Source organism: Chrysoperla carnea, chromosome 2 (genome assembly GCF_905475395.1).
Source record: "Chrysoperla carnea chromosome 2, inChrCarn1.1, whole genome shotgun sequence".
NCBI classification, from domain to species: Eukaryota; Metazoa; Arthropoda; class Insecta; order Neuroptera; family Chrysopidae; genus Chrysoperla; species Chrysoperla carnea.
This window is the reverse complement of record NC_058338.1, coordinates 29248226-29349633: the sequence shown is the minus strand read 5'-3', so window position 1 is coordinate 29349633 and position 101408 is coordinate 29248226. Positions and strand designations below refer to the sequence as shown.

Genomic DNA, 101408 nt, shown 5'->3' with positions numbered 1-101408 from the left:
GTATACAGTGTAAATTGAGCTAGAGCTTTGAAAATTGGTATGTATGTTCCCTTTTTTATATCAAAATATATGAATTTTTGCACTTTTTAAGGCTTTACGCAGCATCTTCTTGAAATGTTACCTGAGAATTGTGTTAATATTAAGGAAGTGTTTGTTGGTATAGTGACAGTCATTTAAGTGGTCACACCCATTTGGATATAAGGGCCTCCATTTACGTGATAACATCTTAAAATCCTGTATAATGCTTGGATGTTAGGTTTTTGGTTTCTGGACCTTTTTTCTTTCTCGAGGTACAAGAATTCTCAACTAGGATTTATCAAATTTCTCGAGTATTTCGAGTAATTTTGAAATTTATAATAAATCACGATGTTATTGTCAATTTTTGTATTATTCCAAATTAGACTTATATTTACCATAAATTCCCCTTATTAATTACCAAATCAAAAATAAATTAAAAATACTGTATTCGGCTTGTCTATATAAAAAGTAAAGAGTAGAGTACTCAAATGTACAACCGCCTTTAATTTTTTTTTTTTTAATTTGTCAAATTAAATCAACAAAATTACTAGTGCATATTTAGAACTATAAAAAATTGGTTAACAAAACAAACACTTTGCAACTTAAAATAAAAATGCCTTTTGTTTTATATTTATAAACTATTATGTAAAAGAAATCAAATTTTAATTCATAATTCATTTCCTTTTAAATAAGGCTATCAGAAATACAAGAGCATTAACAGCATCATCTTATAAACTCAAATAACTAAAATTCTTAATATTTTATTAAATTTTTAAATTTCTAGTTATATGAAAATGTGACTGGTTTTGTCTCTAGTTTTAGCTGTCTGAATAGCTTTTAAGTTGAATGTTCAAATAATTCATTGCCGAATTTGAGATTCTCTTCATTATCTTGGTTTGCGATGTCGAAAACTTCGATTAAACTAGAATTTGAGTTTGGATATAATATTTTATCTACGTGTCATAAGCGTGCTTTTTTAGTTTCCTAGCGCACGGAATTGATTTTTCGAGCTCTCAAGGCGTTGAGTTTTTTTCTCGTATCGACTAAACATAAATGTCTTGGGAATTCTCGAAGTAAGTTTCTACTTGGATGCTTAAAACCTTTACCAGAAGAACAAAAAATGTTTTAGTCGTTGTAAGACTTTATTGTTCAATATTTCAATATACTAAGTATGAAGGTATTTTATATCATTGAATTGTAATAAGTCAATTGATATGAAAGTATAAACCATACCTACTTACAATTTTTAATTTTTCAAGGATTTTTTTATTTAATTTTTACCATGTGAATATGAAAGGATATTTCAATTACTAATTGAACAGTTTATTAAATTTAATATTACAGATTGTATCCAAATAAACCATATCGAAACTGTAAGAAGATACATGCATTTTATATGAGAAATATTTCATCAAAATTTGAAAAGCTCAAATGTTAGGTACTATGCTTTTATTACAGAAAATAAAAGCAGTGATTCAAAAGCATTTATTGCTCTTAAAAGCTCCGGGCTTTATTTTCTGAAAGAGAGCCATAGTTCTGAGAAAATGATCTCTTACCGTGAAAATGTATATCTATGTAATATCATTGAAAATTTGTTAATGTTTTGTTAAAGATCACGTTTTTCATTTAAAACTTCCCTCTATCTCTTACCATTCATCAGAAATTGGGCTACAATTGAATTAGTTCATTTAAAGTGAAATTTGCTTATAATGACATTAATTGTACTAAATACACTAAACTTATTTATCTAAACTTCGGACTAGTATAAACAGCCTTCTTTGAACTTCTCACATTGTTGCGGCTAACAACTAACATTTCAATGTTACAAAAGGCCTTCCATCCTTTTGAAATAAAACCGTTCAAAATTGGTGAAATACAGAAATGCTGGTAGTAAGAATACATGTGATAGCTCGTTATATTCGAAATAATGCCTAGAAAATAGTTCTAGAAGCTTTTTGCAGGACAACAAAAATTGCAAAAGTTTTAAACAATTAAAGATGAAAAAAAGGTACCAATATTTTTTATTTTTACCAATATTTCATCAATTTAAACTTGTCGACTAGATTAAATAGGTATTTGGCATAAAGAGACCATATTAAATTGGACATTATATTTTTACAGACAAGATTCTAGGGGACCACTTTGGTAAAAAAAATATTTCATACTCTATCCGTCTTTATATATTTTACTAGCAGGATACCCGCCCGCTTCCAACCAAACGGAAAAAAATGGAAATTAATTTCTATTTTAAAAAACCACCATACAAAACCATCCACGTTTTTCTTATTTTGGCTTTTTTACTTATACAATGTAAGTATTTATTTAATAACAATCTATATTAAACATAAAATATTTCAAACATTTAATGATGAATTTTTATGTTTGTTTTTAAAATTGGTAACCTTGAAATGTTTTAAAAGCCGTAAATTATTATAGAAAATATGGCTTATGAATGCAGAAAATTTTAAAATATTTTACAAGTTGTATTATCGATAATCGTTTTTAGTTAAATGTACTAGATAAAATTTCTAGTGACTAAGCAACCGGGTGTTTATTAACAGCAAAAGCATTAATTTTTCCATTTAAATTCTAAACATCTTACTTTTTAAGCTCTTTCCGCTTTCTCTAAATAGAGATAGATACCTAGTTCTTAATTACTAACCAAAAACAAAATATCAATTGATGTGATGGATCCATATTACACCCTTATTCAAAATTTGATTGATTTTTCAGAAACGGTACTACTTCCTTTTCAATTTTCAAGCAAATGACTAAATACCTAAAACTAAATTGAAAAAAACTCACGTCCAAAATTATACGAAAGAAGAATTATACGAAAATTCCCTGAAGATCAAATAAAAGTTGTGTCCTTGATTTTTCTATCGTTCGATTTTTGCGGAATCTATTTGGCATCTATACATGCTTTATCGATTATGAAAAAACATTTGGCAGTTTAAAGCATGATTTGTTGATTAAGGATCTGTATAATGCGGGAATTGATAGAAAATTAATAATAAATTTGTTCTATCGCCTTTGTTATATAATCTCTACAGTGAACGAGTAATGAACGAAGCATTAGTAGATCTAAATATGGGAGTTTCAGTGAATGGACAAATCATAAACAACATCCGATACGCAGATCATACAGTACTTTTAGCTTATTCTGAAGAAAGTTAGCAAGATACGGAACTCTTGATTGATTGGGTTGGCATCGGAAAAAGTGTATCCAATAAAAATTAGAATCTAAAAAAGGAAAATAGCTTTAGAAAAATTATTAAATGTAAATTAACACCCAAGGTACAATAGTCTCCACTGCCATAAAAATTAAATATTACGTATATCTTCTTTATATCGCCAGTATAATAAATACAATGTCTTCATTATATTATCAGTAATTTTCCGTAAATTTTGTACATTACTTAAATATTTTGGAACATATTTGAAATTAGTACCAAATGATAGCTGCGTGTAATAATAAAATTATCATACATTTGCATGTGTAATATATTTATGTTAGTTAATTATATTGAGTTTTCATCAATTAATTAATGTTAATCTAAACGTAAATAAAATTATCTTCTAAAACAAATAAATATAATATTTTTTATTTTTTTATCTATTTCATATTTAATTATTAATCCTTAAACAATTAAATGATTAAATAACTTAAAAAGTTAACTCAATGTGCTAAATTTTTTCTGTATTAATTAGAGAGTAGTTTTCGTAAATAGGGGAAAGTTGTATAGGTAGGTCTTTTGTTCAGGTCAACCCACTGCATTTGTTAATTTTCGATTAGCTAAAGGTCTGTTATAAAAGTTGATAAGTGGTGGGAATGTATAATGGGGTTCATGTTTTGTAAACATCCCATGAGTAATTCTTAATTTTTTTATAAAATAGTTCGTCGTCATATTCTTCTCAACTCGGTGGATGGGATATCGCAATATTTGGATCGTTTTTAGTCCGTATCTCAAAAACTATTCGACCAGTCATCAAATTCACACGATTTTTGTACTTTTTGGGTCAAGATTACCTTATATACTGAGTTTTATCAAAATTGGAGACACAAAAAATTTCTCGATTTTTGCAATTTTTTTAAGGGGTACACCCCTTTGATAAAATCGAGAAAATCTCAAAAAAAATTTTTATTTAGGAATTTAATGAAACTCGGTGGATGGGGTAATTTTGATCCAAAAAGTATAAAAATCAGGTTAATTTAATGGTTGGATGCAGAGTTTCTGAAATATAGCAATATTTGGATCGAATTGAGTTAGTATCTCAAAAACTATTCGACCAGTCATCAAATGCACCCGATTTTTGTACTTGTTGGGTCAAAATTACCTTATATACTGAGTTTTATCAAAATTGGAAATATAAAAAAGTTCTCGATTTTTCGCAATTTTGTTAAGAGATCCCTTTGAAAAAATCGAGAAAAACGAAAGAAAAAATTGTGTTTTGGAATTTAATGAAACTCGGTGGATGGGGGAATTTATATGCAAAAAGTATAAAAATCAGGTTAATTTAATGATTGGACCTATAGAAAGTTACAATGTCAGCGAGTACCATGGCGTCAGCGAGTATCAAAAAATTAAAATCCATAAAATTGTGAACAAAAGAGTGGATAAGTGAGGTCTATAACGTGACAGTCTAAAGGAGAAATAGCCCAGCAAAGCGAGCGGGTATTTGCTAGTATTTTAATAAAAAATTACGCATTATGCTATTCAAAGCTCGTGTATCTTAGATACTATAAGAATCCTCGAGATTTACTGTCATTTGAAAAATTGATCGAAAAGTTCCAAACCACTAAATTGATGATAAATTGCTCATCAATAGAAATACCTTGATCACAAAAATGCTTCCAGAAACATAGATATCTTATTGTTTGATATATTAGAGGTTGTCGCATTCTTTTTATAATTTACGATAATAATTAAAATAAAATTTTAGAGGTACTTACACTGTTTTCAATAATTTTTGATTTTTTGTTTTATCACAGAAAAACAAAATAATCAAATGTTCAACATAAATTTTTTATAAATAAGTAATATATTAGTCATTTAATTTTAGTCCAATTGACATAGAAAATAGTATGAGTTGTGGAACAACAGGACTTTGAATGAGCAGTTGAAAGGCCTAAAAGGCCAAGTTTTCTTGAAAATCATCAGCATACTTTTAGTTAAGTGATTTTTGACGCTTTTATCGAATTAACATAAAAATCAAAATAAAGGATTCCTCGGAAACTTTTGCATTCGAAGAGTAGGTATAGTGTTATAGAAGATAAATTTTAGCAAAAAAATTTGTTTGGAACATCAAAAACGAGATAAGACCGTTTATTTATTTTCTACAGAACCTTCTTTGTGTAAAATTAACTCGCAAATAAATTTTGTGATACCTAAAACTGCAATCAACTTAATAATTTACGAGATATTTGAAAAAAATCTTATTTTCGCGACCTTGAATATTTATTTTTGGGTACATGATTTTGCAATGGACTTTTTATAGATCATTTCTTGTATCCGAATAAAGATAATTCCGGTGAAAAAGCTTCACTAGGATTTTTTAAACAGAAAACCTTTATTTTCCTGGGCTACTAGGCCACAAGATATAGGTGTAGGTACTAAGTACTTCACGATATATGCCATCAAGATATAGGTGTAGGTCCTAGGTTCTTAACCGGTTTGAAAAATTATTTCTCGTATAGAAAGCTGTATATCAGCTCGACGAAACTGTCGAAATTGCTCGACGAAAAATCGACGAAATTGTGAACAAAAGGAGTATAAGTGACGATATATGAAGTGAAGGTTATAACACAATAACCTTTGTAATTAAAATTGAATTAAACTATCCGCCCAGCGAAGCGAATAGTTCACAGCTAGTATACTTATATATATATACGTATACTATAAATGTAATTCAATAGTTATAGTGTTCTCAATACTAAGACATTGTATGATACATATCAACACAACAACATAATTTAAAAGTTGGATGTATCTTAATCAGCATTAATTAATGCCAAGTCTGTTAGTTAAAGCGTACCAACTACCGTACTCTAAAAACGTATAAGAGTGGCCCCAATTATCGTGCCCACAAAAAAAATCAAATTAAGTAGCAGTGATGAGCTGGTGTAGTGCATGGTGGTATCACAATAATAAAGTTCCATCCATGATTACGAATATATCTTTTACTAGATGTGCAAACAATTTTTAATTCACAAATTATCAAAGGTGGCGGTTATTCTTCAGATAAATTCTTCGGATAAATCGGTTTATGGAAGGAAGTTCCCTTAAGGAGTAAGTATAGAGGTTTAAGGAGTGATAAGTAGTGATCAAGATGTTTCAAAAGAATTGACCAGCGACGCTGGTGGATAACGGCTAGTATCAAATTATAGATTTTTGGACGCACTTCTAAATCTTTTTAATATACCACGGTATTAGTAATGAATTATTAATTAATAAATTCGTACACACTGAATAAATATTTTGACTTCTATTCCTTTTTCTGTAAAATATATTAAAACCAGAAGTTATTGTAAATCGAGCCAGGGAAAGAAATTGTACTCCTTCCCCTCTCAAATATACTTTGATTTTTACGATTCAGAGCATGTAGATTACGAATCCGTAAAAAAATTATGTTTGTCGTACGTAAAAGAGTTTCCAGAGACTTCCCTAGAAACTATAAGAGATGGAAAATTTCTTTTAGTTGTTGGTCTATAGTGCATAAAATTCTTACCAACCCTATTTGATATTATTCAAGCGGTGAAATTTGATGTCTCAAAAATTATGTCTCTAAAGGCTTTTGAAAATGTAAGAGATAGAAGGTTTTAAATTTGTGGGTAGCTCAAATAGTATGTTTATTGATCTTAATATAATATAAGCCTCATTTAATAGTTTTAAGAGGGTAAAAAGGGAGGGGGTCAAAATTACTTTTGACATGAAAAATTTTATACTTTTTTTTTGTTAAACCAATTTATTATATTGCCTTTTCAACTGCATAGGTTATCTAAGCAATACAATACTAATACTACCACTTCGTTCGTTTTAGAAAGTTGAAAAGTTTTTCTATTATGTAGGGGTTATCGCCTAGAATTTTTTTAATCGAGGGGGGTAGTTTTGATGTCTGTCTTTCGTTTTGGAATCGTCTACAGTTTATTAGAATATGTTCAATTGTTATTGGTATATTGCAGTATTGGCAATTTGGACTCGAAATCTTTTTCATTAAATATGTGTGCGTTAACTTGGTATGGCCATTTTTTAAACGAGCAAGAGCGACTTCATACTTCTGGCACTTTTGATTTTCCTTAGCTTGTTATTGTTTGCATCCATATGTAACCAACTTACATTTCTCCTTTGTTGAAATTTATTTTTAATATGGAGCATGAGGTCTTCAGCGGTTATTATTTCCACATCACGTCCATCCTCGTTGGCTGAAGAGGCTGCCATATCAGCGCTTTCATTGCCCTCGAAAAAGTCTAAATATATATTTAATTTTAAGATGGAATGGATAGTATATTGTATTTGTTGTATGATGGCCATTGGTATTTTAGTATTTAATTTATACTTTAAATTCGTTTAAATCGTTGCAGATTTTAAAAAAATTCCCTCGGAATAAAAATCTATCATGAATAAGTTTATCTAAGGGAAAAAAAATTCATTTCTCGATATATTTTTTGAAATGTACATGATTTGAAACGAACTTTGCCATATACCTACCTATTTTGGTCGATTGGATTTTACAAGCTCGAAATTTTAGTTGACAAAGTTATATGTTTCTGGCTTTAGTCTGAAATTTTAATGCAAAACGGAGGAAAAAAGTTTTTGTGGAATCATTTGCAGTTTTTTTTAATAACAATTGCACATTATTACACTTACGTAAGATTGATAAATGAAGTATTTGTACTTATATACCTATAATATCTATATGTGTATATTAGATACCTTCAAATGAAACGAAATGTTTAAATGTACGATTAAAAAATTACTTTTGTGGGACAGATTACCTCCCACTAAGGTAAAATACATTTTTATATGTTTGTATGTACCTACTGTAGTACATACTTTATAATATATATAATATATAATGTATATACTTTATACATTATTTGTATTATTGTATTTAAACTTACAATTTTCAATCATACACAATATAACTACCTGGTTTGTTGTTGTTTGTTGATAATAAATTACATACAAAAACCTGTAATATCAATTGAGCGCCACCACTTCATCAACAGGTGCTCTATTAATTAATAACAATAACAATCAACAATAATAACATATGCATTTTATTTATAAAAAATGAACAATCAACATGTCAATATAATAATTTAACGACTTTCTTTAAAATGATTTATTAAATTTTTTTTAATAAATTATAGATAATTTAGAATAAATTCAAGTGTGCAAAAATTTTTCTTTTTTTTTTATTCGAGTGAAAATTAATTTTTTTTTTTGAGATTTCGGTAGTGATTGTTCGTGGTGAAGTTTGAATTGGAAAAATTTAATTTTTTTTAAATATGTAAGTACATGTGGTATATTATAATAATTAATTATAAAATTATTTAAATTTTAAATAAATTTAAACAAAAATATCAAATTTAATTTAATAATAATTTAAAAAATTTTATATGAAGTTAATTTTTAATGAAGTAATTTATGAATTTAGATTTTTTAATTAAACTATCAACGAAAATAACGAACAACGATTTTTGCACTTAATTAATTTAGTTTCTTTTGAAAGTTTACATTTGCTTTGATTTAGTAGTGTTTTGTAGTGTTAAAGGCGAAAAAAAATTTTCTAGGAAAAAATTATAAGTCAAAGAAATTAAAACACATTAAATTTGTCTTCAAATGTAGGTCAACTACCTTGGTATTACAAATCGTCGCGCTTTAAAAAACATAAACAAAGAAAACTGCACGTTATGAAATAGTATTATTATTATTAAATTAATTATTAAAAAACGAAAGCACACTTTTATTGAAATATGGACTAAAAGGTATAAAAAAATTTTAAATGAGTAAAAAAGTATTTTTACAATTAAGCTCGAGTATAGAGAGCACCTCAAAATATTTAACTTTATATTAAATTAAAAATTATTTTTTATTTAATTAAATTTTGGATGTATTAAACAGCACTTTTATTGTAATAAAAATGAAATCCAGTACAGAACGCCCTAATTTGAAACACTCATGAACTTTTTCTAATAGTTTTTTTTCCGATATATCTAACCATCTCTGACGATAGGCAAACAATAAAGAATCAGCCCAATTTGCCAATTTATAGTAGGCTGAGTTTAAAATTCGGATTTTGGTTATATATCGTAAAAAATGTGACTCATCACTCTGTATGGCTGTGCAAAATTTCAAATCGATATTCCTGTAATAACCTAAATATGAGGCTGTCTTCATCTTGAATGTGACACACTTTATATACATCATATCATGTTTAGGTATGTTACAAACTTAAGCATAAGATAAAATGGATCAATTTGATATGGATTTTTATTATGATTACAGTTCCATAATTTAAAACCCGATAACTAGAGAACTGTACTGCAACCATCGAAAGATTCGGGTGTTACATTTTTGCATTGTATCATGTATAGGTAACATATCAAGTTTCATTCCATTCCAATGCTTATACTTCTTAGAATTGACGAAATCAGGGTGCAATATGTCGAAAACAGTTCAATTTTGGGAAAAAAATGTTTTAGGATCGTTTGACTTGAATAATAAGAATAATGTAAAATAATTTTAAAATCGATGTTATAACATCCTCCTAAAAAGTGGTGAGGGTAGCTCAACCATTTTCGAATCTGGCAGCATAGGCAAATTTTAGCTAATTTTTCTAAAAATCTGTTGGGGGTAGCCTAATTTTTCTAAACGACTCATAAAACAAATTTTGCTTTGTTTCAAGTTTTTTATAAATATTGATCAAAATTTTGGTACCGGCGTTCATAAAATGATTTAATTTGATTTAGGCCATTTCCACATATACCTATGTGTCTGTTTGTCTGCTCGTGAATACCGAAAATAGACAATGGTGTCGTTAATTCAACAGATAACAATGCGCGAAAGCTATCACTTGCTATACTTGTTATGTCTCCTGATTGTTATATACTTCTACAAAGCTCATATGATTATTGAAAATTGGCTGGGTGTTTGAGTTTGGAAATTTTTCTTTGTTTAAAAAAATTAATCATTTTAGTATTATAAGATTTCTCACTAATCATGAGGAAATTAAATAATTTTTCTGGGTATTAATGTAATAAAATTGCTGATATCTTAGATAGTTCAGAGTGATATCATTGCTATAATTATTCTATAATTATTATTTCTGAAAAAAATTTCGAAATTCGAATTTAACAAATATTTAAATCATAATTTTTCGAATGATCTATAGTAGAGCTCGTTAATCCAGAATTAAAAACTGGTTACTTGCGACGTGAGCTCGCATGGAAATTCGGTGGATGGGGTAATTTTGATCCAAAAAGAATAAAAATCAGGTTAGTTTAATGATTGGATGCAGAGTTCCTGAGATATTGCAATATTTCGATCGATTTTAGTGCATATCTCAAAATCTATTCGACCAGTTAACAAATTCACACGATTTTTGTAATTTTGGGTCAAAATTACCTTATATACTGAGTTTTATCGAAATAGGAGATTAAAAAAATTTTCGTTTTATTGCAATTTTTTTAAGGGGTACCCCTTTGAAAAAATCGAGAAAAACGCAAAAAAAATTTTTGTTTTGGAATTTAATGAAACTCAGTGTATGGTGTAATTTTGATCAAAAAAGTATAAAAATCAGGTTAATTTACTGATTGGACCTATAGAAAGTTACAATGTCAGCGAGTATCATGGGTAAAACTCCATTTTCAAAAAAGTTAGTGTTCTCCACCGAAAAATTAATATCCATAAAATGTGAACAAAAGAAATAAGTGAGGGCTATAACGTGATAGTTTTTGTTTTAAAAAGGAGAAATTGCCCAGCAAAGCGGGCGGGTATCTGCTAGTTTAATTATAAATCCGCAATAACTCTTAGAACTGCACTGTTGAATCAATCGTCCACATCAACTGCTCATGGTAAACTGAATTGTTATTTTTACAGCACCTATAATAGGGGATAATCCTGATGTCCAATTGGCCATATTACCCATAAAAATGTAAAATTAGACTTGATACCATGACAAAATTTGAAAGTGAAATTGCATTCATCTCCTTTGCCCATCTCCTTTTAGCAAAACAAAGTTTTATATGTTATCTCTATGGCGATATCCACGTATGGCGTCACTAGTGGGTATCTTACTCTTTGTTTTATAAGGAATTTTAAACGTTCATATCTTGCATACTAGTAAAGATATTTAAAAACCAACTTCACTTTTCTATTCGTGAAGTGAAAATTCTCCATCTGAAGTGATAAAAATTTAGTCCGATCCCCTATTACACATTTACACAAGGATCTAGTATTTTAAAATATTCCTATATCCATGCATTTACATATATGTCACTTTCATAGAAATCAAGTTCTATTTTTGTTATACGTACAGACACCTTAGATGTCAGACTTATTTTTATTACCTTCTAGAAATTCCCTTCCACAGTAGAACACGATACCACAATCGTTACAATATTCCAAAAATCCCTAAATTTTATAAATTTTATAAAACGGTTTATTATTGTAGTCACGACTGTCTGCCGGTAGATATAAGAGATTTTCACTATATATTGAATTTCATAAAGAAATGTATATATTTTTTCAACGATCACGATTATATAATATAAGAAAGAAACAGATATGTTTTTTTTCCATTCACTGGATTGCGGAACTATAAAAATGCATTAAAAAAAATTATTGTTTGATTTATAGAGAGAAAAATTTAGTTTTGGTAATTTGTAAACATATTAAATTTATCTTAGTGTGAGACGATTATTAACAATATTATGTGTGTAGGTAAAGTGAATTAAGAAAATTTGAACTGAGAGGAAATGAATTCTGTTCACTAATCCAAAATTGTATCTTTATTAAATTTTTTGTTCGTTTTCATTTGTTGAAATTTTTCATTTGTTGCATTAGTATATATTAGGATGCCAGGCGGTATACAAAGTGGATCAATTTAATCTATATTGGGTAATAGCTCGTTTTGTAGTTAACCAATCAAAAAATAACTTGAACAAAAGTTGCAGAGTTTGATGGGGGGACCCATCATTTTCTGACATCAGCTTAGACCTAGTGCTACGGTTTTCTTTAATAGTCACTTTATATTAAGAGATACAATAGACTTTAAATTAGAAAGTTGATCCTCATAAAAAACTAACATTTTCCGTTTTAATTATTTTTGAAAATCGTTAGCCTTCGGAGGAAATGCGTCTTAAAAATACACCATTTTTGTGTTTTGTAATTTGTTGAGGGTAATAGAGGACATTCACCTGTGTCCATGATTTTGACCAATAATTATCGAGAAATATTGAGCGTATTTTCTATCGATTGTATGCAATAATGACATATTTTTTAAGCCGTATGTCCTCCGAAAGCTAACGTTCTTCAAAAATGTTTTAAACAACAATTTTTGGTTTTTTATAATGATCAATTTTCTAATTTACAGTGTCATTCTATCTCTTACGGTTTAGAATGAAAATTGTCCAATAAACCCGAACATCTAGGTCCAATCTGATGTCAGAACATGATGTCTCCTATCAAAATCAACAATTTTTGATTAAGTTATTTTTTGATTGGTTAACTACAAAATGAACTATTAGTCATTATAGATAGACGAGCTATTAGTCATTATAGATTAATGGTCCACTCTGTATATAGATATTTGACTATATACAGAGTGGACCTTGTAAATATTAGTCGAGAAATTTGTAAAATAAAAAAGATAATTAATGAAGCCCTTACTCGCGAACTCGTCAGATCTAAAAACGCCAGAGTTTTCGTCTTAGAATTTCATTCCATATTCACCATCCTTCTACTATCCTCTACTTTTCGAATCTAGCCTGTATAACATGCAAAATTGAAAATATGAGAAGTTATAGAACAAATATTGTAATTTTAATATTATTGTTATTATTAATAATAGTTAATTATGTAGTAGAAACAAATTTCCATACAGATTTTTATGGGTGAGGACTTTAAACTTTTATTAGTCGTGATTTTAACTTGTTTTTTCGCATATGAACAATTTTAAATGATCGGGAGTGTACAAAAAAAGATACATATATGTAGGTTTTTTTTTAAAGAATCGACTTAATACAATAATTGTTGTACCAAAACTTTCACTAGTACCTATATATTTTCATTGACACTCAGTCAAGTAATGCATCTTGTTCATTTAGATGTGATGTATGTAGTGTAAATATATCCACTGTACCCAATATGTACTGCGTACATACATATATATTTGTTTCAATACATGTGTTCGTTCATTCGCTCCGATCAATTAATTAATATGCATTGCAAAGAAGTCAATAGACCCAATGTCTCCTCCATATGTTTTGAAACGAAATTATTAGCCATTACCACAGTGAATTAACAACAAGACAGGCGATTAAAATAATCCGGGGAAAACTGAAAAGAAAATAAATCAACTATCAACTACAAAAATGATAAAATTCAAAAGGGTATTTAGTGCGGCCGAGATCGGGTGCTTTTTGGTACTCCACGTTTGGGTTCTGAAATTTTTTTTAAAATTGTATTGTCGTGATTGAAATATCCGTGTTTCATGTCACCCCCACAGATCTCGGGCTATTTCCAATTTTCTATAAAATCAAAATTTACCAAAAAATGGAATTTTCCAATAAATATCGAGTCATTTTATTAAACTTACTATAATCCAAATATACCCACCTCAGAGACACACTTCATTTTGGTAAATTTTGGTTATTTCATAGAACAAAAATTTGATCACATTGGATGAAATTTCATTTAAAAGTGCCAAAACCATGTGCAAAGTTTCAGAGCTGTCCCAAAAATTAAAGTTTACAGGTAAAAAGCGTTTGAAAAAATTATGTTAATAAAATTTTCGTAACGATAAATAACTTCTACTATGTTAGAACACAAACTTCATCGAATACAAGAATTGATTGTTTCAGATTTCGACATTCACAGAAAAAAGCACTCGAATGTAAAATGAACGTTCGGGGTGATTGCTTCCATTGTATCAGATGCTTTTTTTGCATTGCCTTTACATTTTATCATGTCTTGTAGATAGTTTCAGATTACAGAAAAACTATTAAGTAAAAAGTACCTATGTAAGATTAAACTAGAAAACTATAGGTATTTTGAAGACAGTTATGTCAATGTAAATATTTTTTATAGATAGTTTAGGTATAGTTTAGCTTATTTTTGAGAAATGAAATTAATTAATAACAATAATCGTAAATTGTTCAATTATTTATACAGTAGTAGTTTTTAATTATTTTTATACCTACAGTTTATTTATTTTTTAATTATTTCATAAAATTAAAATGAAACTTTGCAATATTGGTATTTTTCAAGGACGTCTGGAAAATTTCTAATTATTATTTTTTTGGTATTGATAGATGTTTTTTTTTTTATAAAATTAATCGTTGATTCCACCGTCGGGGCAATGTCCACCCTTCAAATTAGAGAAGTGAATATTTGCAAGTTATTAATATAAGTAATCTTAAATTAAAAAAAGATAGCGGTCGTGGAACCCCCTCTAGGAACAAAGTTCCTTGCGAAGCTGTAAAAAACAACTCTCCTAAATAAAAGATATAAACTAATTAGTTATAATAATTTAATATATATATTATTAACGTTTATAAATTGATGTTCGTTTGACAACAGAATAGCAATATATTATTGGTTTAGTGTCAAGTAGGCAGTGTTCCCAGACGCACATAATTATCGTACACAAATTTTGCCATTTTCGTAATATTTACATCCAAAACTTGTTATACATATATACTCATAACTAGTTTTGAATGTAAATAGTGCCAAAATGCAAAATTTGTGTACTAAAATAAATAAAAATGATATAAAGTAGGTGAACATATTGTGGTTGCCATGGGTATGACACACACACACACACAAAATATCTCACATTGTTACGTTACGGTCTCTGCTAGTTGGCTCACCATGGCAACCCGCAAAGGAACTTCGTTCCAAAACTTCGTTTCAATATATAGCAAAAATAGTCGTACCTATACTGAGTTTAAAATCCAGTAATGAGTAAACGTTTGAATTGTATTAGTTTGTAGTCCTTAGATTAGAAAAATAAATGTGCATCCTTTGAATATACGATCATGCATCAAGGGCTGATTGTAATCGAGTTGCGAAGTTGAGTTATATTTTTGTGCAATGACTTTTGTGAGGCTTTTGCAAATTGAATAAAATAAACATCGGGGAAAATAGCTTTCTATTAGATATATGTAGAGAACGAAGCATGATTTTCGTATCTTTTTAAAATGCTAGACATACCTAGGTACTTGAACTATTTGTGTAAATAATAAATATATAATATTTTAAAGATAATTATTATTCTTCTTAGAAACATAATAAGATATAATACCTAAATTATTTGTCTATTATTAAATAGATAATATATGATCTAGAATAATAATCGTCCGACAAATATTAGAATTAAGAAATGACGTTTATTTGGTTGGTGATAAAATAATTAAAAAATTTCTACCAAGCGTTGCCATCCAAATACTATAAAATTATTTAAAAATTCTTAAATTACTTAGTATCTACTAAATTTTTATACCAGCTAATACGAAAATTGACTTATTTAATTAACATTTGTAAAAATAGTTCTCCATAAAAATAATTAATAGAATACGTAGTAATTTCTTATTCGTTTCTGTCGAAAGTGGAATCCAAAACGGATTGAAATATGAAGCTTGAAAGTGTAATCAAAATGTCGTTTTCAATAGAAGAGGAGTAAGAATTATTTGTTTTTGTTTATGAAATAAAAACAATTACTAGATAGAATCCACAAACGAAAATATAGACTAAATAGAGTAAATTGATTCGATTAATTAAGTCATATAATAAAATCGAAAGTAAATTAAGCAAGTGAAAAAGTTATTCTTACATAACTATAAAACAGTGCTAAAATACTATGTGTAGTTTATGCTGTTGTACTAGTGTGAATTGCGGACGATGTCGAAATTTATGGCTATTGCATCAAAAATGTGAATTTATCGACGATGTCAATGACTCTCGTGAATGTAATAAATCTCGATTAAACGGATGTTAAAAATAGTGGTAACGTTGATGAACATTTACCAAAAATTCAAACATCAAAAACAGTATTGCTTTTTCTGGATCACTGAATCGTGAGGCAATATTATCATTGCCAAAATTAGTAAAGGTAAAACCATTTATTTTAAAATTAAAATACAGAATTTGCAACTATCATAGTTGATTCTTTTGGTACTTTTTCTTTCAAATTTCTCAAAAGTTTTAAAATGTATATTTTATTGCGAAAATCCTTAAATATTCTCAGATACGAAGAAATGTCTAATGAACATTTTAAATTAGAAAGTTATTCATTTTAAAATAACAACCATGTTTTTTTGGATATTTTTTTTGTTTTCATAATTTCGGTCGATAATGTGTGAAAAAACTAGTCTGTTCAAACTTCCACATGAACGCACGTTGCACCGAACGCACGTTTGACCTTTATGCGCCTAAACGGATGAACCGATTTTAATTTTTTCGGTTTCATTTGAAAGGTAATTTGAAGGAGAGTGTTCTTAGCTATGTGCGATCATAGGGTTCCGTACCCGAAAAAACTGGCGATTATGACATATAATTTTAACATATAGATAATAATTACTATATAAATGAATGGTCAAATAAAACTGGCTAAATTCATTTCGAAAAGTGAAATGGTAAAACAATTAGATAATTCAAAACAATAATTCAAAAGAACTCAAATATTTCAATTTAAATTTAAATATTTCCAAAAATTTGTCCCAAAAAATGATAGCTCTCTAAGTATCCTTTTCATTTCATCTGATGTCCTTAACCATCACTTTGATATTGACTGAAGAAGGAATGTTATAATTTTAAAGTGTTTATCTGTGCGTCTGTGTGTTTCTCAATAGCATCGTAGGCCCAAAACGGTCGAACCGACTTGATTGAAAATATTTTATAGCCAAGTTTACAAAAATCGGTTTACAAGGAATAAATCGCATTTGTCGGGGGTTTTTTAAATTTTGTAAATTTCACTTGTTTGTATAACAATGGTATCAAAACTTTAAAATCCTTTGACTGGTCACTGGATATTAAAATTTTATCTTTTATTTCATCATAAAAAGATGTTTTTTTCTTATTTTTTTATTTATTTAATAAACTAAATAATGAAATGGTTTGATATTATTTATATAATATGTAATACTCTTTTATTATTGTACTATTGTTATTATAATACTTATTTATATTTATATTTAACTCAATAAATAATACACAAACATTATTAGAACAATGTAACTGCATGAAGTAATTTTAACACCATTTAATGTAACATTCTTTACCACTTTCATCATATTTTACAAATTCAAATTTTTAGTTAATTCTTTTGATTAAAAAACTAATAAATAAATCATAGTTTTAAAAAATTAAAAAACACACTTTTGTAACTAGCTGAACTAGAAGGTAGAAAATAAATTCAAGAAAATCATTTTATCGTAAAAAAGCGTGGAGTGCTAAATTTAAATTATTGTAATTTAAATACCCACGCTTTTTTTACGATAAAATGATTTTTTTGCAGCTAACTACAAAAGCGCGTTTTTTAATTTTTTTAAACTATTATATATCTTATGTTTTTAAGTTTTTGACTATTCTTTATTTATCAAATAAATATGGTGGGATATCAGTATAAATATGGTGGGAGCGCAAATAAATGTATATATTTTTAGATATGGAAATCGTTATTCCAGAAAATCCTGATCAAGATAATCACATAACTTATTAAATTATTTTATTATCATCGGTACTTGATAAGTATGCCAAATTTCGAGTTAATCTGACGTCCGACGAGTTAATCCGGGGTCAAAATCATGTTCAACTGACATACGTGTGAAGCTAATAAAAGCGTGTTAAAAAGGTCAGACCACAGAAAAAAACCACAAAATATGTGCAAAATGGTAGGCAGCTTTTAACAGTCGAAAAAGTTAAATAATTTTGTGTTGTCAATGAGTTTATTTTAACATATCTTTATGTCACAAGTGACGTTCTATATTTAAGTGTAAAGACGATTTATTCTATGAAGAAAGACCACGTTTTTGCATACAATTTATGAGGCTATAATTAATCATAGGATTATTTTCTTCAAAAAATTGATAAATTAAAATATTAACAAAAAATTCGATTTTACTTTTTACATCAACTTAAAAATAAAAGCTCGTGCGTCAAATTAAAGGTACTTCTCAGCGTAGGTTTAATTCTAAATCCTACAATTGAAAAATTTTTTGATAATGAGTTATACTTTATTAGTCTGACTTATATTACTTACTGTCTAAGTACAATCGTAATTAATTATTAATTCATCATTATTAATTTTATAAATAGACATTACTTTAATTTCAATAAACTAATTAATTCTATTATTTACTATTTTCTTAGTAATTACTCAATTGCAGTCATTTTGTTAGGTAATAATTACAATTTTATATTTTTATTAATTATTTTTTTTAAGATTATTTCAATAAATAAATTATATTTGTTAATTTTTTATAAATAAAATTATTTTAAGGTCAACAATTTATGCATTACCGAAGCACTGTTGCCGTATTTCTTTAATCATAGTTATCCACGCTATTTGTCTTTATTAGATGCATTAAATATTAAAATTAAAAATTTTATAAATAACCATCTTATATTTTAAACCGAAAGCCCATAACGAAGCGAAATATATATATTTTTTTCCTGTTAAGTAAACGACTGGACTTGTTTCTTTCTTTTCAGATTGTATTTAACGCGTTCGGGTTTTTGTTCTTTTTTTAATAGTTATTATTTAAGGATTGGCAAATGTAAATGTTTTTCGGTTTACGCCTTTACCAATAAGTTTTTTTTTTTTGCCACATATTTTAACGAAGGACACACTTAGACTATATAGCCCATTGTGATACCATATATGTTTTTTACCACTATTCCGCTGATAATTTCATTTATCAGCTCCTCAATTTCACAGGCTGAATGCACCTCCTTCATGCTTATACCTTGCACTACACCCGCCTATCACAACTATTAATTAAATTAATTTTGTTGCGACGGCGGGAATCGAACCCCCTACCCTAAAAATACCGCGGACGGAATTGGTTGCGCCTTAACCATCAATTCTACAATTTTTCAACTATATTTCGACAGTTTTAAACTTTTAAACTTTCTGCTATTCTTTACACTTATTAATTTGCAGTGGCTTTTTTTAACATAAGGCAGACAAATCATAGGAAAGGACGAAAAATTCATAAATCTATACATAAAAAACAGCCCAGAAGCTCTTGAACCAGAAGAATTTTATGTTTAGAATATAGTGGTTTTACGTTAGTTACATTCTTCTTTCGGCTTACAATAAACACATTGTATCCGTATTTTAAGTACGCAGTTATATTAATATTAAATAGGTAAAAAAAAAATGCTTGCCACCAAAATTAATTAAATTTTTCTACTAATTACTTACTGACAAAAGAACAACAATTAAGAAAACAAGTAGCTCTGTTGGAGTACATTTTAATACCTACGTATTGTTTATGAACACGAGATAAAATCGTGCTTCAGTTAATTTTCTTTGTACTTTATTTGATTGTTCTTCAATTTATTTTTCGCAAGGTTTTTTACTGTATGTAAAAGTAGGTATTTTGTAAACATTAATTATTAACAATTATTAAAAAGGGTGTTACGCAACATTCACCTGAAATTAAAAATTAACATTGAATTTGTGACAGATAACGTCTCGTCGGCTTCAAAAAATAATCAATGCGTACTATAATGGTATAATTCATATCTATTCAGTTTTGAATCAGTCATAATCACACTGTGCCCATTTATTATTTAGGCTACCTAGGCGGCCGCTTAGATACCTCCACCAACAAAAAGTCTCCAATTACGAGACATATTATTACAAATTCAAATTCTCCACACAAATTTTTACGATTGCCACGTTTAAGTCGTAATTTTCGATTTTGGATACGATATTCAGTAGAAGCCACGGTAAAGCTGAAACTGCGATTTCGACTGAATTATTAAAGCAAATCTTCACAGTAAATGATAATATTTAATTTTTTTTTAAATAAAATGAATATAGGTAACACTCATAATAGCCTTACACATTAATTAAGTGTTTTATTAACAATTACAAACTTTTAATTAAATTCTCTTCAAAGTAACATACAGGATGTCTGCCACTGCCTGACAAACTGGAATATTATAGGTGTGTTTTACCTTTTTAAAAACTTTCGATTTTTATTTAAAACAATAATTTTTATAATTTATGCTTATATTACGACGCTCGACGATGAATCGATAGTGGAATTTCTTAAAGTGTACTTGATTAACTAAACGAAATCATTTTGGGCTTCAAAGAAACGATTTTAAGAACTTCTTTTCGTTGCACATTCAATAAGTATATGTCTAGCTGATATACGGCAATAAGTTTACTCATTGGTAGAGAATCTTCGTTAAGTTAACACTTTTGTATAGAACTTAAATTTCCAATTCTCAAACGAAGGAGTTTTTTTCATAAACTTTTTTTTATACATACAAAAATATAGCAAAAAATTCCTTGCACAAAAATAAGAAAATTGAAATAATTTTTTTTATTGACTTAGAGTATTTCGAAAATGAAGAGTCTCAAATGTAATACGAGCTTCTTTTCTCTCTTTTATGGTAAGATTTCCTAATTAAATTACTATAAATTATTTCTTTAGTTATTTTTTACTCCCGAACCAAAAAAGGGGATGTTATAAGTTTGACCGTTATGTGTGTCTGTATGTGTATCTGCCTGTGGCATTGTAGCGTCTAAACGGATTAACCGATTTGGATTTTTTTTGTTTCGTTTGAAAGGTAATTTAATGGAGAGTGTTCTTAGATACGTTTCAAGTACGAGGTTTCGTACCGGAAAAATTTCTCGGGGATTTTTTAAATTTTGTAATGTTTACTTGTATTATTTTTGCCCAAAGAACCTTGATTTTTTTGTAATTTTGTAATGAATATTACTAATATATAAAATATAATGATTGAGAGTATGAAATAATCATTGATGTAAAAGAAAAGAGGGGAGAAAATCACGAAAATATTTAGCATTTGTAAAAATGTGAAAGGGAAAACGATTCTACAAATATTGTGTCATACTGGTAATGAATGCATTGTTTCAGTCATAATATAACATATTAGAAGTGATCTAGTAAATTTTAATTATTGTACCTATTTATCATTGTCTTGAATAGTCGATGTCCGTTATCGTATGCCAAATCAAAAATATTAGTAAAATTACAAAGTTGAGATATTAATACCATTTGTATTTTGTATTTTAAAATATTGAACGTAAAAGTCTCTACAAGTATTAACTCGTCAGCACTCGCGTTATGAGTATTTCGCTCACGCTCGATTTAAAACATAAATAACTTTTATTTTGCAAATGGTATACATATTAGGTATATTGAAACGTTTTTTATTTTCGAACTATGAATTTTTTTGAAGATTTTTTCAACCTATCTGCAGTTTTTAAAAATTTATATTCCTTTAAGTCCTTTAGAAATTGTGAGAATTTCTCTCATCACATCATTTATATGAAATTATGTAGAGGTTATGATTTACAAAGATAAAGAATATTTAACGTGTGAAATATTTGACGCACGTGCAGAACGCGTAAGCAAATCCCTCATCATGCGACTAAAGATAAGATGTTTGTTCCATTCATTTTTCAACGATTTCCACAAGAATTATTATACTTGGTTAAACATGGTGAAAAGTTCATGATATGAAATGTAATACGTTACTCTATAATACATTGGTAACTGGTAAATGAAATATTATTTTTTCCACTGAAATATTATACATGAAATACATTTAAGAAAAATAAACATTCTCAGCCGACTTTTTCACAGAAGACTGTTTTATATTAACCTGTACTTATTTGTTTTTTCTTATTACGTGTTATGTCATATCCCAAAGCTATAAAAAAAAACAATATTTAACAAATTTCAGTTCTCTTTTAAAATTATGCATACTATATCAAAATTTTTACATTCCTATTCTTATTATAGTTTTTTTAATAACCAATAATTTTTCTATTTTGTTTTAGATCGATTCTAAACCGGCATAATGTCAAGTTACCGGCCCGAAGCGCCGCCGAACACTACCAAAACACGTACAGTATTTACAATTGACAATTTCAGTTCAACGTAAGTAATTTTCCATAAATCTTTATTATTCTTTAAAAATCGTTAAGAATCTATTAAACATAAGAAAATAATAGTAGGTATAAAGTAGGTAATTTCCTCCACTGGAAGTCAAGATGGCGGACATTTTCCAAAATAGTGGCTGCATTTTAAAAAAAATTTATAGACTCAAAACTGCTGCACCGATTAAATTGATTGGGGTGTCAATCAATTTTTATTTACACCTCTAATCAAAAGAAAAACATACCAAAAATTAAAGATGGCGGCAGAATATTAAGAAAAGATTGCTTGACAATCCGTCGAGTAGTTTTTGAATAATACGAATTACAAAAAAGCGCGTGGTTTTGAAAGCCTTCATTGTACATGATGCATCATCGTACATACTCCAGTAGATATGTACTTTTTACCTGGAAAGTACTCCGAAGTTAATGAAATATTTTTACAGGCTATTTGGGGTTACTCTAGTATGTCTATCCTAAGTTTGTAACCCCGAGAAACTAACTTAGGGGGAAGGCAAAACCCCAAAATTGAATTCCAATTGATCCCTAGTATCACTGAGTAAAGTGGCTTGCTTTTTTTATAAAATGCAGCTTCCGATGAAAATATCGCCGTAAGCCCTAAGACTAATCCACTATAATAGATAATTATGTTTCCTTTCTTATTAAGAAAACTTTTCCTTCATTATATAATAATATTATACTTAATAGATTTATCTTACTTAAAAATTAATTAATTCCGCATTAGATTTTGGTTAACCACAAATTACAATTTTCAATTATATAATACCCACTTTATAAATAGCATTTATTCCCATTTATTTGAAGTGAACAGTTTTTTACAACTTTCTATTTTTTACAATTTTGTTTTTTGTGTCTTGTATTGAAATCAGATTATATTTTTAAAGAGGATTAAAATTTAAAAACATTAACTGCAAAGGTATTCATTATTTTTTATACACCAGGTTATTTACAAACTATTCGATTAAAGGGGTTGCATGAACGGTGTGTCGTAAATGCGATCCCGATTATAGTCCTCTTGAACTCTTAAAAATTTCAGCCCATTATTCTACACCGTTTGAACCCCTGTATATCACTTCATTAATACGAACTATCAAAAATATTCTTTTTTTAAATACGATCTTAAATTTTTGGAATATTATAGAAGATTATCTATAATATTTAATCGATTTCCTGTGTTACATCATATGAATTGTATTTATAATGTACTATGTAATTTTATTTGCATAATATTGTAAATTGGTGAGATTTTATCTTAAAATCAATGCATTGATCGATTATTCACTATACAGCGTGTTCCATTTTACTCTATCATCTCCAATGTTTCATCTAGTGATAAGCAAGATTTTCTCCGACGATAGCAAAACCAAAACCCTGGCATGAAAATCTTGTAAAATTTTTAATAATATTTTCCAAGAATAACCATTGCATCTTCCTGAGATAAAAATTTTAAGACATGCTTGCAGTACCACTAGGAAAAGACTAGATGATCACGCTCTTGTTGACGCTCTTATCGGACTCCCGCTGTGAACCTATATAATATGATTGTATCATCGCACCTTGAAATTATAAGCCAGTCATTGTAAGATTAAGCAGTTCCTCCCATTCTGTTCCTGAATTACCATCGATAATTCGTCGTCCATAATATTCTACTCATATTTGCATTGGAATCTAATTATTGTGCCCATTAAGACTTTCAATCGGGATTGTAAGATCTACAAAATCTCGCAATATGAGCAAATTTGACCAAGATTCAACTCCCCTAAGGTTAGTGCGGGATTCTTTCACCTCATTTTCAAGCTTTACGTCTTATGGATCATCAGAATCCCAAATTTTGAAGCAAGGTTTAAGAGCTCTTAATAATTAGAGAGGTGTCTGTAAGTAAGTCATATAATAATTTAAATAGCAAGCTCCGTGCAAAATTATTTCATTTAAATTACGAGGATTATGAATAAGAATGCAACATCAAGCTCAAAACTAGATGTATAAGAGCAAGACCAAGAACAAGACTAAATATGCAAAACCAAAACCTAGCCATTATTATTTGTTTAATCGGAATTAATAAGTAACTAGTGTCACTAGAGAGTTGCACAATAAAAAACTGACCACTTTGCAAGTTATAAGGGTCATTTAAATAAGGATCCCCACTTCGCAGGGTCATTTAAAAATCACGTACCTAGCTGATAAGAGACAGACAAAGAAGCTCTTATAATTGAAAAGTTGTTTAAAACGATTTTTTGAAAAACGAAATTCAATCAAAATTACAATGAAAATTCTATAAGCACATATCAAATTTTTTGTATAAACAACACTAATCGAACAATTTGTATTTATAATATGGATGGATATTTGTAGGAACTGAGTTGGTATCCTACACTCAATCATTGAAATGTTTTTCAATAAAGTATTCAACCTTGCATTGTTATAAATGTTTTAATGTTCTTAATACTCTCTATTTAAAATACCATATGTAAATATGATGAAATTTGCTTTGACAATAATTGGCAAGAATAATAATTATTTTATCGGTATCCGCAATAACTATTCTAATTTTGAAATATTAAAATATTTGTGTTTAATGATGAACATTTTTTAACTTCCCACTAGAAATGTTTACCATATCTTTACATTTCATGGTTAGGGCAAGGCATTAACACTAATTTGGAGAAGAAGAATGTGTGTGGTCAATATGATCAAAAAAATAATTTCATAACATTCGGTCAAGTATTTTCGAACCGGGCGATCTATTTCTTAAATTTTATCCTGACCGGTATCGTGCAAACAAAAAATGATATCGACTTCGTTGAGATGCCGATCGAAGCATATTAACGGCAATTTAATCCGAAAAGAATTTCATAACATTCGACCGAGTCGTTTCGAGCCGTGCGATATTTTTCTTAAATTTTTTCCTGGCCGATATCGTGCGAAAAAAAACCATATCGACTTCGTTAAGATGCCGATTGAAGCATATTAAGGGCAATATGATCCGAAAAGAATTTCATAATAATCGGCCAAGTCGTTTCGAGTCGGTCGGATTTTAATTTTTTTAAATATTTTTATAACTTTTTATTATGCTGGGAAGTTATTCGTGTGGATCTCAAGGGTCGCACCAGACTCTACCCGCGGCTTAATGGTTCCTCATTTCGTCTCGTAATTTATATTTAAATAGACGAATGGAAAAGAAGTGAAATTGATTACAAAATATATGTACACAAAACCGAAGACAGCACTTCTGTGTTTGCAGAGATTCTCCAATTACTCCCAAGTACAGAGAAAAGCTAGGATATTATTTTCTGTAAATCCTAATTAATATTCCGAGGCCATATCCTATGGGTATAACGGTTCAAGAATTATTTTTGTTGTGGTTTTGAAGTCGCTTCTACTTTTTAATTAAGCTTTTTATGTTTGTGATGTCATGCTTACCTAACTGATAGGTAATTATAAAAATTCAAGAACAATAATCAATTATTAAGTATACTATAAATTATAATTACGTATTTTATTGATTTAATCGATTTTATTCATAATTATATATCCTTTAAAATATTGATAAACAAAAGCACTTGTTCTTTGAATTCTAAAAATTTAAATATCAAGGTAGCAGTTATTACCATGTTGTATTTAATCATAATACTTAGAATTGCTAAACTATTATTACTCATGAAAAAAAGGATATTAGAAATATAATTTACTGTAGGTACTAGTAATAAATTTTATGGTCAAATTACGTAAATAAGGTCAAGGAAACCCAAAGTTATGAATGGGGTTAAGAATCCTGACGAAAAATTATTAAAAAATGCTTTTCAAGATAAATTCCAAATCTGTACTTTTTTTTAAATTCAAATTTTTTATATTTTTTGCTTTATATTAATCGAAAAATTCTTAAAATTAAAACGATAGTTGCCCTATATCGTATAGGATGCTTTAGATCAAAAAATTGATTTATCGTTCAAGAAATTTTTCCCCTATCCGCCATTTTTTGCTGTCCAAGTGATATCTGTATCATTAACAAATAGAAAAGGAACATCCTCATATGAAAATTTGTATAAAAGCCGAATTTGAATTATTAATATTGGGCTTTCCAGTTATTTCGTAGGAAGTAAAACTGAGATGAGTATAGACGCGGCATTTTTTGAAGGTTTTTAGGTCGCTGAGTGTGAATTTGTGCGTCGATTTATTTGTCTTTTCACTGGGAATCCTTTTTGTGAATTATTAAAAGAAATATTTTGATACAAAAAAATTTTTAAATTCTTGTTATTTAGATGTTACAAAAGTTTTGTCAACAACTTTTGTCGCTACAATCGAGCTAATGAATTACGGCGATTTAAACAGTTAAATTGTTAATAACTTTTGTTTGCATCACTATACATAAATTCGAAAGCTTTAGATGACACTTCAACTTTCCACGCGCGCTTCTCAGAAGCTCAAATATGGCCTTGCGCTAATTAATTACCGGTATATAACAACATAATTATCAGAAATAGAGTACATTTTTCATGAGACATTTTTTAAGTAAATTTTGTTTCTCCGTCAGTTTTGTTTACAACTTTTATCGCTTAAATTGATAGTTTCCGAGTTACATCGATTTAAATAATTAAATTGTTAATAACTTTTGCTTGCACCACCGTAAAATCGACGCATATATTTGTTATCATCGACCTAAAATCCTTCAGAAAACACTGCGTCTACTCATTCCGGTTTTACTTCCTACGAAACCCTCACGTAAGGACTAATTACCAGTGTTTTATTGCGATAATATAATTTGACAACTTAACTCAATATAAATAACATTGAGTTTTCAATTATCACACTCTTAAACTGATATAATCTGATAATGGCGATATAAAATGATATAATTTGATAGGGAACTAATTTGCGCAGTATCAAAAGGCGAAACGCAATGAAATAACATTAAATATGTAAACAATTCATTGTTAAAATAAGTAAAAATATTTACTTTACAGTAATGTAAATAAATACATTAAAATGGTATCCACACAAATATCCACTTTCACTTTTTATACAAAAATTCATGATCCTAAAAATGTTAAGGCCACAACGCAAAAATATTCATTTTTCATTTGAGATAAATATCAATAGTAGGTATACATTATTTGGGACATTTGATGAGTAAACTTTTAATTAATAAATTACGACATATTAAACTATTTGCATTCAATTATCTACAGAGTGGTGTAAAAGGTATTGGCAAACAATACGGTACGAGATATCTTTTTTAAGTGGACATATGTTTAAAATAGAACTTTTATCGATAAAAATGCTTCAAGCGAAAAATGTTGGGTGTATGTGCACATTTTACGCAGACATTTAACTTGACCTAGGTTTTCAAGCTCGATGAAAAGCTCTCTCTACTCCATGACTGAAAATCATATACAAAAAAATGTTTCAAACAAATATGTTTGCGTACTTATAAAGAACAGCTTTCTAATTTAAAACGATTATCTAATGTTTGTCAAACCTAAAAACTTTGATCGAATTCGATGCCGGTATAAGATGTGTACCTTTGAAACTAATTTTCCTCGATTAATTTTTATTTATCGAGTTTAAAGAATATGTCAACTTAAAAAAGCATCCTGTATATGGTATGAGTATATAGGGCGGCAAATATTATTTTTGTCCAGAACGGGCCAGGAGTGGAAAACTGACCCAAAAAACATATAGATACTCATTTTGTGCTCGCTTTATACGAGTTGACGCGACTTAAAATATACTTATAATAATGTATCTTAACTCGGAGAAAACGCTACATGTATACGTTGGTTTTTTCGATGAGAAAAATGTAGATTTTCTTTTTTTAAATAGCCAGTTAAAGCCTAAGATCTGAGGAGTATTTTGCCATAGGATTTTTTTGAATTAGATCAAAACTCAAATTTTTGAATTTGGCCATTTTTAGCCATTTTTGTACTTTAAAAGGGTTGTAACTTTTTTTAAACGAATTTTTTTTATCAATTAACTCCTTTTGGTTCAAGGTTTACAAAAAGTACACACATGTTTAGTCGCATTCAATTTTCAGTGATTGCGGTCAGTCATTTTACCTATTATAGTGATATGCTAGTTTGTTCTGTTTATTTTGCCATACAATTTTTAGTACATTCAGTAATATTTATTTTCATGATCATTAAATTTACATTAGTAAAATATTTGATGTGATTTTAAATGCAGATTGCGTATTTGATTATTTAAGTATTCAAGTACATGTCATTTATACTAGTACGAATATAAAACCCCCCAGTGAGATACCGTTTAGAGATAGCCGTATATAATATTCGCACTTCGTTTTAAAATCAAATTTTAGAAATGATTCTGTGGACCTAGACCTAGGTGTAAAAATATGCATAGGGTAAAAGGCAAAAATTTCCCCAACGCAAAAATCCTTACAAACACTGTGGTTGTAGTACCTATGTAAGTTATAGGTATAACCCCACCGAAACTTTTATCTCAATGTTAAGACTTTTTATAGTAAAATTTTGTATTGCTTTTTGTAATAGAAATAAATATACAGAAGAAAGGCAGATCGGGTACTATTTTAATTTCCCCAACTGAGTATTTTTTCAATGAACCAGACATGACCCAGGCTTTGAATTTGACCTATTTGTTAAATTGGTCGAAAAATCAACTAATTTTTCTAACTAATAGGAGATATAACACAACTTTTGTAAACGCCAATAAATTCGATTCAAATCTAATGGTAAAATCTATCAAATTTTATTATGGCATTTAATTTTTACGGGTTGTAGGTATGGCTTTCGAAAAACTGTTTTGTGTAAAAGTTCTTTTTGGTAGTTAGTTGTTCATAAGGGAGAACTAGAGAATTTAAAATTTGTTTTAATTCTTAGTTTTCTTTTATTTTCCTTCCGGATTAATTACTTTTACACAAAAATGATTCGAACAAAAGTTGTTTTTTATTATGTGATAATTGGCCTTTTTATTTAAACTTTTCCTTTATCTCTTATTATGACGACTTACGTTTTCTAATGCACGATATTTGTAATGGAATTATGATGCAATATTAAAAAATGTATTATTTAATATAAAATAAATGTTTGAATCAATTAATAAATACCTAATATTTATTTAAAATTTCAGAAAATAAAATTTTTTATTATTAATGTTATTTTACAACAAATATAATTTGCTGAGTTTCACCAATATATTTTTATTGTACCCTGTATATGTAATTATAAGTACAGTAGAATCTCGATAAGTTAAAGTCCAAGGGAAACACAAAATATTTTAAGTTATAGAGGTTTTAAGTTATCAAGTGTCTATGTTAGGTAAAGGTTAATATAGAGGTATGTACATGTTTCTATGTACCCTAGTTAATATAGAGGTATGTAAATGTTTCTATGTAGTTACTGAGGGCCTATACAGAGATTATTTATTTAAGTTATAGAGGTTGCGTATTTTAAGTTATAGAGGTTTTGGGCTCTGATGGAAAGGGAACATAGTATTTTTTGAAGTAACAGAGGTTTTTATGTTACCGAGGTTTAAGTTATCGAGATTCTACTGATTTCATATAGAAATCATTTAACTCTACAATAAGTTCATCCTGTATATAAAATTAAAAGTATTTCATATAGAAGTCATTTAACTCGACAATAATATTATGTTTATGATATTTAGATGAAGGTCATATTTTTTTCATTAAATACCTACAACTCTTTCTTTTATAGGTACTATTTATTGAACAACTACCATTATGATTGTAATAAAATGAAAATTTTTACATAAATTAATAAATTTATAAATAAACATTTTAATTATATAATATAAAAGTATATTTTTACATGTATACATAATAAATGTGTTCAAATTTAATTTGTTCTCCGCATATAAAATGCATTTAAATCGAATTTTTATATAAATATTTGAAAAAAGCTACAGATTATGATCCCATTATCATTCTGAAAACACATAGCTACGCAGAACCATACGAGATGAGAAATAGAAACATAAATTGAAACAAAGTAAAAATGACACGGTATCCTCTAGGCTGAAGAGTAAAATTACTCAGCTGGAGACTATTATGAAACTCGGGTATCCTGGAATCAGCATTTATCACAAACTTAGTAAAAATTTGCCAAATAAAACTCAAATGTTTCGTAAAAGCGGCTGTGTTTTCTTTTGTCTGGCAGCAAGTTAATGACAATTTGACCACACAAAAAACACTACTATGGTTTAAATCCAAATTAAATCTAAATACTGTTATTATTATTGACTACAATTTGCTTTTTTTTTTTATTTCAGATCCAAATTAGCAGAAAATATTGGTAGTACAAACACAATAAATGAAAAAGATGAACTATACAATCCATTTGACGAAAGAAATGTCGAGCATCCTAACAGGTATTATTTTTAAAAGCTTTTATTGAACTTGCAATGTGTGTATATTACGGTGGATTCTTTGAACTCAATTTTGAAGTAGATATCTTCATTCGATTGAACCGATTTTGCATGCACATTAAGTTTGGATGGCAATGCATGGTAAGGTTGCGCCGTCCTGATTTTCCCATCGCTTCCACCATATTTTATATGTATAAATACATTTTTTTAGTCATAAATTAAAAATTTTAATAAAAAATGCTTTTTAAGGGGCAAGCTTTAATTGTACTAAAAAGTAGAAAATCGTTTTATCTATAAGTCACTCATATCCGACTATTTGTAAAAGCTTGAAGCTTGAGGCTTGTCCCTTAAAAAGTATTTTTTATTAAAATTTTGTTTATTTCATTATCATTTTTATACAATCCCAATTTTAAAATAATAAAGAATCTAATTTTAATAGATTTTAAAATTTAATTTTCCAATGTTGCATTACAAGAAAAAGTGCATTATACTGGAGAAGTATGTTTACTAAGCGTTGAATGGAAAAGTTTTATTTCAAATCTTCCTCTTTCGCACGTATTCAAAAAAAAATCTAATTATATATTGTGATGATATTAAATTACATCATTTTCCAAATAATACTGCAATAATTTAATATTCTTAAAACATTATTTCCTATATACTCCAGGAACTAGCTTTGGGAACATGAAAGGGTTTTTGTTTTTCATGAAAGCAAGAAACTTAGATGTTTGACTGTGTTTCTTGGGATCAAGTTATCGGTTTTTAAAAGTTTAAGTATTTGCAAAAACACCCTTCCCATGATCGACCCAAAAATTCGAATACTATGCAATACCTGTTTCCCCGAAGGATTTCTTCTTAAATTAAATCTTATTCGATATATCGCGCACCAAAATTTAGAAACAAAATTTTTGCTTGTTATTCTTTAAGCATTTTAAACTTTCGATTCAGATGACACTGCCTAAGCAGCATTAACTAAACGTACTGAAATATTCACAAAAGGAAATATGAGAGATTTTCATACTTTTCCTCCCATCAAAAATCGTATTTACTGACCAAAAAACAAAGGAATGATTTATATGTCCATTGAACCTCTTAAAATTTTCGTAGAATCTCTGTTTCGAGAAATGCATAAGTCGAAAGCTCGGTAAATTTGAAAAGTATAACAATCTTACAAAAAACTAGTTTTTCAATATCCATTGCACTATCAGATTTAAGACAGTATATTAAGCTGAAATTATAACTATGTTTTACTTGTGTAAAATGAAGATAAGCGAAAGGATAAGCGATTTTCGAGTTACATAACTTCATTGTGTTTCCGAACTCTTTATCTGTTATTAAAATATATCATTGAAAATTGCAAGATAAATAATCTATTATCCTAAGATCTTATCCTAATTGCCTAACTTTGTTTTTATATGTTTTACAATTATTCCATATTAAATTGTTGTTAATGATGATGCATTACGATTATCCTAACTACCTGTTTACAGTTTTACACACACAAAAATAGACATCATGTCGTCATTAGCCTTCATTTTGACCTCAAAATTATTAATATTTTTTTGTTTTTTATGATCATCTTTATTGTTATCGATTTAATGTGTGTAATTCCTACTTATTATTTTTCAAAGACTAAACAAAACATGATAATTATTCAAGTCAAAATCAATGTCATTTACGAATTACAATGTCATTTACGAATTATTATTACATTTTTAGAAAAATGTTAACACATCAGTAAACGTTTATCAAGGTATTCATATACCAACACCTTTATTGTTTAACAAAACAATTATTAATATTCTTAACATTGCAGTAGAGGGTATAAAATCGCACGTGGTGAACTATATACTAGACTTAATTTTTCTTTTTTTTTTCTAAGCCATTAAATTCTATAGAAGCATATTCTTAAAAAACGAAAAGACCCCGCAATATTAGATAGGAAAATGGCTTTCTGTGAAACCCATCCTAAAATGTTCTTTGGATCATTCTGATCAAAAGCTATCACGGCCACAAAAATTTTTTACGAGTAGTTTTCGAGTTCCGGGCTATCAATATTACCTATATATGACTAGGATAGTGGCTTTCTGTGAAACTTTTTCCAATTGCCCCCAAAATGTTTTTCTTATCGTTCTGATCAAAAGCTCTCATGGTCACAAAAAAAATATGCAATAACAATTTTAACCATATCTCCGGTTCTATTGGTCGTATCAAGACGAATAAAAAAAGAAATATGTATAATTGTTTTTTTTTTTATGTAGAATAAAATGGTATGCAATTATTTATTAAAATTTTCAATAGTTTACAAGCTATGACCGTATAAACAATTAATTTGTTTATAACAAATTTGATCCCACTCTGAGCGATTAACAAGCTGAAAATTCAGTGGGTCAAAATACGTCGAAATACACTCCTTGTTCGGTGGGACCTATAAATGCATACGAAACCCACTCAGTGCCTATACTATAGGGAGTCAGAGAAACATTTTTTATTTAACCTCTACCACCAGCCCAAAACGGAATTTTCTCGAAAGAGCCAGACTTTCCAGTCAAGTGTAGAGGAAACAAAAATATATAATAAGCAATACACAGACGAACATAACGTTTTATATATAGAGAAGATAAAATATAAATTATGCCCATGCAAAAACTATAAATTTTTTAATATTTCGTTCAAATTTATAAAAACGAGGAAGTTTTTCATTGTAAATTTTACTTTTGATATTTTCAGTGATGCAGGTGCGCTTTTACATTTATTGAAATCATCACTGGGAACAGGTATTTTGGCAATGCCTATGGCCTTCACGTATGGTGGCTTTACGTTTAGTATCATTGGAACATTAATAACTGGATTAATTTGTACGCATTGTGTACATATTTTGGTAAGTTAGGCTACAATTCAACTATCTTTTTAATATTTTAACTCTGCCCTGCTCTGCGGAGCCGATTACAAGTCAGCTCTGTGGGACCGATAAAAACGTGTGTTTATTTTCTATAACTCAATTTTTTTTGGAAGTGCTTATTTTTAGCAAATTCAACATCGAAAAATGTAATTGTTCGTAGTTCATGAATTAATTACTAATAACAATTGTTATTAACAAGCAATGCTCCCCAACTTGACCAAAAAATATTTGTATAGAAATGCCCAGGAAATATTTCAGTCGATTTCGGTATCTGAGAAAATTACATTTTCTAAGCGTGAAATATCAACAACATCACAGTTGTAATAGCTGAATTGATAGCAAAAATTCATTGATTAATATAAAATTCGCTAAAAAAGTGAAAGGACAATCATCACTTCATAAATATTGACAAATTCAATTTAAATTTGTTTTGCATTTAAATCAAATGATAAATAAATAATTCTACGGAGTAATGATGTTAATGAAAAATAATATAATTAACTTTAATTATCACTATAATTCAATTAACGTAAAAATGATGTGCTTATAATGAAATATAAACATAAGTGACAGGCAGATTTTTTTTTAAGTTTCCACCATTAAATTTTGGAATAGAAAATTAAAAAACACGAAATTACTGTTCAACTTTTTTCATAGGAAATGAAAAACCAGTTTTTTTTATACAATGTGCGTTTTGATAGTCCTTCACATAAAATTTGTTTAAACTAATTTCCGATATTTTCTGGTTAAAAATTTCCACTAAGAAAATTTGTTGCGCAAACAAAATTCAATAGAAGCTTGGGTGAAATTAGTATCGTGGGACCTACTATTACACACAAATACAATACGTATACATACTATATGTTAATAACGCGCCTTCACAGGTAAACAGTCCTGATTACGAAAAAATATTTCAAACAAAAGTTGTTTATTTTTTTATAAGAAACATTTTTTACGTTTAAAGTTTTGTTTTATCTCTAACGGTTTACAAGATGGGTTCTACGGACCCAAAACCTAATTAACGTATGTTGCTCTTTTTCGCACTCGACCTCACTTTTTACGTATTTTCAGCTCGATATCTCATTTCGTTTTTGAGTTATCGTGATGACAGACGGACAGACGACAGACGACAGACAGTCAGGCGGACAACCGGAAATGAACTAATGAAGTGATTTTATAAACACCCATAGCAAAATTTTGTTCGTAGCATCAATATTTTTAAGCATTACAAACTTGGGACTAAACTTAGTATATCTTGATGGTATAAAAATTAAATTAGCAGTTAGAATCACATTTACAGAATCAAAATTGATGTTAGAGTTAGAAAGAGTGAAAATAAAGGAAAACTAACTGTATAATACTATCTACTTAAAGTATTAAACACTATTTTCACTTATCGATTTTTTTCTGTATTATATGTAATTAAAATTAATTAATTAAATTTAAATTAAACTACAGCACTAATGTTTGTTTCGTATTGATTTTTTGAGTATAAATTATGAGAATTGACGGATTTAATCCTCCTTGAAAATTTACAATATTTATTGTAGTCATATATATTTAACATCTCTATATTTTTTATAAACGGAATATTCACAGACACTCAATGAAAGGCTAATTTGCCGATAATATTTTTTATGTGTTTCAAAGTGTTATTGAAGGTCAATTTTCAATAACACTTTCATAATTTAATATTCACATAATTTATAATAATAGGTAATAATAATAATAACAATCGCACTTATATTTTAAAGATAACTTAAGATTGTTATAATTTTTTTATAAATTTTAAACTGATGCTTTTGCTTTTGCTGAATATGCCTTGTTATGATAAAACGTTACTTATATCTCTAAAAAATTTTTAGTTATATCTCTCAACTACCCGTGTTCGCTGTGTTTCATGAAACACGGGCCTCGCGGCTTTTCCCACGTGGAACTGTACAAAATTTTGTAAACATCTCCTTTGTAGGAATGCACTCACCTTATTTGACTGATTTTCGGGTAGCTGCGCCGTGCTCATTACTCTTTTTGGGAGCTGTATCCGCGCCTATAAAATTTGTATCGAAAAACTAGCTGTTCTGTAAATGAATGACTTTTGTGATGCAAAGAGGTTAATTGATATTGAAGAAATGAATATTGAAGAAATTTGATTTTAAATTATTTTGACCCAGACTACTTGCGGCAAAGAAGGTTCAAGATTAAATGGACTGTATTTTATTATAATTTTTGGTGCATGTAGTATGCAATTGAATTTTTTTTATATGCAAGCAATACAAATCCATTTATAAAAGACCTTCAAGGAGTAATAATTCATTTTAATTGAAACACGGATATTCTGTTTAAAGAAGTTGTTTGACATAAGGTTATTGTCATATCAATGACAAATCAGATCAACTACACTCATTTAAATGTCTACCGATATTTAATTTTTTTTCCTGATGTTAATTCATTTACTCTATAAATATACATTCGCCATAAAGAAGTAGCCTAGATCATATTAAGTGTTCATTAATTTTTTCATCAGTGTCGGCATCAGTTGCCGCCGAACTGCCGAAGTCGTGAAGATATTTATGTATCTTAATGAGACCCAAGGATGAACTAAATGCTCTTTTCAAAATGTGACAAATTGACTGACGATTATTGATTTTATCTCTATATATTATAAATGCAAAAGTAAGCACGTTTCTTTGTTTGTTTGTTACGCTTTCACGCTGAAACTAGCGAATGGTTTTTAATGAAACTGTACAGCAATATAGCTCATACTCCAGAATAACACATGAGATATACTTTATAAACACATTACCATAAATTACAGATTTCTGTAGAAATAGTCAATATAAAATATTTCTTGGCCATCTTTTCTGGTATAGGTACTCAATGAATAATTACGGCAATTATACATTTAAAAAAATAGAAAACCATAGATATATTTTACCTGTGTAAAACAATCCTTGCCATTATTTCGAGTGTTATAGAAAGGGGATAAGCGAGAGCAATCTTTACTTTTAAGCCCAGCGAAGCGGGTGGGAATCACTCTAGTACATTTGTATAACATTAAAAAAGTGTTTTGGGCATTTATGAAGTTATTTTCATTATCTGGGAAATTGAATGTATGCAACTGTGGACCATATGGGTCGCACTTACACGAGAAGCTTGTTGCTATTAATGTTTATATTATTTATGTAATATTTTGTTTACGTAGTTTATCCAAATATTTACTATTCTTATTATAATATAACTGATCTGGTAATAAAACTAATAATTATTATTTATTCAAATCGAAGCTAATAAATTTAGGAAATATATTATAATAATTCTAATTATATACCAAGATCAGATATTCAGATCAATACAATTCAATTTTTGATTAATAATATGATAATAATATTACAAAATTTAATAAATAATCCTATAAAATCCTATATCTTAATCTATTATTAAAAATATTGTAACACAATAAATGTTTAGATATGACTTTGGCCTTAATAATTATTATTATTAGTTATAAACATTTAAGTCTTTGTTAAAATCAATTACCTACCTATAATATTATTATTAAAAGCTTTACATTTTTCAAGTAGGTACTTGCTTTGATTGTTGGGAAATTTCCTTACAAAGATTGTAACCAGCCTAATATTTTTTTTGAGCTTGGGATTATTCATTTTATTTTAAAGTTTTTTACCTTTTTGAAGTTATAAAGTATTGATAGGAGCAGAGATCCAATAATTGTAACACTATATTTCTTAGAAGGTTGCAAAAAATATACCACAGCATGAGGAAAAGAGAGTTAGGGAACTAGAAAGACATAAGTTTGCGAGATGTATTTTATAAAGGGTGGTCTCTTTGACATATAAATATACTAGAAAAAAGTATGATTTATCGCAAAAATCACAATTTTTCGTCCATTCTGAAATTTTTCCATTTTTCGGTGTTGCTCAAAGACAACTACCAAAATTGTATAAGGCACCAATCGGCAAAATAAAAATTCCATATTTCTCACTGCTGTATTAACCAAAAAATTCAGAATTTGGAAATAAAGTTGAAATTCTTCATAATATTTTTTCAGTCACATTTATAAAAACGAAGTTGTTGGCTATAATTTCCCAGCAAGTGCACTTCTCTGTAAAACATAATCCAGCATTTGAAAAGATATTTAAGTTTTATCATCTTATCTCCTTTTATCAATAATTTACAATATTTCAATTATACTCGTAGTAAAAACATGTGATTTGAGCAGATTCAAATTGGATTTCAGAATGCTCAAAATCAATATTTCCGTAAAAAAGTCAACACGAAATTTCGTGATTACGATTAAAGCACATCCTTCACCCTTTTAAATACACAAATTTTAAATGAAATAATATCACAAAATTTAAAATGAAAACAATACTACCTCCGTCTTTTTTAAATATCTTCCAAAAACGTAAATTTGAAAAATAGCAACCAACTTTAAATGAAAATGTTGAAAATAATTTTGTATTTCAGGTGAAATCATCACATGATTTATGTAAACGTGCAAAACGACCAAGTTTAACATTTGCCGAAACAGCAGAAGTAGCTTTTGAATATGGACCACTTGGAGTAAGAAAACTTGCATCATTTGCTAGGTAAGAATACTTTCTACGAGATTACATTTAATTCGAGCAGCGGTAGTGAGCTTCCCGTGGCTGATTTAAATTCGCTTCTTAACCCGATATTTTATGTATTTTGTAATACATGGATGTGATTCCAATCGTGGAAGCTCGAAAACAGTACAATAAAAATGTTCTAAAAATTTTTGGTCTAGTCAATTTTATATCAACAAGCTTCTTTTTATAAACTTTAATAACATGTTATCATAATCAATATATATTTTATTTTTTTAATTTACAATCAATTGTGCTATCATTACAATATCAATTTCGTTAATGACTTTCAGTTTTTAATAGTACTAGATTTAAAAATACCATTTATTATTATATTGTTAGACGAGTTATCCAAGCACACCAGTTTCACACCTCCAATTTTTCAGTTTTCGGCAATCGATTCAATAAAACATTTAGTAATTTTAAACATTTTTGAATTATTTTAAGATAGATGATCGATCTGATCTGGGTTAAATTTTGTTACTTGGACGTTTTCGTGGTTTTTTATCAAGAATATAACGTTGAAAAGCGAATTTGTACCTGGGGATTAGGGAAATGGGGGGTCAGGAGTGACAATGAAGTAATGAAATTCGTATATGGATTTTAAAACAAAAATGTTTCCATAGCACATTGTCACCCCTAACGTCGATGGGTCTGCCTCTGCAGAAGCATTATATAATAACTTTTTAACGATATATTCCTCATTAGCAAACTCAAAGTCCCCCCCCCCGGGTGACGATTTTACATATATATTAAAACAGTAATATTACAATGCCCCATTGTCTCCACTGATCTAGATGTGTTTGCCCTTTCAAAAGTATTAAAATAGTTTTTTAATGATATGTTTGTCATCAGCGACCTTAAAAATCTCCTGGTAGGCAATTTTTCAGACTTTTGAAAAAACAATGGTACAATGTCCACCTTTATGATGTTATAACCATGATTAATGATCCCGAAATCTCCCGAGTAACAAAATCTAACCCATTCCAGCTCACAAATTTCTGTATAGCTTCCTGAATCGAATGCCGAAAACTTCATTAAAATCCATCCTATTAGCGAAAAACTGGAAGTTTTGTGCTTAGGCTTCTGGTCTATGTAGACACAATATATTAGTAATATATATAGTTGCTTGTTTGTTCAGCTGTTGTTGAGTACTCTGGTTTGACGTTTTGAAGTATAAGCTTTTTCCTATTAAAAACTTAATTACAAAAAATTTCATGTGATACTGAGACAATTAAAAATAATAATATAGGTACTTATTATCAGTATTTGAATTTTATTATTATCATTGAGGGCGAACGTTTCATTTTGTTGACGCTTTTTTTCTAAACAAACACAAATCAAATTCTTTAGAAACTTATCTGGAGTCTTATTCATAAACACGAAATAGTCTTACAAACCTTCATAAATGAAGCGGTTATCCGATATACCAATACATTTTTTAACCCAAGAGTCGAGTATTTGAGGCCCTGAGCCTGGAAGCCCTTGGCCATTAAGGCAAAATCAAACATAAAGATGTCACTTTTCTTGTCCGAAAACTGAAGTGTAACTGGGTGAGTTCAGAGTCAAACAATTTTAATTTAATGTATGCCTCTAAGTTCTATCTTTTGTCTGCCATGAATCAGAGAGGCACGAAATTTTTTAACAGGCGCGAAATTTTCTGCAGTATTTTCTAATTAAAACTTATTTTTCGAGTTATTTTCTTCTTCCAATTAAAAAAAATTTATAGATATAGGTAATAGCAACCAAAGAAGTTATACTTCATGTCCTACGACGCCTGTACTAATTATTTAAGTAGTAATATCTGCATAGTAGCTATTGTTTAAATTATTAAAATGTTTTTTTTACAAAAAAAGCAATTAAATTCAAAATATTTCCCAATTATAAGGGGTTTGTTATCTCGTCAATTTCAAGAGGTTCGCTCAAGATCGTTGCTGAATTCTTTAAAAACACATTCGTTCATTCTCACGTGTAGGTAATTGAAGTTTATCAAAGATTACTTTTATATTCGTTTTTAATTCCAGTTAACTCTTCCTACATTGTTTGGGGCATATCTGCATAAAATACACGACAATGACGTGGTTTGGAACAGCGAAATGTATTTCACTCCCAAAGAATACACTACTATCCCTCTCGCGATATTCATTTTACTCTGTTTATATCGAAATGATGGTTGATCAAAAATTTAGAATTTTTTTTAATCTATTTAATTTTAATTATAAATTTCAAAACTACAATTCGATACTTTTTTAATTAGGTATTCCTATGACAGAATTTTCTCAGTTTATGAAGCTTCTGCGTGACGAACTTGAAAGATTACAACAAAAAATTTCAATGGACTAAAAATATAATCATGTGATTTTGTTTCTTTTCAGAATTTTCGTAAATACAGCACTCGTATTAACATACTTCGGTGGAAACAGTGTCTATGTTTATTTCATTTCGAAATCTACTCAAGAAGTAAGTATCAAATAAATGTTACACCCAGTGTTGCCAAATTTTATATAATTTTACTCAATTTAAATAGAATATAATTAAATGTAAAACAATACAAATGATTCAATTTAAAAGATTAGATAAAAATAAATAAGTATAGGGAACATTTCAATCTCTCTATATCATGGCTAAAAAAGAAGCAAACGCGTCTGATCAGTGCCGGATTAAACATGTAGCAAGAGTAGCAAATACTACGGGCCCCACGCTCCAACGCCTATCTGACCGTAATATCTTGCATGCCTTAAACGCGAAGCGCTTAGGTTATGCTTCACTTTCACTCGAAAATCTAAAACTCTCTTATTTAATTATAATCGATATATTTAGACTAGCATCTGTACCACATTTCTACCCTTCAAGCGGCCAGATTTTTGTTTTTTTATCAATTTTATTAAATAATTCTTTAGAATCGTGTTTACCAAATTTAGAAATTGCTTTTTTCAACATTAAAAAGTCTTAAAAATGAATTAAGGAACACGATGGGCACAGAACGTCTTGATCATCTCACTTTGTTGAATATAGAGCATGATTTGCTTAAAGAAGTCGATGTTGATAGTGTTATCTCTAAATTTGCCCATATTAAATCCAGAAAAGTTTATTTGTAACAGTTTTGTTTTATTTAATACCCTAAAATTGAGAACCTAAAGCAAACCAAGGGTCCCTTGCCAGAATTTACTACAGGCCCCGCGCTGACTTAATCCGGTACTGCCTCTGATATACATAAAGACATTTCTTTACTAATCCTTAATCTTGACCATACACAATCAATCAAGATTAAGGATTGAAAATATCAAATATGTATTATTATTCATTCTAGCAACGCCTAGACCCACCCATACGAAAATTTCTTCGAGAAAAAAAGTTTGATATTGGATATTTCATACTCGAATACGCTTGTTATTTCCCTTTATAATAAGGGCATTATCGTGTTTTACTTTTTTCATAAAATTATTTTATTTGCAGGTTGTTCAATATTATAAAGGAGATGAAAAAACATTTGTACTGGAAGTATACATGGTTTTATTATTAATTGTTTTAATACCATTATGTCAAATTCGTGTACTCAAGTGGTTGGTACCATTTTCTGGTGTTGCCAACGTTTTAATGTTCGGTGCAATTACCATTACATTGTACTATTTGTTTAAAGATGGTGTTACTTCACCAAATGAACGACCACAAGTTGGGCCAATTACAGACTGGCCTTTGTTCTTCTGTACGGTTATATTTGCGATGGAAGGTATTGGTGTTATTATGCCGGTTGAGAATAGTATGAGAAATCCACAACGTTTTTTGGGTTGTCCCGGAATATTAAATATTTCAATGAGTATTGTTTTATCATTGTACACATTAATGGGTATATTTGGGTATTTAAAATATGGTACAATTAAGGAACCAATTACTAGTGAAATACCAATTGATGAAGTGTAAGTTATATTTTATTAAATTATATTTAGTTATTCGAAATTTAAAATAAGTTACTATTTAACTTAAGATAAATTTTTCGCCTAGCAACCGCCTAGCAGTCCTCAACCAGACTCTATATTGAAATATAATATTTATATAAACTAGTATACAGTACTAGCTGATGTATTCACCAGAATCCAAAATGGGACATTCTCAAACTAGCTTATGAAGCCGTCCAATTAGTAGCCTAGCATTTCTACTAAACGGCGTCATTCAACTAGGGGTCTGAACGATATTCACCCATTCAATCAAACAACAAGACAAATGACTTGGGTCGATATAGTTTAACTATTTGCCTAGCCTAATTTAAATGTTATTCCACTTTCTGCCAAATAGCAGAAATAGTATTGTTGGTGTTTCTCTTCACAGTTTGATTGCGTTTACGCAAAGGAAAAAACACAATGAAAAAATGTAGTGAAATTGTAGATAAAAAAAATTTCTCGATTTTTTGCAATTTTTTTAAGGGGTAGTACCCCCTTGAAAAAATCGAGAAAAACGAAAAAAAATTTTTGTTTTGGAATTTGATGAAACTCGGTGGATGGGGTGATTTTGATCCAAAAAGTATAAAAATCAGGTTCATTTAATGATTGGATGCAGATTTTCTGAGATATCGCGATATTTGGATCAATTTTAGTCCGTATCTCAAAAACTATTCGACCAGTCGTCAAATACACCCGATTTTTGCACTTTTTGGGTCAAAATTACCTTATTTACTGAGTTTTATCAAAATTGGAGATACAAAAAATTTCTCGATTTTTTGCAATTTTTTTAAGGGGTACCCCTTCGAAAAAATCGAGAAAAACGAAAAAAAATTTTTGTTTTGGAATTTGATGAAACTCGGTGGATGGGTTAATTTTGATCCAAAAAGTATAAAAATCAGGTTCATTTAATGATTGGATGCAGAGTTTCTGAGATATCGCGATATTTGGATCAATTTTAGTCCGTATCTCAAAAACTATTCGACCAGTCGTCAAATACACCCGATTTTTGCACTTTTTGGGTCAAAATTACCTTATTTACTGAGTTTTATCAAAATTGGAGATACAAAAAATTTCTCGATTTTTTGCAAATTTTTTAAGGGGTACCCCTTCGAAAAAATCGAGAAAAACGAAAAAAAATTTTTGTTTTGGAATTTGATGAAACTCGGTGGTTGGGGTAATTTTGATCCAAAAAGTATAAAAATGAGGTTGATTTAATGATTAGGCCTACAGAAAGTTACAATGTCAGCGAGTATCATGGGCAAAAATTCATTTTCAAAAATCTTACTCCTTAAATTCGTGATTTGTTAAAAGTTAAAATATGATAATGTAATTTAATTTTTTAGACCTGGACAAATGGCAAGAATATTTATCGCCGTAGCTATTACATTCACATACGCTTTACAATATTTTGTACCAATGGATATTATATGGTCATCAATGAAACAATCTATACCAAAATCATACAGGAATATTGCACAAATTTCCATGCGAAGTTTAGCGGTAATCGCAACAGTGGTTATAGCCGCTGTTGTTAATAATCTTGAATCACTAATTGGTCTAGTTGGAGCAATATGCTTCTCAATACTTGGTCTAATGGTTCCATGTATTGTGGAAATTGTTACTTGTTGGGATGCAAAAGCTTTTGGAATTGGCTATTGGAAACTTATCAAGGATATAATTATTTTACTGTTTGCTATGATGACATTAGTATCAGGATCATATTCAAGTATAGAAAACTTAATTAATCCAGGAAATCCAGAAACTTTGGCAAATAGATATTTTGTTTGGACATAAATATTAGTCATAAGTTTTGAATAATCTAGTCATTTTGTATTTGCAGTAGAAATAATATTTACACCAATAGTCCATTCGACTAGATATCTTCAATGCAACGTAACGCATGTAGGGCATCCGAAAATCCTCATCCGAAATGGTAGGAGTCGAATTTCTTGCAAAATTATATTTTTACCATTAAACTTTTTTACAAAATAAATTAAAAAAATTATTCAAGGTGGAAGCGAGTCAGTCAGTTATTTTTGGATTTACTCCGGCGTATCTGTTCCTCTTGCCTCTCGCGTCTTCACCGAGATCCTTCTCCACTTCTTATTTTTACGTACTGTGTTTTTAACAACGTACTTTTGGATATTAAAAATAGGCCAAAAGTGCACTCACTTCATTGTAAATAATTTTTCAAAAATTAAGTTTCAAAAAAAAGTCCAAATGAAAAGATATCTAAAAATTTTGCTGAGCATTGATTTGCCTTTTGAGACGATGACTTTAGGATGACCATGTGTACATATAAATATTAACCTAAATTCTGACAGTATTTTAAAATGAATAACGTAATTGTAATTCGATAAGAACACTAAATGAAACATTCCTACTTCGGTCTAGAATAAAACCGAAGTTTAAAATATACAGAGATTATTATTTATGATTACTACAAAAATAATAAAAGTTATAAATTTTCCCAATACCTACATCTAGACCTGAAAATCAGACACAAAAATATGTCAACCAGACTGTGATGCATATATGAAATCAATATAATGATTCCATTTTAATTATGACACGCTCTTGGTGAGATAACTGAATGGCACGGTATATGTAATAATCAACAATTCATCGACAGATATTTCTATCTCTCTAAAAGATTTACCACCACATATTTATCAAATAAATATAGCCCGCTGAAACAACACTTTAAAATTTTCTTTTAATAAATATTCATACTAGCTGATATTTTTCGTGGGCTGTTGATGAAATTTATATCGCCAAAAGTTCCTATGATCCAGAGTAAGATAGCCTACAAGCACATTTTCGTAAAATAAAGGTTTCAGGCTATAATTAAAGTAAGTCTGTGTCGCATAGTGAACATAATATAACCTTCTACGCACGTAATGCGCAGTCCTTTTGAGTTCAATAAAACGTATCGAGCACTAAAATTTGTGATAACATGAATAGAGGTAAGTATAGGCTTTTGTCCTAAATTTGGAAAATTGGTTTATACGTTACATTAGTATCTGATTTACACCAAGAAAGTATTATTTTTAAAAAAAATACACTATTTGCATTATGTATTTTGCATTTTCAAAAACCATTTCAAATTTACTTCGAAAACAATGTCTTGGTGTCTTGAATGACATCACGACTTGGCATACAAGCTTTTTTGTGTATGCAAGTTTAGGCAGTTGTAATCAAATAACTTGCTTTGTTCGATTAAAATATAATATTGTTTACATAGCGTTCGTCATAGCGTGACGTAACACTTTCAATACTTTCTGATTGATGTTTGCTGCCACGTAACTGAATGCCTAATTTTACTAAAATTATTTTGTAAAAATAATAATAATCCTTATTTTTTATAATTTTGTGATTTGTTATCTACATTCCATGATTAATTATTAAAAACTTTTATCCAACCGATTTATTCTTAGTGGACAAAAGCCTATTGTAAATATTTATATTTTTTTAAATTGTATACACTTAGATACAATAAAAGAGTTTTCTCTAAATAGTTTAAGCTTACAATAAATAAATTTGTACATTTTAAGGCTTCTGTAGTTTTTGTATATAAATATTTTTAACCCTATAATCATTAGAAGGCAACATGGCCTATTTTATAATAGATATATTCTTAATGGAATAAAATGTTTAAAATAATTTTATAAATTAGGACTAATTTTTTGTTCAATACACGATTTTAGTTTTATTGACCTTTCAATTTATAATATTAGACGGAAAAGTTTCGATTCAGATTCAATTATAAACACAAACCCTGATAATTAAGAATACAGTTTGTTATTCAAAAGAATAAACGAAATGGTATGTTTTGATTTTGAATTAAATGTAACTGAAAATTTTTTCAAAGTTATTCATTTAAAAAATCGGAAAATTCCTACACAAGCTTTTATTTGGTAATTTTGATTTTTTGGATTAACTTTATAAACATTTAGAATATTCTAAAAATATTTTTAATTCATTTTAGAAGCTGGATTATTAAAATTGGTCCAAATAACGATTTTCATAAAAAAATAAAATCAAAACATTAAATAAATCGGTTAAAAAGTCAGACTTGTAATTTCTCAAACATTAGGTTCCTACAAAACTCAGTATTCCTTTTTATCAACGGCTCTTTTTGAACCACACAAATAAAGCTATTGTACAATTTCAAAAACTGTGTTAAACAAATTAGCAAGTCACTTTAAATTATATTATAAATTTAAAAAACTTAAAATATTTCGTTTACATTACACTTTATAAGTGTAAATATGAATAATAATTTATTTTGATTAAAAATATCTTTTGCTTATTTGTAATTATTATATAAAAAATAATTTTAATTTAGAATTTTGTTGTCTTAGAAACAGGGTAGATAAATTATATTGTTTAATTTTATTATTTCTTTTTAATCATTAATTTCTTGTTTATCAATAAAAAAACGATAACACGTTAGTTGCAAATAAGATAATTTAGGTATTTAAAAGATGAAACATCATTCAATGGGATTAACGTAATCTAAATAAACAATAAAAAACAATTATAGAACATTAGCGTTGTGAAAGAATAAATGAGCCTGTTCAGTTCATCAATTTTTCTTACTCTGTTCTTAAAAAATAGATAGTCAGTAGTCGTCACTCAACTTAATAAAATCATGATTTGAACAGACATCCGCGTTTGAATTGAAAAATATGTACAAAAAAAATAATTACATAACAAATCATATTTTATTAAAATATAAAATAACATTTTTGGGCATGCTCATTTAAACTTTAACTAATTTCCAAATTCTTTACACAAAAGTAGCTTTTTATGCTGACGTTTAATGCTCATTTTGGCAGTAAGGTTTAGCCATATAAATAGATTTTTATACACATACACATCTTTAAAATTAAATGCTATCCAATTTTGTCGACCGCATGAGCAACGTAGAGGCTCATTATTTGCGCAATACAATTCCTTACATTTTACAGTTAAAGTGTTCTTTCTTAATTTTTTTTAAATTAATTTTGAGGAATTCAGAACTGGACAAATCGGAAGTAGAACAGCGCATTTTACGTAGGATAGAACTGCATGGTAAAAAAAGCTTACTTTTTGTACCAAATTATGTACATTTTAATTTATTGTTGGCATTTGTTTTTTAAAATTATGTATTTTATTGTTAATATTTGTTTTGTATAATTAAAGGAATTTGTTTCATTCAATATTAATTGTAAAATTATTTAAGTTAAGAATTAAATGTAAAATTATTTCAATTAAAAATTAAATTATTTTTATTTTATAATTACGCATAATTGAAATTTTAAACTTACTACAATTCATAAAGAAAGTGAGTGAGCGGAAATTGGTGGCTAATTCACAAACTTTCTTTACGAATTTTTTTTATACCAAGCACTCACTGGCGGTGTTTCACTTCGATCCATTTTCTTTAACTTTCTCACAGTTTCTTCAGTACCTACAACACTCACTTTGGAAATAAATTCAAACGTAAAACCAAAAATTTTTTTTTCATGGGAGGTTGCACACTAAACATCGGTAGATCCAGCATTGGATAATGATGTTTTTGTCCCTTAGGTCCCTTATATATTATATATATATATATACGATATCACGATAACTTAAGGATTCTGACGATAACAACCACGTCTCTAGCTTGAAAAGATTTTTTTTTAAATTACCGAATCGTGCTGCCATGATTACCTTCCAAGCATCATAGTTGCCTATGTATTTTACAAATTTTATATACAAGCACATGTCATATTAATTAAAACGTCGATCTTTTCGAAAAGTATATCGAATACCAAGAAATATGGAATATGATCAAAATATTCACCAAGTTTTTCATATCGAAAATAAAACTTGTAATGCATCAGCAAAAGAAGTTTTAGAAAATTTATGTGATTTAATGGCACAAGAAATATCCATTGTTCATGAAAGAAACTTATATCTTTTAGAAAAATACTTATCAATACTTTATGCCACAAACAGAAATAGCCTGGTATGAATAAAATGTTTTTAATAAATTTTGTTCGTATTTTAAAAGAGTGTACGTCATTAATTTTATACAGTTAAAAAGTTTTAGAAAAATACTAATTTGTTTGATTACCAAATTACTAGTAGTTAGAGGTATACAAACCAAAAGTAGATATGTTCAACACAACAACTAGCGGGACACAACTATAACCAGCGGACGATCAAGACGCTTTTAACGATACATCATTTGTCAAATGATGATAAGTAGTTTAGAACAGCCATGGGCAAACGTGGCTTAGAGAAGAAACTCATACTTCTATATCTAAAATACGAGTTAGACAGTGACAACCTAACCAGTGACAACCAAAAATACGAGTAAGAGAGAGAGACAACATTTTTTTTCCTACCTATCTCATTACTATTAGATAAACTGAGATAGGTAGACGAGTCGTATACCCGTCTCGCTTCCTCCTCTATGGGCAATGCGGTTTTGGATAAAGGGACATACAATAAAGTTTATGGCACCCAATAAACTTATAACAATGGTGGCTTTGACTTAAAATAACTCGCCCATGGCTGGTTTAGAAACTAGATGGGAACAGATGAACATACATACATATGTTTCGTCCATTGTGAGTCGTCAACTCAAAGACATAAGCTCACAAAAAACATAATTTAAATGGGCAAATAAATTGAGGTATGTTGGATTGAGTTATATTGTTTAATCTTTTTAAATTTTCGAATATTCGTTAGTTCATTTTACCAACCCAACGTCATACTTGGTCGCACAATACAAAAAACTAATCACTTATACGAATTCGTCGCTTCTCAAAAATTTATTCAACAAATATGAAAAAAAAAATTAAATATTCTTATTGTTGTTGCAGTATATAGATGAAATAAATTGCGTTTGTAAAATACTTACTGTTCTACTGAAATATATTCATGAAATTACGTCATACAAGCCATTATTATTAACAATTATAAAATATATGGCAACACCAATTTCAATACATAAAGCAACTGATGAAACTACATACAAAAATGATTATATTAATTATTTTAATGTCTTTGGTAATTATTTTCCATTTATTATATTAAAATGAAATATTACTTGCAAAAGTATCTGATATAAAAAAATATATAAATCTTAGCGGAAAACGAATCTATGACCTTTGCTATTTCTGGTCAACACTCTTATTTTTAGTGTTTTTTTTCTCGCGAGACTATCTTCGTTATTTAAATGTCCCGTTTAGAGTAGAAATACATAATGTGACATTAGGTAGATACTTATACTTCATAATGGTAGTTTTTATTTGAAAGATACTTTAATACTATTTGTCTTTAAATATAATTTCGGGCTTATGATTGGCGTGGTTAGTTTAAATAAGGCATAGCCTGGAATTTCAAATTTATAAACTATTTAAAAATTTAGTTAAAGAGAATTGAAAAAAATACACTCGAACCAGGACTCGAACCCGGACCTCTTGGATTCATGTCAAGTGCCCTACCAATTAGGCTATTCGAGTTCTAGACACGAATGCAATGCAGTCCGTATATCGGCAATAAGTCAATTACACTACGACATTTTTACTAACATTTCTTTTGCCACACTCTTTTTCAAACTCTCCCCTCATTATAACGATCTTCCAATGTATAGTGACTATTAAGAAAATTAATTTTCCACCGCTGTCTTTAAATAGACTATTAATTACATCTGCGATTACAGGCTTAAACTGCGATAATAACTACGATAACAGGCATTAAACTGGGTTTAACATTTAATAGAAAGATGGATATTAAGAAACCTTAGCAGCTTACAACAATACTGTTTAAATGTATGAATGAACTGTCTAATAAAAAATAGTCCACTCTTTTATGGATCCACATAGACCACTGTTTTTTTTAAATTTAAGCCTGCTTATGACTGCCATATTGAGTGCTTGACGTCATTAATGACTTTCCCAACAGTGCATCAAACAATGGACTTTCGTTTTCTAATCTCATGTAATCTTTAAAAGCTATGTTTCGTTAACTAAACCCGAACCATTATCCTTTTTCATGAATGAACCGCGTTTTAAATGAGCCATGTAATTTATAATTTGATTTTCAGGTTTTTTACTTTCATATAATAGTGATAAAGATGTACAATTTATAAGCTTAACTTCAGCTATTTTATCAATCAGTTTTAATTATACTAACGGGCAAGATTTTTTTGACAGTCATCTTGTAAGTCAGGATTTTACACGTGAAGCAATTGAACAAAGTTATTTGCCAGGAATTCTCGTACATTTAATAGAAATTTCACCCAATACTATATTTCCGTACTATTTGCAACTTGCAATCATCATAATACATAGATCACCAACAATTTGTAAGTATTTTGTCCAAATATTTAAACTTTCTGGAGTTGTTCTATCTCTCGGACACTCCTGGAAATTCTCTAGCTCTCAAAAGTTCTAAGCCACCCAACGGTACAGTTTGCTTCTCAACCAGAGTCAATTCTAAAATATATTGAGTGTACGATTTTCCTTGCAACAACAAATCGCAAATTCTTCATTGAGTATACAAAATTAACTTCTTGATCTCAAATTACAATTTGAATGCGACAGCTAAATTTGGTACACAAGAGAACAAGTTAGTTTAATCCATAACATTACGATTAATAAAATTAGTAAACATATTTGTTTAAATAATTAAGTCAATGTTTTTAAGGTAAAACAATGGCTCAACTTGGAGTTATTAATTTGTGTATACTGAAAATGTACTCAGAGGATGAATTAATTGAGGATATTTCAATTCCACAACAGAAAAAAGAAATAATAAATTTTGATAATTTATATGTGCCATACATGGAACAATTGACAACATTTTTATGGGGAATTTTGATGGGATTACGACAGATTCCAAAAGATGAACTACGTGCAATAAATTCCCCAGGAATATCTCAGATGTGGTATAAGATAGTAATTCAGTTTATTGTTAGATCATAATTCGAGGCTCATGAGAGATTTTTTTCGGACCTTCTTGATTTTTTAAAAATATTTTAGGGAATTACTTAGGGAATCGAGCAACTTTGTCGTTTATTATTTTTACCAGACATTATATTTTTGGAAGGGGGAGAGTTGTGACGCAACCTGACAAAGACAGAATTTTGCTTGACGTATTTTACGAAAGGCTCGAAAATGACTTTTAAGTAACATAATTAAATTTAACTAATAATAAATAGGTAAATAAAAATTTTATTATTCTTAAATGTTTTTTATGTACAAATTTTATCCAAAGGTGCCTTCGATACATTCTTCGCAAAACAGTATTAAAGGGGAATAATCAATCCACTCGAAACGATATAATGGGTTTAATATTACTAATAATATCAATATTTCATTTTACTCCTATAGTTGAAGCCGGATTAGCTGAAGGTAAGCAATACAATATATCTACGTTATTCTCACAAAAATGTTATCCATATATTCAGAGAAATTGCTAAGGGGTAAGGACACCTGTTTAAGATTATACCACGATATTTTTTTTCACGTGTTTTAGATATTGTTTTGTTATCGATGATAACAGAGATGCGAGAAAAAATTACATGGTTGAATGATCTTAAATTTGAAGCGAGTAACGATGATTTAAAATTCAAACAAATGGCTATTTTGATTACATGTTACTGTTTAAAAGATGCTGCTCAAATACAGGTAAAATTATCTACCATAAAAGTAGTTAGCTACACAACTGAATCTAGAGAATCTAGAATTTAGATTAAATCAAGTGAATTTAACGGTTTCTAAGGTAGTAGTGTGGTAGCTTGCATGTTTTATCGGGTATTTTTTCTATGATAAAATTAAATTTAATGGATTTGTTTTTTAGTATGATATTTTAGACAAGAACAAATTTTGTTAAAATCATACATAGGTACATTAATTTCTTTGCAGGCTTCATTCTCAGCAACTTTGTTTTCAACAACAACAAATCAATTTTTCCAACCCAAGTTCCCAGACATACTGCCTTCTCAATCATGATGAACTTATTTTGAACAAAGTAGAAAATGAAAAGTAAATATCTTGTTTGAGCAATCTTTTTATTGTAGGTACTTCAACACTTTCAAGTGTTAACAATGTATTTAAAGATTGTAAATTCAAAATTTGAGCCTATTGGTGTTCCATGGAGTAAATGTCAACAAAAACTATTGTTATTGACAGTGCTGCGTGCATTTACCATACTTGTACCAGTTTGTTTGGATGAATTTATCAAGAATAATGGATTTCATCAGTAAATCATTTATTTGTGAATATAAAATAGCTAACTAACATTAAGTTCCTCCCTAAGTTCGATAGCTATCAGACTTTCTACTTTCTTTAGAATTTAGTGGCACACTTCGGCAGAATAAAATTTCACCATCTATTTTGAAAGGAAAAGTTTCAAATTTTGACTGAAGAAATTTAAATTTTCATGAAAAATTTCAACCAAATTAATAACTTGAAGTAGTGCTTTCACCAATTTGAGTTTCAATTATGAGTTCGGAAGAACGTCAGATAGCCAAGCGTTAGGTTTACTAGCCACAACTGGTTTACATTATACAATTTTTGTGCGAATCAGGAAAACAAATTGTGTTTAAGTGGGTGAGAAGGGGAGATCCAAATTTTTCGACATCAATATGAATAAATATGATTTGAAACAAATTTTAACATATACCTATTTTATTATACCAAAAACACAAAAAGATGAATTTTTCAAAAAATGCAAAACAGGGATAGAAATGTGGAACCATTTACAAAGTTCTGACTCTGCAAATATAATATAAGATGTATTAGCGAGTCAATATAATACGTAAAGAGAGACTTATTAATAAATCCGAAATACGATCATATTCATAATTTAAAATAAAATTGTATTTCTTGATTTTTTTTTATTTCCAGAATTTCATTTTTAGTGGAAGAATTCACATTTTGTCCATACGATATTGACATATTATATTCAGTCTGTAAAACACTAAATGTAATTGTCAAAACAAAAGATAGAAATTTATTAGAACATTTACGAAGTTTACGTTCTAGTAACACTTTTATTTGTAAGTGTTTTAGATTAATATTTTTATAATTGTCCATTTATTATCTTCTTGTTAGTAAAAAGAAAACCAAATATCCATAAATTTGAAGTTTTGGGGCGCAATCAATAATATTTCGAGACCAGTGAAAGAGAACAGTAAGCGAGAATTTTGCCAAAGTCAAATCCAAAATCATAAAGTTATGCTCCGCAATAACTCCGACAATTTTAATACTGGTCATTTTTCGCTTAATAATATTGATACGCAGAATCAAAAAAAAACCATATTACTTAACTTTCCAATTTCTATTTGAAGACTTGTGTAAAAATAGTAAACCTCTATTCTAGCTTTATCCGAATATTTACTGGAACATTACCCACTGAACAGGATAAATCAAAGAATATTATCATTTGTATTTAACATTTTGGAGTCATTATTATCCTACTATCCAGATATTCAATCGTATCCAATAAATAGATCACTTCAATTAACACTAGCTGTTCTTGATCGTTTTCTAACACCGAGTATGCATGATTCACCTATTTCAAATAAATTAATAATGTGCTTGGGTGGCTTCATATGGGAGGCAATTGCATGGACTCCGGCACATTTAAAACAATTCATTAATGCTGGTGGTGTTTTTTACATATTGGACGTTATTGAGGTAAATATAAAATACCTATAAGTGTGATACCTTAAAGATATTCAGAATTCTCCACGCTTTTTAACGTTCAATTTGACTTACAATTAAAAACTTTACTTACAACCTATTTTAAAAAGTTATAATTTTTATACATTGTGTTGAGAATCAATTTTAAATTTATCAAACATCAAAAGTTATTTTTGCTCTAAGTATAACAAAACCGCTTCCCTCCAGACAGTTTGATTTTCAGAAAGGAATATTTCCCGTCAAAATGGTGTACATAGGTATTTTAGTTGACATTTTGGATGAAGGGTCGTGTATAACACAATTAATTACTTGGCGTGGTGGAAATGATAAACGTACACTACTAATACCTATGTTACTATCAACATATCGATATGAAGAGAAACGAATACGTGTACAAAGGCAAAAAGATGGTTGCGTATTTGGTAAATATTGCTGATTAATCTACCAGTATCATTCCAAATTTTGATCTTGACCAATAATATTTAAAAGACGCAAGATCGGCTTGTGATCGAATTTTAGTTATATAATACTATAGATATAACTCTCAAAACCACCATTTGCCAACATTCAAGTATAAAGTGTTTACTGGCTTCTCTATTGGTGTTTTATACACAAATGCAAGAAGCCCTGTTCACGATCAAAATGTGGCAGGCTTGTCTCTTGATGTTTTGGTTAATTTATTAATCTTTAATAATTATTTATCCAAATTGAATAAACAATGCACTAAAGTAATTATTATTAAGTTTTAAAATATTTTTGTATTAATTTATTACATATTCTTTACACGTACAGCCTAAACAAGTGGCATGTAATCCTGAAACTATGAAACGGTAAAATGATATAAGTAATCGATTTTACAAAAGCCTCCTCTACCTCCCACATTCGCACCGCCCTAGTATCTTCCAAAACAAGATTACGTTTGGACAATCTTTTAGAAAGACAGTCCTTAAAATGTCCGTTTTTATTGCTTTTCTAGAACATTTTTTTGCACCCATGTCCAAATACATGCTTACTTTTTTCAAACCAATAATTTGGAATCTTTCATCTTAGGCAAGGTTACTGTTCCAGTACCTCCATTTCTAGAAATCGAGCACTACTTCAATACAATACAATAATTATTAGAAAACATCCCACCACTTCCGGCAAGCACTTCTAGATTAAAACCTATATTAGACCTGAATTTAGAGTTTTAGATTAGCGCGTACCATAAATAAATGACACGTTTTCTGTCATTCAACAGACGGAAGCTTCCCAATAATGGGTGAAGAACAGTGGTTTGAAACATTTTTTATGAAGAATGATACAAAATCTAGTCCAGCAATAATAGACCTATTAATTAGTGCACGACCTAAAATTTATGCAATTATACATATGTTGCGTGAAAGATATGCAGAAATGGTAAAAATTGCGAACGAGCATTATAAAACATTCAAGGAAAATTTGTCATATAGTGATCAGGTACAATTTTTCAGTTAATTTTTTAATTTTTGGCAACCTGATCATAAGTCTCAATGGCCATTTTTTTTAGATAACAATGGTAATTGCTGGAAATTTTTTTGCTTTAAAATTAAGCGAAATATGGGAAGAAGTTCGCCGTGATTTACAAGTGGCTGGCATAAAACCATTGGCAATTGATTTTAATAATTTAACCACATTAATAGTCAGACATCGAAAATGGATGAATCATTTAGTTGAAACTCAAAAATCGATTTTAAATGAGTACAATAAAATCGAGACCAAAGAATTCAACGACTTATGGCAATTACTTAGAGAAAATACATTACAAAATTCATTAGAAGGATTAAAAGAAATGGATTTTCAACTTCGTACAAGTGACATACGATTCCGTAAAAATCGTAAACATGCTCGAATAGAACAAATAAATCAAATTGATCAATCAGTAACTGATAAAGTAAATACAACTTTGCCTAGAAACATAGATGTTCAAGTAAGATTCATATTTCAACTTTTTTTCGAAGATAGGATTCACTCATTGTGTTTGCTTTAATTCTGCTACAACTCATGGAAATAGAAGAAAAAATTTTTAAACTCTTATGTTTTTTATGAGATCATTCTATTAAATATAACCAAAAGCAGGGTTCCTTGCACAAAAGAAACAAAAAAGTTCATTGATTTAAAACTTTTCATTTTCAAGATACAGATGGTATTGTGTTTTAGCGAAACATGCAAAAGCTAAAGTTAAAAAGGCGTAATGCAACAATACCCGATCTTTTGAAATCGAATCACTTTGAGACCTTAGACTCAGAATCTAAAAAGTAAAATAGATATTATTTTCTTGAATATTTCCAAAATACGAACAATTTTAAGTTAAAAATGATTGATTTTAATTTAGAATCTGTCTATTTTTTGTTTATTTTTTAGTCTGTTTACAATTTACGAGTACAATTATGATATGGTGATAAGTAAAACTGGGTCTAGGAAAGTAGCAAAGAAATAAAAATTACAGTAATACAACTAAGCCTTTAAATCTTCACATAAAACAATGAAATAATAATTGGAATCAGAAATAAATTATTGTACATAATTTATAAATTATGCGTTGTTTATAAATTCAAATAAGCTTTTAAAGTTTTAAATAAATTAAGAATATATTTAACATATTGTTCCTATTCAATTTGAGATTAAGATGCAAACTTAGAAAAGTTATTTCGAATAAAATTTATTTCAAATAAACAACATTATAAAATTTTCTTTCATCCTCTTTTCATTTGCAAGGATTTACAAAGTTGTGATAGCTGATATGGCGTTGAATTTGTTCAATTTTATAATTTTATATTCACGATAGTCCAAGTAAGCTCAATCATTTTCAATGAAAACACTTTAAAACAATAAAAAACTTTTCAACAGAAGTAAAAATCATGCAATAATAATCTTTAACTAAATTTTCAAAACTATGACTAAATTTATCATAATTATAGATTTATATTTTATAGTTCCAAGGGTTTATTTAAATAGAATCTTACAACTTTAATAGTTATAAGAAAGAAGGACCTTATAACAGAAATTTGATTATACGTCTGTCTGTGGTTAGAAAATAATAAAATATAGATAATTTAATAATTACTTTCCTACTTATATCGGTTCCGAAAGATTAACCTCTTCCACATATTTTTCTGCGAACTCTTTTTTCTAAAAACGGTTCAAGTAAAAGTACTTTTCACATAACTATTTCATGGAAATTTTTTACACGTCACTGCAACAGTCATGCTTATTTGTGTTTCAAGTCTTTGGTGTTTCACAAGTTCGTAAACAAAATTTTGAAAACTTATCTATTGCTTATACTATGACAGATACAATAGAGAAGATATTATCATAGCCATGATGTAAAAAATAAGATTTTTTACTCCTCATGTTTGTGACTTCACATCTAGGACGAATATCCAAACGGTAATTTCCACAATCCTATTCATACGATGCGATGGTTCCAAAAATATTTTAAATCCGTCAAATGTCATCGATGGCTATATGCAGGGTTATCAAATCAAAATTTCGGAAAAACCGGATATCATTCCAATAAACTCGGAGATTATCTCCGTTTTGTATGTATTTATCCTTTGTAAATCTACCGTAGTCGTTTTGCTAGATTGTGATATATGTACACGATGATATATTGTGTAAAATATTTTTGACGGATATATGATATTTGCACCATCTCTTCAGGGACAGGCGCTCTAATGCTTTAGCGCGTAGCGATCGTTCTCCTTCTCTCTAACCTCTATGTTTATTACTTTATGTCTTCATAAGCACCATAGATGGCACTCCAAAACTTACAAAAAAATCACACGAAGATTTCATTTGAAATGTATATGCTTTCGAAATCTTTGATTTAGATGCGTTCTATAATAAAAATCGGAGCAATTGTAGTTAAAATTCGATTTGTTTTGGATTAGCCATGCCGGAAATAGGTGTTGAAATTTAAGTGTGCTACATTACGATTAACAATATATATCAAGTTATAATTAATGCTAAAAACTATTAAGACTCGGCCCAAAAAGCATATCTGTGAGGCGTACAATTCTTCAAAATTTTGACGATACACGGCAAAAAAATCAATTATTGGTTTCAACTACTAGGTTATTGATAAGATACATAGAATAAGCAAACAGTAATAAAAACAAGACAACCTGATTTATTAATGACAATAATTATACATATAATTCTTTAAAACTATAATTAGCATTGTGTACTTGTTCTAAATTATTATGTACTCAGTCAAATACATATATTATATACATATATTATATAAATACGTTTTTTTTATTACAACAAATTTGTACATTCTTCATTGGAAGAGACAACTGACGAAAGTGCCTTAAATAAAAAAATCTTAAATGAATTTGATTGATCCATTTTGAAGAAAATGGAAATTGTTTTTTTCAGACTTATTTTATGTAACAGTCAATTAAATACTTTATATAATTTGTATGCTTACATTTTAATAATTACAATTACATTTAAAAAAATATAAATCACAAAATTGAGAGTATTACAAAATATAATGTATAAAAAAATACTGGTCCGGAAGATGTACAGAAAAAATTCCGTGTGAGATGGCTGCGTCAGAATTTTAATACCAGTCAAAGACAGTTTTACACTAAGAATTGATCTTGTTTGTATAACCACAATGAAGTAGCAAATATAAATAAATTTTGACTATACCTAAATTCAATCGGAAAGGAAACAAAATTTGTTGAAAAGAGGCATATAGGTAAAACACTACCTAATGTCCAAGTTTCGCGATGCTGACATTTCTCTGATTTGAGTTACGAAATTGAATCTTAGTTCAAAACGAAAAAAATATGACGATGATATATTTGACTTGTATTAAAAACTCGATGCAACCGTCTCACAGGGTTTTATTCCACACATCTCCCGGGCCATAACTAGAAGTTCTTGAAGTTATTCCTGATAAATACCGATACACTACAAAATTAAAAATACAAAATTTAAAATAAAAAAGCTAAAACAAATTAATACAAAAAGGCCATCTGCCATCTTTTTTTTGAGTAATCTTTGCAGAAAATAAAAAAATACTTCAAATGAAATCCTCTTGTATAAGAATTACTTTCGGATAAATTAAAAAGATGTGATCTTCAAACGATAGAGCAAATTTTTTTCAATTCAAACAAAAAAAGATCAAAATTGGTTCATCTGTTTAAGAGCTACGATGGCACAGGCAGGCACATTAAACTTATATGTGTCTGCCCACTTACCGTCGCTTTGATGTGCTGACGTCAAAATAATGAATATAGTTTTGACGTCATACCTTAAAAATAAAAATTTTGGTAATGGATACTGAAAAAAATGCAATTTTTCGCACAGTTAATCGATTCGAATTGTTCCAAATTGTGTATTATACATATCGGTATTTTTAAATGGAATAATTTTTACTTCGTAATATTATAAAAATCATGACTAGAAATAATGACTACATTTATGTTATTATAAAACAAAATTGATTTTCAATTGGGTAGTAAAATAACAAGGCAATTCTAGATATTTCCATTATTATAAAGCTAAATTTTGTAAAGAAAAACGTTCTTCTTTTTTTTATTAAATTTCCAATTCGGAGAAAACGTTGTGGTAATTTTTTTTAGGAAACATTCAACAGAGGTAATTTTGATTTTTTATACCGATTCCATTCAATACGTAATACAATTAAGTTGTTTACTTAAAAGCTGTTTCTCAATATGCGATGATAAACAATAAAACTTAAAACACAAATTCAAAGATCAACTTACTCAATCACCAAAATAAATTGTAGGTACTCCGTTATCGAACAAATTTTGTTCTAGCGTACAGTGGCTGGTTTTCGTTTTTTACTCTGATCGACAATATTTTAGAGGGTATCAGTAGCAGAAAATTTTTACCGCAAGAAATAAGTTTCAACTTATTTTATAGGACAAAAAAATTTTTCTCTAACAAAATGTTTTATTTAAAAAAAGCCAATTTTAAGTGTAGAGTAACAAAATATAAAAATTGGTACTAATAAATGGTCAAACGTTCTGAAACTGTGGTTTACACTAGGCAAAATTCTATAAATTCATATTTCTAGGATATGGGGATTCAAAGTTCAAACATAGGCGATAATACATTCTTTCGGCAACATTTAGGACGACATCAACTTAAAGAATTCAACTTATACAGACTTCAGATCAACTTATAAAACTAATAGTTTCAGAAGTTTGAACGAGAAGTATTTTTTATAAGGATCGTACGGAGTCCTTTATTATAAAATTTAAAAGATTTGAATATTTTGATGTTGAATATATTCTACAGTATTGTCTTAGTGGGCAAATTATCACTGTTGAACAAATGTTGTCTTTTTTTATCGTCATATGAAGTAGCATTTCTTATAGAATTTCAAAAATGATTTGTTAAGTTTTCAAGAAAATATCATCTTAAAAGCGACAAAAATCCGATTCATTGCTGCATTAGAAATTATGTTACATCACGCATTTAAACCGATTTTAACAATTTAAAATACACTTGGTCAGTGTTATTGATGCAGCTATAACTCAAGACACCCAATGAGTAGATTATAAGCAACGCGGCTTCACAATTTTCTATTACTAATATTCAAATTCATTGCTAAATTTTTTAGAAAAATATTGTTATAGAAATTTTAAAAATATCATGAATAGATTGAGTTTAAAATACGTACAAAAACTTTACAACCCAATTATTTACAGAGATGTATGGAAAAAATTGTTTTTTAATGATAATGTTGCTGTTGATACCTATTATTACGTTTTGGGTGATGATGCCTTGTATATTGTTGATATTCATATTGTGGTGGAGAATGCATTTCTCTGGGTGTTGCAGGACAACAACACCATAAAATAAATGCAATGAATGCAACTAATGTTCCCACAAGTAATATAAAATCTTCAATTGTCTATAAATAAATAAACAAATGTTGAAAACAAAAAAATTATAATATATTCAATTGTTTTTTAAATTATTACAAACCGGTTCTTCACCTAACAACACTTGATTTATTAAATAAACAAAATCATCAAGTGGTGTCATCATTTTTTCTGTTTATGTATTTATCAAAATATTGTAATCAAATTTTTTTCTTAAAATGTAATTATTTTTTAATCTAAACATTTATGAAAATTGTATGAAATTATTGTTTATTTTTTTTATATAAGCTGAAATATATTTATGAGTATAAATTCGATAAATAATATTTTATTTGTTGACAATTTTATGCAATGCTACCAACATTAATGTATTTTACTAGCGCGAAATTGAAATATTCAAATTAAACTCTTTAAATAAATATTATAAATAAAATAAAAAACTATTGCATATATCAAAATACGCTTTTTAAATTACTTTTTAATAATTCTTTATTGATCATTTAAAATGCAATTAGTCAGAAAGCGAAGTTGTTCAAGATTAAAAAAATTGGTGTCAATCATTTCGTGATGAGTATAGGCAATGTGTATTTTATTTTTGTAAAGTTTGTAAATGAATATAATCACTTTGTACTACAGAAAGTTTTTTTTTCAACAGGCGAATACAAATTTTCTGATCATCAATAGCTATTCGAGAGACTCAATTAATAACTGAATAAAAAATGAATTTTTTACAAAATAAAATAAAAAGGTTCATAGCATTGTTTGATCTTAGATAAGCCGTTTAAACAGATACTGATGATTTTTTCCCCTTCGCCATGTAATAGCCCAGTAATAAGGCATTTAGATGTTAAGAAATATTTTATCTTTTTTTATTGGTACATTTTTGTAATTATGGTACAAGATTGTATTAAAAAAGATTATTATAATGTTGGGAAGCGGGTAGGGGACAATTCGAAAAAACCAAAAAAGTTAGTGAGAGACACCTCTGGGGCACGAAGAAATAATCAATGATCACTTATAAGATATTCAGATTCTGCATCACCAAGCCTTTATTTCATTTTATAGATATTATTCTTCAAAAATGTTCTAACTTAGGTCTAAAAGCAAAGCACTATGATATTCTGATCATCAGGCCCATAGGTAGTATATGCATCTCTATGATCCCCATTATTGTTGAATGTAATTTTTCTTTGGTTCATTGCGAAGAAAATACGTACCAAATATTCGAGGCACGTAGAAAATATCATAAAACTCAATTAAATTTAGAAAGTTTTAACCTTCGATTTGCAGGCAGAAGTTTAAAAAATAAAATAACAATTCAAACAATTATTTAGTTGAAAATAATCGTCAAATTTTTATTATATCCATTTTATTTGCTTGATCAAACGTCAATATATACCTATTTAACATTGACTTTCACCTGCAAATTGTACTATTGTAGTATTGTATACCAACTATTGTACACTCATAGACGGCATTTTCATTCATTCATCAAAAGTACGCAATGCAATTTTTGGACATATTTTCGCATAAAAAATGATCAACGCGCGTCTAATCAAAAATGTTTAAACATGTGTTTAAAAAACAGCTGTTTTATGTCATGAATCATAATAATGTATTCAAGTGAATTCCACGCAAACGAAGTCACCGATAACAACTTGATACATAAATAAAATACATATTTATGACGTCTGAGACGTCTCTTTAGTATTCACTTGCATTTGAAATACGAAGGTGTGTTTAAGCTACTTTTTTGTAATAAGCCACATTCATTTGTTTTTTTTAAACGTAGGTTGTTGAATATATTATTGGATTTTAAAGTTGGCAATGTATCGACATTATTATTGCAGTGCTATAAACATAAAATAAATACTATAAAGTCTTAGAAACAAAAATGGCGAGAGAATGTGTAGTTGTGATTAAGTGTTGTTTTTTATTTTGTTTATTTATTAATAATATATATGCATCAATTGACAGAGGTAAATAAAAAATAATTAATTTTTATGATATTTCAATAATTTATTAAATTAATTTCTTTTAGTAACTTTCATTTATATTTTTTTAAAGTTTTGTTTTTATTTTAGAAGTATACAATTTTTTTTTTATATAAAAATATTTAGTATTATTAATTTATCCTGTCTAGAATTAAAGTAAATTGACTTTACTTAAGTGTAATTTAAAACGTTCTTATTTAAAAAAAAAAGTGTTATTATTATATTAACTTAAAAATTGCAATAATAAATGACTTATGTACAGTTTTAAAATTCTGTATTAGAAAATATTCAGGAAATAATATTTTATATATCGATTTTTGTTCTTTAATTAGATTAAAAATTTGCATGTATTAGAAAATAAATTTCTTAATGTTAATTAAAAGTAATATAAATATTTTCATTAAAAGTATTCATATAAAATAAACAAAAATAATCCTTATTTATGAAACATGACGATTGTTTTAAATTTTAGTATTAAAAACAAGAACCACTTAAATTGAATTTTACGTAGGACAGAAAAAGGTGCCTGTCTAAAAATTAAAATGATTTAAGTGCACACTGCTAAAGATTACAGTGTCTTGCATACATACGATAAAAGATAGTTCAAGGGACCCGTAATTCTTGCTTTCAAGGTGCAGGCGTGATAGAAGATTAGTGAATAAAAATAAAATTAATCTGTAGTTTATTTTTGCTCCCTCGAATCATATTTCTTTATTTCTCTCCTTATTTTCTATCTTTGGAGCGAATGATTTATTAATGGCAAACAAACTTACCCTGTATCTTATTTCGCAATTTCTCATTCTCGTCAGCTTAAAGTTTATCTTATAGTATAAAATATATTATACAGAATGTCCGGTAAAAGATTTATAACCCGCTCTCCAATACTTTCAAAGTGTCAACTATATATTTCTGCAATTTGACTCTTGAAATTTCCAATCTGATATCGTCTGATTAACGATTATCTCGAATTCTAGACAAAATACAAAGACATAGAGAATGAACTGAGCAACACCCGTACAAAATTGACCACTTTGTAGAAAGAGATAAAGCTTATTTGTTCATCCAAGCTTATAGAAGAGGCCCAGATGTGTGGACAGACGGACTAAACTTTTAAAAAAGGTCTGAAGTCTCTTGACCTTGAATAACCCGTTGAAATTTGAATTTTCTGTTTTTCAAGTTAATGGGAATTGTTTAATTCTGGTATTCTTGGCATGTACTTGCTCTTCGGAGAGTACAGAAGAGACCTAGCTTATTGGACAGGCGGGCTCGACCTTTAAAAAGTCGCCAATCACCACGGTCTCTTCTGAACATTTGAAACCTGTATTAATTTCAATTTTTCTTATCATTATTTAAATAAAACAATATAGTAATATAATCATTTATTTAAGCAAATATTCAATAATTTATTTGAAAGTCAATTCTCAAATTTTAAAAAACGTGCCTCGACTTAACCCGTCATCGTCCTGCAAATACGTTAAATATATCGCGCATTAAATATTCTTTAACTTTGTAAATCATAAATAATAAATTTCTAAAGTTAATTTTTTTTTCTTACACCTTTACTCTCTTAAAATTTTTCCCACCCAAAAATTAAAAAAATTTTTTAAATGCATGGTCAATCTATCAAAATTTATTTGTCTTAAACATAGAAATCTTGCTAAATATTAATAAATAATTTAATTTATAATTAAAAGCAAAAATTCCTACACAGGTACATGCAATATGACCTTCAATAGCAATTATGTTAAGATAAAAACTTGAGAGCTAAAGTCGTAATATCGTTTATATAATGAACAAACCGTGGGGAGGGGCGTATTGCCTTTAAGGATCAGATCAATCACTTTCCAATTGAAATTATACATTGATCCAATGAAAAGTTTAAATGAAAAAAGTTGTTTAGATGAAAAATCTTATTTTTTTTTTAGGATCAACTTTATAACTCTAAGTGTTATTCTATCTCTTACCGTTTAGGATCTAAATTGACTATTAATGAAACCCGAGAACTATGTACAATCTAATGTCAGAGGTCCAAAATGATTACCACCCCCCCGCGCCCAATCAAACTCTGCAACTTTTATTTAAGTTATTTTTTGATTGGTTAACTACAAAACAAGCTATTAGCCATTATAGATTAATGAATTTCGATTTTTGCCACAACTTCCTAGATCAGTTTTTTGTATGTTACTCGTTGCTAATTTTGCAGTCCGCCACCAAATTAGCAAGGAGTAACATACATAATAAGGGTACTTACGATTAGCTAATTCATATTGATGATGACTACTTGGTAGTCGAAATGCGTATTTATAAAGTACAAAAAACTAGGAAATTGGGGCAAAAATCGAAATTTATTTTGAAATATCCTTGAGTTCTCATTTATTTTTTCGATAATATTTATATTATAGATTAAAATGACTCACCCTGTATTTAATTTTTTTCAATAGCGTTATAAAATTGACACCTCAGAATGATAAATAATTTTTTATTTCGATTTTAGGTATGATAGCAATAACTTTCTACCAGAAAACTATGCAATATTTAAAATTTTTGTACTGAAATATGCATATAACTTTATTTCATTTGAAACGTACATGTTCAAAGTTTATATATATTTATGATACATTTTGAGCGTAATAGATAGCGGGATAGCACGCTTTTTGTTAAATGATTAACACATACTTCAAACTTCGCGAATGGTTTCGTTTTGACGAGCCTACCAAACTTTCTTCTACGATTTTTTTTCGATAGTGTTTTGTTTTCAAATGAGCCTGATCGAAATATTCCGTATACATGATTTTTTCTTTCTTGAAGAATACATATTTCGCTTTAATGCTTTTACAAGTTAATAAGAAATTGGAAAAATATTTTGTCCGACAAAAATACTGCACCGATGAGCTTGCCTACCAACGCAAATATTCCGTTACTTACGCATTTTTATTTTTGAATTTGCGCTTTTTCTGATAGTTTAAAAATAACGTTATTATATCAGAAAATAGATAATCGAAAATGATAAACAATAATTAATAAACCGAATGGAATAATTCCTAAACGAATAAGGTAAGAACCTACATTCGTTGCGTGCAGATTAGGTCTATCGCCATAGGTGTAGGCTAGTGTAATTAGGTTTTGAGAGTAATGAATTATTAACAGGCAGTAACTCGGTGGAAATGTTAGTTCGGGGTGCAAGTAACATAGTAAAAATCAAATAAAAATTCGAGACCCTTGGGTTGAAAGTTGAAATGGGGGTTGATTTTAGGGGTTGAAACGCTTTTTTCCAGAAATGACTACGTAGTGAAAAATGTTCTGCTGAAAAGTTCTAGATAATACAAAATTGAAAAACTTTTGTATTGAAGTTTTTTCAACGGGAAAATCGTGAAAAACTGTTTTTTCCTTACTAGTGACTATCTTTACTTACATGACGTAAACAAATGGTTGCATAGTCAACACTGTCAACAATTTTTTTGGGAAATTTGAAATGTATAGACTATAAACAGTGATGATTACGCAATCGTTTGATTTTTACGTCATGTAAGTAAAGAAAGATTGTCATTCTTTCACATATTGTAATAAGAGTATCTTTCTTCTCACTTCCTTGGTGGTCTTAATATATGCTATAAACAAACACATACATAATATAATTTGGTTTCTAACGTATAAATTTAAAATAAATACTATCTATTTTTCACTAAAAGGTCATTTTTCGCCATAAATCGCAAAAAAAAAAAAAACGGGTTCAACCCCTAAGATCGACCACCATATCACCACCATATCACCATTTCCACGAGCCTCGAGTTAAATTTTTTGTACTACATTACGTACACCCCAAACTAACATTTCCATCTAATTGCTGCCTGTTAATTCATAAAATTTGGACGAAAAAAAATGCAATTACACTCCAGTAGTAGAAAATTTTGCAACTTCGATTAAATAATTGTTGGAAAATATTTAAATGTTGTTCATATTGTTGATGAAAACAAATTGCGTAGTTATGGACGCCGGTAACAGAGTCACTTTCTTTTTCTTTTTTTTTATACCATATAAAGTGATTATTTATATTAGTAGTTTGTGAGGAGAGAAGCGTATATTTATTATTATTATTATTATAAAATAATTAATTTTCCTAGAATACTTTCATTTATTACAGGTAATGTTTATTTCAACATTACATATTCAATTATATTGTTATTATTAATATGTATAAAAAAAGTTTAAACAAAGAGGAAATACTTATGATTTTTAGGGTTTAAATAAATAGGGCATGACGTATTTCTATGCGTATATTACCTATTTTGTTAAAAATACAGGTGATTCAAAATTAATGAATCTAGTAAATTAAAATACAGTATGCCATGAATTGAGTTTTTAAAAGGACAAAAGACATTTTTTTTATAAATTTTACGACAAAATGTGTCCAGCGATTACAACAATGTGTGAAAATCATAAAAGTATTTGAAAATTTTTAAGTATATCTTCAAAAAAAAATACCAATAGTACAGTACGAATCCGCATGAGTATAAAAAACTATTCCACCTCAATTTTTTTATATAATTCTCTTCAAATTGTCCTATTGATGATATAAATGCAGGTTGTCAGATCGGAAAAGTGGTCGGATAATTTAAGAGATATTTATTAATTAAAATTTGAAAAAATCTGTTGACATTTCAAAAGAAATTTTCGTTAATTTGTTTATTTATCGATGATAGACAAATGGCTTAGAGGGTATATAAGCCTATTCTAAGCATTTTCCACAGAAAACATAGACTTTTCTATAGTAAAGTTTATATTTTACATACAACGTTTATGTAACAGCTATTGACTATGTTATTTAATTTAGAAACTATCTACTGTAGTGACATCCATTGTTGCGAGTGTCAATATTTTGAAGCTCACCTAACTCATATGTTAAAAACTATTGAAGTTGCACATCTATATTATAATTAGTTGTCTATGGATTCTCTATGATATCTCTTGAGGGTGATAATAAAAGTTGTAATTTTATCGAAACTCTAAACGATTCTTTTTCAGCAGGATTTTCAATGACCGAGAGATTCTTTAGACATATTATATAGAATAAATTATGCAGATTGATCTTACCTTCTTAGATGTTAAAAATATTAAATTACTCATCCTCGTATTGAAAATTAAATAAAAGGACAACTTATCAGATAATTGATAGGAAATCAATCAATACCTATCGTTTTGAATGAATTCAATATGCAAATTTTCATAACCTTGTTAAAAATTCATTTCACGGTTTTATCAATAAATATTACTTTAATAATTAAATACTACTTATTTAGATTCACTTATTTCTTAACCTTCGTATAGTGTGTATGTACATCTTTTTTTCGAGGTTAGAATTATTTTAGATTGGTCAAATTTTACACGTTCTTAGAGTAGACTACGGCCCAACTTTTGCCATCAGCCGATTTATTTCATTTCATCAAGAACCGGAGATTCATATCAGGGTGCGTTTGGGACTACTCTGGCCCGCCTAGGAAAAAAATTCAAAATATAGGCGGTAGATTTGGGCACCCTTAGTTTAAATCCAAATTTGCTACCTCCTAGTTATCAATAAAAAAAAATTCTGCAGCACTTATGCAGAAAATCAAAAAAGTGCTATACCATACAAATCGGCCTCTAAACCATACCAGCATTGTAGAAAACTTGTAGCTTTTTCTCTCAATACCTTGAAAATGAGCTTCATGGCAAATAGCATATTTATTGTTTCTGAGGAGTTAAGCACTAATATCGTTATAATTTACATTATTCTTTAGAGCTATGATATTTAAAGAGTTTTATTTATCATTGAGAGGGTATGATTCCACCGCTTTTACATTTTTTACTCCATCTTCTCCTATTTTTAGAATTTCATGGAAATAACCTCCTCGTCTCTTTATAATTTGCTTTCATGTCCCTGAGGCCTCAGGGACTCCTAACAAACAGAAGCTTTTGCTTACCTTTAGTGTCATAGACATAGGTGACAAAAACAAGCGGTCGGTAGCGGCTATCAAACCATGCTAGTTTCCGTCTGACACAATAAGCCAAGATGACTTTATACGTCTCTTTAGTCTATTAATAAAAAATTAAAATACATTTAATTTAAGGCATTGTTTGATAATAACCATCTGTAATAATTGATTATACATATTTAGTTCAACTAATAATACATAAGACAATATGTAATTTAAATTTTAATTATTAATTATAGTTGTATTGCTGGTTGACCTATTTTGAGAACTCTATCAGACGTATCTTATTCATAAAGACGAATATAAACATAATTATTGATTAAGAGGTAAAATGTAATTCACTACTAAACTCGATAATTTTCTGGAGAAAGGAATTGTGATTTTTAGTAAGAAATCACCATTAGAGCAAAACATTATACAGTGTGATCATTTTAAAAGTATCCACCCTAAATGACTCTTGATCTGATGTTATTATTGTTTTGAGTGAAAACACGTCGATTTAGTTATCAACAGGAAAGTTCAAAAATGGTACCTAAAAAAATTTAAGGTTTCTTTCTTTCACCCCCACCCACCCAAACTATCTAATTAGTATCAGATTTTTCCCCCATCATTTTAGAAAATATACTTTTCTAAAAGAGTTTTTTCAAAGTCATCGGATCAGATTTCCATTCAATTAGAGAAACTTTAGGCTGATATGAAACCATTTAAAGTTGAACTTCATGTAAAAGTCCATGCCACAAAAAATAAAGAAAGGTTTAAGCTAGACAAAATTTCAAATTTTACGACTTTGGAAATGTAAAAGTCTTAATTGTACATTTACTCACTTTAAAAAAAAAATAGATATGATAAGTTTTAATATACTACAGATCGAGCTTTAAATATAACACCATCAAAATGCAAGTCACTAACTGTTTACCACTTACATTTCCTAAAATATAATTGAACAAGCCTTATATGTAATCAATAAACAAATAAGACAGACATTGATTATTTATGAATAATTATATCGCTGAATTTCGTGGAATGAATACTTACCAACGATTAGCTTTAATAGGCCATAAATTTTCCGATAAATTATCTTGAATAATTTAATAAATATAATCACACAAGCAGAAATCTATTTCTTTTTATTTGAGTAGTAATTTATTTTCGCTTTCCTTTAAGTTAATAAAAAATTTTTTCTATGTAACTTGCTTGCGAAAAATACACATTTTTTAATATACTTAGTCGGAGAGCTGATTATCATCTTATTAGTGCTTGAAAGGCGGTAAATATTCATCAATTTTAATTTCCTGTCCCAAAACCTAAAATGTCTCAAAGAATCGATTCTTACATTACTCAAATGTAAAATTTAGAGACGCATATAGTTCAATAACATAAAATAGTTTTTCTTGGTCCAATAATTTTATAAATGCAGGTAAAAAGTTAAAAAATTTAATACTAATTAATTACCAAAAAAAAGCATAGGAGGATATTTGTGTATGAATCATCAACCTGTTTATACAAAGACCTCTCTTTGTTTTTAAATTAAACATTTATCTTATTTGATTTTTTTTTATTTATTTAATTATTTTTCGATACAGAAACCAATAATTAATTCATTGTGTCATAATTTAGACAAAGACCACTTCTGTATTAAAGTATGGCAAAGTTTATTTATTTTAAATTTGTTTATAAACAGAAATTATGTTGAATTGATGTTGTCTCATCTTTGAAGAGACTATATTAGTGTATTCGTATGGAATTTTATTATAAATTTTACTCTTTTCGAAGAAGATAGGCTTATCTTTCGGAACAAACTTTTTCAACCCTTTCAAAAAATTTTTAAACTTAACCGGCTACATGTATGGATATGGAATATGGGCAGAGCAACTATCATCGCAACTTCCCACGCAATTAAAAAAATTTCTTTATAATTTACATGCAAGTGAAGCTCTTATATGCGCTAGCAATATTCTTCGACTATTAATTACTAAAACGAGAATCGTTCAATGTTAATTGAAATTTTAGCCCATATACTCATATTCGAACAAAAAGCAAAAGTTACTTTTTTGAAGTAATAAATTTACGCTAGCTCTCATACTGTACATTATCGATCCTCGGTTTATGTGTCAAATATGTTGAAAATAAGCTAATCGCTAATATAACCTCGATATTTATACCGAGTTACCGAATACCCTGTAACTCTTGCATCGAAAAGAAATGTTACTGTTTTTAAATTTAAATTCTGTCTAAGCAAATTCAAGATTTGGGCTTTTATTTAATTATTCTAGCCCACACAATATTTTTGGTTCTTTAATGAATAACATACAACTGTTGTCTGTATTATTTTTAGTGCTTACAATTTTTTGTCTCCGTTCTTCGAAAGGTGAAAATTCAAAATTTTGAGGGGGAGATCAAAATTTATTTCTTCTGATTCAACCAGGGAAAAGCAAATAACTAAATCAGAAAAATGAATGTAAAAAGAATTTAAATTCCGTTTGCACTGGTTTTTGAGACGCCGCAAAAAATAGTTCATAGAATTCATTAAAAATTAGTAGCAATTTTCAATTATATTTTATCAGTAAAATTCAATTAAATTTACTTCACAATTTTGGCGCCAATGATTTTTTTTTTAATAGAATAGACTATAGAGAAAGGTCATTGTCTACAGAGGTTATTTACTTACATTGGTACATGCTATTTATTGTTCAATGATTAATTTCAACGAATTTAAAATACAGTTTAAAATAATTATATTTAATGATATTTCTTAAGATTCGCGCATAGGTAATGTATAAGTTAGCATTATATCCATTGTATGTATAATGTGTATGTAACAGAACATTATGACGTAAGGTTTGACGTATCTTTCAATTCGTTTAATGTACAGAGTGCGTCACAAAGTAAATTTATAAAGCGTCAAAGTATGGTCTATGATGGTTGCAGTGGCGAATTTACCGCAAATCCTCCGATAGCAAATAGAGACGTTTTTTTAGTCTTCTATAATGAACGTCGCGTCGTACTCTCTTGTGATGCCCTTTCATAAAAATTTGCATTTTTCTTCTTTTTTTAGTCTTCTTTAATGAACTTCCTGCATAATTATCTCCCCTCCGGCGGTGCACGTTTCATAAACATTTGTCTTTTTCCTTCTTTTTTTAGTTTTTGCAAATGTACTTCGAGCTCCTTTGTGGTGCCCTGTTTCGATAATCCAGTGGGAAAATACTTTTTTGCCACCCCTCAAATCTACCACTGGCTAGTTTTATAGGAAATGATTCATCAGGTGAGATAGGCACCTACTGCACAACATAAAAGTAAAGTTAAATCATAGAGAAAATCCCATAGACCTGCAAAGTCGAAGTCAAACGGAATCGCAGTAGAGAAAGACAGATAGAGTAGTAGCTGCCTTCATCTCTCTTATACGCCTACAATTTCTGCCTCTTTCTATCTCTCTCACTGCGGCCAAGAATTCACTTATTGCGTTTTCTAGGTCTGTAAAACTATTATTTTTGGTCATATAAAGACATGTCAAAATATTTTTTCGCGTTTGGGTTCAAAATTTCAACTTTATTACTGCGTAGCTCCCAAACAAAGCAACTTGGTACTGAGGCAAGTTTAACAAAATCGACTTATTTTGAGCTGTATTATGTGTTGTAAAGTACTGTAATCAGACATCTCCAAAACCTCATACACCGTGTTCTTTCCTACTCCCTTTTTTCGTTGACATTTGGTACAGTGTTCTGTACAGATACGAATCCGAATTTAATAGAAGTTGCACTCTGTAGTCTGCATTAATAATATATTTATTTTGTTAAATAATGTTATTTATTTTATAAAATAAATAGTCAATAGTTGATAATTAGAGTTTACTTTATATTTGATCGTTTTGTAAACTGTTATTTTAGTTTACCGTAAAGTATGTGTCACTCTCACATAGTGCATTTTAAAAATCGACATTTTTCTCACATCAAATTAGGTGAAATTTACTGAAGTTTAGTCACCTATGCAAAGTTTTAGCTTTTTACCTGTAGGATAAGCATTTTCATATGCGCAAAAGAGTAATTTCGGAAAAATGAAAAAAATTGTCGCTTTTTCACAATTTTTTGCAATTTAAGCGATAACTATGCATTTTAGAGAAAAAAAACTCAAAGTTATCGGGCGTAAATGTCCGATCAACTTGTATATGTAAACTTTATCTTATCTTTCGTATATTTTGAAAAATCTACATCAATGTGCAATTTTCCGTGACTTTTTTCTTAAAAATTGTGCATTTTAGGGAAAAATGCTAAAATTTGTTAAGCATAAAATTTCCTATCAATCTGTATATTTTAATTGTTCCCAATCTTCCACTTTTTTTGAAAAATCGATATAAAACCACCAAAAACAAAGAAAATTATACATTGTTTAATTACCGTAAAGTAATAGCGACCTTTATTAGTTATGTGTTCTTTTCGTAAAATAATGCACAAGCTACTAATTATTGAAAAATATGAATATTGATTAATTCTAATAAATCAAAAAATTCGTGTACAATTAAGGAACAGTTTTTTATGTTTTGAAAAAATCGGTCAAGCGTAAATTTTCACGCACAATGACTTCTATATCATCATAAAATACTGAAACAAATAATTATTTCACGTAAATGTCACTGCACTTTATAATTTAGGGATATATGGTGTAGTCCAAGCAAATTAGGCATTTGGTTACATACATTCTAAAACGTAGGTTTGTAGGTTTTTAATTTGTTTTAATATATTTATGAAATTACCCAACTTGCTCAAGTTGAATTGAAATAATAGGTTGGCTGATAAGTCCCCGGTCTGACACATAGATGGCGTCGCTAGTATTAAATGCATATTATTTTTATATAGTACCAACCTTCAAATGATTCGTGTCAAAATTTGACGTCTGTAAGTCAATTAGTTTGTGAGATAGAGCGTCTTTTGTGAAGCAACTTTTGTTATTGTGAAAAAAATGGAAAAAAAGGAATTTCGTGTTTTGATAAAATACTGTTTTCTGAAGGGAAAAAATACAGTGGAAGCAAAAACTTGGCTTGATAATGAGTTTCCGGACTCTGTATTTTTTCCCTTCAGAAAACAGTATTTTATCAAAACACGAAATTCCATTTTTTCCATTTTTTTCACAATAACAAAAGTTGCTTCACAAAAGACGCTCTATCTCACAAACTAATTGACTTACAGACGTCAAATTTTGAGTGTTAGCACGTGTGTTAGCACGTATTGACCTTTTTCAAATGAAAGTAATATAAACTTTATTAACTGTAACTTTATCTTTTATATATCTATACATATAAAATGCTTGGTCCTGAATGACTGACTGACTGACGGATCAACGCACAGCTTAAACCGCTGTGTTCTTTGTATGACGTATTCATCCGATAAGAAAGGATTTCCCGAAATTCTACCACTAAGATGGTGAAAAACGGGGACAAATTTTGTGTGGGATAACGTGATTCTTGAGTCCAATATACTTCAAATTTTGCATAAACATTCTTTAACAGAATTGATCGAAATATTTGTATATATTTAAAATTCAAGTCACTCAGCGAAAGGGGTGGATAACTGCTAGTCTATTTATATTAATAGATAGAATTTGCTTTAAAAATGTACTATAATTTTAGATGAATACAACTTTAAAATAAACTTTTTCTTTTGTTACAGGATTCAGTGACATCGAATTATATGACATTAATCCAACATATTTAGATAATTTTGACGACACATTTATTGATATAAAAAGAGTACGTAAACGAGATGTAACAAATACCAAAGATGAAAATCCTATAGACACCAATAGAAGCGATCGAGTTTTAAATCCAACAGCAACAACGAAGTTTGAAAATAAAACAATAACAAAAACGAAAATAACAATTTTATCTGATACACCGAATAAATTATTAGGTGTAAATGGTACAGGACAACGATTGCATTATGACGAAACTGGTAAATATATTTACTTTATAAATTTGAATGCTTCGTTTTCTCGCTTCTGTCCCTGAAAGTTGTGAAAATATTTCAGTGTTGACTAAAACGAGAGTTTTGCGAATTAACTGCGTCGATAACATATCGAAAAATTCTTTTAACCTTTTTCAGTACCAATCTTACTAGGCCCTTCGCAGATCTTTTGCCAATATTTTTTGTATCACGGTATCCACTGACATATTGTCATACTTTTAAAATTCTTCTAACACGCAGAAAATTGGATTATTTGATTATTTTAGGTTTCCTAGACCAAATCCATGATCTATTGACCGATTTTTAATGTTCACAATCTCGCTTTTTAAGTCTAATGTTTGAGTTATCGAGATAACGGACTAACAGACAGACAGAAAAGCAGGAGTGAACTAATTAGGTCATTTTATGAACACCCGTAACAAAATTATATTTCTATCACCATTATTTCTTAGTTCTCTTAATGCATAGTATTTTTGTCACGCAAAGTCAAAGCGTTTTACCTCCCTCTGTATCGAATGTTAATATTATTTCAAAAATGATAACATTGTAAAGGCGTGTCCACAGTATCGATTAAAGTAATGCGGACGCACCTTAACAGGGAAAATATATTTAATTTAAAAGAATATCGAAATTATATAAATTTTATAAGAAATAATTTTTCCGATATAAAGAAAAGTTTTCACACCCCTTCCGTCTCTCTAAGTTAAGATATACGATTGAAAATTCGTATGTGAGTCAAGAAAGTGCCTTTTTGGGGTGTAAACTTTCAAACATCCCAATCCCACTTTTTATGTCGAAAGACCAAGTTTTTTCGCAATTTTGAAGACTGTACACAATTTAGTAGGGGGTTAAAAATTTGAATCAAAAGCATGTGTTAATAAGAAGCATATAATGATGAGTTGTAATAGAATTCATCATCATAATTAGTTGTCTGGATAATCGTAACGGCGCCTTGTGATCCTTCAGAATATTTATCTCGCATATGATTTCTTCTATTGAAAAATACTTCCACACTTATGTAAAAACAAATTATATTGCTTTTCATTTAACTTCGCGCAATTAAGTTTGCCCCAAATTTTTCTGTATCCAATTTTCTCAATGTAAATATCCAATTTCTTGGATTATGTATCGTACATTCTTAACGTAAATAAATAGAATAAGTTTTATACCTAAAAAAATAAATAAATAAAAGTATAATTTGAAACTTGTACAAAAAGGAATTTGAACTATTTCTTATAAATTCATTTATTCAAAGGAAAATTTATTAATAGTTACCCAGTAGTCACATTCCTTAGAAAATGTAATTAATTTTTAGATAAGTTTTTATCTAATGAATAATTAATGAAATTTATATTTATAATTAGACGATCCGGTGAACTTCTATCCATCTACAATTTGTTTGATTATTACTTTTGATAATATATATAACTTTTGATAAGAGATTATTAAAATTAATTAACCTGCATTCAATTCATTAATAGCTATACTGTGCTTAACCCGCTCCCTAGCCCGCTTCCCGCTTATCCCGCCCTCTTAGAGGCGCCCGCATTTATCTCCAATTCATTAATATATCTATACTATGATGGGTCCCGCTTAGTCCGGCCGCTAATCACAATGCTTCCATCTCTTGGTCAATTAGATGGCCTTAGGTCTGGCTTGGGCCTCGCTGTACTTGTATACAGCTACAATTTATCAATATCTATAATATTCTTGGCCCCGCAAAAATAAATTTGCTTTCATTTCTTGGTCTTATCCAGTAACAGAACAGCTGTATATTTATATATATAGAGAGATAAATAAAAAATGGTTTCCATCATTAGCAATAAAATTAAATCGGATTTCCTACCACATTTTTATTATGTAAAACACAACCGGCTTCATTTTATGTGCCATTTTTCTGCCCGCTTTTTACCGCAAATTAACCTTCATGAATTTTTATATGCATATAAATAGAGATAAATAAAAAATTGTTTCCACCATTAATAATAAAATTAAATCGGATTTCCTACCACATTTTTATTATGTAAAGCACCACACAAAATGAGTGCGATTTTTCTGTACAATTTTTACCACAACCTTCATGAAATAATAAATTATGGAATTATCTCTGAAAACCGTTACAACTTGTGTCAAAGCAATAACATAGGGTGTTATAGAATTACAAACACACAAACAAAAAAGTTCAAAAAACGTATGTCTCAAATTAATTTATTACCGAGTAACATTCAGACTATTCAGAATAACTGTTGCTGCGGCACCCACGATTCGAACTCTGAGCTCTTCTTATGTTACAATATACGTAGAATATACCATAGACTTACACAATAGGCTCATCTTGGCCCACACGATACATCAGTTTATATGAACTTTTTTTCTTATTTTGTACTAAAGAACACGGCTATGTCATGAAATTATGAACTCACAATTTCATTTTCCAGAACTTTAACAATATTTTTCTATGAATTTAATGCCACCCTTTTTCTAGAAACACTGAGTATTCACCTTCGCTTTTACTCCTCTGTCACAACTTTCAAATATTGTTGGCCACAATAATTTTGAAAAAAAAAAACGTAATAAAAATGCAATGAATGCTAACGGTCATATTGCTTACTGTAAGACTTTCAGAAAAAAAATTGAATATTTTAGTCAAAAATTGATTTATTTTTTGAGGGGGCAATTTGTTGTCCTTACAAAACAATGCTTCAAGTACAGTTATGTACATAGATTAAACTTTAAGAAAAATAAATTCGTCTTAAAAAAATCATAAAAAAATTAATTATTTAACATTGTGTTTTTCAGAAAAACCAACACATGTACTTGAAACAATTCACAAAGCAACTGATAACATTACAACGAATTCAAATGTATCACTCAACAATAGCATAGCACCTAACATAAATATAACAAAAACCAATCAAACGAGCGAAAATAATGATAATGATGATGAAATATCAATCGATAAATTTACTTTAAAAGAAGAGGAACAAATTTTAGACAAGGAAATAATTGAAAAAAATTACACAAAAAAGTATGAAGAGGATCATTTATATTATTCGAGTACCTTTATGGTAGATCCAGTAGCCGCTAATAAGCATTGGGTTGACATGGATAATCATAGTGATGTTAAAGTTAATGAATTATTGTCGCAGTCGCATCGAAGAGCAGCGGTTGGTATTTCATGTTTTTCCATGTACTATCTTACTTATCAGGCTTCGTGAAAGAAGGATCTTATATGCGATTTTAATCAAAATTAAAAGTTTAAGCTTTAAAAAATGAGTACGAGACACAAAATCGTAAAGTTTGAAACAGTTTCTTCACGATCCTTATTGAAAGTAGCTTTTGGTCAAACTTTCTGAAACTATGAATTCTGCTAGTATTTGATGAGTAATTAAAACGACAATCTCCACAGACAGAGGGGCATAAAAATTCAAGTTTGGAGATATGGGGTGGGTTCAAATTTTAAATTTAGACTATAATAAATTCCTTCAAGAGTGATACAGTGCCGTTTTATTCGTCTTTGGAGAAAGTTTGCTCTCTTTATAGAAGTACTTTCCGTTGTATAATTTTGTCTCAACATGACCTGATACAAAAACGTTTCTAATTTTTTAACTTATTTCATCTCAAATTGTATTTTTTCAGACGGTGAAATTATCATTTGATTTTCCATTTTATGGTCATCCAATACGTAATATCACTATTGCAACTGGTGGTTTTCTTTATACGGGGGAATATGTTCACTCATGGTTGGCAGCTACACAATATATAGCACCGTTAATGGCAAATTTCGATACAAGTTTGTCGAACGATAGTTTTGTGAAATATGTAGATCGTGGTAAGTACTCATTTGAAGTTGAAAATAATAATATTATGTAATTAATCACCCTGTTCTATTCGTATTAGCAATTTTCGAAAATTCTACCTATTGTGCCTTACGAGATACATCCCTCTGACAGACAGACGAATAGTGGAGTCTTAGTAATAAAGTCTCATTGGTTACAATATGGGTACGGAACCCTTAAAATGACTGACAAAATTATTAAATAATTTGTTTGTTGACAACTGGATTGTAAAAATAGGGAGATTATTTTCACAATTCTTACATTTAAAAAAAATTTGTTTCAATGGATTACTTTTTAATAAGTATACTCTTTCTAACAACTGCATCTCTCATAATACTTGGTATTTTGGTATTGACTTCAATTATAGGATTCGCTAGTATATCCGAATTGTACAATACGTATTTCGAAATAGATGATTTGTGGGATGTTTTGACAGATGAGAACAATTAATTTACGAAAATAAATGGTAAAATCGTATTTTTAACTACTCAATATTAGTTTAATAGGGTGCCACTTTAATTTTAGAATACAAATTTTATTTCGACATGTATGCAGTTGGAGCTGCACCTGCTTGAAGTTGAATTCACTACTGCAAATATGTATTTTCGTATGAAAAAAGCCTTAGGTTGACTACCCATATAAATTTTGGCACCAACGACTCATTGTTTGGTTATAAAAATAAAATATTGGTCCTAAATCAAAGCTGTTAATGTTTTTTTTACGACTTCAACAAATTCGAAAATATGAATGTTTTTTAAGAGATTTAATTTTAAAAATTAATTTAGAGGAACATACGACGATGTAATTTATTTAAAAAAATTTTTTCAGGTGATTCTTTTACCGTACTCTGGGAAAAAGTATCATTACGTGACAAACCTAATGATGGTGAATTTACATTTGAAGCAACATTACATAAAAATGGGGATATAGTTTTTGTATATAAAGATGTTCCTGTTATTATTGAAGATATCAAAGATGATCATCATCCGGTAAAAGTTGGGCTTTCCGATGCATATATTATTGATCGCACAATATTCTGTAAGTATCTTTACGTGTGTACTTAGAATTTAATGGGAAAATATTAAAGCATTGGAGACATTGAAACAAAATACCCATTCATTTGCTTCAAGTATTTAGTATGGTAACCCTATGTACTCATTGAAGCTTTAAGCTCAACCTAACACTTAAGACACAATATTCAGTCTTTTAAAATCATTTTTTACTCGCCAATTTTTTAACTAATCATTTTCGAACATTAAATTAACTTTTCGTGAAAATCATGCAATATTTTTTCGGTGGATCAAAATATCCGCCATATTGCTACAAAATTAAGATAATCTGTTTTTGGCAGTATAGCTATTTAGAATCACAGAAATAGTTTTCGATAAATCTTCTAATTTTTGAGAATTTGATGAATAAAAATTTTACTCTTCTTTCATACCCGGTTCATTTCGATGCTCCACAAAAGGGTAAACTTTAAATTATTTAAAGTTATTGGATTCTGACGTCAAAATCCTTTTTTTTTCTTTGTAAATCGAAATGAGCTTAAAGCTAATAAAGTTCTTTGTTTATTCTAGTTGTACGACGTAAAACAATTTATGAATATCACCGTGTACAATTTGTTCGTCAAGATATTAAAAATTGGACTGTGATATATTTGCGTGCGACACAAACATGTTTAGAAATGAAAGATTGTGCAAGTTGTTTGACACAAGTAAAACATTTTACATGTAAATGGTGTGAGACTATGAAAAAATGTTCAAATGGAATATTTCGTAAACGCCAAGATTGGATGTTTAACGGTTGTGAACAACATCAAATTTCAAATGCAAGTCGTTGTTCAGCAGCAGAGAAAAGTGAATATTTTAATAATACAAATAAAATGAATCAAAATGAGGATTCATCAATAATGGATGCAAAAAAGTCAGCATCAATTCAACATCAAGATAATTTGCATAGATCCCAATCAAACGATGAAAATATGGGATTGTCTAGTGTAATTGGTGTTATGTTTTTATTGGGTTTAGTTTGTGTGTTAGTTGGTTGGGTTTTATATGCTTACAGAAATCCTCATACAAGTAGTGGGCAATTTTTAATTAGGGTAAGTACTTTTATAATTTTCTTTAAATTAATTCAACTCCATCAATTCAACGATTAAGAAGTTTCCAATTGTAAAAAATATTGGTTTTAAAAACGTTATATTCTTTCATTTTGACAGTAAAAACGAAAAGTAAAAAAACCATTATTTAGTATCTTTAAATTTGACTGAGTTAATAAGTTTTATGTTTGACCTAAAAACAAATTTGATTTAGTGCCTCGACTTGTCACTGACATTATAACTATACTACAATAATAAAGCTGAAGAATTTTTTTGTTTGATGTTTAAATGCCTTAATCTCTGAAACTACCAGTCGGATTCGAAAAATTATTTTTGTTTGTGAAAACAACATATACGCGGGTAACATGAGCTATATTTTATTTTCAAAAAATTAAAGATCCCTACGAAAATTGCAATAATGTAATCCAAGGTGTTAAAAATTTGCTATAGAAGTCATTATAATGGATAAAGTCAATGGGCTGTATGTTATTTTAAAACAATTTGGGTTTCGCATTAAAAAATTAAAACCCATAAAATTTTGATCAAAGGAGAAGATAAGTGAGGTCAAGGAAATTGAAGGCTATAACGCGGTAATTTTTGTTTTAAAAAATGAAATTGACCATATGTCTATTATAAGTGCGCACTATAAAAAAAATTATACCAAAATACAAATGCTTTGTTTTTATTCATATTAGTGAAAGTATTATTATACCATGTTTAAATGAAATATATCAAGGTATACTAAATTGAGTCCCAAGTTTGTAACGCCTAAAATATTGATGCTACGAACAAAATCCGTCTGTCTGTCAACACGATAACTCAAAAACGAAAAAAGATATAAAGCCGAAATTTTCATAGCATGCTCAGGTCGTAAAAATTGAGGTTATGTTCGTAAATGAGCAACATAATTCTATTAGCCAATCATTAAATAAATCCTATTTTTGAATTTTTTGGGTCAAAACTATCTTATATAATGAATTTTATCGATATCGAACGCAAGAAAAATTTTTCGATTCTTTGCAATTTTCTTAAGGGGTGTCAATGTGAATAGGACATATTTTTATTGCTTTGAAATATTAAATCAATTTTTATAATAGTAGAAGTTAAAAAAAATACTTACAAATAAAGTTTTTTCCCCAAGACAGGATAAATTTAAATATGTTATCCCTATTTTTAATATTTATTGTTTATAATTGAATAATTCATGATTTCTATTCATTGTGCAGCAAGGATGGGATTGTTGTTCTACTTCACAGGTTTGTGAGCTTAGTAAATAGTTTATAGCTAGTAAAATCGTTATTAGTAATACAATTAGTTTAAAGCTTTTTTTGCTTTTTTATATTGTAAATATCTTTATCCAAATTTTAAAAAATTAAGGTGCGTGCATAAACAAAGTATCCATTTTCTGAAATGTCACGGATTTCAGAAAACGTACCTCAGCACTGTATTTATTTTCAAAACACGTCATCTTTGTGCATACATATTTTATTAGTATTGTGGGACATCAACCACAATTGACAGTTTGGAATCTAGAATGAATCCTATCTACTTATTTACAATCATGCGTAGACCATTTTAATCCCTCTGTAAATAAATATTTTTTTATTTATTTTATAGTATCGGCCGAGTCAATGGAGTTGGCGAAGAGGAGAAGCCCGTTACACAGCAGCTACTATTCATATGTGACCACTTATTATTATTTTGTCTTAATCTCATTTTATATATTATATATCTAGTCTTTCCTGATGATAAATTTCATGGCTGGTATCTAGATATACAACAAAAAAATTAAATAAAATTAAAAAAAAGAAACTATAATTAAACAAAAAAAAATCATTTGAAACATATCAAAAATAAAAATGTTATTTTTTTACATGCAATAATGCTTGATATTTAATGAAAATATATTGTTAAGTAGATTAATTAAATTATGACAAATTTTATATATTGATTTTTTTATTTTTTGATGAAAACCATTGACGTTACGTATCTCAAAATATATTAATTATTTTATAATTAAGGTAGTTCGTGTAATAGCGCTGTAGAAATTTTTTGAGGATAACGAAAGGGGCCAAAACAATGATAAAAAATAAATTTACTAAATTAATTATATACATCAGATCTTTTGATGTTTTATATACCGTAAATGTTTGAATGATTTCAAGACTTCCTCTAAAACTTCAAATTTAATTTACATTACAATAGAACTCCAATTATCCAGATTAATTAGAATCGGATCCAATCCGGATAACCAAATTTTCGGATAATTGAATCATAATTGAAAAAGATACATGTCCTAAAAATAAAACGAAAAATACTCTAAAAATGTACTTGATAATTTTAAATGATTAATGATTTAAAAAACAACGTAATTTATGGCCCAAATTAAACGCACCACCAATATCAAAACAACTCGATTATGGTAGTGTGAGTTGGACGTTTAATATATTCATATGTACTTACATAAATTATAATTTCTTGAATATTTCGGTCATTTTTTCGCAATGCAATCCGGATATCTGGAGTTCGGACAATTGGAATTCTACTGTATTTAATATTAATTTACTCTATTACACCAACATCCTTAAAATTAATGTTTTAATTAATTTTTTATTTTTTATTATAAATATATATTACCACATAAGTTAAATCTTTTAGAATATTATTCTATATAAGGTACAATATTATCAAGGACAAATCTAACTTTTTAACTTACGGGGTCACATTATTTGAAAAAGTCTAGCAATAAGGAATAAAACTTCAGAAAAAATTATCGTCCCCGCAATTTCAATAGACTTGTTCAGCTGAAATAACCAGTTTAATGCGCAATCGGCTTTTATATGGATCTTCTCTTATAAAATATTTATGTCTATCGGTTTTGCTAGACACAAAATATTCCTGAGTAACCGCATAAAAAAGAATGCGAATTAATTATTTCTGTTGAACAAATTAAATGATTCAATGACTTTATTTCCTAAAAATTCGTACCCATGATGCTTTGAAAGTACCTTCGTAACGATTGAAAAAAACGAAATTATTAATTATATGAATAATAATATACATCACATAACATCTTTTGGCGTCGGAAATAAGTTTATTATTTTTTAAATTGAGGGATGCGCATCATGCATTGACATGTAAACACCGAATTGGTTCCCTAAAATAATAAAATAATCCTAGTAACAAATGGAAGAAATTCCACTGTTTAAAATGGGGTACGTAACATTATACCTAAATTTAAACATGGCCGAAGCAACATCACAAAGAAAATAACATTTAACGCGAATTTGGTGGTTATTATTAGTTAGAAAATTTATTTAGGCGCTAAAAATAGAAAATTATTTAGTAAAATATATTTTTCTATGTATTTGATAAAAGCCGAGTAATTTTTTCAATAAACAGAAAAATGAATTTTCCAAAATTTATTTTAGGGTAATTTTTTTCTAAGCAGATAACCTGTGCGATATATCAAAACTATTACATTAGAAAAGCAGAGCGATATTGAGGAGAAAATTCAAAGTAGAAGATGTCTTTGGATTTTTTAGATCCGACGTAAAATTAGGCTTCGTTAATTAATAATAGTTTATAATTAAAAAGGTAATAGAATTTTACTGTAAGTTTTATATTGTAGTATTACTTAAGTTTAAAAATTTTCAAAATTTTTCATTTTAGAATATTAGAACTTAAATAATGAATAATTTTGATTAAACAATCGTAGAGGAAACTTTAAAAAGCTTTACCTCCATGTTGCTCTGCTAATCAAAGTAATAAAGAACGATAATTTTAACGAATTTAAGAGAAATACTGGAGCCACGATCTAAAATCGTTACATTTATGGTCACTTTTGGAAAATCTTAATAAGAAATTGTTCGTTAAATGAATTTTGTAGATTAATAGCAAAACTTGCACCAATCTATGTTATTAGCATATAAAATTTAGTTACTCAACATTAAAAAATGTTGAGTTTTTTTTTTACAAGTATTATATTCATTTTTTGCTTCTTTAAACGGTACAGTATTAAGTTTTCCGATGTAGTTTTCACACTGTTAAAAATAGGGTGGTGAATCCTTTGGCGCATTAATTACTTTGGTTAATTATTTGTCTCAACAATTAAATTTTATTTCAAATTGTTATGAATATTTGCTTTTAAGGGCCTACAAACACATAAATATAAAGGGAAGTTTAATATAAATTTAATAATCGGATTAAGGATAAAATTCAACTCTCAGGTCCGGTTTCGCAACCATTAATTCACTTGAATCTTTTAATCAATTTTTCAAATCTATCAATTAAAATTCACTTCAGTGATAAAAATGAGATTTGATTGACTAAGCTTGTAAAAAATAATTAATAATTCCAGTTAAACAGAGGTAGTGAAGCCGGACTTAAGTCCGTGATTTTTAATAATATAACATTTTTTATAATTGATTAACAATTATTATATGATTTTAATAATGTATAATATAAAAAAAATTTTTTACTAGTTTGTATGTATCGCGTTTTGTATAAATTTTTCTGTCACAGAAATTTTAATATTTACATAAGAGAAATAAATAATAATTGAATTTTTAAGTAAATAATTTTCATTAATTAAAATGAAGCTTTTTTGCATTATATTATTATGTATGTATATTATATTATATATTATTTAAAAAAATTTATTAATTATATGTATGCGTTACCTATTATAAATATTGTCGCGTTATCTCAGTTGTTTATATTCCATTTACAATTCTAGAATAGAAAGGATAGAATGGAAAACAGAAATCATACTAAAATAAGTATGGTAAACATGAATAATTAAGGGATGTGTCCAGGATATATTTTTGGTAGCCACTAGAAAAAGCAGTAAATATTTTTCTCAAAGGCAGATATTGATGGTCTAAACGTCAATCTTGTAAAACACGATAGCGCCTGGAAGGCTAGAAATGTAAATGGAATAAATTTATCTATATGACTGTTAAGATCACTCTAACGTTAAAGCCTATTTCCCAAATAAAAGACGAACACTTTAATTGTTTATGGATACATCATAGTTATGTTAAGCGTTAGTGGGGCTCGTAAAATTGTTTTAAAAATCATTTAATAATGCCGATGTTAATCATTTATTTTGATAAATAATACGTTCCACTAAATGTTCACGCACTTGAGATATTGTGTACTTGGTAAGAGTGTACGTAGGAAAATTTATTCTGTTTCTTAAGGGCCGCCGATTGCTGATAACGACAAAAAATAGGAACTTTTTCTTCTCAAAATTCTCCGTATTAAACTTGTCCATGTTTAAAAATCGTTGTTCCTGCTATTAGAAGTTTGTAATCTTTAAATACTTCTTGCACGAATATCAATTTGAAATTACTGTACAAACTTCTAATAACAGAAAATATTAATTTCATGTAAGTTTTATTGCATGCATTTAATTTGCTCACTTTGGCATATACGTTTAGTGATCGGGAGCCGTTAACCGTTAAGAACAGAATGTAGAACAAGTTTGTGAATATCAAACGGAATGTTATCAATGAATAAATCTATCAAATTCATTTAAAATTTTATGTTTATGTTTATTTTTTTCTTAAATTTTGTCTCAACACAGAATCCTGCCTCATATTTACAAACGATTTTATTTAATTGTACGTTGAACAGAAAACTGAAACTTAACTATTACTCCACAAATTTTTAAATAATCCATAAATTCTGAAAAAATTGTTTATGAACCTTCTGCAGCAGACGATACTTTATCGAAGACTATCTCGACTATAACTTTGGTAGTACAAAATAAATACAATGGCGTGTAATCATATGATATTGACGGTCCATTTATGGTATTAAAGTGTAAAATAATGTGATATCAGAACAAACAACACTATGTTTGATCAGTTACTCCATTTCGTTGTAACCACATGTCTTCCACGTCAAGAACTCTGTCTTATGCCAAAGTTTTGAATCGTGAATCAGATTTTAGGATTTTCCTCAACAAATAATGGGCAATTTTGTTTATTAACATGCGTAAAGACATAGAAATGTGCTTAATGAGAGAATTGGGTTCATCCAATTAATGAAAGAAGACGGCAGTTTGTAGCTTTATTCGCTTAGTGTAAGACTAAAATAAACGCTAGATGAGGCAGATATGTAAATTTACAATATTCTTAAATAATAGCACTAGTGAAAAATGATTATTTTCTAAAAATTTCAAATATCATGAATGTCCACACAAGTGGACACTTACGTAATAATAATGCCTATATTTTTTAATAAATGGAATTTATTTTTGATAGTATGAAGTTTATAAATTTGCTACATTTGGCGATAAATATGTATTGCACGCAATGAATAGGCGCAACATGTTGCTTAGACATTTGAGGTTGATAAAAAAAAACTTCAACTACCTCAGAATGTCGATGAGTCCCTTTGCTGGACTGTAATAAAGCTGCCACTCACATTATAACTAAATAGAAAAACGCTTATGTGCACAAACATACGTGCACATGGTGATGGTAAAAATTACATCTGGAAATTGAACGCTCGTTTAGTACGCAATTTCTAAATATATTCACTTTTGCCTCGTATGTTCCCGTTAGAATGGTGTTGTGTATAATTTTTTGCGATGATTGTGGTATTTCTTCAGTTATAATATTAAGTTGAGTAAATTTTATTATTTATATTGTTTAAAATGTATGTAGGCAAATACGAATTAGAACGTAAGATAAAACAATCAAAAACTGATGTAGCTGTGATTTTTTATATTTAGGTAATTATTTACTAAAATTAATTTATATTTAAAATCACATTGGGGTCTTAAAATAATTTTTTTATCATGATGTACACAAAATTTTATTGTTGATATTCTAAATCAGTTGATGTATCAGTAAAAAAGCAAAAATTTCGAAGCTTATAAAATTTACAAAATAATATAATTACATTCCAAAATTGTTTCTCTCAACGCCATTTTGTTTATAAAGGACCAAGTAATTAAAACAATTTTTAATAATAAATAAAATTGTGTGTAGCATATTATTTGCTAGGGCAACTTCGTAACGAGGCACGCAGATTAAACAGACTTAAAATTACATTTAAATATTCTACTAACTTAGACTCCGAATGTCTGCACCGAAATATGAATGTTTCTACTCTGTAAAATAGAACAAGAAAATTGTTCTGCCTAAAACACTTAAGGTGTAATTATTACACATGCGATCAGGACTGCTAGGTCAATGTTTTATAAGACTCTTGGTTTACTTTTAGTAGTAATGGAATGACGTACACTTCACTTTTAGAGGTAAAAATAGAAGATATCTATTGAAAGATTAAATAATGTTTAGAAAGATCAGTTTAACCATATTATCCATTTCATAAAATTACTATACGCAGAAACAAAAACATTTTACATTGATTCATAGGAATCATTTTTATTGCTTTTTTATAAGCCTTATTGTAGAGTTTCACTAATTTACTTTAAAGAAGTCAGCATTTTTAAACTCAAATCTGTTGCCGCACGGCACTTGCTTCTAATATATAAAAATTGTACCTTAAAGTATATTTCCTGAAAATTTTTGTTATTTTTTTTCCACACACAAAGCTAGCAACTATTACTTAGATTGAAAATCCTTATATTTCGTTCATCTGAAATAGCATGATCCAGGCTTTCCCATGCACTATGCTCTTGCAGAAACTGAACTCTTCTGCCTGAATATTTGTCCAGATGATTGATTGTTGAAATTTATAAGCTCAAAAGTGTCGATGGTCATTGCTTTAACGCCACGCTTTTATTCTCATTTTTTGGGAATTTGATTTAATAACACGGTCTTATAATATATGACTGATTATTAATGGTTTCTTTTTAAACACGTTTAAATATTCATGATGAATTCACACCGTACGCGATGGACGCCGAACGAAGGCCTAATATAGACAGATTTGTCACTAAACTATGAAATTTTGATTGATCCAGAGATATTTCAATTAATAATCATAATTCCATGCAGTACAGTTTTAATAACGTGTCGTTCATCGCTTTGTGTACGAATTCACCATTATACTTCATAATAGGAATATTATGATTTTTTTATTAATTACGTTTAATAATTAATTCTTATATTCGAATCGCAAAATGATAAATTGATTGTGAATTTGTTATATGAACTGTTAAAAGTATGATTATGAAAATATTCCTTATTTTAAAATCATTTGTTACATACACTTTGTTTAAAGTTGAATATTATGTCCGTTTATTGTGTATTTTAATCTGAATTTATTATTTTAACAAATAAATAATTTTTGAAAAATAACAATCTACTTAATCAATGGTAAAAAATTCGAACTTATATTAAAATGGTAGAAAAAGTTCCTTATCTTCAGACAATTTACTTAAATATCTGTAAATGTATAAATGTAAAAATGTAAAATTTATCAATCTTATCAATACAAAACGAAATTTTAAAGCTAAAATGTAAAAAAAACCGTAGATTCCTTTTGTGATTTCGTTGAATATTGCCCTTACAATGTAAAATTTAATGAATACACTAAACTGTTGATAGTTCAAACTAAAGAAATGATACTAAACCATGAGAAAGGGTAGATTGAAGTACCTATACTTAAGTTAGTTTACCGAGGCCAATCTTGGGAACTTCAAAGTGTGTTTTCGAGCATAACCGTACAATTTAATTGATTCGAATTTATATTTTTGCTAAATTTGTTATTTTAAAGCAGACTTAAACGATCGGACTATTTATATCATTCTGAGTGCTTTAAAATCCTATTTTGTTTTTTTCAAGGTTGGCCTCGGTAAAATAACTCAAGTATATATAGATTAATAGATAGCACACTCTTGGGCAAAATTATTTCAGTTTTAGCTTAAATGTGCACTCTGGGATTTTTCAAAATTCCAAATAAACCAAAAAACAAAAAAATAATTAATTTTTCTTTTTCAGGCAACCACTACTTTATTTTAGAGTGTGAAGGTATGTATATTACCAATTTTATAAAAGAAATATACATGCTGTTTTGAAATTCGACGTTATAGGGGAGGATATTTTTCAACTTTATAGTAGTATTTGTTTTAGGGCGAAAAACTTCCATTCATATATATGGACAAGAGAACCTTCTTAGCTGATTATATTAGTCACTGTTATTCGTAACTTTTAAATAAGAGAAGTAAAAGGCACATCTCAACTGGCAAAAATCTCTTGTAATTCCATCATTTCTACCTGCTTATTTTACTAAAAATATTAAAATTCATAACTCAGCCATTTTTCGTTCCATACTGAAGAACTTGAAATCTTGTCATAGTTTTTTGACTTATAATGTGATAAGCACCCCTTCTCCTTTTCCATTACTTAGTGAGAAAAAAAAAGAATACTTAATTAGGACTTAAAGAAGAAACGAAATGTTTTTAACTATATTTTAATTAATTTAATCAATTTTAATTAAAACATTATTCTTTATCTGCTGCATAATGACTTATAAATCTTGCAGATGGATCAGTTACGTTTATCCATTTAGGCATCCAAAAATATGGACAGAAACTAGTAATTTGATCCGGATAAAATTCTTCAAATTTTTGTCTGAAATTATGAATTAAAATTTAGTATTCAATTAACTTATTTGGAGTTACACAAAAATAAAAATTTACCTATAATACAATTGTTCCTTTGTTTTGGGTGTACAATGTGTATATTGTTTTGCAATTGTATTTTCACAAAACTCTGAGATTCTGGAATCAATAATCTCTTGTATAATTTGAAATAGAGATTTTTTAACAGAAGCGACACCATCACTGAATGCCTCCTTGTGTCGCCATAAAATATTATGTGGTAACAAATTGTCGTAATCGAATGCTGAACGTAATAAATGCTTCTCAATTCCCTTTTGTGGTTGTCGCATTTCTTTGGATAAACTTAAATAGTAACTTGTAAATTGTAAATCCAAAAATGGAACACGTAGTTCCAACCTTAAAATGAAAGTAAAGTTTGGTTTAAAACATAAATTTAGTATCAAAAAGTCTTTAAAGTATCTTTATTTTTATCGTATTTTATAAATCAAGGGGAGGTTTTTTATGATTACCATCACGTTCACTGTGCAATACTTACGAATGCGCAGAAGTAGTCCTATCAGCCCGCAATCCATCATACATATAAATATCTTTTAACAAACGTAAACTTTCCTCGTGGCCTGCATCAGGTGAAGGAGCATCTCTGAAATAAATGTATCCTTGTCCCAATTCATCAGCACCTTCACCACTAAGTAAAACACGGGTGTTGGTATTTTTTAAAATATATCTTGCAATTATATACATTCCAACCGAAGCACGAATTGTTGTTATATCTGGTGTTTCTAATGAATATATCACATCATCTAATATTTGTTTAACATCATCTTCTGTGAAAATAATTTCATGATGGTCCGAGCCAATATGTTTGGCAACTTGTCGTGCTGCTATTATATCTGGACTGTCACCCATTCCAATAGCGAAGGTCTAAAAATATTTGGAAAACAATAAGTTTATTACATTAATAGGTAAAAGGGTTAAAGTATAACCAAACAATTTGTGTGTTAGAATGAAACCTGATAAATTCGAATTGATTGTATAAATGCATGGGATTTAGGTGATTATTATAATAACGAATGGTATTAAAATTTCTTATGAAACTGGATAACCGATTAAATCTGAATAAATTATAAACCTTTTATTGGCGCTTGGATTAATAAAGGAATTCAATGTAATAAATAACATTCCTCTATCCAATCTCAATCTACCGACTTTACCAATATCGTACTGCCTTAAATACATAAAATATTACCTGTATTGTATATGGTAAATTGGCTTCTTTTGCCAACTTCAATGTTAAAGCAGCAATTAATGATGAATCCAATCCACCTGAAAGTAAACACCCAATACGTCTTTCAGCCATTAAACGTTTTTTACACGATTGTGTTAATAAAGCTCGAATGTTATGGTGGACGTCTGTTGACGATAAACCTAAAATAAAAAATATTTTATTCAAGTGTAATTCTTTAAATAAAATTTCCTTTTTAAAATCAGGGCGAGTGGTAGGAAATGGTATAAAATCTAACGACTTTTATAAGCATTTCTTACCGATATTTCAGAATATCCCAGATTTTATATAAAACTTACTTTCATATGGAATAAATGGTACAAATGCTGGTCGATCACCAATATTATAATATTTTTCACGTCTACTAAGTTTTGCAGATCCTTCATCGTTTAAGTCATATTCTTCAAAAGTGGATGGAGGAAATGGTTCTAATACCCATTTGTTGCCATTCATTTCTTTCGTTATGGATATCAAACCTTTTGCCTCAGAGCATATACCTAAAACACCAGCACCTTCGCTATATAATCTGAATCCAGGACGTACTCCATATGGATCTCTTCCAATAAATACTTTTTGTTTTTGCAGATCAACGAGTATAAAACAAAAAACACCGTCTAAGTTTTTAACAACATTTTCGATTCCACCATGATTGTATAAATGTAATATTATTTCAACGTCACATTTTGTTTCAAACTCAAAGCCAAATTGAGCTCTTAACTACAAATAACAAAAGTTTAATTGTTAATTTGTGTATTAAACTTCGGGAAATAGTCTAACAGCTTCTATACATTTGGGGGTGATGTTTGAATTCAAAATGGAACCGATTGAAACCGTCTGGCAGCATTTTGAAGACAGGAGGAAACCTCACCACTGACAGGTTGTTAATTTTGTTTTCAGACATTTCAAAAGGAGTGTTAACCAATTTTTCACGGTGTCTCAAATACTTACTCTAAAATGTTTAACAACTTTCCTATTAAATTAATACTTTTTTTTTAAGTGTACGCATCCCTCCCGTTAAATGTTGAAATGAACTTATAATTCAATAGCCTCGAAATAAATCTTGATCAACCACAAGCAATAATTCCGTTCCTGTCTATTCTTTTTAGTTTGAGAGCTGGCCCTATGGTTTACTGATGATCATGGTTACGTTCTGCTGAGCCTTAAATATTACAGTATTTAGATGTGATTCTAAATATTTATCCTGAAAAATTTGAGACCAACAAGTGGTCCCAATTCGGAGTTAAATCGAAAAAACCAAAAGATGTCGATACGAGATATAAAAGTATGAGGTGATGGTTCTGGAAACTGTGTAAAACTTGTTTGGTTGTGTTGAGGATGTCGAAAGGATCAGGAAAATACGCCTGGGTTTTCTGGCAGCACTTTGAAAAACCCAATAATATTCCACGTAGAAATTCGCGGACCCTTACAGGGCGATTTGGGGCATTACCTACTATCATTTTTAAGACTTAGCAGACCGTAACCATGAGTAAATCTTCAGTAAATCATCTGATCAGCTCTCTATCTATTTTATATTATCTGCATGAAGACGTACTGTGGAAGTAATTTGCTATCTTCATGATTTTAATTATCGAATTTGGACTTACTTCTTTATAATTGTATAATTCACCATTGCATAGTAACAACTGATGAGGATATTGATGTATTTTCATAGGCTGCATTCCATGTAAACTATCAACAATTGCCAATCGATGAAATCCAAAACACCCATGCTGCAAAAACAAAAATTAATTCCAATAGTTAGACTTAAAATTATTAGAGTTGGTATATATTTTTATTGCATGCATTCATATATGGTAGGTCTGTACAAATCTTCCATGACTTGATATGATATACTTTTTATTTTGATTTATTTCCAAATATGTTAAATATAAATTAATTTGGAAACTTATCCATATTATCCATAATTGTTAGTAATAGATACTCCTATATGTAAGAGTAAGTTTAAGCACCATGGCGTCAGTTTCGCGCGGTATCTCACCCCTTGTCACACAGTCACACTCCTTGGTATCTCACCCCTGCACCAGCAAATATATTCGGCGTTGCGAAATGAAATCACGCCAATGTCCCAACATAATTATTAATATTTAAATAAGCAATTAAAACCACTTAATTTAAATTGGTTTATAAAATATATCCTTGAACATTGGTTGTAAACCATAAAGAAGTCGTTTAAATTAATTCAAACAACATAAAGTATATCAGATTGAATAATAAAATTTTTTTATTAATATCCAATAGCAAATAAGACACATGGTGCTTTATAATTGAAATATTTGAAACCGCCATGAAAACTTTGAATTTAATAATTATTAAATATAAATTATTTAAATTATGAACAAAGTTTTATAAAAATCTCTTTGTATAATTAAATGAACTTAATTTAAACTTACTTTTAATCGATCATCATATTCAATCCTCCACGCATCAGGACCTCGATGCTTGATTTTTGTAAACGATGAACTGCATTGTTGTGGTAGATTAGTATCTAATCCAAATAAAGCCCAAATTCCACACATTTTAAACTAAAATGATAAAGTTATACAGATATCTGTGTTCAAAGTATTTAGTAGAGCTTAACATTAGTTTTCATAATCCCAAAGTGTGTTTGATTGAAATGTCTAAAAGCAGTACATATTTGCAAAGAGTTAAATTGTACAAATACATTTAGCAAGACCCATTGAAAGAAAACTAGTGCAAATGGCCATTAGGAATCAACCCAAATACTTTCCGATGAATTAAATTATTGTATTTATTGAAAAATTGTGGTAAAATTAATTTTTATTAACCAAAGGACATACAGAAATCAAGTTATATTTGTATTGTAATTGTATAAATATTTCTGATAATAATTTAATAAAAATATAAATATGTGCTCCGAGTTGTTGGATTATATTATGATTCTAACGGAACATCCGATTATCCGGCCTCGATATTTTTAAGGGGGTGAAATACGGCAGTAAAAGTTTGTTAATTAATAATATAAAAATATTCATTTTCAAAAGTAAAATAGAAAATTGTTTTCAACAAAAACAAAATTCTGGGGAAGAAAACAAAGTTAAAAAAATCATTGGATGTGATTTTTGGAATATACAAGCTTTAAAGAAATAATTAAATATACCAAAAATTTTTGATCAAAAATCAAAATTTCGAAAAATATTGGGCTAAGTACAAAATAAAAGTTAGAATTACAATATTTCACTTGAAATATCATGAAAATCATCGTTTATTTGAAAAACGAAAAGCTTTTAGCCATATGTTTATTCGAACTTCTTTTAAAAGAGAATTCTTATTTCTACGAAAGCGATCACAAATTAGATCAAAACAAAATTACAATTTATTATTTTTCTTTTGTTCGAAACTGTAGTATTGCCGTGTATTTCTAGCGAATACACGACAATAACGAATAGCCTTTGACTAAAGGAAAAATTCTGCCGAGAATCTCGTCTAAACTGTTTTTGCAATATTTATACAATCAATAAAAATTTTAGTCAAAAATCGAAAAATTTTGACTAATCCTATTTGCGAATTAAAATCTGTGGAATACATAATTTATTCACAAACAATTATGCAGTTCCATACTGTTCCGTTTTTAAAATTTATCAATTTTGGTTAAGTGGGGATCACTCACGGACTGCAAGAAACATCAAGGTATTGTAAATATATGTATGCATTTTTATTTTGTTTAAAAAAAATTAAATTACTAAAAATATTTATTTTTTATTTCGTATTCAAAATGAATATTGAACTTCTCCACAAAAAAATATTATTAAAAAAAGAATGAAACTGGACGATTTTATAAAGATCGTAAATTCGCTACGTGGCCCCAAATATAAAATACACGTGTTGTATTTCTTGTTTTGCATAAAGTAATGTAACTTTTAAATTGAAACTTTATTTGCAATTGCATCATAAATTAGAGCGCTAAAATTTAAACATTTTATATTTTTTCCACATCAGAATTTTCCAAACATATGCATTGAAAATTTTGTGAACATATTTTGATTTTATAATAACTAGAATCTTCAAAAATATGTAAAAATAATAAATTTTTATTAACACAAGGAAATTAAAACAAATTTTTACATAAATTAACATGTGTTCACATGCATATCAATAAAATTATTGGTTATTTTTAAAACATGATAATTTTAATTTAAAAATAAAACAAGAACTTACTTCCACTAATTAAATAGAATACCGATTCTAAAATTTTATAACAAAACGAAACGTTGAAATAATACTACGGTGCACACGAGACCGCTCAATACTTAACTGAATTGACATAAACTGGCTGACATTGAATTTTATTATGTTGTAACAAATCGCGAATACACGAATTGTAATTTACACATGCTTATAGGTAATTATTATCATGGACCAATTCGTGCTTTTTTTGTGACATAGTCGTTTTAATTTTAGGCTACTCGACAAAAAAAAAATGTTATTGAATTATTCGTACGGGAGTTATTAACAATCGATACTAAGATGTTAAATTATTATGTATATATCTTTTTGGTCGTTGTATATTAACAAGCGCACGAAAACACATAACATGCTCTTGTGTATATTCATTTTATTCAATCGCTAAAGATATGTCGTCCGTTAGGTCATATTTCACCCTTTCAAATATATTTTCTAGTATGCAGTCCAGAAAAGCTTCGTATTTCATCATTATTATCAATGATAACGTCAGCATACTGGGCAGTATTCAAATCATTTGATAAAGAAACGCAAGCATAATAGGTTGGCTGATAAGTCCCCGGTCTGACACATAGATGGCGTCGCTAGTATTAAATGCATATTATTTTTATATAGTACCAACCTTCAAATGATTCGTGTCAAAATTTGACGTCTGTAAGTCAATTAGTTTGTGAGATAGAGCGTCTTTTGTGAAGCAACTTTTGTTATTGTGAAAAAAATGGAAAAAAAGGAATTTCGTGTTTTGATAAAATACTGTTTTCTGAAGGGAAAAAATACAGTGGAAGCAAAAACTTGGCTTGATAATGAGTTTCCGGACTCTGCCCCAGGGAAATCAACAATAATTGATTGGTATGCAAAATTCAAGCGTGGTGAAATGAGCACGGAGGACGGTGAACGCAGTAGAATGCCTCGTAACAATTAAATAGTATAGGTAATGTTAGTATCAAAGACCGAAATCGCTCATTGACCATTCTAAAACACTCATTAAAAGATATAAATATTCCAAAATTAACGCAAGAAGCTCGAATCATTAATCTTGGGACACTCTTTATTATTATAATTATTATATAAAAGTGATTGAATTTTACTTATTTTGTATAAAAACTTTAATAAGAAAAGAAGAATCTCTGTTAATTTGTTATATTAAAATGTACAATATGATTTTTCATGAAAATTTAAAACATTTTTTTTTTTTTTTGTTATAAATAAATAAAAATTGTTATATATTTTAAATTTTGTTTTCTTTTTTAAATTTTCTATCCTATTTTTTCTTTCAGAACAAAATTATCAATTAATTAATTATTTAGTAAAAGTATTAAGTTAATTATATTATTATAAATAATCCGGGTGGCAGGGTGGATAAAACACTTGCCTATGGAACCAAGATACGTGGGTTCGTATCTTGGTGTGGATAATATTTTTACTTTTAAATTAAATGAATTTTTCCTGATGTTTAAATTTTCCACTCTTTTATAGGTAACATTATCTGTATAACCCGCCCTCTTGCATTAAATAATATCAATTATACATGTCATAAATCACTATTCTGTCAGGGGGTGGGAATTTAAATAATCATAAATATATCTCACTCTTTAAAATCATGTTCTCTTGTTACAAAATATTAAAAATATGTACAAAAATGGTTTGGTTATGCTGAAATAAGAAACTTTGTAATAGGAGAACATGTCATATAGCCTATCTCACTCATATTCTCCTATTACAAAATATTAAAATTTGTATTTATAAAATTAAAAAAATCGGTCGTTAAGACTAAAATTTGAAATTTAATTTTATACAAATTTTAATATTTTGTAATAGGAGAATATGAGTGAGATAAACTATATGACATGTTCTCCTATTACAAAGTTTCTTATTTTAAAGCAATTTTTTTGTACATATTTTTAAAATTTTATTGACAGGATTTGTTTGTTAACAGGAGAACATGATTTTAAAGAGTGAGATATATTTATGATTATTTAAATTCCCACCCCCTGTCAGAATAGTGATTTATGACATGTATAATTGATATTATTTATGGCAAGAGGGCGGGTTATACAGATAATGTTACCTATAAAAGAGTGGAAAATTTAAACATCAGGAAAAATTCATTTAATTTAAAAGTAAAAATATTATCCACACCAAGATACGAACCCACGTATCTTGGTTCCATAGGCAAGTGTTATATCCACCCTGCCACCTGGCTTATTTATAATAATATAATTAACTTAACACTTACCTTTGCTAAATAATTATTATTGATAATTTTACCTTTATATAATAATAAAAATAATAAAGGGTGTCCCAAGATTAACGTCTGATTCGAGCATCTTGGGTTAATTTTGGAACACTTCTTTATAAAACACAATATACACTTTCTTATAAATACTACTAACTAAACCCTGCCAATAGCAAATCTGCCAATATTTGATGAAATAATTCAAAACTTATGTGTAAAAAACATTTTTTAATAGAATCTCAATTTAGAATTGACAAACAATATAACAAATTTTATTTTTTATCAACATTAAACACATTATAAACAATTCGAAATTTGATTTCAATTTCTGAATGCAAATACAACGCACTAATTTTACTAAGTCGTATCCCTTTCTGTATTAGTCGAAGACGAAACACATTTACTTGTTGGTACGGAACTTAATTCATTGGAAGTGCTGGTTTGACTTGCTTCTCTTTTCTTTTTTTTATATTTAATATTTGATGTTTTCTTGATAAGATATCTAAAAAATCAAATATGCAGACATGTTTCTTTCCATCCTATAAAAATCCACGCAAATAGTAGATGCAGAATTTTTCGATAACTTTGGCGGGGTGGAGAAAGGATAAAAGCATAAACAATTAACCAAATAATTTTAATATTCCCGATTGGCCTATTTATGTTTGAAACTATACTTAAGTAATTAAGTTAAATCCCGAAGGATCAACGCGTTTACAATATTATTACCTATATCATTCCAAATTAGTTAATAATTTTGTTCCATATAGAATAAAAGTGGAAGATAGAAATATAAGGGTTGGTGGTCAGAATGAACCGCTCTGGATATTGTGTCACAATTATGAAACATATAATATGGGTATTAAGCATGTTGAGCCAAATTTTTCGATTGATAATAAGAATTAGACAATAGAATCGGTTAGGCACAATCATAAATTTATAATCGTTTGGCAAAAGTAATCAATTCGATTACTTTTGTCAAACTCAAGTTTTTTCTTTATGATTATAAAATATTTATTTGAGTATCAGGACTATTAGGATTTCGTACTTAAGAAAAAAACCTACTTTCGTTTGACAGAAGTAATCGAATTGATTACTTTTGTCAAACGAAAGTGGTTCTTTTTCTTAAATACGGAATCCTAATAGCCCTGATAATCAAATAAATATTTTATAATCATAAAAAAAGAACTTGGGTTATCAATTTAAAAATTTTTACGAAATTGTTTATTTATATTTTTTACTAGTAATCAATTTTATATTAATTAAAAACAAGCAAAAATTTAATCTGACAAAAATTTGAAACAATAAATCTAATTGTTTTTATTCATTAACTTTTCAATGGTTATCAATGGGCTTGTACAGCAGGAATAAAAGAGTCCACGTATTCTAATGAATTGGTATATTCTAGTTAATTTAGTACCCGTTAAATATTTTTTCTGTAAATAGTAAGAAATATTTATTCTAACTAAGCTACCATCATCTGGCATAACTGATTTTTACCAAATTTTCTTTCTTACCTCTTAACAATATGTTGCACAATGTTTCGCTCCGTTTCATTAATCATTAATCTAGAAGATTCTTTGTCTTTTATTTGATACTTCTTTACAAAATCTCTAAAACACTCCGTGGAATTAAATTATAAACAAGGATAATTAACAGATAAGTACCACAAAAATATTCGAAATAAAAATTATAATAATAAAAATAATAAAAATTATAATAGTATAGCGATCAATAGGATCTGTTTTTATCGTTGTACGCCTCCTGTAACGGCAAACTGAAGTCTGAAGCCTCCACGCACGCTACACTAAACTTCTAAACATTAATAAAATTGATCCTTTTCTACCATTAAAGAATTTTCTTTACTGATCAAAAAATTAACTGATCATTTATATATTTGTTTTAAGTTAAAAAAAGAAAAATTCAAAATTATTGATCGTTCCATTGTTGAGATATTTTAACGCAAATTTAAACAATATTATCGTTGAACAGAAACTTCACTGCAAGCTTATATACTCTTACCGCGCATATAATGCAAGACAACAATATTATAGGAAGCCAACACCCTTAAAAAAAATAAACATTTGAAATACATTGGATTTCAAAGTCAGAGGATATCAATAATCCAGTAAATAATTTCTTATTAGATGCAAAACTTTGGTTTTCCCGACGCAAAAAGAGGGCTGTTGTAAATTGAATGATTGCATCCGTGTGTCCGTCTGAGGCATCTTAGCTTCTAAACGGATGAACTGATTTTGATTTAAAAGTGACTTGTTCGAGAGTGTTCTTGAGCTATGTTTCAAGAAAATCTTTTCAAAAGAATTCAGGGGCAAAATTGATGGCATTACTAAACAGTAATTTTTTTTTAATATTTTTGTAAAGCACTGCTAGTCTTTTTCTTATTCTATTCTTTTGTAATGTGTAATTCCATAAATTTAGCTACTGACGCAGAATGCGTTGCGTTATTTTATTATACCTTTGACGTTTTTCTAATTTTAAAATAATCTTTTTCAAAATATTTTTATCTTTGCGAATTTTTTCAATCGTATACGTTTTCTGTTTAATATCATTTTTTAATTTTTCATTTTCATCTGTTTTTGAAATTAAATTGGATTTCAAACATTGATTTTCATGTTGTAAAATATTCATTTCTTCTTGAAATATTGATTCATTACCAGTATTATTGGTCCATAATTTATTCATAATTTTTTGCTTTAACAATTGCACCGTGTCTTGAATTGCTTCCAAATCTGATCTAATTTAATTAGAATATCGCCATGTACTATCTTTTACAGCAAATCATTCAATTTTATTAAAATTAGAATAAAATTTATATGAGTATACCAGAGGATAAAAATTATTAATTACTAACTAATTTCCACACGTTTCACTGAGCAATTCAAAGAGTTTAGGTCTCATGAAGCAGAAAGTATTAAATAAAATAAATGAATTGAAGAAAATTTTATTTTTTATAACTTTTTTTGTTATAATTTCAGTTTTACAAATATTAATTAAAAAATGCTTAACATATTTTAATTAATGAAGACTTATGCCGAAATGAAAAATTTACGGATTCTCCTACTTAGAATTTTATTCTGTCAGTCTGTCATTGTATTGCACGCATCGACGGATCAATGCGAGATCCTCATATTACGGTGCAATGAATAAAAATAGAAAAATAATCATGAAAGGCCTCAGTTATATTTTGGAACCATCGGTTTATTCATTGGAACCAATCGGGTGATGTAGATTTTATATTCTTACTCTTTAACAACGACGATATTTTCACCAGGACACACAATTTTATCATCCTCATCCATAATAGTTTGTATTTCCTTATCGGTTTGAGAATCATGTTTTGCTAACTGTATTTCTTTCAAAGATTTATATTCATCTTTTAATTTTAATAGGACATTTTGATTTTCTTGAATAAATTTTATTTTTTTATTTATATT

General features: G+C 28.5%; 5 protein-coding genes across 8 annotated transcripts; 3 read left to right on the top strand and 2 right to left on the bottom strand.

Annotated features, from left to right (window-relative positions):
* The first annotated feature begins 7162 nt into the window (after window positions 1–7162).
* On the top strand, window positions 7163–45266 carry LOC123292262 (proton-coupled amino acid transporter-like protein pathetic). Of its 3 annotated transcripts, none has more exons than XM_044872846.1 (8): window positions 7163–7175; window positions 22294–22393; window positions 30676–30774; window positions 33502–33652; window positions 38159–38280; window positions 40674–40758; window positions 41755–42215; window positions 43580–45266. In XM_044872846.1, the coding sequence occupies exons 2-8, from the start codon at window positions 22314–22316 to the stop codon at window positions 44028–44030; spliced, it is 1449 nt and encodes a 482-aa protein (XP_044728781.1). In that variant the 5' UTR covers window positions 7163–7175; window positions 22294–22313; the 3' UTR covers window positions 44031–45266. The 3 variants fall into 3 exon arrangements, with proteins under 3 accessions (XP_044728781.1, XP_044728779.1, XP_044728780.1); XM_044872844.1 differs by lacking the exon at window positions 7163–7175 and adding an exon at window positions 8428–8532; XM_044872845.1 differs by lacking the exon at window positions 7163–7175 and adding an exon at window positions 16067–16356.
* Window positions 45267–50545: 5279 nt separating this feature from the next.
* LOC123292611 (cilia- and flagella-associated protein 69-like) lies at window positions 50546–56338 on the top strand. The gene is made up of 11 exons (XM_044873325.1): window positions 50546–50583; window positions 50925–51165; window positions 51495–51631; window positions 51756–51907; window positions 52300–52481; window positions 53129–53280; window positions 53709–53920; window positions 54150–54348; window positions 55167–55384; window positions 55455–55874; window positions 56309–56338. The coding sequence occupies exons 2-11, from the start codon at window positions 50933–50935 to the stop codon at window positions 56336–56338; spliced, it is 1935 nt and encodes a 644-aa protein (XP_044729260.1). The 5' UTR covers window positions 50546–50583; window positions 50925–50932.
* Window positions 56339–59532: 3194 nt separating this feature from the next.
* LOC123293689 lies at window positions 59533–61052 on the bottom strand. Its single transcript, XM_044874577.1, has 2 exons — window positions 60920–61052; window positions 59533–60845 (listed from the first exon to the last, which is right to left on the bottom strand). The coding sequence occupies exons 1-2, from the start codon at window positions 60980–60982 to the stop codon at window positions 60663–60665; spliced, it is 246 nt and encodes an 81-aa protein (XP_044730512.1). The 5' UTR covers window positions 60983–61052; the 3' UTR covers window positions 59533–60662.
* A 1599-nt stretch (window positions 61053–62651) lies between these two features.
* Window positions 62652–82508, top strand: LOC123294098 (plexin domain-containing protein 2). 2 transcript variants are annotated; one of them, XM_044875180.1, is made up of 8 exons: window positions 62652–62795; window positions 74440–74721; window positions 77533–77900; window positions 78373–78565; window positions 79401–79610; window positions 80150–80673; window positions 81897–81926; window positions 82288–82508. In XM_044875180.1, exons 1-8 carry the CDS (start codon window positions 62711–62713, stop codon window positions 82354–82356), a joined length of 1761 nt encoding a protein of 586 aa, XP_044731115.1. In that variant the 5' UTR covers window positions 62652–62710; the 3' UTR covers window positions 82357–82508. The 2 variants fall into 2 exon arrangements, with proteins under 2 accessions (XP_044731115.1, XP_044731116.1); XM_044875181.1 differs by lacking the exon at window positions 81897–81926 and having other exon boundaries at window positions 62653–62795; window positions 82288–82506.
* Window positions 82509–90097: 7589 nt separating this feature from the next.
* LOC123291526 (asparagine synthetase [glutamine-hydrolyzing]) lies at window positions 90098–95843 on the bottom strand. Its single transcript, XM_044871838.1, has 8 exons — window positions 95697–95843; window positions 93911–94042; window positions 93104–93229; window positions 91799–92216; window positions 91464–91642; window positions 90753–91138; window positions 90296–90613; window positions 90098–90227 (listed from the first exon to the last, which is right to left on the bottom strand). Exons 2-8 carry the CDS (start codon window positions 94034–94036, stop codon window positions 90098–90100), a joined length of 1683 nt encoding a protein of 560 aa, XP_044727773.1. The 5' UTR covers window positions 94037–94042; window positions 95697–95843.
* Between the last annotated feature and the right edge of the window lie 5565 nt (window positions 95844–101408).

What these genes read in the sequence shown, in the direction of transcription:
- LOC123292262 (XM_044872846.1), top strand. Translation starts at nt 22,314, where the DNA reads ATGTCAAGTTACCGGCCCGAAGCGCCGCCGAACACTACCAAAACACGT. An exon ending in AATGTCGAGCATCCTAACAG is followed by an intron (nt 30,775 to 33,501) that starts GTATTATTTTTA and finishes TGATATTTTCAG; the next exon opens with TGATGCAGGTGCGCTTTTAC. An exon ending in CGCATTGTGTACATATTTTG is followed by an intron (nt 33,653 to 38,158) that starts GTAAGTTAGGCT and finishes TTTGTATTTCAG; the next exon opens with GTGAAATCATCACATGATTT.
- LOC123292611 (XM_044873325.1), top strand. Translation starts at nt 50,933, where the DNA reads ATGGCTCAACTTGGAGTTATTAATTTGTGTATACTGAAAATGTACTCA. An exon ending in AAAAGATGGTTGCGTATTTG is followed by an intron (nt 54,349 to 55,166) that starts GTAAATATTGCT and finishes GTCATTCAACAG; the next exon opens with ACGGAAGCTTCCCAATAATG. An exon ending in ATTTGTCATATAGTGATCAG is followed by an intron (nt 55,385 to 55,454) that starts GTACAATTTTTC and finishes CATTTTTTTTAG; the next exon opens with ATAACAATGGTAATTGCTGG.
- LOC123291526 (XM_044871838.1), bottom strand. Translation starts at nt 94,036, where the DNA reads ATGTGTGGAATTTGGGCTTTATTTGGATTAGATACTAATCTACCACAA. An exon ending in AATATGATGATCGATTAAAA is followed by an intron (nt 93,230 to 93,910) that starts GTAAGTTTAAAT and finishes TTGTTTTTGCAG; the next exon opens with CATGGGTGTTTTGGATTTCA. An exon ending in AATTATACAATTATAAAGAA is followed by an intron (nt 92,217 to 93,103) that starts GTAAGTCCAAAT and finishes TGTTATTTGTAG; the next exon opens with TTAAGAGCTCAATTTGGCTT.
- LOC123293689 (XM_044874577.1), bottom strand. Translation starts at nt 60,982, where the DNA reads ATGATGACACCACTTGATGATTTTGTTTATTTAATAAATCAAGTGTTG. An exon ending in TGTTGTTAGGTGAAGAACCG is followed by an intron (nt 60,846 to 60,919) that starts GTTTGTAATAAT and finishes ATTTATTTATAG; the next exon opens with ACAATTGAAGATTTTATATT.
- LOC123294098 (XM_044875180.1), top strand. Translation starts at nt 62,711, where the DNA reads ATGGCGAGAGAATGTGTAGTTGTGATTAAGTGTTGTTTTTTATTTTGT. An exon ending in ATTGCATTATGACGAAACTG is followed by an intron (nt 74,722 to 77,532) that starts GTAAATATATTT and finishes TGTGTTTTTCAG; the next exon opens with AAAAACCAACACATGTACTT. An exon ending in AGTCGCATCGAAGAGCAGCG is followed by an intron (nt 77,901 to 78,372) that starts GTTGGTATTTCA and finishes GTATTTTTTCAG; the next exon opens with ACGGTGAAATTATCATTTGA.